Source organism: Coenobita brevimanus, chromosome 103 (genome assembly GCF_032717465.1).
Source record: "Coenobita brevimanus isolate Jiangsu-jjx chromosome 103, ASM3271746v2, whole genome shotgun sequence".
Classification (NCBI taxonomy): domain Eukaryota; kingdom Metazoa; phylum Arthropoda; class Malacostraca; order Decapoda; family Coenobitidae; genus Coenobita; species Coenobita brevimanus.
Genome location: NC_137056.1, coordinates 34873272 through 35017450, shown reverse-complemented (window position 1 = coordinate 35017450; position 144179 = coordinate 34873272). Strand labels below are relative to the sequence as shown.

Here is a 144179-nt window from a genome sequence, read left to right as displayed (position 1 = left end):
ACTGTGCAATGATAGTGTTCGAGCAGTGACAAGGCAGAATAGTGAATTGACAGTGATAGTACCAAAGTATTGGAAAGAAGAATAGACACAGTGAACAATACGGAACCATAAAGCAATAAGATATATACCAAAGCAGTGGAGTAAGTGATGATAATTGATCAAAAGCAACATACGAGTAGAGAATAACAAAGTGAATACACTACCACCAGACCCTACCTCATACTACCATAATCTTAGTTAGACCCCAGTGCCTTACACCCCCCCCCTTGTGAGAAACAACTCTAGCATCTCCACTCGCTTAGAGACCCTGGACTATACCAATTTAGAATATTCCGCCTCAAGTGTTATTTTCACTGCATCCCCAAACAGTATCCTGCGAGATACTATTAACCCTATCTAGTTATAAGAGTTTATAATCACCCAGTATATCGTGTTTGTAACATCTGCTGATTCCCGTCTGACTAAGCAATATACGTGTAAGGTTGTTGCCTGGAGTTTTTGTGTCCTGCCTCTCTCTCTTTTGTCTAAGCCCCGGTCTCGAAAGAGAGCCCCGCTATACGTTAGGCGTTTAAGGAACTGGAAGCCGAGCCTAAAACATCTAGCATTGCAACACATATTGCTTTAAATTCTTGTCCTTACTTTCCTAAATTTATAATCAGGGTATGTCGTGATATCAATCGCATGCAGATCAATAAGCATTCTTAAAAGTAAGCAAGGGCAACTCACTTGTGGCGGGCCCAATTTTCGTCTTAAAGTATCAAAGTGCGGGTAGGGGTGTGAAGTACACAACACTAGTCCCTCACGGGCGTAATATTCTCACAGCAATAACACTTACACAGGATGGTTGTGGAGTCGCACATCGTCCTGGAACTCCACCCTTTTGGAATCTCCGTAAGGATCAACGTCACCCTGTCCCTCACTTGTCCCCGGCTACCCACACACTGCCCCCACATTCACCCATAGCATCTGTTTTAAGGCCTGGTGTTCATTATCGTCAAGCTAATGGATGTTATGCTTACGTGACCGTATATACATACAAACACCACGTAAGCATCCTTGTGCCTCTCTCTCTTTCTTTCTATTTCTTCCTCTCTCTCTCTCTTTTTACCACGTTAGATGTGGTAAGACTCACAGTGTAGCTGGTCATTTGTGGGCGCAAGGGGTGCACCAATGGCCACTACACAGGCAGTCGTAGGTGGCGGCCAGGTGTGGGAGGAGGGCCGTCTGGAGTGTGCTCCAAGTGCGAGTCTTTAGTGGCGTAGTCTGGGGTCCGGGTCGAGCTGAAGGGCAGAGCGATGGGGTCCTTTCCTGATTGGGGTCCTTACCTGATGGGGACCCTGGGAGTATGGTGGCCCTCTGGGCTAGGGCCGAACAGGGCTAAGAGGCACTCGGCATGACTCCTGCCCTTCGCAGTGGTGGGAGTCCTGGGGGAGGACCTGGGCCAGTCCGGGCCTAGGGTGGAGGAGGAGGCCGTCAGGGGTTGGCTGCAGCCGCCTGCACTGGAGGAGTCCGGCAGCTGCTGGGGGCATCGGGGGCGAATCGTCATCACCTGGGGGCTGCGGTCTCACCTGGAGGAGGCCATCAGGGGTGGACTGTGGCTGCTCGCTCTGGGGGAGTCCGTCAGCGCCTGCAGACGTCGGAAGCTGTGTTGCAGTGACAGGACACCTGGCCTCGGGATGGTCTCGTCCCAGGTACTCTCTGGTAGAGATCCTGTGGAGGAGCAGTTTCCACTCTCTGTAAGGGAGGGGAGGCGGGAGTGGCGCCTCGCCCAGCCACAGGATGGGAGCTGAGCAAGAGGTGTCGCCCTCACAGGGAGCCTCCGGGATTTTGACCTCTTTGTAGGTTGTCAGCACTTTTTTACTTCTAGCATATAAAGGAATGATTTAGCTATTTGTTGGTGCATGTAGGTGCTTGGCGGCCATTTTGGCGCTTAGCCCGGTAATGAACTCAGCACCTCATTTGAACTCTTTCACCAGTTCCAATCTCTCTCTCTATTCACTGTAACACCACACTGGGAGTCACCTTCTCTCTCAGTAACCATCACTTTACTCTTTTCTACATTTACTGTCAAGGCACAACGCTCACAGACATCAGCAAAGCTCTGCACTAGTCTACCAAGTTCTTGTCCGGTATATGCAAGCAGTACTGCATCATCAGCATACAGCAAATTTGAGATATTCCATCCATCACTATTCATTACGAACACCATCCCCCTCTCCATTACTCGTGTTTTTACTTCTCTCATCACCCCATCCATATTTATATTGAACAACTATGGGGACATAACACAACCTCGTCGCACACCCACACCGATCGCGAACCATTTACTGTACTTACATGCCCATTTACCCATACACATGCATCACTACCATCATAAAAAACTCTTGACGGCACCAAGCAGCTTACCATCTACACCGTACACGTGCAAGACCTTCCACATTCCTTCTCTATCTACTTTGTCGTATGCTATATCCAGATCCATGAATACCATAAACACCTTATAGTCCTTCTCACAAGCCTTCTCCACTTCTGCCTTCCTGCAAATATTTGATCCACACATCCTCGGCCACTCCTAAAGCCCCCCCTGTTCATCACCCACTAGGACTTCTGATATCTCTCATACTTTGTAATAATTCTTCCATATACCTTCCCTCCCACACTCAATAAACTTATGCCACGATAATTCTTGCATTCACTTTGCTCACCTTTAATTTTGTACAGGGGTAAAATCACAGCCTTTTTCTAATCTGCCGGCAGTTTCACTCATCCATGGCTTCTATCTCCAGCAAGCACTTCATTCTGCTATCTCCACTACACTTAATTATCTCTGCATACACCTCATCAACCCCAGCTGCCTTCCCATTTTTCAGCCTTTTCACATTTTACACCTGAGCGAGTGCCATGTTTCGTATCACTGCATTCCTTCTCTGCACCCCCCCCAAACCAATCATGTTTACAGCAGCTCTGCTCTCTCTCTTCCCATTCATCAGGCTTTCAAAATATTTTTTCCATATGGTCCTTACTTCATCCCAATGGGTTAATAATATACCACTTACATCCTTCACACTTTCACATTTCTTTCCACTATCACTTCTATGTTTCCGCACCTCTTGCCAGAATAATTGTCTATTTTCAGAGTAATTTGCATTCATTTTTCTTCCTAGATCATCATTTACCTCCTTCTTTTTCCTCTTCACTAGTCTCTTTACGTGCTTGTTGCTATCGATATATTCAACATCTTATTTCAATTGAACCCCTGGTCTATAACCACTCTAGCCACTTCTTCCTCTTTTCCTCCTGTAATGTCCCTGTCTCTCATTGCCACAGGCTCCAACAGCAGTAGTTCAGTACAGGAAGGACATTGCCCAGAGAGTTGTTCTTCCTATGGTCAGCCTTCAGGTGTACAGTACACAAGACAGCTGAGGTGAAAATAAACACTGGCTTCCTCAAGTTCACTGTCTTTATTTTCCAAATAATTCCTCTTAATGCTTTCCAACTTCACTTCACTATTTTTCACAAGCACTGGAGTTATACACACTTTACTAACTGCAATTACACTTAATGCTTGACAACACTTCAGTTTTTCATAAGCACCGATGATGTACAAACTTCAGAAACACATCACTGTTTGCCAGTTTTCACAAAACCAAAAATATACTATCTTCAATGACATTGCATTACACTCCTGAACTAAAACCGACTGAACTTGAAAGTCTCTTCCTCATCCTTATATAAACTTGCACTGTTCGAGAATCATCTACTTCTCCACAATTCTTGCATCGCCACGTAGCAAAAACAGTTATCAACTAGGAGACATCAAAACATGCCAGAGTTTTCCTGCATTACATAATACTATAAATTATTTAGCATACTGACTTAGATTGCATAATTAACAAGCAATCACATAAACATTATAAAAAGAGCACAAAATTAATGCATAACTTACAAAACAACTATGCTCACAAAAAGTAGGCAAACTGGCAACTGACTCGTACCGGAACTAGCTACCGTAAACATCAGGAAACGTCGAGAAAAATCTTGGCTACCTAACTGGCAAACCTCACTTCTTAACACTCCACCGCCCTCTTAACCTCTTCATCCCACGATGCCATACCTTTCTTCCTTGTTATTACTCTTGCCACACCACACACTGCTTTAGCATTCCTAATCAATCATATAGCATTCCTAAGCAACCATATAGCATTGCACAAGCTGTCCAGATCCACTTCATTTCAATTCACTAATATAGTGCTATAATTATAGGAGCAGGAGAAAAGGACAGCACAGCAGAAGGTTCTCTCCCCCACCATCCAGACCCTCCGGCTTTTACCGTACAGGAAACAAGAGAGGAAGTAATACCTTGCAGGACTGAAACACACACACACACACACACACACACACAGAAGAAGAACAACAACAATAGGAACCTAGTGCCAAAATCCAGCACAAAGCCGGATCATCGGCTACAAGTTATGTACGTTAGGTGGGCCGGAAGAAATGGGTCAATGGAAGGAGTATATCATATCACAGATGGGGCTATTGAAATAAGGAACGGAATTAGATGTCGGAAAGAAGACCAACAGAGGTAAGGAAGGACATGATATTATGGAGGGAAAATTACGATGACTCTCGGAGAAAGTCTGCAAGAAGGGGGGGACGTTGGAGGCGAGACAAAAATGGAAATGCAACACGTCGCTGTAGTGTGTAGAGTGGACAATCAAGGAAAATATGGCGTACAGAGAAAATGGTATTGCAACGAGTACAAAAGGGAGGGCGACCACCAGACATCAAATAAGGGTGGGTAAGTTGAGTATGACCAATTCTAAGGCGAGCTAAAGCCGTCTCCCACCTCCTATTACGGTGGCAAGGGGTCGACCAAGGAGAAATAAACGGTTTAACAACACGTAGTTTGTTATTAGTGATAGAGTCCCAACAAGACTGTCACCGGTGCTGCAGGAAGAAGGTCAGAGACTGGAATGAGGAAGGAAGGAGAGACATCCCTGGTAACTGCCATACGAGCCAACTGATCAGCACGTTCATTGCCCGCGACGCCCACATGTCCCGGGACCCAACAGAACTGGACGCTTTTACGACGAGAGGAGATACGGAACAACCATTCCAAGATACGAAGAACTAGAGGGTGAGAAGCAGAAGGTAACTGAAGAAGGGATAGAGTACTATATGAATCAGAGAATATCACAAATGAGGAGGAGAAGGCACGACAAATATACCGTAACGCAAACAAGAGGGCATATAACTCTGCTGTAAGAACACTTGCATAGGTAGGAAGGCTAAAATGATAAAAAGTGTCAGGAAAGAGTATCGCGAATCCAACACCAGCAGGAGTTTTTGAACCATCAGTGTATATAGGGACTGCAAAGGAATGTTGGGAGAGATGGTCTGAAAACCGAGAACGGAGAATGAATGGAGGAGAATTGGACTTGGAATAAGGGAAAATGGAAGAACAAATGTGGGGTCGCGGAAGTAGCCACGGAGGAAAAAGACATGTGCAGAAAGGAAAAACATTACTAACAGTAAGAGAGGAGCGCGAGAGAAGAGTACGGGCTCGGACTGCAAATGGTGGCTTGGTCCTAGGAGTGGAAAATATGCCTGAGTCAGGACTGGGAGGAAGTAGAGAAGGGGTATGAGGAAAACAGTGCAACTTAGCATAGGTACGAAGAGAAAGGAGAGCACGACGGCGGAAGAGTGATGGAACTCCTGATTCAGTATACAGACTCTCAACTGGGAATGACTTAAAAGCACCAAGAGCCAAACGCAAACCGTGATGATATACAGAATCAAGTTGTTGGAGGACGGTGTCTGAAGCAGAAGAATAAGTTTGGCAACCATAATCAAGTTTGGAGAGAACGAGAACAATATGGAGGAGAAGGAGAGTAGTTCGATCAGCACCCCATGACACATGAGACAAAGTTTGTAAGAGACGGAGGCGTTGCAAGGCTGAGGTTTTCAAGGAGGCAATATGATCTTTCCAGGTAAGATGGGAGTCGAAAAGAAGGCCAAGAAAGGAAGCGGAGGTTTTGTATGGGAGAGGAAAGCCATAAAGAAAAAGAGGTGGTTGAGGAATATGATGAGAACGAGCAAAAGTAATAGCATGAGACTTAAGAGGAGAGAACCGAAAGCCATGAGAAGTGGCCCATTCTGAGGCAGCAGAACCCGCAAGTTGAATAAGAGCACCAAGGGCAGAGATGTCAGAATTTGAGGCATATATTGTAAAATCATCAACATATAAAGAAGAGCGGACGCCAACTGGGAGACACGAAACGATCCCATTAATTGCCAATAAAAATAGAGTAGTGCTAAGAACACTGCCTTGGGGAACACCTTCGTATTGTGGAAATGAGTCTGAATAAGTATGCTGGACATGGACTCTAAAGAAACGAGCTGATAGAAAATTCTTTAAGACACCAAGGTTACCATCAATGCCACAAGAACGAACTGTGCGTAAAATATGGTAGCGCCAGGCTGTGTCATAAGCCTTCTTAAGGTCAAAGAATACTGCAATAACAGATTGTCGAGTGGCAAAGGGTGAACGGATATAAGTCTCTAGATTTAGGAGGGGAGTTAAGGTGCCGCGAGCTTTTCGAAAACCAAACTGTGAAGATGACAAAAGTTGCTTGGATTCTAGGAGCCACATAAGACGATGATTTATCATACGCTCGAATAATTTGCAAAGACAGCTGGTAAGAGCAATGGGGCGATAATCTTGAGGGGCATGGCCTTGCTTTCCCGGTTTAAGAAATGGAAGGATGGTGGCACTACGAAAAGAGAGAGGAAAAATACCCTCTGTCCAGGTACGATTATAAATAGTTAATAATAAGGCCATGGCCTGGGGGGAAAGGTGACGGAGCATATTATAGTGTATGTCATCAGGACCCTCACAAGTGTTCTTACAAAGACGAAGGGCAGAGGAAAATTCATGGAGCGTGAATGGCGCATTATATGACTGACTAGACGACAGCTTGAAGACAACTGGCGTACATTCAGTAGCAGTTTTAAGGGTATGGAATTCAGGTGAGAGATGAGAACCGCTACTAACATTACTAAAATGAAGACCTAAGCCGTTAGCAACTAGATGCGCATCTGCAACTGACTCCCCATCCAAATGTAGGACAGGGGAGGGCATGGGAAGATGTTTACCTGCTATTTTGCGTATACGTTTCCAGACGGATGCAATGGGTGTATTGGCAGTAATGGTGGAAACGTATAATCTCCAGCTACAACTCTTCCAACGTGCACGTTTAACACGGAGTGCTACAGTACAGTCCGAATCCCGCCAAGGTACACACTTCAAAGTAAAAGGACGGGACGACCTAGGAATCGCTGTCAAAGCTGCACTTAGAACTAACACATTAAAATAGGTGAGGACGACTTCCAGAGGTACAGATACGCTTCTGAAGATGAAGAATCCTCGACTGACAGCAGCAGAACTGAAGAGAATGCATCCCCAGCTGTTACAAGACGTCTCAATTCAAACTATCCAACACCACTCGCAGAAGAAGCTGGGTTTGCCAAGCCACACCGCAGCCAAGAAACCGCTTCTCACTGACCACATGAAGAAGCAGTGCATTCAGTTTGCCAAGAAATATGCACACTGGACATCGGATGAGTGGAGAAAACTTTTACATTTTCCAATGAATGCACATTTCAAGTGTTCCAGGTGCATTCCGCCAAGCTTCGTCGCCCTGCCTCCCATAGTCGATATGACCCTGCATACACGATGTTGACTGTTAAACACCCACAATCAGTAATGGTATGAGGGTGTTTCTCAGGTGAAATGGGGAGAGGAGGCCTCAATTTTCGTACTAAGAACTTGATGATGAATGGTGGCCGGTACCTTCAAGTTCTGAGAGATCATTTGTTAAACATTTTTGCTATTCATGGGTGCGACTTTTTCGTGCACGATTCAGCTCCATGCCACAAGTCAAGAAAGGTTGACAAAATGGCTTCAGGATAATCGGATTGAGGTCCTCAACTGGCTTGGCAACAGTCCGGGTATATCCAATAGAAAACTGCCTGGCAAAGATGAAGAAAATCATGGCAGAGAAGAAGACACCTAATCTGGACAACCTCAAGACTGAACTGACAAATGTTTGGTGCAAAGAAGTGTCCTTAGATTACTTTAGAGATCTAAGTGATTCCATGCCAGAACACATCCAACTGGTCCTGAAAAACAAGGTAAACATGATTTCATAATGAATGGAATTTCATGAACAAACATTGTGATATACTATGATTTCTGTGTTTTTTAATACCTTGTGGGGGGAGGTCCTAAGTCAATTTGTGGTGGCTGTACAGTATACACTCTGATGATGGTATGTGTAGTCAGAACTGCTACTTGGAAATCTTGAAATATATGGAATGAAAGTTCTCCCTATGTGTCAAGTGGGGTTGGTGGAGGATTAGTGCCCCTCCCTGTAAAAACAATTAACTCTAAGCCCTTGGCCACCCTGTTTGGGATACATGGCGTCTGGCAATGAATGAATGAATGAAATATCTAAAACAGTGGGTAAGGAAGAAGAGTGTATAGAGGGCACAGTTAAAGAAGTAAATAACGGCCAGTCAGCTTTCGGAAAACTCCATCGAGGGGGCCTGAGTATGGGGCAATATGTAGTAAGAGTAAGCCTTATAGGAAAGTGATCACTATACAGTATACAGTGTCCGAAAGAACGGACCAATGGAAATGTAAAGAAATAGAAGAGGAGCACAAGGAGAGATCCAGACAGGAAAAAGTATGAGTTTTGTCGTCAATATGTGTTAAAGTTCCTGTATTTAGAAGGGATAAATCATTATTAAAAATAAAAGTCTCAAGTTGGCGGCCACGCGAATTGGTAACGGTGTCGCCCCATAAGGCATGACGACAGTTAAAATCTCCTAACAATAAAATTGGGGTGGGTAATTGTGTTAATAAAAGAGATAAGGCAGGGAAATCGATAGGTTGGGAGTAAAATATATGGACACCACCGTAATCCATCGTTCGAGGAAGACACGAACAAAATGACAAGGAACCGTAGTGTGAATGGATAGACGTTCTAGCGGAACTGTGTGATGAACTAAAATGGCGGAAACAGGAAGAGAAGCAGGAGAAAATAAGAAACTATAGTCAGGTATGGGTACTGGGGGGGCAGACAAACGGGGTTCTTGTATGCAGACTAATGTAGGACGATGAACTGCGAGAAGATAACGAAGGTCATTACGATGGGCCGTAAAACTTCTAAGATTCCATTGTAAAATAGACATGTTAAAATTTATAAAACTAAAAGAGTAAAACCAAGGGAAGTAAAAGCTTAAGAAAATAATTTACAATGGATAAAATATAATAAAAACGAATTTATAGCGGACTGCTATTATATATCAACGGGTTGGTTCGATAGTTGGAATAGGAGCAGAACGTGGAGGAGGTTGATGAGAGGGACGGTCAGTATAGCCCGGTGGCAATGGAAGGGATAGAGAAGAGGGATTAGAATAAGAAGGAAAGGGGGCAGAAGGGGAAGGAGCTGCGGGAGTGGGAGGGAGATCAGAAGGAACAGAATGGACTTCGGCTGTATGGATTATTTTTTGTGGACTCATGGGTTCCTGCAATGAAGTCGCCAGAAACTCCATGATGTCTGTGAGGGTTTCACTCTCGACACTTGCTAAGAGTGTCATCTGTGGTGTCGGCAAGGGAGTTGATACAGGTTGTGGAGTAGTTTGTGGGGTTGGGATAGGGTTGGGACTAGTTCGTGGAGTCGAGATAGGAATCTTTGATGGAGTAGTTGTCGTGGAGGGCAAGGGGCGGGAGGTATGCATTTTACGGGTGGGGGGGGGGATGTGTGGGTTTTGTGAAACCCTTGGCATCCGAAGTGGTGGGAGGAAGTCCACGTTTGCCAGAGGGAAGCGGGCGGCGGGCATCACGCTGTGGCAGAGTTGGTGGAGAGACGAAGAGGAGCGAGGGGTAGCAGCAGAACAGGAAGGGTGTTGAGGAGAAGTGATAGGAGTAGACAATAGAGGCGATAGGGAGGAAATTAGAGTGGACGAGTCTAGAACAGAGAAAGAGTTGGAAAGAGTAACCAGAGGGGTTTGAGAGTGTGAAGTGGAACAAGAAGAGAGAGAAGGGGAGGTGGAAGAGGGTAGAACAGAGACAGGAGGGGAGGAGACAACACTGACAGTCGGAGAAGATGAGGAGGAGGTATGAGTAGAGACTGGAAAAGAGGTTGGGACAGTAGGAGAGCAGGAGACTGGTGATACCAAGGGAGTAAGTGTTAGATTAGGAGGTGACGGCAGAAAAGGAGTTAGAGGTTGTAATGGTGGTAAAGTGGTGGGACTGGGAAATGGGGGAGGTAGTGGGGACAGGACGGGCCACTCGAGCATATGTAGTATTAGTAGAGAATCCTAGATCACGGGCACGTTGACGAGCTGCACGGAGGGAAAGACCTTCTTTCCAGCGAATCCTGGAGACTTCGGATTCGAAGGTTTACACTGGGCAGTTCCGGGACGAGGCAGCATGAAAGCCTTGGCAGTTCAGGCAGACCTGGGTCTTTGCTGTGCAGGCTGAGAAGGTGTGGATGGGTTGGGCACAGGTAGGGCATATTGATTCTGATCTACAGTATTTGGCAGGATGTCCATAGCGCCAACATGAAGAGCACTGTCGCGGACGAGGTATGTATTCTTTGACACTGAGTCGTGTGCCACCAATAATGACAGAAGTGGGAAGATCGCGGCCCTTAAAACTGTTCTTAGCAATGTTGGAGGAGTATTTCCGGCGCACCTGAGGTGGAAGCATGTAACACTGAACGGACAGTACTGCTAGGTGCTGGGCTGACAAGATGGCTTGTATATCTGTGGAGCATTCTGAGAAACTGCGATCTCCTATAGATCTATATGAAGGGATTAGAACAGTTCCTGTGCTGAAGTTTAGGTGGGATCTGGTACTGCTGCAATGGGATGACCAGAATGATCAGTAAGCGACATCACCTTCTCAGCCTGCGCAGCAGTCTGGACAGTTAAAAGGCAGTCTCCATTTGGTCGTGATGTAAATGTTATGTCGGGACCTATCTGTCGAAGGAGAGAGAGATGGAGAGTGAGGTAATTTGTTGTCGGCTGGATGTTGAAGAACTTGGGCCATGTCTGGTGCCCAAAAATGGATGTTACTGATGGTAGGTTTGGAAAGAGGGGGGGAGGAAGGAGAGGGGGGGAGAAGAAGAAACAGAAGGATAGGAAGAGGAAAGAGGCGGAATAGCAGGGGGTGGGGGATCCGCCTGTCCGGGAGAAGGTTTTGAAGGAGCATCTCCCGTTGCTCCTTGAGAATTTATTAATTTATCATTATTGGCCATGGTGAGCCTAACTGTAAAAGTACACCCTCATTATTGACGGGGGTTAGGTACCAAAGATACCCGTCGATGCCTAAAACCGTCGATACCGATTTTCGTCTGGTCAGGTACCCCTTGTTTATATATTTTAGTATCCCTTCAATCACTCGTATGTAATATGCAGTTTAGTTTTAGTGTTTCTTAGAAATAAATTAGTTAGTAAAATGCCCGCGACCGGACCTTTCGCCCCGCCACCCCCCACACCACCAACGGGCCACCACCACCCCACCACCCAAGGAGGAGATAACGGTCAGGTTAGTGACCCGGGACAAGAGGGTCATCCGACCACCTCTGACTGGGCCCCTTCTCCCCTCAACTATCTCAACACCAGGTGAGCCCAGACCCGCAACAAGTTATACGGCGGGTTAACCCTCGACAGAAGTGGGGTGGGACTGATACGTCAGTCCCTCGTAGTCTTGTGGTGACGACCACAACTTCACCCCAACGGGACAGGAGGTCCATAGGTGAGCCACGGGGTGTTTCCAACTACTGCCACCACGAGCCACGAGGAAGTCCCTTCCTCTGCCGCAGTAACCCAGGTGAGCCACGAGGGGATTGTCTCCTCTGCCACAGTGAGCCACGAGGGCGTAATACCCTCTGCCACTATCAGGACAGGAGGTCCTCTGATGAGGGAAGAGAGCCCTCTATAACAAATAGGGCAGGAGGCCCAATAGTGGATTGTACGGGGCTCACGCCCCTAGCCACTCTAAGGGTAAGAGACCCTCACACACCGCCACAAGTGGGTCCCAGGACCAATCAACCTGGTGCCACGGCAATTACAAAGACAAGAAGGAGAGTCGCCTCTGTGCTACCCTCCATAAGTGTAAAAGAGACCATGGCCTCCGTGTGTCCTCTAGAGCCAGCTAACTCCTGCAGGAGTAGCCGGACACCACCCGGGGGAGTTACCCCTAAAGTGTCACCTGAACAGAGGCCTGGTCCCAGTCGGGACCTACCTCCTACCCCCGGGAAATTCTTGTCTTCCCCAGGTACCAGCGGGAGACGAGGCCGCAGCCCACACCTGACGGCGCGTCCCCCAGTAGACTTCCGCAGCCCTCGGACCCCTAGGCGAGCCCGGCAACCCGTCAACGCCGACCTCCCCCTGCCACAGACCTTATGACGCCAGGCCCGTCTGCTACACCTGTTTGGCCCCAGTCCCTAGGGCCAACACAGACAGGCCTCCCTTCACAGTGACCAGAGGAGGACCTACAACAGGCCGAGACCCCAGGCAAGAGGGTCTCCCTGCACCGTGACCAGAGTGAGGACCTACACCTTACAGCGACAAAGTGATATCGCCCCAGAAACTCGGGCAAGAATAGTGACTTCCTCTTCCCTCACAGTGATCCAGTGACAGAGTGAACCAGTGGGATTACACCAAAAAGTGTCCGTAAATACCTTCCCCTAACAAAGACTATAAGTTCTGGGTTCATCCGCACAGTGCTATCCCAAAGTCCAATCTAGAGTAGTCCCTCCCCCCCTTGTCAGTGTACGCGCGGGCGAGAGTCGCCGCGCCGAGCATAAACTGTGAACTCTAGTGCTCTACCTCCCTTGTTAATTTATAGTAATAATCCCTCCTCGGCTCCTCAAGTCCAGACATCTCCATTGCCCCGACACGCTAAGACCTTTTGGACTTTGATACAAGTGAATCCCATCCACCTACGGACTCTTAACCTATTATAAACCATAATTAAGGAGTGTGTGAATATCCCATATTACATTAACGTAACTCTGTATGTTTGTATCCTCTGTTTATAATACCATCTTATGTGATATTGTTAAGGTGTTGTCTATCTATCTATCTATTGCCAGACGCCTCAGTCCCGTTTGGGGTGGCCACAAACAAATCGCCTCCAAGTCGCCCTGTCCCCCGCCATTTCACTCCCCTGCTCCCAACTCACACCCCCCTCTCTCATATACCTCTCCACCCCATCCCTCCATCTCATCCTCGGCCTCCCCCTCCCTCTTTCCCCCTCCACCTCACTCACATACACTCTCTTCGTCAGTCTTTCACCCTCCATCCTCTCCACATGGCCAAACCACCTCAGTATGTTCCTCATAACGCTTCCTATCACATCCACATCAACACCACAACGCTCCTTTATATCCTCATTCGTCAGCCTGTCTCTCCATGTGACTCCACAGGCTCCTCTTAAATAACTCATTTCCACTGCTCTCACTCTTGACTTGTGTCCTTCCAACAACGTCCAAGCTTCACTTCCGTACGTTAGAGTTGGTATCACAATACTGTCATGTAGTAACTTTTTCACTTCCATGCTCACTTCCCTGTTTCTTATCACTGCTTTCAAAGAACCAGCAACCTTTCTTCCCTGCTGTACCCTTTCAAGCACTTCACCCTCCAAACCTCCATCCTTACTCATCACACTACCCAAGTACTTAAACGTACTCACATTTTCCAATTCCTCACCATCCAACCTCACTGTACATTCACTGACTTCACCTCTCTCAAAGACAATCACTTTACTCTTCCCTACATTCACCTTTAGATTCCGTTTCTTACACACTCTCCCAAACTCATCCACCAAGCCTTGCAGCTCCCCTTCGTCTTCACTCAACAACACAGTATCATCTGCAAACAACAGCACAGGGAGTTTCCAAACACTATCCTCTCTCACCAGGGCCACTCCAACATCCACTACCCTACCTTGTACCTCTTTTATTACCACATCCATGTACAGATTGAACAACCATGGAGACATGACACATCCCTGTTTCAACCCAACTTTCAAAGAGAAAAATTCACTTAGTTCACCATCCACATGCACTGCAGCCTTCGCACCATCGTACATACTCTTCACAGCATTCAACAACTTCCCATCTACTCCATATATTCTTAACACTTTCCACAATCCTAGGGATTATTCCACAATCCTAAGGTGTTGTAATTAAGGTAATAGATGTGTTAAAGGTGGACTGCCTAGTTTTTATGTCCTGTTCCCTTGTTAGTGCATTACTTCCGGTCCGGAAAAAGGACCCCGTTCAGTAGCTAGTGTCTTTAGTACGAGGAGTCGGCCTAAAAACACTCAGCATAACACTGGTGGCAAGCGGTGGTTCTGGATCCGAGTAACACACGGGGGAACGTTAAAGGAAACCTTGCACAATGGCAGCTAAACCACACATTCAATTACCAAAATTCAACCCGGACCAATGTGATATGGATGTTTATTTGGACATGATCAAACCCCTTTTAGACATAGGATTTGCATCAGATAAGGAGAAAATTGCAGTCACACTACCGAATCTGGGAAAAATCATCACAAAAATCTCGCACCCAAAATAGTCCCAGAACTGTCATGGGACCAGTTCACTCAGATAGTGAACAGGCTTTTATGCCTTCCATGGGCAGAGTTGTCGCACTCTCACAACTCGATGCCCTCACCTATGACGGTAACCTGGATGATACTTTCACCCAGGCTCGGCGCCTCGTCACCGCCGCTTACCCCGAAGTTGAAGTACATACTCAGGACACTCATACCTTCAACGCCCTGCTGAGGATCCTCCCGAGCATAGTCAGGGAACATTTCTCCATATATGATCCCTCAGGAAATATGGACCAAGACCTGCAGCTCGTCAGGCACCTGCTCGCCGCCCGTCCCACACCACAACCGCTTCACGCAGTGACAAAGTTCCCCACAAACCACAACCTCCAAGCAAAAGCCAAGCCGACGCCCCACCAGACCCCTGCAGCCCGGCCCCCCACAGTACCCCAGGCTTACCCGCACAGGAAGTGCCACAACCCCAGGGAACAAGGGAACTTAATCAGTATAAACCCTTGGGAGTTCACGGCTTGCAGCCGCACCTGCCCCCTTCATGACATAAGGGAACAACTCAAGGCGAATCGGCGAAAGAACCACCAACAAAGCCGTAGAAAAGTTTCCTCCCTTGAAGACGACGCCCAGGAGGACGACGTACCACCACTGCTCTACCAAGGACCGGAAGAAGACGAGCAAGACGACTACCCCCATCCTCAGCAGATGGATTTTTAGGCCCGCCCCCGCACCTCCCCACGGTGGCGGGGGCCACCTCAAATACCTACAAACCCCCAGTCTACAACAAGATATGGCTGAATAGGGTCAAGACAAGATTATTGGTGGACACGGGAGCAGCCAGATCTTGTCTCTACTCCCACTTCTACTCCCGCCACATCGCAGCATTTGGCCCACTTCTCCCCACTTCAGCCAACCTCGTAGACGCCGGGGATGGCCCCCTACCCATCCGTGGGGAAACCAGGGCCTTACAAACTACCACCCACCAACGAGTCTCCACCGACCACCCGTTCATCATTTTTGACTCCTCCTGCAGCCAATATGATGGTTATCTTGGCCTGGACCTGCTGCAGAAACTCCACGCGACCATTGATTGCTATCAACGTCGCCTCCACTTCGGTCCAGGCCAACCCAACCAAGCATTCACCGACAAGAGAAAAAAAAAAAGAAGAAAAAAAAACCACACCATCACCACCCCCACACCACCCACCCACACAACACACCACCACACGCTCCACCTCCAGCCCACCTGTTCCTGTAACCCAAGCTTACACTCCCCAAGGACCTCAGTAGCTTCCCTCCCACCACCACCCCCCACTCCACCCTTGCCATCACAAAACCCCTCATTCCCTGCCACTATTGCCTCCACCATTACCATTCCACCCCACCACGAAGCATGGGTGACGCTCACCAGACCCTCAAGTACATCAGTCCTGTTTTCACCATCCATCCCCAATGGGCCCTTATCATCCTGCCTAGTCTCCCCCATTTTCCTCCCTCCCAACGCCCACCAGATACGTATTGCTAATCTCGCCACAACACCTTTAACCCTGCCCCGAGGCCTCATCATCGGCGACACAGAAGAGGCAGAACCATGCCCAACACCACCCCCCAATCACCCCACCCTCCCCAACATACCACCACATCTCTCCCCTACCCAGTCAAACAGCCTCCACCAACTACTCCTGGACTTCCAGGACTTGTTCTCCGTCGGCCCCACTGATCTCGGCCATACCACCTACCTCAGCCACAAAATTCACACTACAGGACCTCCCATTCGCCAACCATCTCGCAGAAAAAATCCTAAACAACGGGCTGAAGAAGACCGGCAGGTTCAAGAAATGCTGGATGCCGGTGTCATATCAAACTCCACCAGCCCATGGTCATCACCTGTAGTACTCGTGCGAAAAAAAGACAGAACCATGCGGTTTTGCGTCGATTACCGAAAATTAAATGACGTTACCATCAAAGACGCTACGCCACTACCCAGGATCGATGACTCCCTAGATTCACTACATGGATCCACCTGGTTCTCTACCTTAGACCTCCAAGCAGGCTATTGGCAGGTTCCAGTTCACCACGACGACAAGCACAAAACCACTTTTTCTACATCAAACGGGAAGCACTACGAATTCAATGTCCTTCCCTTTGGACTCTGCAACGCCCCTGCGACCTTCTCCCGCCTGATGGAATCTATGCTGAGCGGACTCACCTGGGAAACCTGCTTAGCCTACCTGGATGATGTAATTGTTTTCAGCCATACCTGGGCCGACCACCTCCACCGCCTCAAACAGGTATTCCAGCGCATACGACAGGCCGGATTGAAGCTAAAACCAACCAAATGTGTGCTAGCTGAAAGATCAGTCTCCTTTCTTGGACACCTGATCAACGCAGAGGGCATCTCCCCCGACCCCGACAAGCTGCGCGCAATCGCCAACATTCCACCACCCCGCGACGTGCACGAAACCAGGGCCTTCCTAGGACTAACATCCTATTATCGGCGGTTCATGAAAGGCTTCGCGAACATCGCAAAACCCTTGCACGATCTGACAAAGAAGGGAGAACCTTTTGCCTGGACTGAACCCTGACACATCGCATTCACCACTCTCAAAGCCAAACTCACCTCCGCCCCAGTCGTCGCCTTTCCGGACTACAACCTACCATTCCGCCTGTACACGGACGTCTCCCTCCACGCAATAGGGGCAGTCCTTGCACAAGTACAGGACGGCCGCGAACATATCATCGCCTGTGCCAGCCGCACCCTTAACTCGGCAGAAAAAAATTACGCGGCCACCAAACGTGAATGCCTAGGGATAATATGGTCACTGGAGTAATTCCGCTCATACATCTCTGGCACCCATGGGATCATCATCACGGACCACCAGTCCCTACAATGGTTGCGCCAGTCCAACACCACGAACGCCCAGCTCACTAGGTGGCGCGAAACCTTAGAAGAATACGATTTTGAAATATCGTACCGTCCAGGCAAGCTCCACACGAATGCCGAAGCCCTATCAAGACTACCCATTAATGCCATCACACCAGAACCCGATCTGATTAAGATGTGGCATGACAACCAACGCCCTACCTGGATTCCGGCTCATATCTTCAGCAAGCTCCACCTGCATGGCGAACACTTGTTTGACCCTAACGGCCACATAGTCCTAAGCCCCACAGCCGCCCATGACACCATGCTCCACCTCCATGCCGACAACGGAATCCACTTGGGCACCAAGAAACTCACCCAAGTCTTCAACGACATATACTGGACACTGAACCCCACCACCATCGCCAAAACGATCGTGCAATCCTGCCGAGCCTGTGCGTTCGGAAAAGATATCACCCGCACACCGGGCCCATCCGGAAAACTTACGGCCACTAAACCTTGGCAACTGCTATCCCTTGACATCGTCGGACCACTCACCCCCAAGGCAGGATATAAGTATATTATCACCTTCGTCGACGTCTACTCAAAATTCATCATAGCTTGTCCTGCTAAAGATCACAGTGCAGTATCTGTCGCTGATGCTTTGACTCACCACGTGTTCCCATATTTTGGCATTCCCCAGGCATTGCAATCCGACAATGCACCAGAATTCACCGGAAAAGTCTGGCAGGAATTGGCTAAAATATTCGGATTCCACATCTCCCACTCATCCCCCTACTGGCCATAAGGCAACAGCATTTGTGAAAGAAGCCATCGCTCCCTCCTAAATCAAGTCCGCACTCGCATCACACAAACAGGAAATGAAGACTGGCCTGCCCACGTCAAAATAGTGCAATGGGGCTTGAACACATGCCCGCGACAAGACGGCATAACACCACACGAGCGAGTATTCGGGGAAACCCCGCTCCTCCTCCCGCTCCGCCACCACCTCCAGCCACCCTCCCCACCCTCCCCCACCGACCCCCTCCACCATCTCAAACGACGCCTCCACCACCTACAAGCACAACAAGACCTGACACCCGATACCAACCACTCCAACCCCTAAAAAACAGGACAATCCGTCGTCGTCGCCCAACTACCTACTCCTAACAAAATGGCGCCACAATTCATCGGACCCTTCACCATAACTCAAGTCCCCAACCCGTATCAAGTCATCATCAATCAACACGGCCAGCAGCGCATGTATTGCAACCGCCACTGCGACCCTTCTACCCACCCAACAATAACCACACGTCCAGCACCCCTACCCGACCACCTGGCCATGACAACACTTCCGGAAATTACCACGCCTACTACTTCTCACCCCCACCCAGTACCTCACCTACCACCTCACTACCCCCCACCACCCCGGACCCTGACCCGACTCAACCGCCGCCCTCATCACCACCCCCACCCAGCACCTCACCTACAATCACACCACCCCCCACCACCCCAGATCCAGACTCACCTCAACCGCCGCCTACACCACCACCACCACCCACCACCACCACATGCTCAACAACGCCCACACCACACTCCCCCACCCATTCATGCACCACCCCTCACACCACACCTCCTCCATCCCCTACCTCCCCATCAACCCAAACCACTGCCTCCTCAAACCATACTCCTCCACCTTCGCCCACCTGCGCCCGCACCACGCCCAGAACCACCCAAGCAAACGCGCCCGCCCTACCCAGCGACCATGCTCACTGTACCCGCCACACAACCAGGCCACCCCCCTCACCTCCCACCACCCGTACACCCTCACCACCACCACGTACTCAGCCACCCTCACCACCCACACCCTCCCTTACCACCACCACTACTAGATCAGGCCGCCTTTCGCGCCCACCACCCAGATATACACCTACACCACCCCCCGGTAACCAGCCAACCCACCATACCCCACCACAAAGACCCCCTACCCCAAACACCTCCCCCATCACTCTCCCTCTCCACCAAGCACGATGGAAAAACCCCAAGTCCCAATTCACCATAGTCAAATCCCCTACCCACCGACCCATCCCCCATATAAGCACCAACCCGCCAACCCTAGCCAGCATTCAGCTACAGCCGCCCCACCAAGCAGCAACCACCAGCATGAAAATCACCCGCGTCCAGTGGCTATCTCACGGCCAGCCGCCCATCAGAATCAGACAGACGCACCAGCTTCTTCGCCGTCTACGCCGCACGAACCACCTATCTTCCATCAGGCTGTTCATCAACCCAGCCCACGAAACAACCAGAATGACCAACCACTGGACCAACCTCCTGAATCACCTCACCCCAGTCAACATGACGCCAAACACCATCACCTACCACCTGCAGTCACGGTGTCGTGACTTTTTCACGAACGACGGTGGTAAAATGCCCGCGACCGGACCTTTCGCCCCGCCACCCCCCACACCACCACCGGGCCACCACCACCCCACCACCCAAGGAGGAGATAACGGTCAGGTTAGTGACCCGGGACAAGAGGGTCATCCGACCACCTCTGACTGGGCCCCTTCTCCCCTCAACTATCTCAACACCAGGTGAGCCCAGACCCGCAACAAGTTATACGGCGGGTTAACCCTCGACAGAAGTGGGGTGGGACTGATACGTCAGTCCCTCGTAGTCTTGTGGTGACGACCACAACTTCACCCCAACGGGACAGGAGGTCCCTAGGTGAGCCACGGGGTGTTTCCACCTACTGCCACCGCGAACCACGAGGAAGTCCCTTCCTCTGCCGCAGTAACCCAGGTGAGCCACGAGGGGATTGTCTCCTCTGCCACAGTGAGCCACGAGGGCGTAATACCCTCTGCCACTATCAGGACAGGAGGTCCCCTGACGAGGGAAGAGAGCCCTCTATAACAAATAGGGCAGGAGGCCCAATAGTGGATTGTACGGGGCTCACGCCCCTAGCCACTCTAAGGGTAAGAGACCCTCACACACCGCCACAAGTGGGTCCCAGGACCGATCAACCTGGTGCCACGGCAATTACAAAGACAAGAAGGAGAGTCGCCTCTGTGCTACCCTCCATAAGTGTAAAAGAGACCACGGCCTCCGTGTGTCCTCTAGAGCCAGCTAACTCCTGCAGGAGTAGCCGGACACCACCCGGGGGAGTTACCCCTAAAGTGTCACCTGAACAGAGGCCTGGTCCCATTCGGGACCTACCTCCTACCCCCGGGAAATTCTTGTCTTCCCCAGGTACCAGCGGGAGACGAGGCCGCAGCCCACACCTGACGGCGCGTCCCCCGGTAGACTTCCGCAGCCCTCGGACCCCTAGGCGAGCCCGGCAACCCGTCAACGCCGACCTCCCCCTGCCACAGACCTTACGACGCCAGGCCCGTCTGCTACACCTGTTTGGCCCCAGTCCCTAGGGCCAACACAGACAGGCCTCCCTTCACAGTGACCAGAGGAGGACCTACAACAGGTCGAGACCCCAGGCAAGAGGGTCTCCCTGCACCGTGACCAGAGTGAGGACCTACACCTTACAGCGACAAAGTGATATCGCCCCAGAAACTCGGGCAAGAATAGTGACTTCCTCTTCCCTCACAGTGATCCAGTGACAGAGTGAACCAGTGGGATTACACCAAAAAGTGTCCGTAAATACCTTCCCCTAACAAAGACTATAAGTTCTGGGTTCATCCGCACAGTGCTATCCCAAAGTCCAATCTAGAGTAGTCCCCCCCCCCCTTGTCAGTGTAGGCGCGGGCGAGTCGCCGCCGCGCCGAGCATAAACAGTGAACTCTAGTGCTCTACCTCCCTTGTTAATTTATAGTAATAATCCCTCCTCGGCTCCTCAAGCCCAGACAACTCCATTGCCCCGACACGCTAAGACCTTTTGGACTTTGATACAAGTGAATCCCATCCACCTACGGACTCTTAACCTATTATAAACCATAATTAAGGAGTGTGTGAATATCCCATATTACATTAACGTAACTCTGTATGTTTGTATCCTCTGTTTATAATACCATCTTATGTGATATTGTTAAGGTGTTGTAATTAAGGTAATAGATGTGTTAAAGGTGGACTGCCTAGTTTTTATGTCCTGTTCCCTTGTTAGTGCATTACTTCCGGTCCGGAAAAAGGACCCCGTTCAGTAGCTAGTGTCTTTAGTACGAGGAGTCGGCCTAAAAACACTCAGCATAACAGTTAGGCAATTGAAAAACTGAATATCATAATAAAACTACTTATATTAAGTAAAGAATTATGGAAAAAATAGCATAATCTCTGATGTTGATGCATAGTGGTAGTACACTGGACCTCAACTTGTAATGGCTGCTGTATCGTCACTTCTCTCTTCACTTACACTCACTCCATCTAAAAATAAAAGGCGAAACCAGCAGTTGTAGCCATCCATACGTTTATATAACCGAGTGTGAAAAAAAAAAAAAAAAAAAAAAACGAAAGCAGCAGTGGTGGTCATTCATACGTTCTAATAACTGAGAGTGTGAGGCAAGTGTTACGTTAGATCAGCTGTTCGCACCGTTCTTCACGACACACTCGTGGTGCTGCTAGCTCATACCAGAGAGACCACGCTCTCCTATTTACTTTCATTCTCAAGAGCTTCCTTTCATTCTTGTATTCCATTTCTCCCAGACCTAAATTTTCACGACTGTATGGCAGTTTATGCTATCAAAGATGAATATTAGCCTAGCTTTCGCTAGGATCTTCTTTTAGGAAAATTCAACACTCCTTATGCTCGTATATTTCATATTTAATCTCTGCTTAACTTTTGCAAGAAATATCCTTTATTGACAAAAAATCCAACTCTTCTTTAACATTATAACAAATTCTATATCTTAAATAGTAAGCTATACAGAAATGTAATTATGCTCACCATTCAGTTTATTGTAGTGCTGTCAGTTTTTGGAGACTGGTCTGAAGAAGTGCTCAATTTTGGTCTGAGATATTTCCCTCCTCATAGATCGCTGGATCTCCACGTAGGGCATCATGGCACTTTCCAGCAACCTCTTCGTTTTAAGAGACCTCTCAAGCGATGGATCTATTTCAAACAGACGATCCGTGAGGGCCCGTGTCATTCTTAACACTTCTAGGTTTTCCAGAGTAAGTGTGGGGAGCTGTTCCTCTTCTAGTTCATCCTCAACCTGCTCTCGAACCTCGATGAGTTGTTCTAGATCCTCATCTGTCAGGGCTTCACCAGAATGTCCCAGAAGTTCATCTTCTATCTCCTCAGGTCGTAAATTTGAAAAACCGTCACCACCAACTTCATGAGCCAGCTTCACGATGTTGAGTAACTGGGGAACAACAGAGGGGAATCCTTGGAAATCATTTACGACGTCAGGCCATAATTTTCTCCAACACGAGTTCACACATTTTGTTGTCAACTCGTCATGACTTTCTTTAATGAAAGCTATGCACTGGGCGATATTATACAGCCTCCATATTTCCCTGCTTGTGGCCTCACTTTTCTCATCAAGAGACTCCCTGATCATGGCAAATGTTTTCTCTGCATATTTTGCTTTGAAAACGGCGATGACTCCCTGATCCATTGGTTGCAAAATTGAGGTTGTATTCTTGGGGAGGAAGACAACCTCAACGCTGGGGTGGGCAAATTTTAAACTTTCTGGATGCCCAGGGCAGTTGTCCAAAACAAGTAAAACTTTAAATTCCATTCCCAGGTTTGCCAGATATTTTTCCACCTCTCGGACAAAACAGTTGTGGAACCAATCAAGAAACAATTCAGCTGTCATCCATGCTTTCTTGTTTGATCGGTAAAACACAGACAAGAGGTTCATGTCTCTATTTTTTAAAGCACGTGGACGTTTGGAATGATACAGGAGCATGGGTTTCATCATATGTCCTGCTGCATTACCACACAACAGCACAGACACACGATCTTTTGCTGTTTTAAAGCCTGGCGCACTTTTCTCCTCCATCGAAATGTACGTTCTTTTAGGCATTTTCTTCCACCACAGGCCTGTTTCGTCCGCATTAAACACTTGTTCAGGCCTGTACCCTTTCTCCTTTATAAGTTCAGCAAAGTCACGTGGGTACGATTCTCCTGCTATCTGATCTGCTGAAGCTGCTTCACCAGTCATCCTAATGTTATGTAGGCCATACCTTTTCTTAGAATTCTCGAAACAGCCCTTGCTGGCTGCAAATTTCTTTTGCCTAAAAGCACCAACATTACTAGGCCTATCACCATTGTCATTACTTTCATCACCATCATCACTATTTTCACCTGCCTCACTTTCATCACCATTATCTTCACCAACACCACTGCTTTCACCAGCAAACCGAGCATAGAGTTGTTTTGCTTGTTTCTGATGAACTGGGAGTCTAGCAGCACGTGTCGACGGTTTAAGTCCTCAATCCAAATATTCAGTGCCTTTTCCATTTTCACCAAGGCATTATCTCTCATGCATCGTTACTTTAGCCGATCCTGGTGTGCACGAAGCCAGAGCATCTTTAATGTCTTTTTCTCTCCGTTTTATGCCACGAACACTGGACTCATTCATGCCATACTCGCGACCAAGCGCTGCATAGCTCATTCCACTTCTAAGTTTTTGTAATATTTCGTTCTTTACTTCCAAGGTAAGTACTTTCCTTGCTCTCTTAGCTGCTTTATTTCCAGTTGGAGTGTTACAAGGGCGCTTCGGAGCCATGATGATCGCGAAGCACCATAGATGTGGCCGAACACGATGTGAGACAGTGAGAACAACAGACAAACGTGTACTGATGCTGTTGTTTGTTGGGTCGGCGGGAACATGCCGCGAGCAGCCAGAGACACCTGGTGGGATGGCGCGCAAACTTGCTAGGTGCCAATACAATTCTTAATTTTTTTATTTTTTTAATAATAATAATTTAACTCCCAGCAGAAAAAAAAAGTCGATAATCAAATCCGTCAATAAAAAAAACGTCGATAATGAGGGAGTACTAACTAGTCCACTCCTGAGAGCCCGGTCAGGAGTAAGGGCGAAAAATACAAGGGCTACCGTACCCATGGTTCCCTGAGGCCGTTAGCGACTGACACAGAAGAGACAGCCTTGCATCCCATCAGCACGGCTCTCACACCTTAGGAAGGTGAGAAAAAAAAAAAATAAGAGAAGAAAAGAAAAAGGACCAAGCAAAATTAGTAGGGCCAAGGACTGGGACCCAAGGGCGGGGGAAGCAGGGTATAAGGACACCACCCCCATCATCAGGTCCCAGCCCCAGATCCCAAAGCCCCCCCACGACTACGACGGGCTTGGTTTTGGGAGAGAGAGAGAGAGAGAGAGAGGGGGGGGGGAATTTGTGGTCGAGAGATCTCGGAAAAAAAAAAAAAATCATAAATAAGATGATGCACATCAAATGTTTTACGAACTAACATCACTGCTTGAAATTTGGTAAATGAAAATAAAGTAAGGAGTGTCAAAAGTAACACATTTATTTCCTCATTCTAATTTATGATGCAATATGATCAAAACAGTATTAACTGAATGGTGACATGAATACTCACGGAACAATAAATTAAAGCTTCAAGTACAACTTCATTATAACAATAAAAACACTTTCAGGACTAAAAAATTAACTACCCTGTACACTTAGCAAATGAAAACTTTCACAGATGTATACATTTCGTGATAAAAAATGACTCAATGGCAAGGTTTACATTACCAATGTTGTACTGAAAACTAAAACATTTCCCTAACAAAACCTATAATTCATTAACTGCAACTAGCCAACAAAAACGAGGTGGGTTCTGTCCTGCTGTGTAAAAGCCATAAAGTACGTCCCCTAAAGTACATATCCAGCATGACATTTTACACATATTCCTGTCATCAACACCTACGTAAAATTCCATTACATGGCTGATACTTAATTCTTTCATTCTGATGATGTATCTTTTAATTAAGCTGGCAATCTTGCTACTTCCACATTATTTTATTCAGATTCAGAGACTTCTTAAACTGGAGGAGTTAGATAAAGTCAATTAACCCCTTCAATACTAGGAAACCTTCTTGAGTAAAAAACTGGTGGTTGGAAGTACTAACTGGATTCAAAGGGTTAAAGAGTCATCCCCAAGAGTTAATTTCAAACTGGCATAATGCTGGCACAAACAAAATGCAGACACTCTGGCCAACTTTGATACACTGGATCTGTGGACAGGATACATTGTCAGATTTGGTTCCTGACTATTTCACATGAGTAGGAACAAGTCAAGTATCCCGAGTCAAGACGACATCATAAAACTGGGAGCTGAAGCCTTATTATCTATCTGTCACCAGCTTCATTATCTGGCAGACATTTTTATCAATCTAATGGCACCATGACACAAAAAGCTTCATCTCTATAAAACAGAAGAAAAAAAAAAATAATAATTTATCCTGTACAGCCTTTTATAGGAATTAAATTCCAGTCATTGATGCAATGGCTATCTACTGACTGCATTGATGTACCCTGAACTTAACTCCACAGTTCAAGTTTGCACATAATACAGTATACTCAAGCACCAGCAGTGTATCAAGACAAACTGTTCCATAGCTGCTATGCCACAAGCTTCATGCATCATTGAGAGATCAATTATGCACTGGAAGCTTGATTCTGACATAATATTTTGGGAAAAAAAAAAAAAAAAAAAAAAAAAAAAAAACTACGACTTACTGTAAGGCTTATTTTTTTGCCAAGGCATGGTAAGTTGAGCTTGAAACACCTTCAGCAGGAATACAGTGCACTATAGGAAACAGAATTATTCCAAATCCAGAGTGATACAGATTACAGACAATGATGAAAGCACTTTTCAAGATATTTCATGAGTTCGCAAGTGAAATGTCAGAACAATTCACAAGTGCATTACTTCTCTAAAGTACAGCTTTATTCCACATTCCATAAGGTATAAAAATTCATATTTAGACAAACATGGCACAAGTAAATTTATTGAATAACATCTGTTCTCAATAACTCTACTCAAGTGGCTCAGATTCATATAAATTTCCTATGTTCTCTAAATAAAATACTGTATATCTAGCAATATGTTACCATAGATATTTTGAAAGTGAAAAATCTGTCTGAAGGGAGGCTGACTATGACTGAGGCAAGCAAGACTGGTGACTGCAACTGCTGATACAAACATTTAAGCACATGTGTGTATCTGTACTTATATATAATTGTCATGTAAACCAACCTAATAATTTATGTAAACTGTACTGTTATAGCTATGACACATTACAATTTGTAAAATCTGAGTAACCACTATATAATCACATAATGTAACAAGAATTACCAACCAACCATTAAAACACAAAATTCCACATCATTCTTGCTATGTACTGTATGTGCATGGGGAACTGCCTTGAGCAGTACTGTACTGACTTATTTTACAATACAGTACTGTTCTCTTATATATGGAACTGAATGATCCAACACATCATATATAAATATACACACACACAAATGTCTTATTACATCTTACGTTGAGAAAGGTATAAAATTATCCGTGGGGAACACACACCTGCTACAGACTGAAAATTACGGGCACACTCAACTTGCTGTACAAGGTGCTCATTTCCACTCGACAAATCACTTTAATATATTACAGGGGGAAAGATTAGTTTGATCTTTCTTGGTAAACACAATTAAGCAGTGCTTTACTGTACACTTAATTTTATTATGGCAAGGGCAAAAGGAAGTTGTAATGTTGAAATATTGATTTAAATTGGTCAAAGAAAAAAGGAAACAAAGTTATACTTGTGTATTCTCAACAAAAATATTGCCTATCTCTCATTTATAAATCCTTACAATTAAATGTTCTTCGATAAGTTAGTTATTACACAGGCAAGAAGTCAGAGGGAGGGGGAAAAAAAGGTGGTAAATTAATGGCTTTACCCATATTGCCTTGTAAAAACAAGGAACCATAAAACACTTCATCCAACGTCATTATTTAGGAAATATTGGTACAGCAGTATCATAGCATCAACTCATGAACTTTCTCAACGAGGTAAAACTGTGAACCTGCCAAAACAACCTTACTGACAGGCTCAGCACCTACAGTCTGCAACTTGACTGCAAGATGTGTAAATTACACAATTCAAATGTGTATCCAAATGTCATGTTCATTTGGTGTAAATGATTTTTTTAAATTTCCTAAAGCAACATCCTAAAATAAATCACTACCTAGTGAGTAACACAGCACAGCAACACTATGCCTGAACTCACCCTATAAGTTAGGAAAACATTCATTCTTCATTATTATATCATTTTGCTTAAGTTTCATACTAACTAACTCCCAATCTTCAGTAAATTCCTCTTAATGCTTAACATGTGTGTGTGTGTGTGTGTGTGTGTGAAAGGGAGGGTGGAATTTCAAAAAAGAAGTGTGGTGAATCCAAAATTAAAGAACCGAAAATTACGTCAGAAAAAGTGTTACAAAAAGCAATTTCAGAGAGTATGTTGTTCTCTTATGTATGAAAAGTCTGAGAAATCTGTATGATGTTACCATTTTGCATACCTTTAGTCTGTATATATACATCTGGTTATGCATCTAGGCATAATGCTCGTTCAGTTATAATACTACGAAGCATGAAACTCATTTCCTTGCACTTTTAAGAATAATCAGATGATAATGTTCATGGATCACATTTAAAAATCTTTATTCTTTATCCCTGAAAAAATATCAATATCTGTACCTTGCTACTGAACTTCAAAACTTTAGGCATGTGCAAAGATTACAGAATGATAAAGAACTCTTATGTTCTGGGAATAGTGCAATGACTACAGCTGAAATTCTTATCTGCCCAAGAGTAATGGTCAATATCTGAGGCAGGCACAACTTAAAATGTTTCTCTAACACTTGAAGGTGATAAGTACTGGTTCAATAAACTGTATGTAACTGAACATCTCTGTACTTAAAACTTCCAAGTGTATGTTCGATGGAGTGTAAGGGCGGGCAAGCGACAACACTGGCGGGTCCTCAGTTCAGGTCATGTTGCTGGGGTTCCTGTGGTTTCATCACTTCAGGCAGCTCCGGGGGAGAGGATAAGGGAGTCAGGTCCAGAGGTTCAAACTCTCCATTCTCCTGCCTAAAAATATTACACAACAATTACGGTACAGAAAGATACCCTCCAATCTCCTACCATAACATAATACATAATAACTACAGAAATATTAACCCCAAGTCTCCTCTCTCATGTCTGTTATAAGACAATTAGAGAAATTATAGAAAAGCAATGTAATTAGGAAATGACATTAGCAGAAATGATGCTTGCTGTAATGAAGCTGAGGAATGGGAAATCAACAGGTGCTGATGAGCTGTATGCTGACATGATTACAAGCAGCAAGAGTATGATCAACCGTTTGTTTTAAATACAAAAAGCAAGTTTGGATATGCGAGACTCTACCAGTAGAATGCAATCGGGCTGTGACTGTACTCCTGTACAGTTAAGTCTGTTGAGTTATGTCAGCTATATACTTAGGCATTTATCATCACCATCCAGACCTTTATAACCCTAGGCCAGGGCGAGTAGCAGCAGCTTCCAGATAGCCAAAGTTTGCCCAGTTCAATGGGCCATGCTTCCATTAACTCATCATTCAAGCCCACTGAAACCTGGCTCCATTTAACAGGCCAAAAGGTTTCCACCATGTACTGTAACTTCACATATACCTATCCAATAGAGTCAATCTGAACACTGTCACATTAAAAAGGGGTGACAAATCCCTGGCCATAAAATTCTCCACACAAAATCGGGGTTTCAATTCAAATCTGAGAAAAAAATAACCTGTATTCCATGATTATTCTAAGTCCTTCTGGAGACAAAGCATCATGTCTACAATGGCAATCTGCCCGGATGAAGAGTAGATTACCTCCATCGAAAGTAAACTGATTGTGACAAATAAGGATGGTGTCCTTCCCTCACAGTCTCAAGACCTACCCACACAAAGTATCATAAAAACAGAAACAGTATTAGAGTGTAATATGCTCATTATTACATGTACAAAAATAGAGGTTAAATGCATCTAGGTACAAGTGCTTGAGGCAAAGCTTCTGCACATACAGATGACTGCAGACTGTACTACACTTACATACCAAGTACAGTAAAAGACTTGTCTTTCGGCAACCAATGTCTCGGAAAATCCAACTTGGCAGTTTTAAGAAACAGTCCCATTCCGAGAGTTTTCTGGCTTTTCAGCACATTTTCCGACAGGTATTGGTACGTGGCAGTTTAGAAAAGGGCATCATGTTTGTCAGCCATCTAGTGTAGTGATGTCACAGACTTTACTCCTCCCATAAGGCTCACTGGCTAGCTACCAGTGGTCATGGGTGAGATGGTATGAGTGGTGTGTATGACTCTATTTGACATCGTACTCCTCCCATAAGGCTTCCTAGCTAGCTACCAGCACGCTTGGGTGAGACAATATGAGTGGTGTGTACTTTTGAAATTGTAGTGAACTCATGGTGAAATTTGTCTTGGTTTTACTCTGTTTTTCAGGTGCTTAGCATTGGAAAATGACTTCAATAAAAGGGACAGCTTTCTTCTGTGATGAAGAAACGCACATATAAGTTGCTTTCTATTTCACGAAAGCTAGATTAATGAAAAAATTGGAAGCTGGTGTTGCAAGAAAGAAATTAATGAAGAGTTTAACGTGAGCTCTTTCACGATTTATGATATAAAGATGTCATGAAAGACTTTGTAGTAACTTGTAGAGAAGGTTTGTTGTTTAGTTGTCACTCTCGATTCTTGTAGTTGGAATTAAAGATGAATACAGTGAGTTGATCTTAATTTATTATCTTCAGAGAAAATCTAAGTTGAGCAGGGTATGTCTTACAGAGACAATATAATAAGTAAGTCTAGTTGGGCCCCTCTTTCTTGTTCACTCTCTCCACTACCTGTCGGTTCTATGGCCTGTCTCCTTCTGAGCTCTGCTACCAAAATTCTGGTGAAACAGGGGTCGTGTCACGTGTGTTACACTGTGGTTGGAAAGTTCCAGAAACCTGTGTGTGAGTATGTGTGTATGTCACTAGGCTTTGTTCCCATGCTATCTCGCTGACACACTACCTACATCATCGCCTGACTTTGCTGCTTCCTGTGTAATGGTCAACATTTCCTCATTTAACTTGCAAGATCATTTCCCTTTCCCAGGCTTGAATGGAGCTGTCTATCTATCTATTTATCTATCTATCTATCTATTATGAATTGTAATTATAATATGGAGTCCTAACAAAGAAACAAAAGTGTGACCTCTACAAGTTTGTGTCAAAAGGTTTGAGTGGCTCACTGATTGAACGAAAAGTTATGAAAAAACCCAAGTTGACTGAGCTTGATGAAGTGTTATACAAGTGGTTTGTGGTGCAGCGCTCGGAAGGGAAACCTGTGTCAGGCCCAGTGATAACAGAGAACCCCAAGATATTTGAAGAGAAAATGAAAATAACTGAACCATGTGCCTTCTCAGATGGTTGGCTTAGGAATTTTAACCCAAGGCGTCCCGACGACGTATGGATACGTCACCATGTTTTGTCACGGTGACACCCGACGACGTATCCATACACTTTGCAATTGCAAGGTCCATCATTTGTACATTTTTCAAGTTTCACAGGTGATTTTTGGTAAGCAAATGTGGGAGACCTTCCTCTGCCCAATGCCTGGCGGGGATAATGCCTGGCCTCACCTGACCCCCCCTTCCCCCACATGCCATTTTCTCGGCAACTCACCTGTTAGCAGTGACGTGGCCAGTAAAGACATGTCACACCACGGTCTCTCCAATGATGAAATTCAAGGCAAAAGTGATTCCTGAGGTGGAGGACAAAGGAAGAAATATGCCAGAGGAAGAAACAAGCAGAAGTGATGAGGTGGTAACGTCATAAAAAAAGGTGCCACATGTTGATGTGTTTGGTGAATGAACAACGCTTATATCGCCTATATTATTGTGTGAAAACCAATATACTCCTGTACTACATATAAATTCATACCAAATACAGTACAATCCCAGCTATCCGGTATCCAGACAAACGGAATACTCAGAAAAACGGGAAAATTCAAGGGCTGGTAAAAATGTCAGTAAGTTATAACTGTGCGCCATTTTGAATGGACCGCCAAACTGCCGTTTTATCATGTCACGCGAGGCTGGGTGAAGTCGGACTAAGCGAGGTGAAGGCATTTCTGGCTAATGTAAATCCCTAGTAAATCCTCTTAACCAGCCCTCCTCCTCTCTCTTTCCCCTACTTGAATTCAGTCATCCTCCACACCCTCCACAATTTCCACAAATCACCAGTCTGCTTTTTACCACCAGACAGTAAACAAGCTCTCTTGCTGTTGTGTTGCTCTGATGGACGGTAATTTCAACATTCCAAAATGCCTAAAGAGCAAACTAAACGGAAGCATGTCGTGCCTACCTTGAAACAGAAGCTGGACATATGCAATAGACTTGAAAAAGGCAAACATTATAAAACACTGATGACCGAATATAATGTAGGAAATCCAACGATTTATATAAAAACCCAGCATCCAAGCTCAATGAATTTTTCATGAAAAGCAAGACAAGTAAGTCCATTTAAAAAAGGCATACTCTTCATCGTTCAAGTGGTTTTGCTTAGAAAGATCTAGGGGAGCACCTATTTCTGGTCCTCTTATCAAAGAAAAAGCAAGAGAGTTTCACAATAAAATGAATACAGAAGTCGAATGCGATTTCAGTGTTGGATGGTTAAATCGTTTCAAAGACAGGCATGGAATTTGTAGGCCAGACATCTCGGGAGAAAGCAAATCAGCAAACGCCGGTGTTTTTCTTCCTAACGGACCGACTCTAACTTGCACCACATAAATTCATCTTAGAACGCATGTGTGCTGGCAGAGATAAAAAAAAAAAAAAAATGTTAATAGGAATGAAGGTTTACTTTGTTGGAAGAAAAAAAAATATATATGCTTGCACTTCATAAGTACATCATTTATTTTATTTTGTGCAAAACAGCTGATTGGCGGCAGTTGAAGGGTGGAATGATGGAGGTCAGTCGGGGCCGGGACCGTAAGCAAAGCTTTGTGTGGGGGCACAGGTGTGATAATTCTACAGTGCAGTCTTAACATCAGTTCACCAATAAATGTTCAAGATTTTATTTCTTTATTTTTCCACTTTTATGAGTACAGTACATACAACGAATACTTTGGTAGTTAACAATGGTGCAAAACAGTGACAGAATGGTGGTGGTCAGTTGGGGCCGGGATCGTAAACAAAGCCGATGTGGGGGTACAGGTGTCGTGATAATTTACCAATAAATATTCAGGATTTTATTTCTTTAGTTTTCCACATGAGTACAGTACATACAAGAAATTATTCGGTAGTTAACAGAATGGACTTGTGCATTTTGCAGTACCGGTACTGCAAGGCATTCCATGCACGTCCATTATGACCATGGTGTGTGTTTGCGAGGCAATTTTTCAGGTGGAATCTCTTGGTGTGCCCCCTGATGTGAGTGGTGAGTACCTGAATTGTATTTACTGCTGTGATAATGATCACCTTTGTACAGATTTGAATATCAGAACCACGGGAAAAATCTGTAAGAGGGAAGGTGAATTCCCCAAGCCACCCGGTTAACTGGGATTGTACTGTAAATAAATATCTAACCAGTTATGAATGGTTTGGAATAGCTACCCCTCCCATAGAAAATGTTTTCTCTCCAGCCTGGCCTGAGAGAACACGGTAACAAGGTGATGGTACTCTTACTTCTACCATGTTTCTAAACTCAACTGAGCACCCTCTGAATTTTCGAAGTTTTCTCATAAAAAGCGGAGGTTTTAGCCCCCTCCAAAAAAACAATCGAAAATCTGCTGGGACTGGGGGGGGGGGTTAGTGGTGAAAAATCTCCTGGGATACGGCGGGTTAAGCAATGGCATGGCATCAGGCAGCTGGATGTTAGCAGCAAATCCCAGTCTGCTGCTGCTGCTGCCAAACGCTACAGCCAAAAATTTTCTGAGCTAATCAGAAAGCATGGATTACTGCTGTGCCAAATGTATAATGCAGACGAAACCGGCCTATTTTTCAAGAATACGCATGAGAGAACTTTGGCTGGGGCTGATGAAAAGGCTGCAAAGGGCTTCAAACGTAACACGGAGCAACTAACAGTCTTGATGTGTGCAAATGCTTCAGATACACACGTTAAAACTGTTCATTATTGGCAAATACAAGGTTAGGCAAGTTTTTTTCTATCATAAAAAAAATACCATATGTTCTATCTATCTATTGTCAGATGCCTTAATCCTGTTCGGGGTGGCCACAAACAAATCGCCTCCACGTCGCCCTGTCCCTCGCCATTTCATTGCCCTGCTCCCAACTCACACCCCCCTCTCTCACATACCAACCCACCCCATTCCTCCATCTCATCCTCAGCCTCCCTCTCCCTCTCCCCCCCTCCACCTCACACACACTCTCTTCGTCAGTCTTTCACCCTCCATCTTCTCCACATGGCCAAACTACCTCAGTGTATTCCTCCTAATGCTTCCTATCACATCCACATCCACACCTCAATGGTCCTTTATATCCTCATTTGTCACCCTGTCTCTCCATGTGACTCCACAGGCTCCTCTTAAATAACTCATTTCCACTGCTCTCACTCTTGATTTGTGTCCTTCCAACAACGTCCAAGCTTCGCTTCCATACGTTAGAGTTGGTATCACTATACTGTCATGTAGTATCTTTTTCACTTCCATGCTCACCTCCCTGTTTCTTATCACTGCTTTCAAGGAACCAGCAACCTTTCTTCCCTGCTGTACCCTCTCAAGCACTTCACCCTCCAAACCTCCATCCTTACTCATCACACTACCCAAGTACTTAAACGTACTCACATTTTCCAATTCCTCACCATCCAACCTCGCTGTACATTCACCGACTTCACCTCTCTCAAAGATCATCACTTTACTCTTCCCTACATTTACCTTTAGATTCCGTTTCTTAAACACTCTCCCAAATGCATCCACCAAGCCCTGCAGCTCCCATTCGTCCATCAGTCTTTACTCAACAACACAGTATCATCTGCAAACAACAGTACAGGGAGTTTCCAAACACTACCCTCTCTCACCAGGGCCACTCCAACATCCACTATCCTACCTTGTACCACTTTCATTACCCCATCCATGTACAGATTGAACAACCATGGAGACATGACACATCCCTATTTCAACCCAACTTTCTATCTATCTATTGCCAGACGCCTCAATCCCGTTTGGGGTGACCACAAACAAATCGCCTCCAAGTCGCCCTGTCCCCCGCCATTTCACTCCCCTGCTCCCAAATCACACCCCCCTCTCTCATATACTTCTCCACCCCATCTCTCCATCTCATCCTTGGCCTTCCCCTCCCTCTTTCCCCCTCCACCTCACTCACATACACTCTCTTCGTCAGTCTTTCACCCTCCATCCTCTCCACATGGCCAAACCACCTCAGTGTGTTCCTCATAACGCTTCCAATCACATCCACATCAACACCACAACGCTCCTTTATATCCTCATTCGTCAGCCTGTCTCTCCATGTGACTCCACAGGCTCCTCTTAAATAACTCATTTCCACAGCTCTCACTCTTGACTTGTGTCCTTCCAACAACGTCCAAGCTTCACTTCCGTACGTTAGAGTTGGTATCACAATACTGTCATGTAGTAACTTTTTCACTTCCATGCTCACTTCCCTGAAGTGCTTGAAAGGGTACAGCAGGGAAGAAAGGTTGCTGGTTCTTTGAAAGCAGTGATAAGAAACCCAACTTTCAAAGAGAAAAATTCACTCAGTTCACCATCCACAAGCACTGCAGCCTTAGCACCAGCGTACATACTCTTCACAGCATTCAACAACTTCCCATCTACTCCATATATTCTTAATACTTTCCACAATCCTTGTCTATCCACCCTGTCATACGCTTTCTCCAAATCCATGAAAGCCGCATACAACTTCTTTCCCTTCTCTAAAAACTTTTCCACTAATGATCTAAGAATGAATATCTGATCTACACAACCTCTTCCCTTCCTAAAGCCTCCCTGTTCTTCTCCAACTAATTTCTCTGTTCTTTCTTTAACTGTCAATAAGTATCCTACCATACACTTTTCCTATTATACTAAGAAGACTAATGCCCCTATGATTACCACACACTTTTTTTTCTCCTTTTCCTTTGTACAAGGGAATAATTATACCTGACTTCCAATCCTCCGGGACTCTTCCTTCCTCCCAGGCCAATCTGCACATCTTCCACATCCATTCTACTACTATCTCTCCCCCATGTTTCAGCATTTCACCACACACTCTATCAATTCCTGGGGCTTTCCCCAATTTAACTTTCTTCATTGCTTCCACAACTTCTATCCTACTGATTTCTTCCAGTCTTCTCACCTCCTTCCTTCTCCCAGCCATTCCCCAACCACTTATACTCGCATTACTTCCATCCTCTATGTTCAACAATTCCTTAAAGTGTTCCCTCCATCTGCTCACTTTTTCTCCCTTCTCCACTAGTTAAATACCATTTTTAACTTTCACTCCCCTGCAAACTTCACTTCTGCCCTGTCTTACTCTCTTCACCTCTTTCCAGAACATTTTCTTGCGGTCCCTCCATTTTACACTCAAATTCCTTCCAAATTCCTCATCCACTCTCTTCTTACTCTCTCTTAATTATCTTTTCACCTCTCTCTTTCTTTCTACATATAACTCTCTCTTCCGCCTCTCAACTTCTTCCACGTCCCTATTTCTCATCCATTCATTGTATGCTTTCTTCTTTTGTGCCACAGCCTGTTTCACCTCTTCATTCCATCACGCTGTTCCTTGCACCCCCCTCCGTCTTCTCTTCATCCCACACACCACTTCACATGCTGCACATATTTCTTCTGTAAATATCCTCCACACACCTTCCACGTCCCCCATCTGCTCCAATTCACATTTGCCCAATCGTTCCTCCACTTCTCTCTCATATTCTGCCTTTTTCTCATCCTCTTGTAACCTTTCCACTCTCCTTGCAAATACTCCTTCTTCCTTTTCCTTCCCTTCTCCTATTTCTCCATCTTATTTGGATCCTGATTCTGGCCACCACCAAGCAGTGGTCAGAAAGTCCACTCCCCCAACCTCTATAAGCTCTTGCATCCATTACACATCTTCGCATCCTTTCATCCACACACATATAATCAATCACTGCCTTCCTTTCATTCAGTTCACCACCCACCCTTCTCATCACACGCCATGTATACCTGTGGATCATTTTATGCCTGAGGAGGGTATTGGCTATCACCAACCCCCTCCCAGCACAAATGTCCACTAACGCACTCCCATTCTCATCTATCTCAGCAGGCACACCCCACTCACCAACTATTTCATCAATCTTCACATTCCCTACTTTACCATTCATATCACTGCTCAAAAACACTCTCTCATTCCTTCCAAACTTTTCCATGCACACTTCCACATTTGTCCAGAACTCTTCTCTCACTCTGCTTGCACGATCTTGCGTTGGTGCATACACACACACAATCGCCCACATTTGTATTCCGACTTTCAATCATACCCACACAATCCTTGACCCAACTGATCCATACTCTCTTATGGTCTTCTTCCATCTTTTACTCACAACTATACACACTCCTTTCTTTTGCCCTCTCATTCTCACCTATTCCTGCACATATACCCCATCCGTACTCCCATTCTCTCACACTCTCACTTTTCTATTTAGTTTCAGTTACTCCACATACATCAACTTTCGCACCCTCAAGCACCTGGACAATCTCTCTCTCTTTCACCTCATCATTCGCACTTCTTACATTCCATATTGCAATTACCATGTCCTTTGTCCGGTCCTTGGTCGTCATCTTTTGGTCAGTCCTTGTCCGAGGCTTCTTGTTCGTCTTATTAGGTAGTTGTTTTCCGGAAAGGGGCACTAACCCTCTGCCAACCTTTTTAGTCGCCTTGTACGACAAGCGGGGGGATACTGGGGGAGTATTCTTGAAAAAAAAAAAACCTACCCCCACGGGGTAAATGCTGAATATTTACAGTAATGCGTATAGTTGACAAAAAAAAAAAAAAAAAAACACTGAATTGCTTTCATTCTTCATTTGCAGGTCCAGAATCAAGCTCACACTTGCAGTCCCAACTCCGATCATCCATACATATGCATAAATACACCATTTGTTCCTTACTGAATATTTACAGTATTGCATATGGCTAAAAAAAAAAAAAAAAATAATAAAAAATAAATAAATAAAAATAAAAGCTAGAATACGTTCACTGTTCATTTGTAGGCCCAGAATCAAGCTCACACTTGCAGTCCCAACCCAGATCATCCGTACATACATTTCATATGCATAAATGCACATGTTGCTTATCGAATACTGTATTATGTATGGGTGACAAAAAAAAAATAAAAAAATAAAAAAAAAAAAAAATGCTAGAATGCGTTCATTCTTCATTTGCAGGCCCATAATCAAGCTCACACTTGCAGTCCCAAACCAGATCATCCGTGCATACACTTCATATGCACAAATACACCTTGGTTAGAGCTACTGTAGTTTGTGTTTTCTATAAATAAATGCACAAAAAACACACCGAGTATTCTTTATTCACTTCTGATAGTTTTAAAAAATCACACACTAGAAAAGCAGCCAATGTTTCAGCACCTGTTTGGTCTGGAAGGGTGCCGAAAGACCGGACTTCAACTGTACTGATACAAGGAGTTTTTCATGCTCTCAAAGTGTACACTAGCAAGTGACTGAGTACTAATACAAAGGGTTTTCATGCTGTCATACAGTGTACACTAACAACTGACTATGTACTAGTACAAAGGGTTTTTCAAACTGTCATACTATGTACACTAACAACTGACTATGTACTGATACAAAGGGTTTTTCAAGCTGTCATACAGTGTACACTAACAACTGACTGAGCACTAATCCATCCATCCATCCATCCATCATCCAATCCTACATTGCCCCATGAGGAGCGTAGGAGTCCGGGGCTAGGCAGTTGGTCCTGACATTTAAGATGAGAGTGAAGGGTTTTTCATGCTTTCATACAGTGTACACTAGCAGTATTATGAAGATATGTACAGTAGCTCAACCAAGTCACCACAAAAGTATCAAGAATAACTGTTAAGTAGCAATGACAGACTGTGATCACCATTGCAGGGTTGTTCATAATTTTCATTTTTTATTCACTAATCATCACTCACTAGTTATCACAGTTTATTTGTGAAAAAAAAAATCACCATCAGTATGCACAACAATAATGCTTGGTGGGACCTGAAGGAGATGGCAAGAGACAAATATTGGTGGAGAGAGTTCATTGAGACCCTATGCATCCCGTGGGGTGCCACAGGAAATGATTGATTGATTGATTGATATATACAGTAATCACTCTAATATCCGGACGCTCAATATCCGAACATCCCCACTATCCGGACGTAAGAATGTTTCATACTGTACTTTTTTCCACATTATACTTACCTCATTTCACTCTTTAATGTCCTTTATTGGTGTGAATAAGGTGTTAGGAGCTATGCATGTGCAGTAGGAAGATGTTTTTCTGAGTTAGGCTAGGTTAGGGTCCGTAAGTACCAGTCCAGGAGCCAGTCACCAGAATGTTTATTATTGTATGAACCTACTTCTAAACCCTAATTTTATGTTTCTTTTGCATTTATTTCAGTTATTTATGTGCCTTATTGGTGTGATTTGGCTCTTAAATAGGTCCTATGCATGTCCAGAGGGAGTTGTATAGGTGTTTCTCTGAGTTAGGGTCCATAAGTACAAGTCCATAAGCTGGGGCCCAATATCCGGACAGAACCAATATCCGGATCTACCTATGGCTCTATTACGTCGGATATTGGAGTGATTACTGTATATATATATATATATGAGGCCCCGCGTGCGAGTTTGTATCAAGCGCAACTCAAGCCAATCATGCGTTTTCATGTTATGTCACTATTTTAACCCTTCTTTTATATCCCAGGCATGTCGCTTGGTACAATTTCAAACTAGACATAAGGTTGAAAGTCCTCCAAAACACAACACTGAAATCGATTTGTGATGTGAGGGTGGGTGACAGACCGCCAGCGCAGGCGAGTTTGTACCAAGCGCCACCGACGCAGTGAGTCACCACCAATCCACTTCCTATATACATTATTAGCTATTGTTAGCATCTAACAATCGTTGTGAATATAATTTTACTTTACGTACCAGATTATTAAGTAAATTATGTCAATGCTCTGACATGTTAAATAAGGTCAATATTGTTTCTCATTAACCCATAAACTCGTGTGGCTATGTGCCATTTTCAGCATCTCCAGCGCATGCTGTTGGTGGTACTGCGAAGGACCAGTTTTGCCTCAAGCGTCATTGTCATTGGACAAAAACTACTCCAAGTGACTTTTCCCTGCTTTTAATCTGTGCACTATACTATGCTATAATTTGATGTCTTTATGTCCATTAACAACTATGTATTGAATGGTTTTGTGATCATGAACTTTGAGAGAAAATTCTGTCGCACTTGGAAAACAGGCGTTTTCTATTGCACTAATTGGTTTATCCGAAATCTGATTTTACACTCATAATCTGCATCCTTTCCTCTTTACTATGGTTTTTTAATGGAGTCTCTAGCATTATTAAGAACAGAGTAATACTTCGTTGAAGTTGTATACTAAAAATCGCTGATCACTGGCATTTAGAAAAAAATATAATTTCGTATATTTGCGTATATTATTTTCAATGACTAACATTATGGACATATTCAGCATATTTTACCCTTCGTTTTGGTCTTTGAATGAAGTCTCTTGCTTTAAAAACAACGGAGTTATGATCGTTTCAATATTCGCAAACTTTAAATGCGATTTCTGGCTTTTCAAAAAAAACGTCGCATGGTACAAACTCGCGCGCACGGCCTCATATATAAATATAAATATATATATATATATATATATATATATATACTATATGGAGTCTCTGTGGTACAGTGGTAAAGTGTGCATCTTCGTATACTGAAGGACGAGGGTTCGTGCCCCGCCAGGGTAATAAACTTTGGGAGCGTTCTTCTGGCAATGTACTGCATTGGCAGACACAAGGGGTGCTGTGGCTGAACCAGTGCCGCATACTATAAATTATGCTTGCGCCCAGTCAGCTTGCACGGGCCGATTACACTTGGTTCACAGACTACACACACATCCAATGCCACTCCAACACTTATTACACTGACAAGCACTTCTCACCCTACATACAACCTCTACCAGACAGCCTAAGCTGGTGGAGATACATTGGCTGTATCATCCCCACTTCGGTCAGGATAAGCCAGTTCTGCAGTGGACACTCAAGTGGCTGATGAGATGAGAGATATAGTAAATATAAATACAGGACATATATACTGTGTGTGTATACAGTATATATATACAGTATATATATATATATATATATATACAGTAATCCCCGTACTATCCGGATGCCCACTTTCTGGACATCCCCACTTACTGGACATTATCGTCCCAGGATCCAATATTCCCAAAATGGTCCGAAAACCGCAAAAAATTCGAAAAAAATCCGACTTTTTCCCGCCTGTAATTTGAACTTGGTGCGCGCGGCGCGGGACAGCTTTGTTTTGGTGTGTCAGTCCTCCGACGTCCACTAGAGCACCCCTGCATCCTCCCCACTTACCGCTCATCTCTTGTCGTGAGTGCACACTCGTCGTCATGGCTGCCCACATGCTCGCTTTTGTAATGGTGCCTTACCTGCAGCAGGCTCTCCTGCTGCTCTCGTGCCTCTTTTTCATGTGTGATGATGATGGCCTCGCCGCCTGAGAAGAGGATGAGAGTGGTTTTGACTCTGGAAAAGAAGAGAGAGATATTGGAGAAAGTGGATGCGGGATGGTCTTTGTCACGCATCCTTCGTGAGTTCAACCTGGCCCGATCTACTTTGTTTGATATCATGAGAGCCCGAGAAAAACTCATGCAGTACACGGCTGACTTCTCGTCGAAAAGCAAACGCACCATGGAGAGGAAGATGATGTTTACTCCCAAGTATGCTGAAGTCGAACGCTCTACGTTGATTTGGTATCGACAGCAACGTGCTGCTGGTGTGATGGTGCATGGCACGGAGCTGAAGGCTGCTGCTGAGAAGTTCTCAAGGCTTCACGACGCCCTAGACTTCAAAGCATCTGAGGGTTGGCTCTTCGCGTTCAAGTTACAACATGGCCTTACCAACCGCAAGTCTCATGGCGAAGCTTTGGACGATAATGAGGATGGAGTAGAGGAGTTTTGGCACAAGGTGAAGAGCTTGATCGACAAGGAGGGCCTCACTCTCGGTCATGTCTACAACGCTGACGAAACTGGTTTATTCTATCGCTCTTTGCCTATGAACACTCTAGCCGAGGAGACGGAGAAGCGTGTACCTGGCCGCAAGCTCTCCAAGCAAAGTATATCTGCTTTGTGTTGTCTATCTATTGCCAGACGCCTCAATCCCGTTTGGGGTGGCCACAAACAAATTGCCTCCAAGTCGCCCTGTCCCCCGCCATTTCACTGCCCTGCTCCCAACTCACACCTCCCTCTCTCATATACCTCTCCACCCCATCCCTCCATCTCATCCTCGGCCTCCCCCCTCCCTCTTCCCCCCTCCACCCCACTCACATACACTCTCTTCGTCAGTCTTTCACCCTCCATCCTCTCCACATGGCCACACCACCTCAGTGTGTTCCTCATAACGCTTCCTACCACATCCACATCCACACAACAACGCTCCTTTATATCCTCATTCGTCAGCCTGTCTCTCCATGTGACTCCACAGGCTCCTCTTAAATAACTCATTTCCACTGCTCTCACTCTTGACTTGTGTCCTTCCAACAACGTCCAAGTTTCACTTCCGTACATTAGAGTTGGTATCACAATACTGTCATGTAGTAACATTCTCACTTCCATGCTCACTTCCCTGTTTCTTATCACTGCTTTCAAAGAACCAGCAACCTTTCTTCCCTGCTGTACTCTTTCAAGCACTTCACCCTCCAAACCTCCATCCTTACTCATCACACTACCCAAGTACTTACCCATACTCACATTTTCCAATTCCTCACCATCCAACCTCGCTGTACATTCACTGACTTCACCTCTCTCAAAGACCATCACTTTACTCTTCCCTACATTCACCTTTAGATTCCGTTTCTTACACACTCTCCCAAACTCATCCACCAAGCCTTGCAGCTCCCCTTCTTCACTCAACAACACAGTATCATCTGCAAACAACAGTACAGGGAGTTTCCAAACACTATCCTCTCTCACCAGGGCCACTCCAACATCCACTACCCTACCTTGTACCTCTTTTATTACACCATCCATGTACAGATTGAACAACCATGGAGACATGACACATCCCTGTTTCAACCCAACTTTCAAAGAGAAAAATTCACTTAGTTCACCATCCACACGCACTGCAGCCTTCGCACCAACGTACATACTCTTCACAGCATTCAACAACTTCCCATCTACTCCATATATTCTTAACACTTTCCTAATCCTTGTCTATCCACCCTGTCATATGCTTTCTCCAAATCCATGAAAGCCACATACAACTTCTTTCCCTTCTCTAGAAACTTTTCCACAAAAGATCTAAGAATATCTGATCTACACAACCTCTTCCCTTTCTAAAGCCTCCCTGTTCTTCTCCAACTAATTTCTCTGTTCTTTCTCTAACTCTGTCAATAAGTATCCTACCATACACTTTTCCTATTATACTAAGACGACAAATGCCACTATGATTACCATACACTTCTTTTTCCCCTTTTCTTTTGTACAAGGGAATAATTATACCTGACTTCCAATCCTCCGGGACTCTACCTTCCTCCCAGGCCAATCTGCACATCTTCCACATCCATTCTACTACTATCTCTCCCCCATGCTTCAGAATTTCACCACACACTCCATCAATTCCTGGGGCTTTCCCCGATTTAACTTTCTTCATTGCTTCCACAACTTCTATCCTACTGATTTCTTCCAGTCTTCTCACCTCCCTCCTTCTTAACGTAGGCAAGACCATTGGAGATACTAAATACAGCTTAGATAACAAAGAAATTAGCATATCGGAATGCGAGAGAGATCTAGGAGTTATGATTAGTAACGACCTTAAACCTAGGCAACAGTGCATTAATGCGAGAAATAAAGCAAATAGGGTCCTAGGATTTATTTCGAGAAGTGTGAGCAATAGATCATCTAAAGTAATACTGAAACTTTATCTAGCATTAGTAAGGCCACATTTAGACTACGCAGTACAATTTTGGTGTCCTTACAATAGATTGGATATTAATTCGTTAGAAAATGTACAGAGAAGAATGACTAAAATGATACATGACGTCCGGAACCTGTCATATGAAGACAGACCGAAAAGACTAAGTCCGCATCCGCTAGAGAGGCGTAGAGTAAGGGGAGACTTAATTGAGGTGTTTAAGTGGATGAATGGTATAAATAAGGGAGATATTAGCAAGGTACTTAAAGTGAGCGTACAGGATAGAACTAGAAATAATGGTTTCAAACTAGAAAAATTCCGTTTCAGAAAGGAAATCGGTAGAAATTGGTTTGGTAATAGAAAAGTAGACGAATGGAGTAAGCTACCTAGTAAATTAGTTGCTGCCTCTTCCATTGAGAGTTTCAAGCATAGGCTAGATAAGCATATGACAAATAAGGGGTGGATATAGAGTAAAGAAAATCTTATAACCAATACTAATTCAAAAAATTTTTCTTTTCAGGTTACACTATGATAGTCTCTATTCTCCTTTCACACTTTCCTGTAAAATGTCCAGGCCAGTTTTTCTATATGGCGTGGTGTTCTTTCTGACTTTTTCCTGCCGGCTTCGGCTGGAGGGTTTGGAGGGCAGGGGAGAGCCTTCTTCTTTGCTATCCTTATCTCATTCTAGTAGTTCAGTTACTCTTCTAGGAGCTGCCTAGCATGGGCCAACCGGCCTACTGCAGTTATCCTCTCTTCTTATGTTCTTATGTTCATTCCCCAGCCACTTATACTCACATTACTTCCATCCTCTATGTTCAACAATTCCTTAAAGTGTTCTCTCCATCTGCTCACTTTTTCTCCCTTCTCCACTAGTAATCTACCATTTTTATCTTTCACTCCCCTGCTAACTTCACTTCCACCCTGTCTTACTCATTTCACCTCTTTCCAGAACATTTTCTTACGGTCCCTCCACTTTACACTCAAATTCCTTCCAAATTCCTCATCCACTCTCTTCTTACTCTCTCTTACTAATCTTTTCACCTCTCTCTTTCTTTCTACATATAACTCTCTCTTCCGCCTCTCAACTTCTTCCACATCCCTATTTCTCATCCATTCATTGTATGCTTTCTTCTTTTATGCCCCAGCCTGTTTCACCTCTTCAGTCCACCACACTGTTCCTTGCACCCCCCTCCGTCTTCTCTTCCTTCCACACACCACATCACATACTGCACATATTTCTTCTGTAAATATCCTACACACACCTTCCACGTCTCCCATCTGCTCCAATTCATATTTGCCCAATCGTTCCTCCACTTCTCTCTTATACTCTGCCTTTTTCTCATCCTCTTGTAACCTTTCCACTCTCCTTGCAACTACTCCTTCCTCTCGTCTTTCCCTTCTCCTATTTCTCCATTCTAATTGGACCTTGATTCTGGCCACCACCAAGTAGTGGTCAGAAAGTCCACTCCCCCAACCTCTATAAACTCTTGCATCCATTACACATCTTCGCATCCTTTCATCCACACACACATAATCAATCATTGCCTTCCTTTCATTCAGTTCACCACCCACCCTTCTCATCACTCACCATGGATATATATATATATATATATATATATATATATATATACTGTATCTCTCTCTCTCTCTCTATATATACCGTATATATATATATATATATATATATACCGTACATATATATATATATATATATACCGTATATATATATATATATATATATATATATATATATATACGCTAATACCTCGATATACGATACCCCTAGATGAGATACCCTAGCTTAATGATGGGGGCAGAAATACCACCATACCCCACTTAACAATGGCCAGACCCTGGTTTAACGATGGATTTTGATTCCCCCCCCCCCCAGTTTTCATGATATTTCAAACTAAAATTACGTGTTAAGGCTGATTTATAAACAGATTTTAGACAGATTAATGTGTTTTAGCCATTGGTGGGATGAACACTGTCATTCTGGGGTACAGTTTACAAAGCATGATTTTTTCTAGACTTATATTTGGTGATTTTCATATTTTATTTGTTGCTTTTAGTGAGTTATTTACAGGTGTTGCGCTTAGGTTAGCTTCTTTTACAGCTGTTAGGGCATTTAGAATGGCTATAAACTTGTTTTTGGGCTCATTTGAGTGGGTTTTGGACTTGGTTTGGCAGGAAACCCAAGGCTGCTAAATTCTATTACTTTATATGTTAAAAGTGCCTCGATATATGATACCTCATCTAACGATGGGGTTTTACCTAACCAGTTACAGTAAGACCTCACTATAACGGACTAATTCGGGCCGAAACCATTCTGAAAAATGCGAAATTCCGATAAAAGCGACATCCGGACTTCCCCCTGCTAATCTGGACTTTTTCCGATATATTAGACATTAGTCCGGATCGCATGAACAGTTTTTAAACTGTTTTGACTGCCATTGTGGTACTGTACTGTGTTATAACTTTACTACATTAAGCAAAGGGCATAATATATATAATAATACTATATTATACACTGATAAACATGTCCTTTATTTACCTGATCACGGTGAACACAGCTGAAGTGGCCAGGCAGTCCGGACTGCTTCTGACTTTATCGGACTTTTTCCGATATACAGGTTATCCCTTAATTCACGCGAACTTTTTTCACACGATTTCGGTTATCCATGAATTTTTCGTACAATAATTAAAACAAAATTATAGTATTCAAATAAGTAATTTCAATATACAAGAGAAATAAATAAAATATAAAAAATGCCTACCTGCTGCCCGTGTGCACACATATATGTATGTGTGTGTGTGTATGTGTGCGTGGGAGCCTGTGAGGTCAGTCTACCACGCACCACACAGTCAGTTTGAATCCGACGGTCGAACCATGCATGACTTGCAAATCGTTATTTGTGGATTATTTTTCTGCCTTCCAGTAATTGCCTGCCTTGTCTGTCAACATGGGGCATAAGCGTAGTGCTAGTGATGCATGTGGTAACACACCAAAACTGACTTGTAAAGTGATGTTGCTGACAGAGAAAGTTAAAGTGTTGGACAAACTTCAGGGAGGAATGTCGGCGACAATTCTCCACCAGGACGATTCCCCGTCATTTATTTACATACCACTTTAATTAGCAAGTACAGTACACTAGTTTTTTACTTATATGAGTTATAAAATCCACCTGAAAATTAGCTATTAAAGTATTAATTAATCAATAATAAGTATATTAATAGAATGACGGGGAATTGTCCATGTTTTGACGGTGAATTGACTTGATGGTGAATTGTCTCAAAACCGTATGTTTGGGGTGAGTCAACTGTTCATACAATAAAGAAGGAGAAAGTAACATATGGGAGACAGTGAGAGCCAGTGCACCAGACTGTGTAGAAGTGTCTCTACCTACGCCTGTGAATTGTCTTGTAACTGCATGTTTGGGGTGAATGAGTCAACTGTTCATACAATAAAGAAGGCAGAATGTAGCATATGGGAGGCAGTGAGGGCTAGTGCACCAGGCTGCTGAAGTGTCTCCACCTACGCCTGTGCTTGTCAGGTTTCAGTAAAATTTCTTACATTTTTGTTGTTTTTAATACTTTATGCTAGTTTATAAGGTGTATGTTGTGCATGAACAGTATTATTCAGATGTAATATGCATATAGACATGTGTAATTATGTGCACACAAGGGCAGAACATATACGCGAATTTACCACATACGCGAAGGGTCTGGGAACCTAACCCTCGCGTGAATTAAGGGCTTACCTGTATAGGAATTTAATCTGGTAGCTCCTCGAGTCCGATAAAAGTGAATTCCGGTCTATTGAAGTCCGTTATATCGAGGTTTTACTGTACATTGTTAAACCGGGGTATGCATGTATACATATACTGTATATATATATACAGGTATATACATATATATATATATATATATATATATCTATATATATATATATATATATATACAGGTATATACATATATATATATATATATATATATATCGTTTTGTTTTTAAAGGCTCCAACATGCTTGCATGTGTCGGCCTTGGTCACCTAATGGCAGCTCTCCATGCTGCACAATCCATTGCAGCCTCCCTGTTCAGTCCCTTAACCCTAAGGTCACACTTAATGACCTCGTCCCATGTCTTTCTCCGTCTACCCCTCATAACCTCACCCCCAATATTAACACTTCTCACCTTCCTCACCCAATTATCATCCCCCATCCTCTCCACATGTCCAAACCACCTCAATCTACCTCTCTTCATCACAACACCAATACACTCCAGTCCCATGCTACCTCTCAACTCTTCCATCGTAAACCCAGCCCCTCCAGGCCTTGGACACAGGGATGCACTGCACATCCACCTAATCATTGTCATTTCTGTACATCTGAGCCAGCGAATATCTTCCTCCTTCACTGCTCAGGTCTCACTACCATACAGCATTACACTCCTAACACATGCTGCATACAAAGACCCCTTAGCACGTAGGGAGAGCCCTCTCAATGTCAGGAGAGGCAAGAGCTCCCTGAACTTCTTCCAACCACTTCTCACCCTAGCCACAGAGCTAGCTCCAGCCCCAACTCCAGCACACAACATGTCTCCCAAATAACAAAACTCTTCCACACACTCAAGAGATTCACCAGCAAGTTCAATCCTTTCACGTCTGACAATCTCCACCTGCTCACCCCGGCACGCTGTACACATAAAATCAGCATTATCTCGCAGTCTACCTCTGATACCACTACATCTCTTATGCACCCATTTATCACACACACCGCATAAGATGGAACTACTTCCCACGCCCTTGTGGCAAACTGCACATGGCCACTCTCCCTCGTCTTTGACAGTACCCCCACCAACCCTAGATATATATATATATATATATATATATATATATATATATACTGTATAAACAGTACAATCCCAGTTAACCGAGACGCTTGGGGAATTTACCTTCCTGGTTACCGATTTTTCCCAGGTGTCTGATATTATTGTATATACTCATGCCTATAAATACCACTCATATCCATGGCCACACTACGTATTTCCATTGAAATAACCTAAAACATACCCGACTGACGCAACACACTCGGTTGCAGTGTCTTTCAGCAGTGCAAAATGCACAGGGTAAGTCTGTTTTAATGTTTATTCATTACAGTATTTTATTCATCAAACAGAAAAGTTAACTAAAGTAATAAATCTTGAGCATTTATTGGTGAACAGATAATTTGAAAAGAAGTGTCCTACAGTACAGTTATCACGACTCCCTTGCTCACAGTTGTGTATACGTGCCATAGCCTAATCATTTATTACCCACTTGACTGCCATCACCATCCCTCACTCACCACTCAGCTGTTTTGCAGATAGTAAATACGAAGGAATTGCACAGTAATTTTGTCATATAGCCTAAAATAAATGCTTCATCAGCTAGTTCTTCTTCTCTGCCAATGCAAATGCGTTCTACACTGATATCATCTTAGAATGCATTTGAAGACAATGCTGATGCAAATGTGTTCTAATATGACATAAGCTTAAAACATTTGAAGACAATGCAAATATATTTTAAAGTGACATCATCTCAGAACACATCTGATGACTGCAAATGGGTTCTATGATGACAATCTTAAAATACATTTGATGGCATTGCAAATATGACTTAAGATGACATCTTAGAATGCATTTGCATTGGCATTGTCATCAAATGTTCCAAAATTGCCATCTTAGAACGCATGTGCATTGTCATCTAATGCATTCTAAGACGATATCATCTTAACATGCATTGAAAGCCATTGCAAATGCATTAGAAGATGGCATCTTAGAACACATTTGATGACAATGCAAATGCGTTCCAAGATGACACAATTTAGAGCACATATTTGCACTAGCAGAATAGAAATGAACCATTTTTTTTTTATCAGACGAAATTCCTGTACTTGCAATCCCTACACATTTACTGTACTATTTGCAAAACAGCTGAGTGGCAAGTGATGGGTGGAGTGATGGCAGTCAGTGGACACATACACAAAACTAAGAGAGTTGTGAACTTGTGATAACTCTACTGCAGCACACTTCTTCCCAAATCATCAATTCATCAATAAATGCTCATGATTTATTTCTACAGTTTATTTTCCATGTTCTTAAGAATAAAATGAAGAATAATTAACAGAATGGACTTGTCAAGGTATGTTATGTAAGACGATGAAAGCTTGTGAGCGGTTAGAGTTGGTTGGTTTGGTAGAAACCTGCACTGATACCACACATTTTCAGCCAATGAAGAATATACCTTTTTGCAGTGGAATTATTCATCTGGCTTTTCACATCATAACTCGTGGAATTTTCCTATGTCAAATTCTGTTACCAGTCTTAAAATGTTCACCATTTTCAAGACTTGCATTTGTACAGCTTTTGTTTCAAGTTGACCACAGTCCGTTAAGATTAGTTTGCACTTTAGGGTTCAGAATACAAATCACGAATCAGGACAACACAACAACGAGAGCGCTTGTATACTGACTGACTGCGGAAAGCTGACTGGTGATTTGTGAATGTATGTATGCTGACTAAACATGAGGAGGGGGAAAGAGGGGAGGAGGGCTGGAAAGGGAATTAACTAGGAACCGACCTTGAACGGAAATGCCTCCACTTCACATCCCCAGACTTCACCCAGTCTCACATAACTAACCCGCACTGGGGTGGCCAATGAAAGTGCCACACACTTATATTATTAAGATCCTTGTCAGGCCATGAACTTTCCCGTTTGTCTGATAATTCCGGTTGCCTGGTAACCGGATAATTGGGACTGTATGGTGTGTGTGTGTGTATATATACCGTATATACTGTATACAGAGTAGTTGGAAGAGGATGCAGTATACTGGCAAAGTTATAAATAATTAATAAGAGTACAGCTATCTAGGTGTTTATTGTATTCTACATTCCTAATTTGCTCCTTCTGTACACTGATTATTCTATCTATTGCCAGACACCTCAATCCCGTTTGGGGTGGCCACAAACAAATTGCCTCCAAGTCGCCCTGTCCCCCGCCATTTCACTGCTCTACTCCCAACTCACATCCCCCTCTCTCATATACCTCTCCACCCCATCCCTCCATCTCATCCTCGGCCTCCCTCTCCCTCTTCCCCCCACCACCTCACTCACATACATTCTCTTCGTCAGTCTTTCACCCTCCATCCTCTCCACATGGCCAAACCACCTCAGTGTGTTCCTCATAACGCTTCCTATCACATCCACATCCACACCACAACGCTCTTTTATATCCTCATTCGTCAGCCTCTCTCTCCACGTGACTCCACAGGCTCCTCTTAAATAACTCATTTCCACTGCTCTCACTCTTGTGTCCTTCCAACAATGTCCAAGTTTCACTTCCGTACATTAGAGTTGGTATCACAATACTGTCATGTAGTAACTTTTTCACCTCCATGCTCACTTCCCTGTTTCTTATCACTGCTTTCAAAGAACCAGCAACCTTTCTTCCCTGCTGTACCCTTTCAAGCACTTCACCCTCCAAACCTCCATCCTTACTCATCACACTACCCAAGTACTTAAACGTACTCACATTTTCCAATTCCTCACCATCCAACCTCGCTGTACATTCACTAACTTCACCTCTCTCAAAGACCATCACTTTACTCTTCCCTACATTCACCTTTAGATTCCGTTTCTTACACACTCTCTCAAACTCATCCACCAAGCCTTGCAGCTCCCCTTCGTCTTCACTCAACAACACAGTATCATCTGCAAACAACAGTACAGGGAGTTTCCAAACACTATCCTCTCTCACCAGGGCCACTCCAACATCCACTACCCTACCTTGTACCTCTTTTATTACCCCATCCATGTACAGATTGAACAACCATGGAAACATGACACATCCCTGTTTCAAACCAGCTTTCAAAGAGAAAAATTCACTTAGTTCACCATCCACACGCACTGCAGCCTTCGCACCATCGTACATACTCTTCACAGCATTCAACAACTTCCCATCTACTCCATATATTCTTGACACTTTCCACAATCCTTGTCTATCCCCCCTGTCATATGCTTTCTCCAAATCCATGAAAGCCGCATACAACTTCTTTCCCTTCTCTAGAAACTTTTCCACTAAACATCTAAGAATGAATATCTGATCTACACAACCTCTTCCCTTCCTAAAGCCTCCCTGTTCTTCTCCAACTAATTTCTTTGTTCTTTCTCTAACTCTGTCTATAGGTATCCTACCATACACTTTTCCTATTATACTAAGAAGACAAATGCCCCTATGATTACCACACACTTCTTTTTCCCCTTTTCCTTTGTACAAGGGAATAATTATACCTGACTTCCAATCCTCCGGGACTCTACCTTCCTCCCAGGCCAATCTGCACATCTTCCACATCCATTCTACTACTATCTCTCCCCCATGCTTCAGCATTTCACCACACACTCCATCAATTCCTGGGGCTTTCCCCAATATAACTTTCTTCATTGCTTCCACAACTTCTATCCTACTGATTTCTTCCTGTCTTCTCAACTCCCTCCTTCTCCCAGCCATTCCCCAGCCACTTATACTCGTATTACTTCCATCCTCTATGTTCAACAATTCCTTAAAGTGTTCTCTCCATCTGCTCACTTTTTCTCCCTTCTCCACTAGTAATCTACCATTTTTATCTTTCACTCCCCTGCTAACTTCACTTCCACCCTGTCTTACTCTTTTCACTTCTCTCCAGAACATTTTCTTACAGTCCCTCCACTTTACACTCAAATTCCTTCCAAATTCCTCATCCACTCTCTTCTTACTCTCTCTTACTAATCTTTTCACCTCTCTCTTTCTTTCCACATATAACTCTCTCTTCCGCCTCTCGACTTCTTCCACGCCCCTATTTCTCATCCATTCATTGTATGCTTTCTTCTTTTGTGCCACAGCCTGTTTCACCTCTTCAGTCCACCACGCTGTTCCTTGCACCCTCATCCGTCTTCTCTTCCTTCCACACACCACATCACATGCTGCACATATTTCTTCCGTAAATATCTTACACACACCTTCCACGTCTCCCATCTGCTCCAATTCATATTTGCCCAATCGTTCCTCCACTTCTCTCTTATACTCTGCCTTTTTCTCATCCTCTTGTAACCTTTCCACTCTCCTTGCAACTACTCCTTCCTCTCGTCTTTCCCTTCTTCTATTCCTCCATCTTACTTGCATTCTAATTCTGGCCACCACCAAGTAGTGGTCAGAAAGTCCACTCCCCCAACCTCTATACACTCTTGCATCCTTTACACATCTTCGCATCCTTTCATCCACACACACATAATCAATCATTGCCTTCCTTTCATTCAGTTCACCACCCACCCTTCTCATCACTCGCCATGTATACCTGTGGATTATTTTATGCCTGAAGAGGGTATTGGCTATCACCAACCCCCTCCCAGCACAAATGTCCACTAACGCACTCCCATTCTCATCTATCTCAGCGGGCACACCCCACTCACCAACTATTCCATCCACCTTCACATTCCCAACTTTACCATTCATATCACCAATCAAAAACACTCTCTCATTCCTTCCAAACTTTTCCATGCACACTTCCACATTTGTCCAGAACTCTTCTCTCACTCTTCTAGCACGATATTGCGTTGGTGCATACACACACACAATCACCCACATTTGTATTCCAACTTTCAACTTTACCCACACAATCCTTGACCCAACTGATCCATACTGTCTTATGCTCCTCTTCCATCTTTTACTCACAACTATACATACTCCTTCCTTTGCCCTCTCATTCTCACCTACTCCTGCACATATATCCCATCCATATTCCCATTCTCTCACACTTTCTCCTCTCCATTTTGTTTCAGTTATTCAACATACATCCACTTTCGCACCCTCAAGCACCTGGACAATCTCTCTCTCTTTCACCTCATCATTCGCTCCTCTTACATTCCATGTACTCATTACCAAGTCCTTTGTCCGGTCCTGGGTCGTCATCGTTTGGTCAGTCCTTGTCCGAGGCTTCTTGTTTGTTTTTTTAGTTAGTTGTTTTCCGGGGAGGGGCACTAACCCTCCGCCAACCCTTTTAGTCGCCTTTTACGACAAGCAGGGATACTGGGGGAGTATTCTTGAAAACCCCCCTACCCCCAGGGGGGGTATTATTTTTATTTTGACATAATTTTGAAACTGATGATAAAAGTTCATGGGATTCCAGGACTTTTCCAGTACCTTTAGCCTTGAATTTTGAATTTCCAGGACCTGTTGAAAAATAACACTTTTCAGTGAGTTTTCCAAGACTTTCCAGGACAGGACTATTTTTCCAGTATTTCAAGGGCTTTCCAGGATGCATGGGAACCCTGAAATTTAATCCGGCCAGCTTGATCTCTTGTCAGTCCCTTGGCCTCACCAACTTCCATACCTCTCTTCCTCACACACTCATTCACCATATCTCTCCACCTTCTTCTTGGCCTACCTCACCTCCTCCCTCCTTAAAATTCACTCAGATGTATGATAGTTTTTTCACTACTCTATTGTCAACCATTCTCTCCACATGACCATACCATCTCAGTAGACTCTCTGGTGTACATAGACTTCCTAATTCTGCAACTTTTACAATAATTCCGTATACTATCCACTCTCTGTATGCCACATACATTCCTCAGCAGACCCATCTCCACTGCTCTTACACTTGACTTTTAATTTTCATGCCACAATACAGCCTCATGCCCGTATGTTAAAATTGGCACTAACACTTCTTCATGTGAGCCTTACACAGCTGCAACACTCAAGCCTCTGTTTCTTATCAAGGCCTTCATAACACCAGCTACAGGCACTACTCGTTTTACGTTGATTCGGTTTATGATAATTTGCTACAACGATAACAGAGAAGTTCCACCCAAAAAATCCGATTTCTGATGAATTTCCCGCTATAACTATATTGCCTTTGGAAATTTTTGTACGAAGTGCCAGGCACACGCAAGGCGACAGTCGCTTGTCTCAAGCAAGATGGCAGCCCCAGCGAGCAGAGCATTGTTTTGGTTCAGTTGCGGTCCCACCATCCCTTCAAAGCCCTGTCTTTTCCATTCATAGGGGGTGTGGTGGCTCAGTGGAAGAGCATCAAACTCGTAATCAGGAGATTGTGATTTCGAGCCTCACCCGGGACTGCCGTGCCGGGAGTGGTAGCGTGCTCCTGTAACCTAGCGGGGCTATATGATCCAATACGGGGTCTAGCTCGGGGGAACTCCATTTCTCCCATTTTCCACTCGTTCACGTGTGCCCCCCCCCCCATCGTCACCTTTCAGCCAAGCATCGTGCTACAGTAGGCCTATACACTGTGTAGCACCAGGCCAATGTTAAGCAAGTGTGACTGTTGTGTTGTTGCAACAATTTACTGTATGTGAGTAACGCCGCCTGTATTGGTATGATAGTGTTTGTTTTGGTCTTGGAGACGACTTGGACTGACACAGGAAGTGATTAAGGTGGGTTGTCAATTTTATTTCAGTCTTGGGTAGGTGACTTTGGGAAGCTGAGTTGATGTAACCCCCCTTTTATAATGTATTTCAATCTCCCGATTTACGATAAAATCGGTATACGAATTTGTATGACCAAACATAACCCCAACGTAAAACGAGTTGTGAATATACTTTCCTTCCTTGTGTCACTCTACTTTCCACTTCTGGATATTCCCCTCTCTTTTCAATCACTGTACCCAAATATTTGAACTCTCTCACTGATTCCAGCATTTATGGATCTGGAAAATGAATAAGACAAGGTAAACAGAGAGGGATTTTTGAAGGTTTTGTATATGTATAATTTTTCTTTAATGCAAGCAGGAACCAAACGCCAGGAGCCCGCAAGATTGTTCCTTCCAAGAAAAAACAAAAACAAGATAACAGAGAGCCGCATTCAAGATCTGTTCATTTCGAGATGCCTGGTCACACTGCATTTGAAAGACTGGAGGTCATAGGCAGTAGCAAATAGAGAGAAGGAGACAGTTCCAGAGCTGACCTGTTGCATACATGACAGACTGGGAATAACAGTTGGCTCTTGCATCAGAGAGTTGGACAGAAAAGGGATGAGACATTGTTGCCAGACAAGTGCTGCGCGACCACCGTAGAGGTTGAGGGATATAAGCAGACAGTTCTGAGCAGTGACCATAGGAGCAGCAAAAGAAAGGAGATAAAGATGCAACAGTGCAGTAAAGAGACAGAGGTTGAAGGAAGCCTGTATGAGGAGGAGAGTTAATGAGACGAAAAGTCTTTGACACCACCACGCTGAGAAAAGCTGTATGCAGGGAGCCTCTTCACATGTGACAGTTGTACTCTACACAGGGGTGAATAAAACCCATGTCTAAAGTCAACAACTGTGCAGGGGTAAAGAAGGCACAGGGGGAGCTTAGCACACCTAATCTCTTGGAAGCAGATTTTACAAGAGAGTTAATATCTTCATCATCATCATTATCCGGACCTCCTTTCCTACCCTAGGGCAGGGTGAGAAGGAGCAATGTCAAGAAAGCCAAAGTTTGCCCAATTCAATGGGCCATGCCTCCATTCACTCATCATTCAAGCTCTCGAAATCCTGGCTTCATCAGATAGGCCACAAAAGTTTTTACCATGTTCAATAGCTTCTCATATACCTATCTGATGGGGACCTATCCAAAAGCTATCACATTAAAAGGGGCTGCCAAATCCCTGGTTACGCACTTCTCCTTACAAAATTCATCCATCCAGCTCGATCTCGTCAGTATCTTAGCCTCACCAACTTCCATACCTCCCTTCCTCACACACTCATCCACCATATCCCTCCATCTTCTTCTTGGCCTACTGCTCCTCCTCCCTCCTTCAAATTCGCTCAGATATACCTTTTTCACCACTCTATTGTCATCCATTCTCTACACATGACCAACCCATCTTAGCACACTCTCTTTGACTCTGGTGTCCACATACTTCCTCACTCCAGATCTTTTGTGAATCACATTATTCTGTATCCTATCTACTCTGTACTCCACATACATTCCTCAGCAGTCCCATCTCCACTGCTCTTACTCTTGACTTTTCATTTTCAATCCACACCATAGTCTCACATCTATATGTTAACCAATCCCGTCCGGCTCATCTTCCCGCAAACCCTTCCCACAGCCGGGCATTCCTGAGAAAATAATGAAAATCATCTATTTTTTAACCTTCATATCTCAGTTAATACTTAACCAAAAATAAAACAAAAAGTGTCATAATACTCACCAATCCTTCAAGCTGATTGCACCAGATGGTTTGTGAAGTGTGTATAGGGAGAGTGAGTGAGTGGGGAAAGGGGACAATTTTTGTGTTTTTTTTTGCAGGTGTTCGTATGCATGGCAGAGGTTGTGACACAATTAAGGCTTAGACTAGCCCTCCACAATAACAACAATTCGAGATGACTTCCAGAAGACCAAAATCCACCAAAAACACTATTTACGAGAAAAATTTTCCATAACCGTCATACTATACTTGCTGCTGGGAGGCCGGTAACCACAGCAACGACCTTCAGGCAGGCTGCCTGCTCGCTTCACCACCACACTGCCTTACAGACAGAGACAGACAGACACTCGCTCTCTCTCTCTCTCTCTCAGACACACACACACACACACACACACACACACACACACACACACACACACACGCGTTTGTTTGACTTGCATTGTAGCTTGATGCTGACACTGCCGTGTGACTAGAAGTCTGGGTATTACAACTACTACAAATACTATTACTATTACTACTACTACTACTACAACAACTGCTACTATTACTACCACTACTACTACCACCACCAATATAACTACAAAAAAAAAAAAAAAAAAAAAAAAAAAAAAATTGTGAACAAAGTATTCACGTACTGTCTATAATCGGAAATACTTACCACTATGACTTTTTTCTTTCCTGTGATTTGTATTTTTCATCATAACAAATATGTATTAACTAAAACTTTCAATATAAAACAAGGTGACGACTTTATCATGAAACAAACTTTCTGCTCCCATCATTCACATAAAAATACACAAAACCAACATAGCAGTACAGTAGGTACTAAACTAACACAAACTCATGCATAAAACCCAGGCTTCTACCACTTGGTCTTTGTGTGAAAGTCAAAGAAACGGTGCACAGTGCCACCTGACATTCAGCATACCACCACCTCGGCATACAGCGTTGCTGTGGTTGGCGCGATGAATTGGCACAGACATAACGACGCCGGAAGGCTTCTTTGCCTGCAGGTGCTGGGGGCAGCATTTCCATGTAATGCCTACTGAGGTAGTCTCTGCACTGCAACTGCACAGGCAGTTGCTGTACACTGTGCCTCCACTTCACAGAAAGCATTACTTGGCCACATCTCTCCAGAAGGCTGTAAATTACATCCTTCTCAAACTGTCTGAGGGATGTGCTGGTCTGTGTAACATCCTTGTACAGAATGAAGGCATTCAGTACACATGTCAAGAACATGTAAGAATGCCTTCTTGTACCATTTACAGCTTTGCCTCAGACAGTCGATGGTGCTGATCTGCATATCAGATTTATCGACGAGTCGCATGTTGACGTTATAGTCGATAACAGTATCAGGCTTCAAGACTGACTGCCTCATTCTCCTATCGACCTTGCCTGTGTCTACCAACTTACCTTCATGGACCATGGAGAGGACATTTACCTTTTTCTTATCATGCCAGTAAACAACAAGGAGTTTACTTGATTTCAAGGTCCTGCACTCCCCTTCATGATGCCCTTGGGAAAGGATGGCCAATGTTTCCTCTTTGCATGGACAGTGCCACACGATAAAATTTTGTGCTGTTGCAGGTACTTTGCAAGACTTGGTGCCGTGTAGTAATTATCGGTGAACAGGATGTGGTTGCCACCGAAGTACCTGTCCATCAGCTTCTTCATAACTGAGCCAGAGAAGCCATGGGGGTTGTCCTTTGATAACACAGCATTACTCATTGTATACACAATAAAATCTAACATGTACCCAGTCTAGCAATCACACAAAACTAAAAACTTTACACCAAAACGATGTCTCTTTGAGGGAATGTACTGAATGACGGCATGACATCTCCTGTGAAGAACAAGCGACTCGTTGACAGCAACCTTCTGGAATGGCCTGAAATATGATCAATATTTCTCCTTCATCATTTCCAGAATCGAACGAATTTTCCACAGCCTATCATTCAGATGTCAGCCCATATTCGTGGAGAAATGCAGGTACCTAAGGATGTCAAGGTAGTGGGCCCGTGGCATATACAGTGGTCCCTTAACATCCAAAGGGGTTAGGTAACAGAGACACCCGCGTATGTTAAAAATCCGTGGATATCTCCTGCCCCCTTTAAAAGCACCCCTTGACCCTTTGGCTGCAGCGGCTGTGATGACAACATACTGACTGTGCTCACTGTGGAGAAATAGGAAAAAATTGTGTGTTTTCAACTCGTGTTTTAACCCACTTATCACTAATCTTTAGAGCTAAAATTTTTGTCAGACAAACATCAATCTTTCTACTATCGTTTGCAACAAACCGCATGTCCGTAGGCACTCCAAGCATGGAGAATGATTTGACAGAATACAAGGTGTGTTTTGACTCTGATGCAGGGAGGTGGAAATTTTCACCAAACCACAAGACTTTTTCCATACAAAATAGGGTTACAGCCATGTTACCTCATCACGGTAATTGCAAACGGGATTGAGGCGTCTGGCAATAGATAGATAGATAGAATATAAATTAAACACTTCTAGCCAGCCTCCTATGATTCTGTTACGATATCCCAGTGTTTACATTAGACTTTAGCAAAATAGTAATATGGGAGGAAAATCATTACAAACTTTATCAAACTTCATGAATAGCTCTTATTACCATTTACTTTTATAAAGCTTACTGATATAATATCATGAGTCATTTCATAGCATTGATGCACAGTTTGCAACCACAAAGATGTTCGCTAGCAAATGCGTTTAGCATCATGCACCAGTCCTGTATGAGACAGACCTAGCATGTATTCAATATGGACGGTGGGTGTTAGCACCAAACTGGTGACATGTAGAGGTGTATGGTATGTAGGAGGACTACTGGGCCTTGGGAACAGGCTGTGAAGCCTATGCCCACAGTCGGACACACATTAAAAATCATGACCTCTGATTATTGTATAAAATATCAATAAATCACTTGTAATTTATCACAGTATTTCACAATATAATATAAAATAACACTTTCAGCCACTCTCGCATGAGTTCAGTGCGATTTGGGTGTGTACAGTATTATTTCGCATTATTTACAAGAGAGAGGGAGGGGGGGGGGGAAGTAAGAAACCGGTTTAGACCAACTCATTGGGTAAGAGAGAGAGAGAGAGAGAGGGGGGGGGGAGCAAACTAGTTTAGACCAGCTCATCGAGGGTACATGGAAGAAATAAATACTCCCAGCCCATCCTAACTTTTTCCCTGATGAATTAATGGCATTAATAAATGAAGTGGCCAAAAGAAAGAGTGTTATATTTGATTCACTGGATAATGCCATCACCAAAACAGCCATGAACTGTGTTTCCATACAAAACAGGGTTGCATCCACATTACCTCATCACAGTAATTGCAGTAATAATAAAAACAAAGCACTTCTAGCCAGTCTCCTATGATTCTGTTACGATATCCCTGTGTTTACGTTAGACTTTAGCAGAACAGTAATGATGTGAGGAAAATCATTACAAACTTTATCAAATTTCATGAATGACTTATTACCACTTGCTTTTATCAAGCTTACTGATATAATGTCATGAGTCATTTCATAGCACTGCTGCAAGGTTTGCAACCGCAAAAATGTTCGCTAGCAAATGCGTTTAGCATCATGACTTCTCTGATTATCGCAAAAATATCACTTTTATTATATCACAGTAATTCACAATATAAAATAACACTTTCAGCCAATCTCATATGATTTCAGTGTGATTTGGTTGCATATTGCTTCATATTATTTATGAGGGAGGGAGGGTAGGAAACCGGCTTAGACAAGCTCATCGAGGGGTACGAGAGAGAGAGAGAGAGAGAGAGCAGCAAACCAGTTTAGATCAGCTCACTGAGGGTACATGGAAGAAAATAAATACTCCCAGCCCATCCTACCTTTTCCCCTGATGAGTTAACGGCATTAATAAATGAAGTGGCCAAAAGGAAGAGTGTTACATTTGATTCACTGGACAATGCCATCACCAAAAGAGCCATGAACTGTGCCTGGGATAATGTTACATTTGCAGTGAACAGTGTCAGCAGAGTTCAACGAGATAAAATGCTTTAGTGAATCCAGCACCAGTACTGTATCCACCTGCGGATATTTAAAACCGTTTATGTTATATCCATCCACGCATATTTAAGACCGTGCATGTTAAAAACGCGGATGTTAAGGGATGACTGTACTTGTCGAACACAGGGATAGCTGTGATATCATCCACGAGCCAATATTCATGAATATTGTGCTTTTTGTTATATGGCATCAACATAGTCAATGCCGGCCAAACATACATCTCGCTAACATTCGTCACGGTCCATTAATTCATTTTCGCACTCTCTCTTATGTGCGAAGTTTCACCCCAATTGCAGCAGAATTCCCTGAATGCATTTACAGTACTTCCTTCACAATGAAATCCATCACTTCTGTCATGAAAAAAGCAAGGAAAAATTCCACAGCAATTGATGATGGATTACAAGGGAATTCTGGCTGCACACTTGCATTTGTGTCATCAACCACAGGTGCCTTCCTCCAAGGTAAATGTCTCGAACTTACCCAACCTTGGTTCCTGCCTTGTCGGCCATGCACATGGCCTGCCCCGTGCCCTGCCACGGCTCCTAGCATGGCAGCAAGTCCGCTGAATCATCACTAGATGAAGCAGGTGATGATGGTGGTGGTGAAGATGCTCGTGACAGTAATCGTGGTGGTGATGGTGATAATAGAGGGCAGGCACATGCCTGCCGGCCATAAACAGATTTTGGACATGCACCTGCGCCAACATACCCCGACGTACAGTGAAAGCTTGATTATCCAGCTTTTGGTATATCTGAACCGTGACTGAATGGTTCAGTGGTACAGTAATACATAGAATTATTCGTACGATAGCTCCGGTTTAAACAGGAATCATCCAGTTGCTAGGGAGCGAGGCATGGGTAAACCAGAGAGAATCTGCTCACCCTGAACCCACCCACAACTCCTGCTCACAACTCGATCACAAGGGTGGTAGGGTGGAGTTTGGTGAGGCAACTGATACACCTGACCTAGCCTAACCTTGCTGAACTACTTAATAATTTAACCTAATTTAACCTAACCTGGGCTCCAGGTGGGAAATTGGGAAACTAAATCCACTTTTGTGTACGATGAGTTTCTTCCATTATGCCCGAAACAATCGTAGGTACAGCTTAAAGAACGTGATAATAAGAGAAAATCTTTCAGCAAGAGAAGGTAATTTACTACCCTCAAAGTAGAAAAACACAAACAAACTGGAGAAATATGAAGTGAATTGGTGAAGTCTTTAGGCTGTATGCTTAGACAAAAAGTAATGGGTTTCCCAATTTTAGGGAACGAAATGGAACAAGAATGTCTGCTGATCAAAAAAAAAAAAAAAAAAAAAACCAAAAAAAAAAAACTCATTTCATGTGTTCTCATAAGTTAGCTTTCAGTTCTGCATTCTTTGTTAGATATCGCGCTTCCCAACACATTCTGGACCGACAGAGCATAGTTATTTCTTCCTCTTACATTTACCGTTCAATGTTTTGTTCGTTCTTAAGTGTACTGTACTGTATATGTGAAAGAGAGTATTAATACAAACAATAATACATTCCATTAACCCCATCATAGCTGCGAGCCTCAAACAATGCTTTACTGTATTGGCATCAGGGATGTTGAGATAGGAAGAGCTATAAAAAACTGCGAACAATTATGGGAAGGGAATGAAGGTCACTGGTATGTTTACACAACCCTACTCTACCATCTCAAACAGTCAGGCGGCCTGCCACTTCATCTCAGATGTTTTCGCTGATATGTTTAAATGCTAATGTAACATGCACCCTAATTATGAGTAAGTTTCTTCCATTATGCCGGAAACAATCGTAGGTAAGGCTTAAGGAATGTTATGATATTAAGAGAGGAAATCTTCCAGCGAAAGGTAATTTACCACCCACAAAATAGGCAGAAAAATACAGAAAACAAACTAGAGCAACATGAATTGAATTGGTAAGGTTATTAGGCTGTATGCTTGGACGAAAATTTATGAGCTTCCCAACTATAGTGGACGAAATGGAACAAAAATGTTTACTAATAAGAAAAAATACTTTCATCTCAACGTGTTCTCGTAAGGTGGCATTCAGTTCCACATTCTTTGTTTGATGTCACTTCCCAACACATTTCGGACCGACAGAGCATACAGTTATTTCTGCTCCTTACAGTTAAGTGTACATTCTTTTGTTCGTTTGTGTATGTGCTTGTCGTAAAAGGCGACTAAAAGGGTTGGCGGAGGGTTAGTGCCCCTCCCCGGAAAACAACTAACTAAAATGACAAACAAGAAGCCTCGGACACGGACTGACCAAACGATGACAACCAAGGACCGGACAAAGGACTTGGTAATGGCAACATGGAATGTAAGAGGAGCGAATGATGAGGTGAAAGAGAGAGATTGTCCAGGTGCTTGAGGGTGCGAAAGTGGATGTATGTGGAATAACTGAAACAAAATGGAGAGGAGAAAGTGTGAGAGAATGGGAGTATGGATGGGGTATATATGCAGGAGTTGGTGAGAATGAGAGGGCAAAGGAAGGAGTATGTAAAGTTGTGAGTAAAAGATGGAAGACGAGCATAAGACAGTATGGATCACTTGGGTCAAGGATTGTGTGGGTAAGGTTGAAAGTTGGAATACAAATGTGGGCGATTGTGTGTGTGTATGCGCCAATGGAAGATCGTGCTAGCAGAGTGAGAGAAGAGTTCTGGACAAATGTGGAAGTGTGCATGGAAAAGTTTGGAAGGAATGAGACAGTGTTTTTGACTGGTGATACGAATGGTAAAGTAGTGAATGTGAAGGTGGATGGAATAGTTGGTGAGTGGGGTGTGCCTGCGGAGATAGATGAGAATGGCAGTGCATTAGTGGACATTTGTGCTGGGAGGGGGTTGGTGATAGCCAATACCCTCTTCAGGCATAAAATGATCCACATGTATACATTGCGAGTGATAAGAAGGGTGGGTGGTGAACTGAATGAAAGGAAGGCAATAATTGATTATGTGTGTGTGGATGAAAGGATGCGAAGATGTGTAATGGATGCAAGAGCTTATAGAGGTTGGGGGAGTGGACTTTCTGACCACTACTTGGTGGTGGCCAGAATTAGGATCCAAGTAAGATGGAGAAATAGAAGAAGGGAAAGGCGAGAGGAAGGAGTAGTTGCAAGGAGAGTGGAAAGGTTACAAGAGGATGAGAAAAAGGCAGAGTATAAGAGAGAAGTGAAGTAACGACTGGGCAAATATGAATTGGAGCAGATGGGGGACGTGGAAGGTGTGTGCAGGATATTTACAGAAGAAATATGTGCAGCATGTGATGTGGTGTGTGGGAGGAAGAGAAGACGGAAGGGGGTGCAAGGAACAGCGTCGTGGAAGGAAAAGGTGAGACAGGCTGTGGCACAAAAGAAGAAAAGCATACAATGAATGGATGAGAAATAGGGGTGTGGAAGAAGTTGAGAGGCGGAAGAGAGAGTTATATGTAGAAAGAAACAGAGAGGTGAAAAGATCAGAAAGAGAGAGTAAGAAGAAAGTGGATGAGGAATTTGGAAGGAATTTGAGTGTAAAGTGGAGGGACTGTAAGAAAATGTTCTGGAAAGAGGTGAAGATAGTAAGACAGGGTGGAAGTGAGGTTAGCAGGGGAGTGAAAGATAAAAATGGTAGATTACTAGTGGAGAAGGAAGAAAAAGTGAGCAGATGGAGAGAACACCTTACGGAATTGTTGAACATATAAGATGGAAGTAATGTGAGTATAAGTGGCTGGGGAATGGCTGGGAGAAGGAGGGAGGTGAGAAGACAGGAAGAAATCAGTAGGATAGAAGTTGTGGAAGCAATGAAGAAAGTTAAATTGGGGAAAGCCCCAGGAATTGATGGAGTGTGTGGTGTAATGCTGAAGCATGAGGGAAAGATTGTAGTAGAATGGATGTGGAAGATGTGTAGACTGGCCTGGAAGGAAGGTAGAGTCCCGGAGGACTGGAAGTCAGGTATAATTATTCCCTTGTACAAAGGGAAACGGGAAAAAGAAATGTGTGGTAATCATAGGGGCATTTGTCTTCTTAGTATAATAGGAAAAGTGTATGGTAGGATACTTATTGACAGAGTTAGAGAAAGAACAGAGGAATTAGTTGCAGAAGAGCAGGGAGGCTTTAGGATGGGAAGAGGTTGTGTAGATCAGATATTCATTCTTAGATCTTCAGTGGAAAAGTTTCTAGAGAAGGGAAAGAAGTTGTATGCAGCTTTCATGGATTTGGAGAAAGCATATGACAGGGTGGATAGACAAGGATTGTGGAAAGTATTAAGAATATATGGAGCAGATGGGAAGTTGCTGAATGCTGTGAAGAGTATGTATGATGGTGCGAAGGCTGCAGTGCGTGTGGATGGTGAACTAAGTGAATTTTTCTCTTTGAAGGTTGGGTTGAAACAGGGATGTGTCATGTCTCCATGGTTGTTCAATCTGTACATGGATAGGGTAATAAAAGAGGTACAAGGTAGGGCAGTGGATGTTGGAGTGGCCCTGGTGAGAGAGGATAGTGTTTGGAAACTCCCTGTACTGTTGTTTGCAGATGATACTTCGTTGTTGAGTGAAGACGAAGGGGAGCTAGCCTTCATGGACGAATTTGGACGAGTTAGAAACAGAATCTGAAGGTGAATGTAGGGAAGAGTAAAGTTATGGTCTTCAAGAGAAGTGAAGTCAGCGAATATAAAGTGAATTGGACGAGGAAAAAATGGAAAATGTGAGTGCATTTAAGTACTTGGACAGTGTGATGAGTAAAGATGGAAGTTTAGAGGGCGAAGTGCTTTAAAGGGTACAACAAGGAAGAAAAGTTGCTGGTTTGTTGAAAGGAGTGATAAGAAACAGGGAAGGAAGCATGGAAGGGAAAAAGCTACTACATGACAGTACAGGTAAGCCCTTAAATCATGCGAGGGTTACGTTCCCAGACCCTTCGCGTATATGTTCTGCCCTCGTGTGCACATAATTACGCGTGTCTACTAATTATATTACATCTGAATAATACTGTTTATGCACTACATACACCTTATAAACTAGCATAAAGTATGAAAAACAACAAAAATGTTAAGAAATTTAACACTGAAACCTGACAAGCACAGGCATAGGTGGAGACACTTCTGCAGTCTGGTGCACAAGCCTTCACTGCCTCCCATATGCTACATTCTGCCTTCTTAATTGTCCAAACAGTTGACTCATTCACCCCAAACATACGGTTCCAAGCCAGTTCATAGGCACAGGTGGAGACACTTTAGCACAGTCTGGTACACTGGCCCTCACTGCCTCCCGTATGCTACGTTCCTCCTTCTTTATTGTTGGAAGAGTTGACTCACCCCAAACACACGGTTCCAAGACAGCTCACCATGAAGTCAATTCACCATCAAATCATGGACGATTCTCTGTCATTCTATAAATATATTTATTATTGATTAATTAATACTTTAATAACTAATTTTCAGGGGGATTTTATAACTCATATAAGTAAAAAACTAGTGTACTGTACTTGCTAAATAAATTGGTATGTAAACAAACGACGGGGAATCGTCCTGATGGAGAATTGTCGCCTACATTCCTCCCTTAAGTTTGTCCAACACAACTTTCTGTCAGCAACATCACGTTACAGTCCGTTTTGGTGTGTTACCACATGCATCATGCTTAGGCCCCATGTTGGCAGACAAGTCAAGCAATAACTGGAAGGCAGAAAAATAAGCCACAAATAACGATTCACAAGTCACGCATGGTTCGACCGTCGGATTCAAACTGACTGTGTGGTGCATTGGTAGACCGACCTCCCACACACACACATATACATATATGTATGCACACGGGCAGCAGGTAGGCATTTTTATATTTCATTTATTTCTCTTGTATATTAAAATTATTTATTTGAATACTATAATTTTATGTTTTAATTATTGTACGAAAAATTCGTGGATAACCGAAATCGCATGAAAAAAGTTCGCGTGAATTAAGGGCTTACCTGTATTGTGATACCAACTCTAACGTTTGGAAGTGAAGCTTGGACCTTCTTGGAGGGACAGAAGTCAAGTGTAAGAGCTATGGAAATTAGTTATTTGAGAGGAGCATGTGGAGTCACATGGAGAGGCAGACTGACAAATGAGGAAGTGAAGGAGCATTGCTGTGGACCTGTTGTGTTTTTTTTTCCTGAGGCAACCCTGCATGCTTCCACTGGGTCACCTGTGCTTTGGTTTTTGGGTCATACCTGTACACCCAAGTCTCATCTCCAGTGACAGTCTTCAGAAAGTCTGGACTGCAATTTGCAGTCTTGAGCAATGTTCATTCGCAGAGATTGTTGTTCACGAGAAAGGAGAAGAGATTATGACGAATGTGACTGAGCGCCTGCAGTAGATACTGCAAACCGACTTTGAAAAATGTTTAAGGCAGTGTGTCACAGAAGGGGTCTACTTTGAGGGGGATTAATGTCCTAGCTCAACAGGTTACCTACAGTATTTATTTTTTTTTAGAGCCTATACAAGCGTGGGCGGTTGTATGTGTGTATGCTCCGACAGAGGACCGAGTGGCAAGAGTGAAAGATGAGTTTTGGGCGAGAGTAGAAGCACGTATGGACAAATCTGAGCGGAGTGAGAGAGTGCTTTTGACTGGAGACATGAATGGCAAAGTTGGGAATGTACGAGTGGATGGAGTGGTTGGTCAGTGGGGTGTGCCTGCTGAAGTAGATGGGAATGGTAGTGCATTGGTGGACATCTGTGCTGGTAAGGGGTTGGCAATAGCCAACACCTACTTTCGGCATAAGATGATCCACTGGTATACATGGAGAGTAATGAGAAGGATGGATGGTGAACTTGTTGAACGAAAGGAAATGATAGACTATGTGTGTGTGGATGAGCAAATGAGAAGAGTGTGGAAAGGGTGGGGGAATGGAGTCTCGGACCATCACTTAGTGATGGCCAAGGTAAAGCTGCAAAGAAAATGGATGAGGAGACAAAGAGGGAAGACAGGAGGAAACAGCTCCTGTGAGAAGAGTGGAGAATTTGCAAGATAGTGAGAGAATGTCAGAGTATATGAGCATAGTGGAAGAAAGATTGGGAAGGTATGAGCTAGAGCAGATGGAAGGGGTGGAAGACGTATGTAAGATATTCACGGAAGAGATAGGCGCAGCGTGTGAGGTGGTTTGTGGAGTGAGGAGGAGATGCAAGGGTGTGCAAGGGACAGCATGGTGGAATGATGAGGTGAAATGAGCTGTGGAACAAAAGAAGAAGGCATATAGGGAATGGTCAGCGAGGAGAGGTAGGAGAGAAAATGAGAGAGAGAAGTGAGAGGTATATGTGAGCAGGAGAAGGGAGGTGAAGAGACTGGTGAAGAAGAGTAAGAAGAAAGTGGATGAAGAGTTTGAGAGGAATCTGAGTGTGAAATGGAGGGAGAGTAAGAAATTGTTTTCGAAGGAGGTAAAGAAAGTAAAGCAGTGTGAAAGGGGAAATAGCAGGGAAGTGAAAGATAGGTATAACAGATTGTTGGTGGAGAAGAGAGAGAAATTGAGGAGATGGAAGGAGCACTTTGAGGATCTGTTGAATGTAGAGAGTGAGAGCAGTGCGAATATAAGTGGTTGGGGAATGGCTGGGAGAAGGGGAGATGAGAGGAGGGAGGAAGAGATCAGTAGGGCAGAAGTAGTGGAAGCAATGAAGAAGATCAAGTTGGGAAAGGCCCCAGGAATTGATGGAGTGTGTGGTGAAATGATGAGGTATGGGGGTGAGACTGCTGTGGAGTGGATATGGAGGTTGTGTAGACTGGCTTGGGAAGATGGAAGGGTTCCAGAGGACTGGAAATCAGGTATAATCGTTCCTTTATATAAAGGAAAGGGGGAGAGAGAAGTATTTGGTAACCACAGGGGTATTTGCCTTCTTAGTGTGACTGGTAAAATATATGGTAGAATACTCATTGATAGAGTTAGGCATATGACAGGGGAGCTAGTTGGAGAAGAACAAGGGGGATTTAGGACGGGAAAAGGGTGTGTAGATAAGATATCTGTTCTAAGATGTTTAGTGGAGAAGTATCTAGAGAAGGGAAAGAAAGTGTATGCTGCCTTCATGGACTTGGAAAAAGCTTATGACAGAACAGATAGGCAAGGTATGTGGAAGGTATTTAGAATATATGGAGTGGAGGGGAAATTGTTGAGTGCTGTGAAGAGTATGTGCGGAGGAGCTAGGGTTACGGTGCGAGTGGATGGTGAGCTGAGTGAGTTCTTTGATCTCAATGTGGGACTGAAACAGGGTTGTGTGACGGCTCCATGGCTGTTTAATATATACATGGATGGGGTTGTAAAGGAAGTGTAGGGTAGGGCAGCGGATGTGGGGATGGCTCTGATGAAAGAGGGTGAGATTTGGAAGATTCCGGTGTTGCTGTTTGCTGATGATACAGTATTGTTGAGTGAAGTCGAATGGGAGTTGCAAGGTTCGGTGAATGAATTTGGGACAGTGTGTAGGAGGAGGAAGCTGAAGTTAATGTAAACAAAAGCAAAGGTATGGTGTTTGAGAGGAATTTGAGAGGAATGAAGTCACAGAATGTACAGTATGGTTGGATGGTGAGGATATGGAGAATGTGAGTGCATTCAAGTACTTGGGTAGTGTGATGAGTAAGGATGGAACTTTGAGGGATGAAGTGCATGAAAGGGTACAGCAGGGAAGGAAGGTTGTTGGTTCACTGAAAGCAGTGATGAGGTATAAGGAGGTGAGTATGGAAGTTAAGAAGACACTGTATGATAGTATTGTGATCCCTACCCTTACATATGCAAGCGAGGCATGGACCCTGCAAGAGGGGAACAAGTCAAGCGTGAGAGCAGTAGAAATGAGTTACTTGAGAGGAGCACGTGGAGTGACATGGAGGGACAGGTTGACGAATGAAGAAGTGAAGGAACGTTGTGGGGTTAATGTGGATGTGGTTGAGAAGATTAGGAGAAATACACTGAGGTGGTTCGGACATGTGGAGAGAATGAAAGACTGATTTAGAGGGTGTATGTATGTGAGGTGGAGGGAGGGAGAGGGAGAGGTAGACCGAGGATGAGGTGGAGGGATGGTGTTGAGAGGTATATGAGGGACGGGGGGGTGAGTTGGGGGGAGGGTAGTCAAATGGTGGGTGACAGAGCGACTTGGAGGCGTTTTGTCTGCGGCCACCCTTTGCGGGATTAGGGCGTTGGGCTATAGATAGATAGATAGGCTATGGTCACAATTTCCGAACTGACCTCGTACAGTTGCTCCAAGTACTCAGCCCAACAAGCCCTATACTCACTCGGCCCCGACAAGAGCCATCTATTAGCTGTCTGAACAGAGTTTCTGAACAGAGTTAACTTAGGAGGCAGGTCTGGTGTGAAGCTTCATGAAGACTCGATAAGAAGGTCGAATGTCATTCACATGAAAACGGTCTTCCACCTCCTCAGCAATTTCCCTGACATACCTCTCCTTGTCCCTTCTCAGCAAAATGCATGCCTGTCAAGTGAGAAGTCTGTGCTGCTCCTGATCCCCACCCAGTCTGGCAGCATGACTCTCCTTAATTTTGGCCAGTGTCCCTGGTGAGATAAAACCCCTTCTAGATCTCGGGCAATCTCAATGCAATTAGCAGCTATTGCCAGGGCAGCATGTTTAAAGGTATCCCATTGTTTAACAGGGTCCTCGACCATAATGCGCACTTCAAACCAGTTTGAAACTGCCACTGTATACTCATAAGCATACTCCTCATCCATGAGTTTCTCAAGATGGAACTGTTTTTGGCAGCATCTTGAGCTTTTCCTAGTTTTGATTTGTAGCCTTTGAGTCGCAACAAGAAGTTTGTGATCTGTAGCAAAGAACTCTGTACTCCTAAAAACCCTGCAGTTCTGAAGGATCTTTCATTAAGTATTAACAAGGATGTGATCAATCTCCTTTGGAACTCCTTTGGTACTGGAATACCAAGTCCAATGGTGAAGATCTGGCTGCTGGACACAGGATCCAGCAATTCTTAACTTACAGGACTTCACAAAATCCATGAGGTAAGAAATATTGGAATTCCTCATTCCAGAGCTATGGGGACCTACACATACCTTGAAGCCTTACCTGTCAGTGCCAGTAACCAAACTGAAGTCACCCAAGACCAAGAGTGTATCTCGTGAGAAGCACAGTTCCCACAAATGAGACAGTTTTAGAGAAGAACAGCTCCTTCTCTTTAAGATCCCTTACCTCAGTTGGAGCATACATGGCAATAAGTGAGATGAAGTCCAAGGAGTGCTTCAACCTCACTAACATTATACATTCATCAACTGGAGTACCCTGTAGACACAAGAGACAAAGCAAGCAGCAACTGTCACAGCAACACCTCTAAGTTAGGCAACATCATCACAGCCAGATCATAGTATGTACAGTAGATGCTTGCTTTAATTAATTCTGAGGTACCAGAAGCCCATGATAACAGAATTATTCTTTCCTGGTATTTTTGCCTTATTTAATGGGAAATTTCCGTTAAATCATGCACAATTCCATTAAGGAAATTTCGTGCACGATAATGCATTTCTGTGGGTATTAATTATGGGTTCAACCTGCTGTGTGTAGAACTAAGAGTTAGCATTGTTTGCTAGGTTTGGGTTGCTTTATGGATTTAGCGGAAAATAGCTCGAAATATCAGAAAATTTTCCTTTATGTTGAGCCTTGGTTATGGAACTTGATCTGGAGGAAAATTCAAGATAACGGAATGGGGGTTGGCAGAATTAGTTTAAATCAAGCATCAGCTGTATAACCATTGCTACTGATCTCAACATGCCTGGACCACCTGATTCCAGGCAGTACAGCTATGCTACCCCCCAACTGCTCCAACTCATGACAAATGGAGTTGATCATCCTTTGAAAGACTTAGAACGTTCCAAACCTCCACCTGGAGTGCCTTCCGAAGGTTAAACCTCCATGTGCTTCTATTGGTTCGTGTGTCCTCTGCACCACCGCAACACCAGTCAAGATCGGGATTGGGGATAAGAGGTGCCCCCTTCATCCAGCTGCTGGGGTCCCATAGGCTTTACTGAACAACCAACATAATTGGTGTCTGCATGACAGGTCCCGAAAAGCCCTATCAGCCTGGCACCCATGGAGGGACCCCCCCCCTCCACCCCCAGCAAAACTGGGTCAGGATCAGGCAACTCACACAGACCCTGACCCTCTTCCTCTTACGTTGCGTGAGATGGAAGTTTTTCTAGGAATGGGATGCAAACTCCACCCTACTCATTTTCAAAGGGTGTATTATTCCTGTCCTACCCCATCACTTGCCATAATCCTAGCCCTAACTATCTTTGCCCTCCCTGGCTTGTCCCCATATAACTTCTACCCCAAACTCCATCAAAATTTTGACAAATCTGTTTCCACCACTAATGACACTCCTTTAGCAATGCCTGTCTTCACAAGGCCAAAAGGAATACACTGTACTCACCTGAATACTAAAGCCACAGTAGCTGGGCTCTGTGCTCGAGCAGTCTGCGCTGAAAGATTGTAATCACTCAACTGTTTGTCATCTTCAAATATTTCTGTTCCACGTTCACTCATAAGCTGTTGGTTTTCTGGTTCCACTTTCATTATGCCTGAAACAGAAGCATCCTTGTATTACACCATAAAAGCAGAATACAGTATGTCTCATCACAAACTACTTTTCTGAGATTATCTTTTGCTATTCAGTCTACAGTAAATTATTTAAAAATTAGCTTAAAATCAAAGTTCTCCCCCTTTTTTTTCATCCATCCATCCATCATCCAATCCTAAAATGCCCCATGAGGAGCGTAGGAGTCTGGGGCTAGGCAATTGGTCCCGATATTTAAGATGAGAGTTAATGCAAAGAAAAAGGAACCAAAGGCCAGAAGCCCAGAAGATTGTTCCCTCCAACAAAAAAATAAGGGCAAAATAAAAGAGTAATACGATCCAGCCATTATGAGCAGCATGGATACACTGCAATTCAAAGACTGGAGGTCATAGGTAGTAGGAAATACAGACAGAGGAAAACAGATCAAGAGCTGACATGTTGCATACATGAAGGACTGGGAGTAATGGTTAACATTTGCATAAGAGAGTTGAACAGAAAAGGAATGAGAGTTTGCTGCTTGACAGGTGCCGTGGGCCTGCTGTAGTAGTGGAGGGAGGCAAGCAGACTGTTCAAAGGAGAAGTGACCATTAGAGCAGAGATAGAAGAGATTAAGATACAACAGTGCAGCATAGAGACAGAGGCTGCAGGGAGCCAGTAAGATGAGGAGAGTTAATGAAATGAAAAGCCTTTGACTCCACCTTCTTGAGAAAAGCTGTATATGGGGGGACTCACGAGTTTTACTCTATGCATAGGTGAATAAAACCCAATATAAAGTCAACAACTGTGCAGGGGACTGAGTTGGCTTACCACACTTAATCTCTTGGAAGCGGAGTTTACAAGAGAGGTAATATGATCTTTCCAAGATAAATCCTGTGAGAATGAAATCCCAAGTATGTTCCAAGATGATCCAGGATTGAGTTGGATAGTTAAAAATTAGAGGATTCTCCTGTTTCTGACAGGTCAAAAGATGTAAGAACGTGGTTTCTGAAGCATTAAAAATAATAAAATTTCTTTTACCCCACTCAGAGATAAATGAGCCAAGTCAAACATTAAGTGTGCCATAACCTCATCCCTTGTTTACTGAAGTACCATACTTCACAGTACATAAGCCACTGCAGTGTAAAAGACACCCTACTTCTGGAAGGGTAGTTCTGAGAAATAAAGCTTTGCCTCGGCCAAGACTGCAGAAAAGCTGCCTGATATGAGTAGTTTTCACTCAATTACACATTCACCTTTCACAATCTATAATCAGTAGTGTTCATCAGTCACTGGTTTCTTTACTTTTATGTAAAAGAATGGTACAACAAAAAAAAAAAAGAAAAAAAAAAAAAAGAAAAAAAAAAAAAAACTTCCTTACAAAAATTTACTTCATTCCAAGACACCATCTTAACGCTATTTCGTTTTGTTTCATTTAGTTTTTAGAGGTTCCAACATGCTTGCATGAGTCGGCCTTGGTCGCCTAATGGTGGCTCTCCATGCTGCACAATCTATTGCAGCCTCCCTGTTCAGTCCCTTAACTCTGAGGTCCACTTAATGACCTCGTCCCATTCTTTCTCGGTCTACCCCTCATAACTCCACGTTTTTGTTTTTGTTTTTGTTTTTAAAGGCTCCCACATGCTTGCATGTGTCGGCCTTGGTCACCTAATGGCGGCTCTCCATGCTGCACGATCCATTGCAGCCTCCCTGTTCAGTCCCTTAACCCTAAGGTCACACTTAATGACCTCGTCCCATGTCTTTCTCGGTCTACCCCTCATAACCCCCCCCCCAATATTAACACTTCTCACCTTCCTCACCCAATTATCATCCCCCATCCTCTCCACATGTCCAAACCACCTCAATCTACCTCTCCTCATCACAACACCAATACACTCCAGTCCCATCCTACCTCTCAACTCTTCCACTGTAAACCCAGCCCCTCCAGGCCTTGGACGCAGGGACGCACTGCACATCCACCTAATCATGGTCATTTCTGTACGTCTGAGCCGGCGAATGTCTTCCTCCTTCACTGCCCAGGTCTCACTGCCATACAGCATTACACTCCTAACACATGCTGCATACAAAGACCCCTTAGCACGTAGGAAGCGTCCTCTCAATGTCAGGAGAGGTAACAGCTCCCTGACCTTCTTCCAACCACTTCTCACCCTAGCTACAGAAGTAGCTCCAGCCCCACCTCCACCACACAACATGTCTCCCAAATAACAAAACTCTTCCACACACTCAAGAGATTCACCAGCAAGTTCAATCCCTTCACGCCTGCCAATCTCCACCTGCTCTCCCCGACATGCTGTACACATAAAATCAGCATTATCTCTCAGTTTACCTCTGATACCACTACATCTCTTGTGCACCAATTTATCACAAACACTGCACAAGATGGAATTACTTCCCACGCCCTTGTGGCAAACTGCACATGGCTACTCTCCCTCGTCTTTGACAGTACCACCACCAACTCTAGATATCATCACTCTTGTTTTATCTGCATTTATCCTTAAGCCCTTGTGCCCCATACCATCTCTCCACTTCCTAAGCCTTTCCTCCGCCTCCCTTTCGTTCTCTGCAATCAACACCAAATCACCAGCAAACATCTCTCACGGGAGTCCGTTTCTGAAGTCATGTGAGAGGACTTCGAGTACTATGATAAACAACATGGGACTCAAAACTGACCCCTGATGCACACCAACGTTCACAGAAAACTCATCACTCAAATCTCCATTCACACTTACCTAGGTGTGAGCACCCACATACACAGCCATAACCACCTTACCCAGCCACTCCTCCAAGCCAAGCTCTCACTGCCCACTTCACCACCTCTCTAGGAGTCTAGGGACTGTCAAAGGCCTTTTCCAAATCAACAAAAACAAAATACAGATCCCTACGTGTCAACAAGTGAGTTGGTGGAGGGTTAGTGCCCCTCCCTGTAAAACAACTAACTCAAAGTCAAATGGCCACCCCTTACCGGATTATGGCGTCTGGCAATAGATAGATAGATAGATTTTCTTCCCAATATATTTTTCCTGAAGCTGTTGAACAATGAACATGGCATCAGTGGTCCCCCTACCTGGCATAAACCCAAACTGCATCTCATCAGTATTCACTCTTTCTCTAATCATACCTTCTAGAACTTTCTCCATTACCTTCATTATCTGATCTAAAAGCTTTATACCTCTATAATTTCCTCTTTCCAGGGCATCAACCTTCCCTTTATACACATTTACAATTATACTCTTCAGCCAATCATCTGGGACAACACACTCACAAATAATCATATTTATCAGGTCTGTGACTAATCTCACCCCTATATCTCCTGAGGCCTTCAACACTTCGGCAGTCAACCCAGACACACACCTCCTGCCTTCCCCACCTTCATCCTGCCTATTGCCTCTTTCACACAATAATTTGAGAATTAACCCCTTAACAGCGAGGCATCACTTTTGTGATGCTTGGGGGCAAGGGATCATACCGTGGGGCGTCACTTTTGTGATTCTGTGTTATTTTGAATTCGCCCGGGCTTTCAAGTGCTGGCTTGTATCATCTATCAGTACTGCCAATGTCCAACACTAGTCAGCACCCCTAATCTCATCTGTACTCCCATCCATTGTTGACAATTTAGCCATTTCTCCCCGTTCTTGACTCCCCTCCATTACCCTCTACTCTCGCCTGCCTGGCCACGCTGTGCTAAGTGAATCTTCCCCGAAATTTTCCACTGATTTCATCCATTGAAATAAGCCCTATGCCCTATTCTTATACAAAATAATATATACAAAAAAGAAATAAGGTAAGTAATAGTGCCATACACCTGGAATTGGCTAACTATCACCTGACAACGCCTCACGTGCACTCGTTCGTTAATTTTCCCTGTTTATTTCCCCTTGAAATATGCCGTATAATCTATTCTCGTAATAAAAATATATATAAGAAAGGAAGGGAGAAGCCTAAGTGATATTTACCTTCACCTGGAACTACCTAATTTATTATGTATTGTCTAGATTTCCTGCCAATCATTTTATAGCGTATATATTAGCTGCTGTCACCACGCTGACATTGGCAGCCTTTCAGTGCCCCTGGGCCACCACAGCATTCAGTTTACTGTCATCTTTCAAGGTGAAATCATGTCGGATTCACGCCTGTCCAATTCTGCCACTTTTTAGCCCCATGCAAAGGGCCCTGTGACCTCTACCCCTACTAAACCTCGTGTGGAAAGGGGTAAAGGGCTAAGTGACTGCTGTGGAACGTGAACTGGTTAATTCATCAATGAAAATGATGGACAGTGGCTACGATCTTTCTGGTGACTAAAACAGTGCAAGTGGAAATGTAAATAATGTGTAAATAATGTGCAAACAGCAAGTGAAAGCAATGAATGTAAATATAAGTGAACAGTGGAAAATAGTTTTATAAGTTACTGCATGTGACAGTGCATAACACAGTGCAAATAAAATAAAAATGTAAATAATGTAAATAAAATACAGAATGTAAATAGAAATGTAAATTAGTAGTAATATAAGAATACGAGTATATATACTAGGAGTAATGAAAATGAAAGTTTCACTCTAGCATGTATGAATACTATGAGTTATGAAAGTGAAAGTGACAGATTCGCTATCAACGCTAGTATACAAGACGAGAAAGGAATGCTACTTATTTTACTGAAAGAGAAATTGAATGCCTACAGTGACAATACACTGCTATTACTGAAGGAAACTTATGGATAAAGACTGCAGATATATACGTGTTATATAGTAATAGAAATATAAAGTGTGAGTGTTTTTATGGATAATAAATGACAGAATACCAGCGGTGAACGAGCGCAATTGGGAAGCTGGTACGCGCTTGTAATTTTCATTGCTTTCAGTGTTTTTTTTTTTTTGAAGTATGGATTCCAAACTATTTGAAAATCATAGAATAGTGTTTCTAGTGATAACATCAGGCTGTGGTAATCATATTACGGGGTGTCGGGAAATGTAAAGTGGAGACTTCGTTACCCAACTTCAGAAGTCTCCACAAGTCCTACGGTACTCAACGATGGCTCAACAAACATCCCAGGAGAAAGTTAAAGGTATGTGCCATACGCATATGTAATTATAATATTCTAGGACTAATGACTGATTTTTGGCAAATATTTTTACAAAGGCTGTCGGAGCACGAATATCCCCGCGGGACACGCAAGGAGCGCCAAAACAACCCCTCGGTTTAGGGGTTAATGCAAATCTCCATTAAAGTATAATTAATATGTATCAATATAGATAAATATTATTTTTCTTCAATTTACAACAACTGAACTCACTAAAATCCATTCTTATTCTTTCATTTAATATCTATCTATGGCCAGATGCCACAATCCTATAAAGGAGTTAGTGGTTTTATAGGGAGGGACACTAACCCTCTGCCAACCCACTTGCTGACACGTGGGGAACATGTGTGGGTTGGTTATATGGTTACCACCCAGCACTGTAAATGGTTTCCTGGCAGAAAGGAAACCATTAGGCTTGTCACTCAATGTAAAGCCACCCGCAAAAGAAAGAAGAATACTAAAAATTGACAGAAAAGATGAGGGAAATAGGAAGAGAAGGGGGCAGACACAGAATAAGAATGATAAAGGTGAAGGCTGAAGTAGGCAGCACAACATCAAGTGAGTGGATGATAGTTGCCACCACGTACCACAAAAAATTATTACCTCCAATTGGTTATGTATATTAAAATCACAGACAACACAAACAGTAAAAAAAAAAGTACAGCAAACATTTACGGTATTTCATTTACCCTTACAGTACCCCGTACTTGTCAGATATGTACACCACATGTCTGGTGTTACGGTATTTTCCTAAATTCAGTTTTGACTCGCTGCGATACGAGACTACTGTAACCTGCTCCTGATACCTCACTACCTACAAACAACACATCCACCTCGTAAACTGAAAAATATCCTTTAACAAACCAACCAACTGAAATAGGATACGAGTCTTTTCTGCCCAGCTGACTGGTATAATACAAACATGCTCTTGAACGCTACTTCGTTGCCGTCATTAATTATGCACTCTCACTAACATCTAAACACCTCCATAATAATATAAAAATGTACCATAGCACTTGCATATACACACTTAACAAAAAAGCATATTACTGTACAATGTTTTACAAATGAAGTCCATTACAGCAAAGCTGTTTGGGAACAGGGTACAGTGCAGCCCCATTATGCAACAAGGTTGCGTCAAGTAAAGACTTATTGCATAACGAATTATCGCATAATGAGGTCTATATAACATGGGTTCAATGGGGTTAGGGAGGGTGGCCTCAGCTGCAAAGCCTTAAAAAAAAAAAAAAAAAAAAAAACTGCCACCCACCTAATGTTTGTTCTGTGCCAGTACAGGTTGTCACCAAAGGTTCCCCACCCCCCAAGATGGGGGACAGTTGGGTGGCCTGGATGACCACTTCAGAAAGAAGATACAGTATCACTTTACTTCATATCACATACTACTCTACATTAGTATTTATTCAGTACTTGTGCTGTTATTTGGTGAGAGTAATGGTGTTTCAGTGACCTTTCATGCACAAAATAAAACAAAAGGCAAAGATCAAGGCCAGTGTAAACACTGGTCAGGCATCTTGGCTCAGACAACTATGTAGAGGCCTAAAAAGCGGATGACGATTACGCAAGGCTGACTCGATTTCCAGGTCACAAGTTTCAGTATTCACACACACAAAGTATCACTTCACTTAATATTGCATGCTGCAATACAGTCATTACTCGTTTTACGATGTTTTGGTTTATGATACTTCGCTGCAACGATAATAGAAATGTTCCACCCCAAAATCTGATTTACGATGAATTTCCCGCTATAACGATTTTGCCATCAGGAAGCGCCAGGCACAAGCAATGTGACCGTCGCTTGTCTCAGGTAAGATGGCGGCCCCGGCGTGCAGCGCATTGTTATGGTCCTGCCACCCCTTCAAAGCCCTGTCTTTTCAACTTGTTCATGTGTGCACCCCTGTTATAGTCACCTCTCAGCCAAACATAGTACTACAGTACAGTAGTAGTAGTAGTAGTTGTTCCCTAGGCAGTCTGGCCGAACAGCCCCGAGTCCCTTAGGAAGGCCATGGCAGAGACCGGGCTTTCCCACAGAGCTCTCAAAGAGTGTATGTTGTGTTGTTGGCGTAGGTGATTGTGTGCAATGCAGTCTTCCATAATATGCTTAATAGTATGGGGTGCTGTGTTGCATCCTGGACAGGCATCAGCGATGGAGTCATCCAGCCTCTTCTGGTAGCTTAAGAGGGCTGGATGGTGCCAACATCTTAGCCTGGCCAGGTGGACCCTGTCCTCACGAGGAAGATAGGATTCAGAAGGGTGGATGTCAGGAGGCCGTGCATGCAGCTGTGTGTTGTCTTTAAGTGACTGAATGGAGCGGCGAGTGATCTGAGTGTGGATATGCTTCTGGAAGCTGGTCTGAGGTGTGCAAGGGGGGAGAGATGACAGTACTTGTGTATGGTACCATGTGCTAGGTGTTGTTTTGATGTTCCTTGGTGTGGGTGGATGTGCAGCCATGTACTGTAGTAGATGTTGTGGAGGCTGCAGCAAGAAACTGGGTGCCTCTCATGTCTAGGTGATCCTTGACTTTGAGGACTTTGGTTTCTTGACGTAGGTGGTCTGTGGGTGTAGTAGCTGTGCAGCCTGTGATTATTTTTAGGGCCTTGTTCTGTATGGTCTGTAGAGTGTTGTAGTGTTTTGGTCAGGTTAGAAGCCCAGGCAGGGCTTGCATAATTCATCACTGAACTTATGTATTGTTTGTATACTGTGGTGGTGGTTTCTTTGTTGTGTCCGAATGTACCTCAAAGCATTGAGTCTTGGTGTTATTTTATTTTTAATGTTTGTGATGTGTTGTTTAAATGACATTGATGTACTGTATGTTACACCAAGGATTTTGGGTGTGTGTGTGGTAGGGGAGTGTTGTTTATGGTGAGGTGTAGGATGTGACTGTGTTCTGCTGTCCAATTTGTGAGAAGAGTCACTGTAGATTTGGTTGGGTCTATTTTGAGCCTGTTTGTGGTGAACCATTCATGTAGTGTGTTGAGGTAAGGTTGAATGATGTGTGCAGCTGTGTTTGCATTTTGGTGTGTACATGTAAGTGTTATATCATCTGCATAGGAAGCTATATGTATCTGTGGTGTGTGAGGTGTGGGTACGTCATGCATGTATAGATTAAAGAGTGTAGGGGACAAAACAGATCCTTGGGGGACGCCGTTTGTGAAGTTTCTGATGTTAGAAGACTGACCGGCAAATGTTACGTGTGCACATCTGCCTGCTAAGTAGTTTCCCAGCCATCTTTTTGTGTTATTGTGCATGTTTGTGTTGAATATTTTGTTTGTGAGGTTGTGGTGGGGGATGGCATCAAAAGCTTTGCTAATGTCTAGTGTGACTAGGAGTGTTCTATGTGGTGGCCTAGCTGAATTCATGCCATCGAAAACTCTCTGTGTGAGGTCTGTAAGAAGGGTGTTTGTGGAGTGCAGTGGCCTAAAGCCATGTTGTGACTGGGCTAGGGAATGTGAGGTGTGACTAGTTGTAGTATCAGTCGTTCAGTGACTTTAGAGGGGGTGCAGAGGAGTGTGATGGGGCGATGTGAGGAGGGTAACATGGGGTCTTTGTTGGGTTTAGGGATAGTGATGATATTGCCATGCTTCCAGATGTTGGGTATTATGTTGTGTGAGTAGCTGTAGTTTGATATGTTGGTGAGTGCTTGTATGCCTTGTGGTCCTAGGTGTTTAAGGTGAATGTTGCTTATGTTGTCTGGTCCACAGGCAGATGAGTGCTTGAGGTTGTTAATGATGTGCTTCGTCTGGTTGTAAGTGAAAGGTGCGTAGTCTGGGTCTGTGGGGAACTGTCTCTTACGTCTGATGATACGTCGGTCTTCCGGATGGGGCGTTAGATGGCTGACTTATGAAAAGTGATTGATGAGAGTGTTTGTTGTTTGTTTGAGGGTATGGTGTCTGTTGTTGTGATTGCAACATGTGACTGTGTGGTGTTGCTGTTGGAAAGTGTGATGCTGTTTAGTGTTTTGTAGAGTTTGCTGATGTTTGTTCTGTGGTCAAGTGTTTGGAGGTAATTTTTCCAGTTTGGTGTTTGCTGTTCCGATATTTTACTGAAGACAGTAATCCCTAACACTGAAAACTGACAAGCACAGGCATAGGTGGAGACACTTTAGCACAGTCTGGTGCACTAGCCATCACTGCCTCCCGTATATTCTCTCATATATTAAAAGTATATATTTGAATACTATAATTTTGTTTTAATCACTGTACGAAAAATTCATGGATGACCAAAATTGCGTGAAAAATGTTCGTGTGAATTAAGGGATTACTGTGGATTTGTGTGTCCAGTGGTAAGCTCAGTCCCAGCGTAGGCCCCAGTGCTATGGTTGGTGCAGGTATGGGTCCCAGTGCTAAGGTTGGTGCAGGTATGGGCCAGATTTCCCTCCCCCTAACCTGTTCCTGTCTGACTCAGAGGCTGACCACTAGTGCCTGTAAGCACAGGCTGTCCCCCAGCCTCGGGAGGGACAACTTGGACCAACACAGGAAGGAATGAAGGTGGGTTGTCATTTAAGGTTCAGTCTTGGTTAGGTGACTTTGGGAAGTTGAGCTGACATAACCCCTCTTTTATAATGGGTTTCAATCTACCGATTTAAGATAAAATCGGTATATGATAAGGTATGACCTGATGTAACCCCACTGTAAAACAAGTAATGACTGTAATTATTAATGCACTTGCACTGATATTTGGTGATAACAACAGTGTTCCAGTGGCCTTTCATGCAAGAGTAGAGGCCCAAAATGGAGATGATGGTTATGTAATGTAATGATTTCCAGGTCACACATTTCAGCACTTCACACCCAAAAATTATCTATCTATCTATTGCCAGACGCCTTAATCCTGTAAGGGGTGACCACAAACAAATTGCCTCCATGTCCCCCTGTCCCCCGCCATTTCACTGCCCTCTCCCCAGCTCACACACCCCGTCTCTCATATACCTCTCCACTCCATCCCATCCTCGGCCTCCCCCTCCCTCGCCTGCCCTCCGCTTCACTTACACTCTCACCGTTGGTCGCTCACTCTCCATCCTCTCCAAATGTCCAACCCACCTCATTGTTTTTCTCCTAATGTTTTCTGTCACATCCACACCACAACATTCCTTCACTTCCTCATTTGTCAGTCTGTCTCTCCATGTAACTCCACATGCTCCTCTCAAGTAACCCAGTTCCACTGCTCTCACTCTTGACTTGTGTCCTTCCAAAAAGATCCAATCTTCACTTCCTATACATCAGAGTTGGTATCATAATACAGTTACCTCTCAAGTAACACGAGTTTAAAAATAGTGTTTTCGTCTTAACATGAGCAAATATTTAAGGAGACAGCCTATGTTTAACTAACAAGGGTTTCTCGATTTAACGTGACTTTACACATCCATGCTGGTTTCAAATTAGCCGCGCGCGCTTTGGACAGTCCCAAGCTGATAGACCGTGTGTGGCAGTTTAAGCATAAATACAATTGTTTATTTGTCTGTTGCTTAAACTGGTTTTATTCGAACTATAATATTCGAAAATGAAGTCTGGCCAACGGCCATACCACGTTGAGTACACCGCTTCCCGTCCGATCAGCGAAGTTAAGCAACGTTGGGTCTGGTTAGTACTTGGATGGGTGACCGCCTGGGAACACCAGATGCTGTTGGCATCCCTACGTGTCACGTGGGGTTGGTGGAGGATTAGTGCCCCTCCCTGTAAAACAGTTAACTCTAAGCCCTTGGCCACCCCGTTTGGGATACATGGCATCTGGCAATGAATGAATGAAAAAAAAAAGTCTGGCCCCATTCTGAGCAATTTGGCTCATTTTCGGACAAAATTTGGCCAGGAAAGTGATGGTAGATCTATAATGTTACAACTTGATGCTGCAGAACAGAAAGAAGAAAATCACTAAGACCAAGATAAAGCAGTTCTTTATGAAGAAGACAGAAAACTTAAGGGAGTTACCTTCATCACCCGTAGCACGGGAGTCAGAGGAAGAGGAAGAGGAAGGACAGCAGAGCGAGGAGAGACAACAAATTTAGGGTGGGGAGCGGTGGGCGGTGGGGGAGCGGGGTAAGGAGGGACAGCAGCAGACGACGAGTGATGCATAGATGAAGTGAGGCTGTGTGTTGTTATTGTTTGTGACTTACTTACTGTAATGAAAATGTTGCTTTTACTGTTGTGTTTTTATGACCTACTAATGCATTAATAATGTTGAGGAACTTTCACAATGCCATGAATGAAGCAGAATTGAAAGAGAATCCACATAAAAAACAAAAACCGTATGTAATTGGGGAGAAGTAAACAACGCTTCGGCCTAACTAAGGCTCAAATGTTGTTTATTTCTCCCCAGATATACTGTTTTTGTTTTTTACGTGGATTTTTCTTCAAATTAATATTGTTGCTTTTAAGTTTAGAGTAGCATTACTCCCCAAATGGGTAGACTTTCCCAGAGTCCAAGAACGTAACCCCCAATATTACCATTGTTTCTTATGGGAAAACTATGTTTAAAAAAACTTGGTTTTTAACTAATGCGACCTCTCTAGTAACCTAACCCTCACGTTATTTGAGAGGTTACTGTATTATCATGCAGCGACTTTTTTACTTCCATGTTCACTTCCTTATTTCTTATCATTGCTTTCAAGGAACGAACAACCATTCCAACTTGTTGTACCCTTTCATGCACTTCATCCTCCAAATTTCCATCTTTACTCATCACACTACCCAAGTACTGTACTTAACTGCACTCACTTAATATTGCACACTGTACTACAGTAATCCCTCGATTACTTGACGTAATAGAGCCATCGGTGTATCTGGACATGTATGAAATCCGGATACAGAGCAATAACCTACCTACCAATACCCTACCTCTAACCAACCTGTATGTACAGTACCCACCTTATTGTGGCAGCGTTCTTCGGTCTTTCAGTTATTTAGACACCAAAACACATATGGGAATATCCAATACAATGCTAGCAATAAGAAAACAAAGCATAAACAACAAAAATCCACAAATACCCTACCTATATGTTCAGTATCCCTCCATACTGTGGCAGTGTTCTTTGGTCTTTCAGTTAATTTAGACATCAGAACACATATGGGAATATCCAGTACAATACTAGACACTAAGAGAATAATGCATAAACAACAAAAATCCACAAATAAATAAATGAAGAAGATGAAGGCTGCAAAAAGAATTTTAGTAAAGTATAGTACTGTACTTGCCACCCAGTGAATGGCGGACAAACATTGTGACCCGCTAGCCTCTAGTTGGTGTACAGTGTTTCTGTGTGGTCTTGTGGCTAATGTAAGAAGAGTGGGGACGTGAGGCAACTGCCACTGAACACAGTGAACACAGTGATGCCATGTCTCTACTGGCTGGCCAGTGACTCTGAGCATTTGGTAGGGAGGCAGACAGCCATTTCTACTCAGCTGGTGGAAAATGTTCTTTTACCTGCAAGCGGCTTGGTTCCAGAGGGGGGCCAGGTGACTCAGACCATTCGGTAGCAAGGTGGACAGCCATTACCACACAGCTTGTGGGTTTGGGTCTGTGTTACTTGCACACAGATATTAGCTCTGAGTGATCTGGATGGCTGGGGGACTTTGACCATACAATGAGGAAGTAGACAGCCATATTTGTTCAGTTTGTTGGTTAGGGTCTGTATTACCCACGCGCGGCTGATAGCCTCCGAGTGATCCAGGTGACCGGGACTTTGACAGTTTGGTAAGGAACCAGATGGCCATATTTGTTCAGCTTGTGGGTTAGGGTCCATTACCCACGTTTGGCTGGAGAGGCCACTCGGCCACCAAACCGATTTTTTTTAACTTGTAGGCCGCCCAACCAACGATGTCGAAAATTTTATATTTCGATAAGGACAAATAAATCCAGATATGGATATAATAGAACCAAGGCCTACCGTTTGGATACGGAGCATCTGGATAACCGAGTGCTTAATTTTTGCTAAGCCCTTGCACTGTTGTCTGGCAATAATAATGGCATTTCAGTGGCCTTTCATGCACAAACTAGAACAAAAGGCAATGATCACAGCAAATGTAAGCACTAAGTGGCCATTTTGGCTTGCGTGAGTCGCCACATCCGCACGAGATTCTCAGAAGCTGCTGTCGACAATTGTTGTGAAATCACAATTAATATCTTAACATTGTACCAAGAAGGGTATAACTTTTTTATTATTGTTGTAGTGATTTATCACATAACAGGGCATCATAAAACGAGGCTGCACTGCCAACATCTGTCTCTACTCTTTTCTCTCAATATCACTCCCTCACTGTCTGCTATGTTTGCCTCGCAACATCAATGATTAACAAAGCATACTGTTTCTTGTTTTATATTGCAGGGAACCAATTGCAAGCTCCTGGCCTCTGGTTTCTTCTTGCAAGCTCCTGGCCTTTGGTTTCTTCTTCCCTGCTATAAAAAAAAAAAAAAAAAAAAAAAAAAAAAAAAAAATTTACTAACAAGAGTCATTCACCTCAAAGCAAATCCAGTATACAGTAGAGAAAACATCCACTGTTACACCTTAGTAACACTGCTGCCTCAAAATTGCTGTGGTTTTCTCGCTCTCTCTCTCTTACACACACACACACACACACACACACACACACACACACACACACAATGGTGAAAGTAAAGAAAGACTTGGAAACAAGGATGGAAGAAAAAAGCATTAAGAAGGAAGTGAAAAGAATAATCCAAAACAATCCTAAGTTAGTCAGAGATTCAGTAGATATTAACAAATCTATGGTAATCCCTGGTATAGAAGAGGAAGAAGTATAAAACAAGATCTCAAAAGACAAAAAGGAGATGGCAAATGTAATGGGCAAATTGAAAGAAGTATCATAGGAAATCTGTAGTAAAGACATAGAGGAACACAAAAGGTTAGGGAAATATGAGAAAAGCAAGTCAAGTCCCCTAAAGGTAACCTTCCAGAGTGTAAACACCGTGGAGGAGATACTAAAAAATGTAAAGAATCTTATGGAAAAAGAAGAGTTAAAAAATGTATGGATAAAAAGATGTCTAACATAAGAGGAACTGGAATTACTGAAAGAGAAGAGGGAGGGAGCAAAAACAAAATGAGGGAAGATCAGAGGAGGAGAAGAATAAATTTTTTTACAAAGTAATTGGATTGCAGGTATGAAAGTTGTACATAAACAGGAGGGAATAAAAAGGAGGAAGGTAGTAGAAAATTATGACAAGTATATAAACAAGATGATTAAGTTGATGTACTCAAATGTGGATGGAATGGTATCTAAATTATTAGAGATGAATGATTATGTCAGAGAAAATGAACCACATATAATATGCCTAACTGAAACAAAATTAACACCAAGGATATCGAATGACATCCTAAACTTAGAGGAATATAATATATGGAGAAGAGATAGGAACTTAAAAAAAGGAGGAGGAAATATAAAATTAACTAAGAAAAATCTAAAAGTCAAAGAAATAGAATTAGATATACCCTCACAAGTAGAACTGATTGCAGTAGAGATAAATACATCTGAAGGGAAAGTAATTGTAGCCAATTTGTACATGCCACCCAGATCAAACACATGGGAAAGAGATGAATATAAGGACCTGGCGGAGAGTACAATTCAAAGTTTAAGAGCATTACTACATAAAATGGAAGAGAAATAAAAAAGAATTATACTAACTGGAGAATTTAATACAAATATAAATTGGAATACTCTAGATATAATAAGCCAAGAAAGCTGTTGGGACCAAAAGCTCCTGGATCTTGTGCAAGAGTTTTTCCTAATGCAACATGTAAGGGAAAGCTCCAGAAAAAGAGGACTCGATGTGCCCTCAATGCTAGATCTCATATTTACTAGGCAAGAAAACGACATTGACAATTTAATATATCACCCTCCATTCGGCAAAAGTGACCATGCAGTACTAAATTGCAATTTCAGGATTGCATATGACATAGATATCAGCAATGAAAGTTACAAAAAGAGCCTAAACTATAAAAAGGGAAAGTATCATGACCTAAAGAAGTACTTCTTAAAAACTGCTTGGGAAAAGGAGCTTAGAGGACAAGATTTAAATGCTATATATGAAAAATTCTGTGAACTTTATGAAATAGGAGTCCAGAAGTACATCCCACAGCACAAAGAAGCAGAAAAGAATAAAAAAGAAATGGTTCAATACAGAATGTAAAAAATCAAAAGAAAAATGAGATTTGTTGTGGAACAGATACAGAAGAGACAATAGTAAAAGGGCATATAATAATTACAGACAGGCAAGAAACGATTATACAAGAATAAGGAGGGAAGCCCAAAAACAGTTTGAGGAGGATATCATAAATAAAAGTAGTGATCAACCAAAGCTATTTTACAGCTACATCAGAAGCAAAACCAAAGTAAAAGATAAAATACTATCCATTACGGATGATGGAATCACCTACTGTATACACAAGAGAAGGATATTTATGAAGCACTAAACAAGAAGTTCCAATCAGTTTTTACAGAGGGAAAAAATTTTGAGAGGGAATATGTGGAACATGCATGCCCACACATACTACCAGATATACAAACATCAGAAAAAGAAATACAGGAGGAGCTAAGTAAATTAGACAAAGGAAAAGCAAATGGTCCTGATGAAATTTCATGTTGGGTGCTACGTGAATGTGCAAAGAAGTTAAGTAAACCATTATTTATAATTTTCAAGAAATCCTTGAGTCAAGGTAAACTACCTGACGTTTGGAAGAAAGCAAACATTGTTCCCTTATTCAAGAAAGGGAATAGACAATATCCACTTAACTACCGACCAGTATCACTAACCAGTGTTGTAGGCAAGGTATTAAAAAAGCTTATACGAAAAGCTTGGGTAAATCACCTACGAGAACACAGTATGATAACAGAAAGACAGTTTGGTTTCAGAAAAGGAAAATCATGTGTTACTAATCTGTTGAGCTACTATGACAGAGTAACAGACACATCACAGGAAGGAGAAGGATGGGTGGACAGTATCAATTTAGATTTCAAGAAAGCATTTGACACAGTACCACACCAAAGACTTTCATGGAAACTGTACCATCAAGGAGGATTTCGTGGCAAACTGTATTGTTGGATGGAAGATATTCTCATGAAAAGAAAAATGAGAACAGTACTAAGGGGAAATTACTCATCATGGAAAGAAGTGACTAGTGGAGTACCACAGGGCTCAGTGCTGGCACCAATCATGTTTTTAGTGTATATAAATGATATAGACGTAATGCTGGAAATGAAAGCTATCTATATATGCTTGCAGATGATGCAAAAATACAAAGGAGAATTACTAATACAGATTCTTGTAAAGAGCTACAAGAAGAATTAAATAAACTTCATGAATGGAGTAATACATGGCAAATGGAATTCAATGTGGACAAGTGTCATGTAATCAAGTTTGGTAAAAGTGGAAAAAGACCTGATTGGGATTATACATTAGGAAATAAAACCCTACACACATCAGAAAGAGAGAAGGACCTAGGTGTGATTGTCAATAACAGACTATCTCTGGCTGACCACATCAGTGAGAAGGTACGGAACATGTATACACTGCTTGCCAATATGAGAATAGCGTTTACATACATAAATGAAGACATGCTAAGAAAGATAATAACATCATTCATCAGACCAACCCTGGAGTATGCAACAGTAGTCTGGAGTCCTCATCTCGAAAAACGCATCGAGAAGATTGAAAAAGTTCAAAGGGCTGCTACAAGATGGGTACCAAGCTTAAGGGATCTAAGCTACAAAGAAAGACTAAATAAACTGAATCTACCAACACTACAGGATAGAAGGAAAAGAGGTGACATGATTATGCTATATAAATGCACATCAGGGAAGGAGAAAATAGACATAAATGATTACTTAACGTATGGGGAAGCATCAGCAAGAGGACACTGCAAAAAACTGCATGAAAAGAGAGGTGATAAAGACGTAAGGAAATTTAGTTTCCCAAACAGAGCACTTGATCAGTGGAATGCACTATCGAATGAAATAGTGTGTGCCAAAACAATTCACAAATTTAAGGATGTGTACGATAAATATGGTTTAAGACACGGGACAGTACGAGCTTGACTCATTCCTGTAAAGATACAATTAGGTAAGAACACACACACACAAAACATGGCGAGCGGAGGCAGTCAAACTCTTCCCAGTAAAGTAAAACTTGATTTTACAGTACTGAGCTCAATACAGAAGAAAGAGAATTTACTAATAAATTAGGATGGAGGAGAATTCTAGAAGTTTCGAGTATCGTGGAGAGGCTGCTGAAGAGACTGGAGAAAGTGGAAAATGTGGCAAATGAGCTAAGGGCTGAAAGTACAGTATTGAATTATGGCAAAAGTTGGAAGCAAATGAGGAGGATACAAATGGGGTTATTTCTGATCTACCATATTTTGAGAGAAAAATGTAAACTTTGAGTAAGAAGACAGAAGAAAATGAAAATGTTAAGAAAACTATCAAATATATCAAAGGACTGCATAAGGAATGGAAGACCGAAAAGGAGGAGGTGTAACTGAACTTCACGGACATAAAGGAAAAACCAACTGAAGGAAAAGGTAGAAAGTGTTATAAAAGAAGAGGGAAATCTGGTAAGGGAAACGGATGGCAAGAAAAAAGGTGCAGCTGTTTTGGGGGTTAATGAGGATTTAATGCCAGTCCGTCACATCTGAGAGAAACAGGAAAAAATGGTGGCCATAAAGACAATAAAGGAAGTTCAAGAGACAGATGCAGCATTGGATGAAGAAACTGAAGAGGCTCACAGGTTAGGAAAGTATGAAGGAGGAGGTGAGAGACCCATGAAAATCAAATTCAAGTCGCAGACTGCTTAAGAAGTTATTGTACAGTCATGGCAACCGGCTAAGAAAGAGGAGTTTAAGAAAATTTGGATCAGAAAAGATTTGAATGAGGGAGAAAGAGCTAAAACAAGTGAATTAAACAAAGAAGCCAAGGTTAAAATGCAAATGAGAACAGAGCGGGAGAAGAAGAAATTCTACTAGAGAGTTTTTGTACCTAAAGCTGAGGAAGTGGTACAGGAATGCAGCTGGGGAGGAAGAATCAGCTTAAAAGAAGTAAGTAAAGGATGGAAAGTTTCATACACAAATGTTACTGGGTTGATATCTTCACTTGACGAGACTAATGACCACCTGAGGGTACATAAGCCAGACATTATGGGATTGGTGGTAACTAAATTGAATGACACAGAAGATATCATAGGAACTGGTTAAGGACACTACAATGTATGGAACAGAAACACACTTCGAAAGAGGGGAGGTGGAGTAATGATACTGCTAAGGAAAGACATGGTTGTGGACAAGGTTGAAAAGGGTGAGGATATGGCAGAGGTGATCAAAAAAAGTAATGGCGGAAAAAGGGACCTCGCAGTGATCTATGTTCCACCCAAGACCAAAGCATGGACTAAGGGACAATATGAAGGAATGCTTACAGACACCAATGAATGCTTGGAAAGATACATAAACACAAGTAGTGACATAGTAATGATGGGAGATTTTAACTGTGAGAAAGTTTGCTGGGAAGGTTCGTACACAGAAGGTGGAAAGGAGTCATGGAGAAGTAAAATGTTAAGTATCGTACTGAGTAACATCATGACACAGTGGATTAGAGAGAATACAAGATTCAGTGGATATGAAGAACCCTTTGGATCCACTACTACTTAAAAAAAAAAAAAAAAAAAAAAAAAATCATCATCATCTGCACCTCCTTTCCCACCCTAGGGCAGGGTAAGGTGTAGCAATGTCCAGACAGCACAAACCTGCCCAATCCAAATAGGCCATGCTTCCATTCACTCATCATTCAAGCCCCTGGAATCCTGGCTCTACCAGATACGCCAAAAAAATTCACCACAGACGCTGCCATGCTCACAATAGGTGCCAAAATCCCATATTATGCACTTCTCCTCACAACATTCATCCACCCAGCTCGATCTCTTGCCAGTTCCCTAGCCTCACCAACTTCCAATCCTCTCTTCCTGTAACACTCATCCACCATATCTCTCCACCTTCTGCTTGGCCTACCTCGCCTCCTCCCTCCTTCAAATTCGCTCAGACATACCTTTTTCACCACTCTATTGTTATCCATTCTTTCCACATGACCATACCATCTCAGGAAACTCTCTTCGATTCTGGTGTCCACCAACTTCCTCACTCCACCCCTGTCACAAATCACATTATTTCGTATCCTATCCACCCTCTGTACTCTACATACATTCCTCAGCAGTCCCATCTCCACCACTCTTACTCTTGACTTTTTATTATCATGCCACACCATAGTCTCACACCCATATGTTAAAGTTGGCACTAACACTGCCTTATGTAAGCCTCGTGCAGCTGCAACACTCAAGCCTCTTTCTTATCAAGGCATTCATTGCACCAGCTACTTTTCTTCCTTGTGTCCCTCTACTTTCAACTTCTTTTGCACATTTTCCTCTCTTTTCTATCACTGTATGCAAGTACCTGAACTCTCTCACCAATTCCAGTCTTCCTCCATTCACTGTGACATCACACTGGGAGTCACCTTCTCTCTCAATAACCATCACTTTACTCTTCTCTGCATTTACTCTCAAGGCACGACACTCACAGACACCAGCAAAACTCTGCACTAGGCTACCAAGTTCTTGTCCGGTACTTGCAAGCAGTACTGCATCATCTGCATACAACAAATTTGAGATATTCGAACTATCACCATTCACTACCAATGCCATCCCTCTCTCCATTGCTTGTGTTTTTACTTCTCTCATCACACAACCTTGTCGCACGCCCACACTGATCATGACCCATTCATTTAGATGCCCATTACCCCTTACACATGCTTTGATACCATCATAAAAACTCTTGACAGCACCTAGCAGCTTACCATCTACACCATACATGCACAAAACTTTCCACAATCCCTCTCTGTCTACTTTGTCGTATGCTTTTTCCAGATCCACAAATGCCATAAACACCTTATGGTCCTTCTCACAAGCCTTCTCTGATATCTGTCTCACTGAATATACTTGATCCACACATCCTCTGCTACTCCTAAAGCCACCCTGTTCATTACTCACTAGGACTTCTGATATCTCTCTTACTTTCTCTATAATAATTCTTCCATATATCTTCCCTACCACACTCAATAAACTTGTGCCTCGATAATTTTTGCACTCATTTCGCTCACCTTTATTTTTGTACATGGGTACAATCACAGTCTTTTTCCACTCTGCAGGCACAGTTTCACTCATCCGTGCATTCTTACAAAGCTCTTCATTCCACTCTCTCCACTACATTTAAGCATCTCTGCATACACCTCATCAAAAAAAGGATATTATTGAAGAGATGAAATACAACTGCCCATTAAGAAAAAGTGACCACATACTCTTTGAGTACATAATTAAAGAAGAAAGAGATGTGGCAAGTTCAGAATCACATAGAAATTGACAATATAATTATGGTAAAGCTGATTTTGACAAGCTAAGAAAATACTCCACAGAAACTGTCTGGATAAATTTCAACAAGGAAAGACGTACAGGCAAACCCCAGTTTAACCCGCCGCATCCAGACAAATTTTTCACCAATCCTCCTCCCCCCATCCTGGCAGAATTTCGAAAAAAAATTTTGGGCTAAAACCTCCGCTTATTATTAGAAACATTGAAAATTCTGAGAGAAAGTGCTCAGTTGCGTTTACTGATACGGTACAGGTAACAGTACCTTCACCTTGGTACTGTGTTCTCTCAGGCCAGGCTCCAGAGAAAACGTTTTCCATGGGAGGGGTAACTATTCCAAACCATTGAAAGCTGGTTAGATATTTAATTATTTGGTACGAATTTATATGTAGCACAGGAGTATATTGGTTTTCAGACAATAATATAGGCGACATAAGCGTTGTTCACTCACCAAACACATCAACATATGGCACCTTCTTTTACGACATTACCGCCTCATCATTTCTCCTTCTTTCTTCCTCAGACTTGTTTCCTCCTTTGTCCTCCACCTCAGGAATCACTTTCACCTTGAATTTCGTCATTGGAGAGACAATGGTGCAACACGTCTTTACTGGCCAGGTCACTGCTAACAGGTGAGCTGCCGAGAAAATGGCATGCGGGGGGTGGAGGGAATCAGGTGGGGCCAGGCATTATCCCCACCTGGTGCTGGGTAGGGGAAGGTCTCCCACATATGCCTACCAAAAATCACCCTTGAAACTTGAAAAATGTAAATGAAGGACCTCGCAATTGCAAAATGTATGGATACGTTGTCGGGTGTCACTGTGACAAAACGTGGCAACTTATCCATACGTCGTCGGGATGCCTCGGGTTACTGATGCAATTGGTTAAGTATAAACCCATCACTAGGCGAGATAAAGTATCTTGGGGTAGACTTAACATGTAAAGTATAGAGATGCATTTTTGGGTTGGGTTTCCCCTCCAGCAAGTACTAAACCCACTCAAATAAGTCCAAAAAAAAAGTTTAGAGCCAATCTAAATGGCCTAACAGCTGTAAAAGAAGCTAACCTCAGCCAAAAACCAGTGCCTGTCTCGCTTGTACCCAGTCAAGGTCACTGGAGAATGTAATCTCGGACTCTTATTCAAACTCGGTAGAGAAGATGCACCAGCACTGTATCGAATCCCACCATCACAGTCCTGGGACAGTAAAATAAACATCTTTTATGCATAAAAATTATGTATGAATGATGCACAACCGTCCAAGGCACTAACTGCTGTGACAGAGAATCACTGATGCTTGACGGGGAATGCAATTAACGATGCGACCGGGATAGCCTTTTCAATGGCCCCACTTTATGTCATTTTAATTACTGTTCTGGTTGCTGAGCTCCTTTATTTTCTTCTCTCTTATTTTCCAACATTTATTTTGAAATTCCTTTGTATTCTAAAAGTGTTTCCCTTGAACAGCCCAAATGTAAACACATGATTTATCACTCAATGATGCGATCGGGATAGCCTTTTCAACAGAACCTCTTTGTGTCGTTTTAGTTACAGTTCTGGCTGCTGAGCTCCTTTATTTTATTCCTTATTATTTCCCAAAATTTATTTAGAAATTCCTTTGTATTTTCAAAGCATTTTTCCTTGAACAGCCCGAATGTTAATACATGATTTATCAATGTCACAGTTTTCATCAACGAAAGAAAAATTTACTCTTAAGGCTTTCACAATTACAGTACTAATATTTATTCAAAACTATTATTATGTATTCCATGACAGGTTAGATGTTCAATGGTCAAACACCAAATATTCTTCGTTGAGCCACCTAGTTGTCCACACTGTTTTGTACCTCGTCTGATGGGTGAGAATCTATACCCCAAATGACACTGTTCACTCCACCTATGAATAAAACACATTAATCTAAGTCTAAAAACAGTTTATATATCAACCTAAACACAAAATTTAAGTGTAAAAGATTATCAAAATTGGTAAATAAAATCAAAACCCATCGCAAAACCTGGGGTAGGCCTACAATAGGTGAGGCAGGGTGGTATTTCTACTCCCATCACTATTCCGGGGTATCACATCTAGGGGTATCATAAATTGCGGTTTGTCTGTACTCAAGTGGGAGGAGTTTTTAAGCATATACTGTACTAGGATGGAGTTGAAAGATACGTACCAAAGGTGAAGATCAAGGAAAGAAACAAGTAGAAGTGGTTTAAAAAGAGATGCGAAAAATCAAGAATGAAATGCAAAGAGGCTTAGAGAAGATGGAGATGAAAGAGAAGAAAAACAATCTATGGGAGAAATATAAACACTGGAAAGGAATTCAAAGAGAAGAAATTACAAGAAGAGTGTAGTAGACACATGCAAGGATGAACCAGTGCTCTTCTACAGATATGCACACGGAAAATTCAAAAACAAGGAAGGGATATACAGAATGAAAGTAGATGGAGTCATTTACGAGAATCCAGGAGCACTGGCTGAGGGGATGAACAAATGTGTTCAAACCATTTTACAAGAGAGAGTGAATTTAGTGAAAATAATGACAGACCCAAGGACTTAGTGTTGGAAGAAATACAAGTAGATATACAAGATATAATGAAATCCATGGAAAAACAAGATGTTAAGAAAGCACTGGGACCGGATGGAGTGTTTAACCGGATAAAAGATAAGTGTAGAAAGGAATTAGCAGGAAAGATACACGACATCATTATGGGCTCACCAGCAAAAAATGAAGTCCATCGGGACTGGAAAAGAGCAAATGTGGTCCCCATATACAAGGGACGAAACAAGGAAGAGCCACTGAGTTATAAGCAGGTATCACTAACCAGCGTTGTTGCAAAAATTGTGAGATTACAGTGAAAGACCAATTCAAATACCCTGAAGGAACTAATACAGTAACAGACTGTCAATTTGGCTTCAGGAAAGGAAGGTCATGTACTACAAACCTACCGTACTAAGCTTTTACTCAAGAGTGATAGACAGTACACAAGAGAGGGATGGATGGATTGATTGTGTCTTTTTGGACCTAAAGAAATCATCTGAGAAGGTTCCACACAGGAGATTGTTGTGGAAACTTGAACAGACAGGTCTAAAAGGAGCTTTACTTAAGTCGATGAAAGATTTTTTGGAGGACAGGGAGATGAAAACAGTTGTAAAGGACAAGTAGTAGGAGTGGTATAATGTAATTAGTTGTGTACCTCAAGGGTCAGTTTTGGCACCAGTATTGTTCTTGGTAAATGATATGGTGGAAGGAACAGACAGTTATATAAGTCTATTTGCGGATGATGCTAAACTATTAAGGAAAGTGAAAAATAAGGAAGACTGTAAACAGCTGCAATGGACCTTGATATACCTGTCTGACTGAAGTCAAAGATGGAAAATGTAGTTTAATGCAAAGAAATTAAAGTAATGGAATTTGGAATGAGTACAAAGAGACAAACAGGAAAATACAGAATGGGGAACAAATGGATCAGGAAAACTAAAGAAGAGAATGACTTAGGGGTACTGTTTTCAGACAACCTTTCAGCAAAAAATCACATAATCAAGATCACCAGAGATACATATAACCTTTTGAGAAATATAAGAGTTGTGTTTATTTATCTGGATAAAGAGATGATGAAAATGACGACTGTATCAATGATTCGCCCGAGGCTGGAATATGCAGCAGTGGTATGTGAGTGCGTTTGTGTACAGTAATGAGTAACCCATTGACTGCGGCTGTATCATATATGATTTCCTACTTTCAAAAATTTCGCCATCAGAAATGGCATGAAATAAATCAGCTGGCTACTCATGGCACCCTATAGAATATTGCCATACAAAGATTATGCATTTTTACGAGGAGCAAAGCTCACCTCAGCTACCAACAAAATGACGAGGGTAATGGTACAAAATCTTCTCAATGCCGCCACTGGCAGTAGCCCAAGCAAATATTGGATGAAATCTCTGGATGAGTGTAGTGATGATAGTGATACGTTGTTAGATGATGACAGTGATGGTTCAGATGCTGATTTACACCTTATCTGATCGCGAGATTGACACTGACGACACAGTGCAACCATAACACATCGTTTGCCTAGCACCACTGCACAGGAAATATTTACTACTTCACGGACCTGTTTCAGAGGTAATTTTTTTGTTTGCTATATTGTGTTGTATACCATCAAACTAGTGATTTTTTTCTTTATTTTTTGATGGTATTATTTTTTTTCTAATACTGTTTCTAAATAATCGAAAACTGCCGCACACTGGATGTATAAGTAAACAAACACTGATGCAGTGAATGGGGTAAGGATGGAAGGTGAGAGGGCGAAGAGCTTGAATGGGTACAACAAGGAAGAAAGGTTGCTCGTTCCATGAAGCAGTGATAAGAAACAGGGAAGTGAGCAGGAAAGTGAAAAAGTTACTGTATGACAATATTATTATTCCAACTCTAAAGTATGGAAATGAAGCTTGGACCTTCTTGGAGGGACACAAATCAAGGGTGAGAGCAGTGGAAATGAGTTACTTGAGAGGAGCTTGTGGAGTCACATGGAGAGACAGACTGACAAATGAGGAAGTGAAGGAGCATTGTGGTGTGAATGTGGATGGGGTAGAAAAAGTTAGGAGAAACACCTTGAGGTGGTTTGGCCATGTGGAGAGAATGGAGAGCGAGAGACTGATGAGGAGAGTGTATATGAGTGAGGTGGAAGGGGGGTAGAGGGTGGGGGAGGCTAAGAATGAGATGGAGGGATGGAGTGAAGAGGTGTGAGTGAGGGGGGTGTGAGATGGGAGTAGGGCAGTGACATGGCAGGGGACTGGGTGACATGGAGGAGATTTGTTTGTGGCCACTCTTTACACTACAGGATTAAGGCAGATGGTAATAGAAAGATAGACAGGCATGGTCACTACATAAGAAGAAGGATAAAAGAAGGATTGAAAAAATACAAAGAGCAGCAACGAAGATGATACCTGGCTTGAGAGAATTACCGTATGAGGAAAGACTGTCGAGACTAAATCTCCCAACCCCAGAAAAAAGAAAAGAATAAGGGGAGATTTGATTAATGTGTACAGAGTATCCAAGGGAATGGAGAAGCTTCATGGGGAGGACCTGTTTTTGTGGGAAGAAAGAGAAATGATGGGTCATGGAAAAAAAAAATTAAAATGGACCACAAGCCCAAGAGACATCAAGAAATACAGCTTCCCTTACAGAACTATTGAAGCATGAAACAACCTGGATAATGAGGTGATAAATGCCAAGGATATTCATGATTTCAAAACCAAGCTGGATGTAGTTATGGAGACGGGACAGTACGAGCATAGCTCTTTTCCCGTAAATCACAACTGGGTAAATACATCTAGGGACACACACACACACACACACACACTTGACAAGTATGAATAGAAAACAAATGCATGATGAACACATCATGGAAATTACAGATGAGCACAAGGGGTGGAAGAAAATTCTATCTATATACCTAGGCTGCTTCCCCCAAGGAAAGGGAGGTAGCCGAGACAGGACGACACACTCCCCATTTACTCATCCATTCAAACACATTCATTCGCATCTTAGCCCCAAGGGGAGAACGGACAGATTCTCACCGCACCACACCGCACAAGGGTCGACTGTGCAATGCAATCAGTGACATCTGCAGCAGGGCCCGACAGCAGAGCTGCTTTACCCCTGCCACATCATAGCAGACCCATCCCCTTACCCGCACCTGACCTGACTAGCTGATCAGACCAAATGCGGAAGAATATCCCCTAAGGGCTGCGTCATCACTTATTCATTTACAATTTCTCTCCATTTATTTCTGTCAAGCACAGCCACTCTTCCTTGCTCAACTGACATCCCTCTCGCATCCAGTGCTCTCTTCACACTGTCCATCCATCCTATTCGTGGTCTTCCTCTCAGCCTTACACCTCTCACATCAGATCTAGTTATTTTTTTCACCAATCGCTCATTATCCATTCTCTCCATATGCCCAAACCATCGCAACACCCTCTGCTCAACTCTACCAGCCATCTCCCGAACAACTCCAGTACTCCTTCGCACTTCATCATTTCGCACTCGATCCATACGCGTCACTCCACACACTCCTCAGACACCTCATCTCCTTTACATTCAAACTTTTCCTCTCTGCTACACCCATATTCCATGTTTCAGCCCCATATAATGCAGTCGGTACCACAACACCCTCATACAACCTTCTCTTTACATCTATTCTAAGCGAACGACATCTAAACACTTTTTTCATTCCTCCCAGCACCTTTCCTACTTCATTTATTCTAAACTTCACTTCTGCATCTATTCTTCCATCCACAGCAACATGTGACCCTAAATATTTAAAACACTCTACCTCCTCAAGCAACTCGCCATTCAAAGCTATATTCATCCCCCTACCATCTACCAACCTCGTACACTTTATCACTTTACTCTTACTTTCATTTACTTTCAATTTCCTCCTTTCACACACCCTTCCAAACTTCTCTACCAACTGTCTCAATCTCTCCTCTGAATCAACCACCAGTGCAGTATCATCTGCAAACAGCAGCTGCTTCAGATTCCACTCTCCACCATCAACCTTCACCAGACTCAGACCTCCACCTAAAACTCTTGCATTCACCTCCCTTACAACACCATCCATGTAAATATTAAACAACCAAGGCGACATCACACATCCCTGTCGCAGCCCCACTCTCACAGGAAACCAGTCACTCACAGCATTTCCCACTCTTACACACGCTCTACTATTTACATAAAAACTTTTCACTCCTTTTAGTAACCTACCATCAAGTCCATACAATCTTACAACAGGCCACAAAGCCTCCCTATCAATTCTATCATACACTTTCTCTAAATCCATGAATGCCCAAAACACATCTTTGCCTTTCGCTAAATACTTTTCACACACTTGTCTCACAGCAAACACCTGATCCACGCATCCCCTCCCTCTCCTAAAGCCACACTGCTCTTCACCAATCACTCCCTCTGTACCCTCTCTAACTCTCATAATTAACACTCTAAAAAATAAATTTTAGAACAGAAGAGAATGGAAAACCAGGAAAAGGTGGAGAAGGAAATGGTTAAAGTACTAAAAAGTAAAGAATCTTTAGTCAGGGATGTGGCAGATAAGAAAAAATGTGTGATAATTTCAGGATTGAAAGAAAAGCCTATGTCAAAATGATCAGAACGGAAAAAAGAAGAACAGAGAAGGGCTAAAGAGAGAGTATCAATAGTTATGGAGGATGACAACAAAGCTCAAGAAGATACTGAAGAGGAGTTTAGGCTGGGATGATACACAGAAGGATAGGCACGGCCACTGAAAGTTAAGTTTTGGTTGCAGGTCACAGTAAACAAGATCGTTAATAGGACATGAAAACTAGTTGACAAGGAGGGGTTCCAGAATGTCTGGATAAAGAGAGATGCAAATTAGGAAGAAAGAGCTAAAAGGAAGGAGCTTGTCAAGGAAGCTAAGGAAAAAAAAACAAGAGAATGAGGGAAGAGAAGACAGTTTTACTAGGGAGTTATGGATCAAAAATTGAGGAAGTGGTACCGACGGACAGAACAAAAAACATCAAACAAAAGTTTCCAATCGGTTTTCACTTGGGAAAATGTTTTTGTGGAGGGGAGGGAGTGACTAGAAATGTAGTGTTAAAAGATATAAAAGTGGAGGTGCAGGAAGTGTATAAATTATGGGAATGTAAGGAAAGCCCAAGGGCCTGACAAAATCTCTAATTGGATACTAAAGGAATACGGAGAACAACTGGCAGATGAGACATACGGCTTAATTGTGTGTTCTCGAGACGAAGGGAAAATGCCTCGGGAATGGAAGAGGGCCAATGAGGTACCAATTTACAAAGGAGGGAATAAGGCTGAGCCCCTTAATTACAGACCACTGTCTCTGACCAGCATGGTTGCAAAATTGTGCGAGAGAATCTTGAAACAGGTGTATTAAATATCTGGAGGAGATGGACATTTTGGCAGAAAGTCAATTTAGATTCAGAAATGGAAGGCTGTGTGTCTCTAATCTGCTGAGCTTCTACTCAAGGGTAACTGATGTGCTATAGGAATGAGATAGTTGGGTGGCTTGTGTACTTGGGTCCGGAGAAAGCCTTTGACAAGGTACCCCATAAGCAACTAATGTGGAAACTGGAGCACATGGGAGGAGTTAAGGGGGACCTCTTGGAGTGGATGAGAGACTTCACGAGAGACTAACAGATGAGGAGAGTAATAAAGAACAAGATGTCAGGGTGGAGGGAAGTAGCATGTGGAGTCCCACAGGACTCGGTGTTGGCACCCATACTGTTACTGATTTATGTAAACAATAGTTCTGGCACCCGTAACGATCCTGATTTACGTAAACGATATGGTGAATGGAATGATCATTTATGCAAGTCTGTTTGCCGATGATGCGAAGATCATGAGGAGAATAGAAGCTGAAGAGAACTGTACAATGCTGCAGGATGATCTGGACGGGATTTACGAGTGGAGCCAGGTCTGGGAAATGAAATTCAATGCAAGAAAATGCAAAATATTGGATATGGGTAATAAAATACAAAAAGGCCATCATTGAATTACTCACTGGGAATGCAGCAAGTCACAAGGCAAAAGAGAAGAGAAGGACCTGGGAGTGTTGGTCCAGGATAGTTTGTCACCCAAATAACACATTAACAAGATTGTCAGGGAGACATATAAGCTCTTGGCAAATATACGAGCGGCATTCAATACATGGATGAATGGATGAAAAAACTGACAGTGACTGTTAACAGCCCCAGGTTGATATATGTGGCTGTGATATGATGCCCACATAAAAAGAAAGATATAAACAAGATTAATAGAATACAAAAAGCAGCAACCAAGATGGCCCACAATCTGGCAGATCTATTGCACAGGGAAAGACAAAAAAAGCTGGGTCTACCTTCTGTAGAAGAAAGAACAGAGGGGGGAGACATGACTGCAGTGTTCAGGGCCATGATGTGAGTAGACAAAACTGACAGAGAAGATCTGTTTGTACGGGATGGGGGAGCAACAAGAGGACATGGAAAGAAACTGAAATGACAAGTTGCCTGAAGGATATTAAGAAATACAGTTTTCTATATAGATGCACTGACCTGTGGAGAGACATGGAAAGAAACTGAAAAGACAAGTTGCCTAAAGGATATCAAGGAATACAGTTTTCCATATAGATGCACTGACCTGTGGAATACCCTGGACAAAGGTATCATCCAGTCCAAAAACTTAAACGAGTTTAAAATTTGACTGGTTGAGACTCAGAGACGGAACCCCATGGGCATAGCTCGTTTCCTGTACACTCAATCCTCCCGTACTGCAGACAATAGGGACAGGACAAGGACCATGCTACTCAAACCCCAGTCACTCAAATACTATGCATGTATAATGGTACAATGTGTTCTGGCGACTTTCCAAAACTCTCACTTCTATCCTTCTTACCACCCCTACCCCATATAAATAAACCTCTACTTACACCCACCATCAGGTAACATTGAAAAAGATATAACTATGGTAATTAAGAACATGAATGGTCTTAAAAATAGCATTAACAAAAACAAAAATTGGGCTGTGGGCTGAGTACCCTTGTGCTGTTGATGCACAGCTCCCTAGCACTATCCCCCCTGCCCCCCCACCCACAATGTTGTTGTTGTCATAACGTTTCGCCTTCTCTTGTATCATGCTGCCTTCGGTATGGGCGTTAGGCCATATGCTTAGATGAAAATTTATGGGTTTCGCAGTTATAGCAGATGAAATGAAACGAATTGTTTGCTAACCTGAAAAAATTACTTTCATCCATGTGTTCTCGTAATTTAGCATTCAGTTTCACATTCTTCATTTGATTTTGTGCTTCCCACACATTTTGGAGTGACTTGGCATATGTCTAGTTCTTTCTCCGATGCTCCACATTATGCCCTAGAAGCCTCTCAGTCAGCTTTAGGACAACATTATGAACTTTCACTGCTGCCACGTTTGCATCACCAGGGTTCTCATGAACGATCTTTATCTTCTGGTCCTTCCACATTGTTCTGATGGTGCTTTCATTCATGCCATGCCTTTTTGCCATTTCTATGCCTCTTTCCCTGCTCAAACTCCTTTATAGTAGTTGTAGTAGTACTTGTTCCCTAGGCAGTCTGGCCGAACAGCCCGGAGTCCCTAAGGAAGGCCACAGCCGAGACCGGGCTCTCCCACAGAGCTCTCAAGGAGTGTATGTTGTGTTGTTGGTGAAGGTGATTGTGAGCAATGCAGTCTTCCATAATGTGCTTAATGGTATGGGGTGCTGTGTTGCATCCTGGACAGACATCAGCGATGGAGTCATCCAGCCTCTTCTGATAACTCAAAAGAGGGCTGGATGATGTCCACATCTCAGCCTGGCCAGGTGAACCCTGTCCTCATGAGGGAGGTAGGATTCAGAAGCGTGGTTATCAGGAGGCAGTGCATGCAGTAGTGCATTGTCTTTTAAGTGACTGAATGGAGAGGCGAGTGATTTGAGTATGGATATGCTACTGGAAGCTGGTTCGAGGTTGGCGACGGGGGAGAGATGACAGTATTTGTGTATGATATCGTGCCCTCCCTGTAAAGCAATTAACTCTAAGCCTTGGCCACCCCGTTTGGGATACATGGCGTCTGGCAACGAATGAATGAATGAATCGTGTGCTGGGTGTTGTTTTGATGTTCCTTGGTGTGTGTGGATGTGCTGCCATGTAGTGTAGTGGATGGTGTGGGTTTGTGGAGGCTGCCGGAAGAATTTGTGTGCCTCTAATGTCTAGATAATCTTTGACTATGAGGACTTTGGTTTCTTGGTGTAGGTGGTCTGTGGGTGTAGTAGCTGCACAGCCTCTGATTATTTTTTGGGCCTTGTTCTGTATGGTCTTTAGAGTGTTGTAGTGTGTTTGGCATATGGCCTAATGTCCTTTGTTATCTCACACTTCTGGGCATAATTTCTACCTGCCTCTTTCCCTGCTCTAACTCCTTTACACTCTCATACTTCTGGGCATAATTTCTACCTGCCTCTTTCCCTGCTCGGTCTCCTTTATTATCACATACTTCTGGACATACGCGAAGATGTACCGCTTTCTGGGTAGTTGGGGCTGATCAAGTGGCATGACTGTCATGTCCTCACTCCACACGCACGCACACACACACACACACACACACACACACACACACAAAATCTTACTCCACAGCGTTGGTAGAACTCGGTGTGATGCAAGGAAGGACTGATAGCCGTATGCTCTATCGGTACGAAATGTGTTGGGAAGTGTGATTTCAAACGAAGAATGTATAACTGAACGCTAGCTAATGAGATTACATGAATGCAAGTAAAATTTTTTTCTGATTAGCAAACACTTTTGTTCCATTTCATCCCCTAAAACCACAAAATCCATATAAGTGTGGGGTAAACTCAGTCAGACGTGAGAAAGTTCTGATAGCTGTATGCTCAGTCAGTCCGAAATGTGCTGGGAAGCATGAAATCGAACGAAGAATGTGGAACTGAATGCTGACTTACGAGACCATATGGATGAAGGAGTAATTTTATTCCAATTAGCAAAACATTTTTGTTCCATTTTGTCCCTTAAAACTGCACAACCCATATGAGCGTGGGGTAGAACTCAGTGAGGCGCGATAATGGACTAATAACTGTATGCTCAGTTGGTACCACATGTGATGGGGAAGCGCAAAATTGAACAAAGAATGTGGAAGTGAATGCTAACTTAAGAGAACACATGAATGAATTTTTTTTTCCCTCATTAGCAAACATTTCCAATCCATTTTCTCCCCTAAAATTGTGAAACCCATATGAGTGTGGGGTAGAACTCAGTGAGATGCGAGAATGGACTGACGGCTGTATGCTCAGTCCAGTGTGTTGGGATATGCAAAATCGAACAAAGACCATGGAACTAAATGCTAATTCATAAAAACACATGGATAAAAGTAATTTTTTTCTGTTTATCATACATTTTTGTTCCATTTCTTCCCCTAAAATTGCAAAAGGACTGATAGCTGTATGCTCAGTTGGTCCCAATATGTTGGGAAGTGCGAAATCAAATGAAGACTGTGGAAATGAGTGCTAATTTACGAGAACATATGGATGAAAGAATAATTTTGTTCTGATTAGCATATATTTTCGTTCCATCACGGGTATCTGTGCTGTTGTGCGCAAATGTTGATGCTCTGACAGATTGGGGCCAATGGTGCTTGGCAATGCGAAGCAACCACGTGCAATGAAGCCCATCATGAATACAGTAGTTTGCCTGTGGACTCTGACAGCAATACTAAGGCTTGGTTTACAGGCAGGATAACTAAGTCCTGGTGTTCTGACTGCTTTGAGCCCTCAGTCAAGGGGTACCAGATGAGGAAGCACAATGTGCAGCCAGGTGAGGTTAAGGCTCTTTTACTGTTGAACCAGGCCCCAGCCTATCCCTCTGAGGAAGTGCTGACAACCCACGATGGGGAAATCAAGGCCATGTTCCTGCCTGCCCATCCTGCAGCCCATCGGTCAGGGGGTAATAAACACATTTAAACGCCATTAAAGGAGGCTGATGCTGGCCGACATTCTGGTGGGTGAGATGGAGCCAGAGGAAGGAGAGGACACCAGATGGCAATGCAGTGTTAAGGCATGGAAGAAGTAAAACATGCATGACACTGTGCTAAATATCAGGAAGGCACAGGACTTTGTGGCCACCAGGACTCTTATTTACAGGTGGAATATGACATTTAGCCAGAGGGAGCACATGCAGTATCAACAAAAGGAGGCAGCAGATTCTGAGGTCTTCACTGCAGAGGAGTGCAGGGAGGCCTTTCACCAAGCAGGCAAGGATGAAGTGGGCATAGAAAACATCCATGAATGGATGGACATGAACACTGGTGACCCTGGCTACCACATCCAGTCTGAAGAGGAAATTGTGGCTGAAGTGACCGCAGCAGTCACCAGCTGAGGAAGAAGTCCAGCAGTCTACCAACAAGGTCAGACTGTCCCAAGCCAGGGACAGTGTTGACACACTTCTGGATTTCATCACCGACAGCAATCATGAAGATCTGCGAGTGTTTTACCCTCACCTGAGAGAAATGAGGACCAGCATTAGGAAGATCCAGAGGAAATGTATGCCCCTGAGCAGACCAAGATCAATGATTTTTTTCAAACCACCACTACCATGTAAACCTAAGGAAAGGACGGACAGTTGCACATCAGACATTTCCTTGCCATTCGACTCTACCCTCCCCACAACTGAATCTGATGTCTCTCTGCCCTTGACCTCTGCCCATGGGATTCCTACACCATCACCAACACCACCCCTGATGCTCCCCAGCCCCTCTGTCACGCCAGTACCACCTCTAGTGCTATTGAAGGGTGACTCGACAGTGACTAAACTACCCCCAGGCCTGTGGCCAGTATGGCTACCATACCTGTGTTGGGCATATTTCTGCAACAAGTGTAGAACTCCTACTTTTGGAGGTATGCCTTACTGTGTTTTCTATCCCTATTTACTATACAGGCAAGTCCCGGATAACGAGCAACCGCTTAACTTGAATTAGCAAACACAAGGTCTGGAAATTTGCACCACTGCCTGTTTAAAGAGCAGGTAAAATCCCCCCAAATCCCAACTTACAAGAATCAATACAAGTATTTTTATTTCATGTGTATTAACCCTTTACTCCTGCTTAAAATTGTCTGTCACAGGTGTTGGTGGTTGGTGAAGGTTACTTGGCTGGTTGTTCATCCCATCCCTATTTTACCCATAATTTATATTATTCTGCTTATATTAATGCTGTTTTCATATTTCAGGTGTATTACCCTTTTGTATTAACCCCTTATTCCAGCTTAAAATGATTAGAAAGTCAGTTTTGGTGGTTTGGGGGGAGGCTGCACGAAGCCCTAGCTCCCTAATCCTACTTTTCCCCTAAGTTCTTCACTTTCTTTGACGAGAATTCGGCTAACGAGCAAAATCCTTGTTCCCAATTAGCTTGTAGGTTCGGATCCCGCCTGTACTACAGTGCTTTATTTCATACACTACTATCCTCACCTTATTCTTTATGTATGAATATTTTATTACTAAGTTCAGTACTGTACAATATGTATCACTGTTAACATGCACACAGTAATGCCTCTTAAGTGTGGGTATTAATTATGGGTATAGACTGCTGTGTGTAGCATTGAGAGTTAGCATAGTTTGCTAGGTCCAAGTCTGCATTGTAAGGAACGCGGCCTGACCGTTGGCTTCAAGGACTGATCAGAAAGTTCCTCAGAAGTGTACCGGAAAAATTTCTTTTACACTGGACTTTAGTTATTGACCTCAACTTAGCAGAAAATTCGAGAAAACGGAGTAGTCGTTGGCTGAATTAGTTCGTTAAATCGAGCATCCACTGTAGTTAAATTATAGCAGTGGGTTGGGGGGTGGGGATTATCTGCAGATTCTGCTATTCGCAGGGATGTTTGAAACATACAGCTGTCAAAAAGGAGGACTGACTTATACACTTTGCACATTTCACTGAAACCACCCTCCCCTATGCCCAGACTCTGGATGGAGTTGTTAGTGATTTTCAACTGAAACATACCAGTATGTACTGTATATTCTATTTAAAGGCCCAAATTTAACAATAAATATCATGCAAGTAGGGTAGTTAAGTAATGATTGCTTGCACTGTTGATATCTTCTGCTTAAAAAAAAATATATAATGAATAAATATGGGCACATTAATTTTTTTTTAAACTCTGGATATGTAGTGTTAGTGGTGGAGGCTGAATTAGCCTGGCAGGCAGATTAGTACTGTACTGTGGTTATATAACTGTTTTGATGTCCTACTACTCCAAAACTTGCAGCCGTCATGAGAGTAGGATTGGGCCTTTTGATATAGGGTTCAGTCGCCAGCAAAGAAGTCTTCTCATCTGCTGCCCACATCAACAATAGTTCCTCATAATGCACTTTTAGAATTGATAATGAATTTTTACACCTTCTCAGTAATATAATTCTGTGCAAAAGTAAAGTTTTCTAGTTTCAATCATCTTTAATCTTAGGGTCACTTAACACAGTAAGTATTAATTTTATTTTTAACCCGCCCCATCCCAACGTTTTCTAGGCAGTGGTACGCCCCAGTCCTGACATTTTTGGACCTTTTTTTTTTTTGGCTCAAACATCCGCTTTTGGTGAGAAACATCGAAAATTCATAGAGAAATCGCTCACCTGAGGTTTAAAATACTCGATCTAGGTATGACTGGGTTTTTTAACAGGCTGGCACCAATGAAAAAGAGTTCTATGGGAGGGTAACTATTTTATCCACTCATAAACAGTATTTATTTATTTACTTGGTACGAATTTATATGTAGTACAAGAGTATATTGGTTGTCAAATAGTAATATAGGCATTATAAGCATTGCTTCACTCACTAACTCATCACCATTCATGACCTTTTTTTCCCACATTACCTGATCATCATTTCTGACTGTTTCTTCCTCTAATGCTATGTAAACTTTGTCCTCCACATTGTCATCGATTGGGGAATCACTCTGGCCCTGAATGTCTTTATTGGCCAGGTCACAGGTAACAGGTGAATTGCTGAGACAATGGCATGCAGGGAGGGGGAGGGGTTATGCGGTGTAAGGTACTGTCCCTGCTTGGCATCTTGCAGAGGAATAGAGGAAGATGTCCCGTGTATACGTGCCAAAAATCACACGCGAAATCACTCGCAAAAATTGAAAATTGTGCAAATTAGGGACCTTGGAATGTTGCCGTGTTAAGTCACGTCTCCGGGATATGAATGCACATCATGTGAGGACGTGAATTCACGTCTCCGGGACGCGGCGGGTTAAAAACCTGAAATTCAAATACCCTATATGTGTACATACAAGGAATGGACATCACAGGACTGAATAAGAAAGTGCATCAAACAGTAACGTACTATTTTTAAGAATTTTTCTGAAATACCTTGGATTATTTTTTTGAGCTCCTTAACTGTTGTGGTTTCTTTTGCATCTGTGAAGATTGTCGTTTTCTTCCTCCGAACCATCAAAAACACATCCTGGAAAAAAAATTTGAAGTTAATCATTAAGTTTCCAAACCAAACACAAGTAACTGGTGTAACTGTGCTCGAGGCATCCAACGCTTCCAATTGACAACATGGAGGTCTAAACACCACTGCCCTGTAACTGGCTAGTGCACTGTCTCAGAAAGGCAGATGGGTCCAAGTCCCACCAGTAACTACAACAAACTGTTCCAGCCCTAAATCTTGCCAATTAGAAGGGCTGCAGTCCCAAACAACTGTTACAACCAACTCTGAAAACAAGTGTTGATTCTGTTCCTCAAATTTTCATCTCTTTCCTCTAACAATACTATATTCATTTCCACTTACTAAACAGTACTATTGGCAATACTTACAGTTTAAGGAAACAATGAGGTACTGCAGAACACTTATTAATGAAGACAATTAGTTCCTGAAATCATTACGGCACATGTAATAATTTAACCCAAATAACAACTACATCTTAAATGTTGGGACCAACCGCCTAACCCCGGGCTTCTATGCTCCTCATGGGGCAATGTAAGATTGGATGATGGATGGACAACTACTGTCCAAGATGTTTATGGCCCCATTTCTCAAAGAATGTCAATAGGGTCTTATGATCTGCATAGCTGTATTTGCAAACTTGACATTCAAGGGGAGAAAATTACCACTATCATGGATATCTGCGTAACATTTGCACAGTAAAGGTAATTTCCTACAGTAAATAAAAAATTGCTTTGTGGTAGGTGGGGGCACTCACCATCTACTCACTTGATGTAGTGCTGCTCTCAGGTGTCTGCCCTTTCCACTCTTCCATCCTTCTTTCCTTCCATCCTCTTCTGTCTTCCTTTCCTTCATTCTTTCCTTGTCCTTCTGCCTACAGGTGACTTTACACTCCCTCTTCTGTTTTTCTTTCCTTCATTCTTTCCTCTTCCTTCTGGCTGTGGGTGACTCTACACTAAGTGACAAGCCAAATGGTTCCCTGTACACCTGGAAACCATGTACTATGCTGGGTGGTAACCATATAGCCAAATTTTGGCACCTGGTGGTTTAGTGGGTAATTATTGCACTCCAGTAGGATTGAAGCAGTGAAGGTTTATATCCAGGGGGTGGTTGGAGTTGATTGCTCATGTAATGCCACTCAGGGATGGGTGAGGCTGGTCACTCTCATCTTAAATGTCGGGACCAACTGCCTAGCCCTGGGCTTCTACGCTCCTCATGGGGCAGTGTAGGATTGGATGCTGCTGCTGCTGATGATGATGATAACGTCTTCTTCAGGATGCATGACAAAAAAAACTTCTGCACGACTTTTTTGTGCAAGATGGATACCTCTACTCATCCCAAGGGGATCGAGTGCAGCAGTTTCCATTTGTTCCTGAAGTTACAGACATGACAACAGAGACAATATTTGGTCAGTGACAGTGATGTAATTCCTCATTCAACACATTTTCTCTAAACGCACTTTTCACTGCAAGGCTGCTAATCAATATAAGAATACTTCTAACATATCATGCAAGTGTTCACTCTGAGGTCAGGATGTGCACAGAAGGGTTAGAGCTGACACACTAATACAGATCTTGACTATAATAAATCCCTATTTCTTTAACTTGATTAGGGAAGTTCACATTTATATAGTAAATACTGATACATATTACCACTACATTAATCAATTTTGTTAATCATTTGATGCCTTTAGCACGATTTTGTAACTATCTGTGAACATAATATCTCTTGCTGGAACACAACCCTCACTAACATAATTTTAACAGTTTTTAGGATCACACCTATCTTATAAGTGTTAAGAGATGAATTAATGTAATTATGTAAGTTTTAATGCCGCCAAGGGTCTCGGGGTGGCCCCCAGTCAGGTTATCTTAAGAGTTAACCTGTCTTTTTCCTATGGTTTTTAATGATTCTCTCCATTTTGACCATTAATTTCTGCCAGAAGTAACTCAATTTGGTGTCTGTCTCACCCTGAAACACCCTGATCCCCAAAGTCCCCCAATCTGTATTAGCATGGGGTGGGATCCTTAAAAAAAAAAAAAAAAAAAAAAAAAAAAAAAAATGAAAAAGGAATCACTACGAACCTTACGAAAAAGCTTTCAAAGTGGCAAAGGTGCTGGGTGAATATATATATATATATATTTTATGAAAATCTATGAAACAATGAACAAAAACTAATTACATCAAAGGTGACAATCACCATCCACTCAAGTGATTTAGTGCTGCCTATTTCTTTCTTCGCATTTATCATTCCTTTTCTGTGTGTGCCCTCTGCTCTTCCTGTTTCTCCCATCTTTCCTGTAACTTTTTATTATTATTCTTTCCTTTTCAGGTGGTTTTACATTAAGTGACAAGCATAATGGTTTCCTGTAAGCCAGGAAACCATTTACAGTGCTCAGTGGTAACCATATAACCAACCCATACCGGTGCCTGTTCCCTATGTGTCAGCAAGTGGGTTGGCAGAGGGTTAGTGCCCCTCCCAGAAAAACAACTCACTCAGAGACAAATCTCCATCCCCTGCAAGATTATGGCGTCTGGCATTAGACAAACAGATAGGCAACAGTACAGTACAAATGACGTGCACTGATAATGAAGGTTGGTAAATGTACAGTTTAGTTTAAACAGCGGGAGGACCTGACCAGTTCACTTCTTACAGTTTGTTTTCCATATTTTCCTTACTTTTGTGGTGGTACACAATTTCTTCATGGTGATTTGGTTTCCTGTTGTTTTTATCCATATTTTGTTTTCCCAACACTTGTTGTTTCTTTAGCGTATTGGCCCTAATGGTGGATGCGCTTGACTACTGAAATTCATTTGGTTTTCCATTTTGGTGTGTTTACTTAAGTTTACCATGGGTTAGGTTAGGTTAGACTGGGTTAGATTATGGTAAGATTAATGACACTGGGATTGGTTAGGTTTTGCTTTGTTAGATTAGGATTAATATGGCAAGCCATGCATTATTTTCAAATTCCCCATTGAAATAAGTGTTGACTGGAGCCTTTGTTATTTTTTTACAAATTAGCATATATAGTCAGCTTATTTCCAATGTCCGATTATAAAATGGTCATAAATAAGTCTCATTACTGTACTACATAGTGTGTATACACCTATAAGATTTTATGGAATATGAAGTACTGTATGTTAATTTAATCGGAGCCTTATTTTGCTAACTTGTATCATATTTTAATGGATGTCTCCTATCTGATCTATATATTGTACTCATAAAGATTTGCTCTATGATCCCACTTACCTTCACCATCCTATTGTCGTGTATTGATTACTGAACGCTCTTGACACTCAATACCGTTTTGGTGCACATTTTACCTTGCAAACATTTCAGTCCACATGCTGTGAGGTGTTACAATCTCTCGGGGGTCTAAAAGGTCAAAGCCCCTCAGTTAGGTTTCAATAACTCTGCAGTTAGACTTCCACTGCTATTTATGGTTTTTAACTTGTGTACAGGGGTAGGTGGTGGCGACCATCATTCACTCACTCGATGTAGTGCTGTCTACTGCATCCTTAGCCTTTATCATTCTTTTTCTGTGCCTGCCCTCTCTCTTCCTATTTCTCCTATCATTCCTGTCACTTCTTATTGCTTCTCTTTCATTTACAGGTGGCTTTACATTGAGTGACAAGCCAAATGGTTTCCTGTAAGCCAAGAAACCATTTACAACACTGGGTGGTAACCATATAACCAAACCATACGTGCTCCCTATGCGCCAACAAGTGGGTTGGTGGAGGGTTAGTGCCCCTCCCTGTAAAACAAATAACTCAAAGTCAAATGGCCACCCCTTAAGGGATTATGGCATCTGGCAATAGATAGATAGACAGAGCTTGTGTACATTTGAGTTTGTTTAGAGTACTGATGTCATGTCCAATTGGCAGGATCAGCAGTAAACATGCTGTCAGGAGCATTCAGGAGGCTTTTTTTAACCCCTATGTGGAATTTTACATGCGCCCCTGGCCGACGCTGGGGCCATTTTCTGAAGTTTCGAAAACTGATTTTTTTCCCTTGCCATATTGAAGAGGAAGTCTCGATGTACCTGGCAGTGCAAATTTCAGTTTCCTAGACCCATCCTGTGGTGTGCAATCAAACACAGAAGTTGTGTAAATTTAGGCAGCTGATACTAGTCACACGTAGGTATTGCAGTGACGCAACGTCACTTCTTTTTTTTACCAAAAAGTATTGTAAGTGGTGCTGAAAAGGTGTGAAATAACTAGATATGTATATTCTGAAGTTTTTCAGTACATAATATGCAAGGTTTGAATTTAAAAAATTATATTATGAATTTATTTTGCATTTTTTGGTGTTTATTGAGTTTATGGTAGTATCAACTTATTTTTGTAGTTTGGGTGGTGGAGTTTGTTGGAAAAGGGAGGCGAGAGTTTCTGTTTTCAGACCTAAATGAGATAAACGTCATCCCTTGAGTGTACAGGCCGGACAGTGAGGGTTAAAATGCAAAACGACCTGCCATTTGCACCTTGCAGGAGCTAATTAGCAGGAAGGGAAGGGAGGCCTTTCCACCCATGAAAGCATCACGTGAACACGGAAAACTTTCCTGTTATGTTTGTAAAAGGCAAAGAATGCGTAAAATGATTCAAAACAGTACAACAAACTTAAGCAAATAGGTAAAGTTACCAAGACAAAAATGTATGATCATGCCTTTTTTGTTTATGCCTGTATTTATTCATAATTGTAAACAGGGTGGTTGTGTGTGTTTTGCAAGGGAGGACAATGATTATATTTTCTGTCTGGGTTGAGATAATGGGTGTAGTTGTGCTTGTTTAGGTATGGCCATGAGTGAAAAAATAGAAAATTCACTCATCACAGCAGCAGGCTCTGAACTGCTTGATGGGATGTATGAGGGTGTAGTGTAGGTCAGCCTGAAGACGCTCAGAACGTTCATTCACTTTCCCCCAAGTTTTTGCCGTTTTTTATAGGTCACGCTCAAACAACGCCTGCAGCCATTTATCGGCCAATTGTCATTCGATGCCGGCGGCCATGAAGGGGTTAATATCACATAATGTCACTTGATGTAGTGCTGCCTACTTTTCCTTAGCCTTTATCATTCTTTTTCTGTGCCTACCCTCCTCTCTTCCTATTTCTCCCATCTTTCCTGTCACTTCTTATTGCTTTTCTTTCCATTACAGATGGCTTTACATTGAGTGACAAGCCAAATGGTTTCCTGTAAGCCAAGAAACCATTTGCAATGCTGGGTTGTAACCATATAACCAATCCATACGTGCTCCCTACGTGTCAACAAGTGGGTTGGTGAAGGGTTAGTGCCCCTCCCATAAAACAAATAACTCAGAGTCAAATGGCCACCCCTTACGGGATTAGGGCGTCTGGCAATAGAGATAGATAGATAGGGTATACCTTGTTTGTTCTCTTCAATATTTTCCCTCCAAAAATAAAATGTTCATCACCTGTGAGGTACAGTACGTCCTCAATTTAATGAACTCATTGTAACGCAAGCCCACAATTGTGAAATTATTTTTTTCTGTTATTTTTGTCCTATTTAACAGAAAATTTCCCGATAAATCAAGCTTAATTCTGTCAAGGAAATTCCGTACACAATAATGCATTTCAGGGGGTATTAATTATGGGTTCAGACGGCTGTGTGTCCAAACTCGGTAGAGAAAAAGCGGCAGCATTATATACAATCTGATCATCAAACGGTCCCAGGACAATTAAATAAACATGTTATGCATTATAATATAAGAATGATACAGAATCGTCCAAGGTGCGAACTGTTGTGATGGAGAATTGTCGATGTTTTGATGGGGAATGCGACTGATGATGCAATCGGGATAGCCTTATCAATGACCCCTCTTTATGTAATTTTTGATACTGTTCTGATTGCTGAGCTCCTTTATTTTCGACTCTCTTATTTTCCAACATTTATTTAGAAGTACCTTTGTATTTTCAAAGCGTTTTCCTTTGATCAGCCCGAATGTAAACACATGGCTTACTGGTGTCAAAGTTTTCATCAGTGTATAAAATATTTACTCTCTAACATTTTCTAATTATTAAAATCTATTTACAATTACTATTATGTATTCCATGATAGGTTAGATGACAGTTCAATGGTCAAACACGAAATATTCTATGTTGAGTTGCTTAGTTGACCACAGTTTTGTACCTCATCTAACAGGCGAGAATCCGTACCCCAAATGACAATGTTCACTCCACCTAAGACTAAAACACATTAAGTCTAAAAATAGTTTATATATCAACCTAAACACAAAATTTAAGTCTAAAATATCATCAAAATTGGTTTAAAAAAAAAAAAAAAAAAAAAAAAAATCACAAAACCAGGGGTAGGCCTACCGTAGGCAGGGTAGGGTGGTATTTCTACCCTCATCACCATTCCGGAATATCGCATCTAGGGGTACTGTAAATCGGGGTTTGCCTGTATCTCCTTGCTTGTGATCTTCAAACCTTTCTTAATACCTCCTAATGATCACATCCTTATTTACTATAAAAAGCAATGGAGATAGCACACATCTTTGCATCACACTAGTCATTACTTCAGACCATTCATCTTTTTCGTATCCAGTCCTAAACATGACAGGGACTATCTTTCATAATTTTCAATTCATTTACAATACCCAGATCATCATCATCATCATCCAGACCTCCTTTCCCACCCTAAGGCAGGGTGAGCAGTAGCAATTTCCAGCCAGCCCACATTTGCCCAATCCAATGGGCCACGCTTCCATTCACTCATCATTCAAACCCCCAGAATCCTGGCTCTATTGGATACGCCAAAAACATTCACCACATTCTATAGCTTCACATAAACGTGTCCAATTGAGTCAATCTGGATGCTGCCACGTTAAAAAGGGGTGCCAAATCCCTGATCATACACTTCTCCTCACAACATTCATCCAGCCGGCTTGATCTCTTGTCAGTTCCCTAGCCTCACTGACTTCCAAACCTCTCTTCCTCATACATTCATCCACCATATCTCTCCACCTTCTCCTTGGCCTATCTCGCCTCCTCCCTCCTCCAAATTTGCTGAGACATACCTTTTTCACCACTCTATTGTTATCCATTCTCTCCACATGACCATACCATCTCAGCACACTCTCTTTGATTCTGGTGTCCACCAACTTCCTTACTCCACATCTTTCACGAATCACATTATTTCGTATCCCATCCACCCTCTGTACTCCACATACATTCCTCAGCAGTGCCATCTCCACTGCTCTTACTCTTGACTTTTCATTTTCATGCCACATCATAGTCTCACACCCGTATGTTAAAGCTGGAACTAACACTCCTTCATGTAAGCCTCGTGCAGCTGCAACACTTAAACCTCTGTTTCTTATCAAGGTATTCATTGCACCCGCTACTTTTCTTCCTTGTGACACTCTACTTTCAACTTCTATTGCACATTTTCCTCTCTTCAAACTTTTCTTCCTTGTGACACTCTACTTTCAACTTCTATTGCACATTTTCCTCTCTTCTCTATCACTGAATGCAGATACTTGAACTCTCTCACCAAATCTAGTCTCTCTCCATTCACTGTAACATCACACTGGCAGTCACCTTCTCTCTCAGTAACCATCACTTTACCCTTCTCTACATTTACTCTTAAGGCACGACGCTCACAGCCCTTGGCAAAACTCTGCACTAACCTACCAAGTTCTTGTCCAGTACTTGCAAGCAGTACTGCATCATCAGCATACAACAACTCTGAGATTTTCCATCCATCACCATTCATTACCAATGCAATCCCTCCCTCCATTACTCGTGTTTTTACTTCTCTCATCTCCCCATCCATATATTTATTGAACAACCAAGAGGACATCACACAACCTTGTCGCATGCCCACACCAATCGTGAACTATTCACTTAGATGACCATTAACCCTTACACATGCTTCACTGCCACCATAAAAACTTGACGGAACCTAGCTGCCTACCATCGACATCATACATGCGCAGAACTTTCCACAATCCTTCTCTGTCCACTTTGTCATATGCTTTTTCCAGATCCATGAATACCATAAACACCTTATGGACCTTCTCACAAGCCTTCTCAGTTATCTGTCTCACTGCAAATATTTAATCCACACATCCTCTGCCACTCCTACAGCCACCCTGTTCATCACTCACTAGGACTTCCGATATCTCTCTTATTTTCTCTGTGATAATTCCTCCATATACCTTCCCTGCCACACTCAGTAAACTTACGTCATGATAATTCTTGCACTGACTTCGCTCACCTTTATTTTAGTACGAGGGTACAATCACAGCCTTTTGCACTCTGCAAGCACAGTTTCACTCATCCATGCTTCTTTACATATCTCCAACAAGGACTTCATTCCACTCTCTCCACTGCACTTAAGCATCTCTGCATACACCTCATCAACCCCAGCTGCCTTCCCATTTTTCAGCAGCTTCACAGCACATTTCACCTATGTGAGTGTCACGTCTTCTGGTACTGCATTCCTTCTCTGCACACCCCCAAAACCAATCATGTTTACAGCTGCTCTGCTCTCTGTATTCCCATTCATTAGGCTTTCAAAATATTCTTTCCATCTGTTCCTTACTTCATCCCCATGGGTTAATTATCTACCACCTACATCCTTCACACCATCACATTTCTTTCCGCTTTCACTTCCACATTTCCGCACCTCTTTCCAGAATAACTCCCTATTTTCAGAGTACTTCTCACTCATTTTGCTTCCTAGATCATCATTTACCTCCTTCTTTTTCCCCTTTTTGGTAGGTGGTGGCGACCATCATCCACTCACGATGTAGTGCTGCCTACTTCTTCCTTAGCCAGTATCATTCTTTTTCTGTGCTTACCCTCCTCTCTTCCTATTTCTCCCATCTTTCCTGTCACTTCTTATTTCTTTTCTTTCCTTTACAGGTGGCTTTACATTAAGTGACAAGCCAAATGGTTTCCTGTAAGTCAAGAAACCATTTACAATGCTGTCCTCTAACCACTTTAGCCACTTCTTCCTCTTTTCCTCCACTGCTTTCTTAACCTCCTCAACCCACTATGCCATACCTTTCTTCTTTGCTGTTACTCTTGCCACACCACACACTACTTTATCATTCCTGACTAAGCAATCCCTATATGCATTCCACAAGCTGTCCACATCCATTTCATTCCAATTCACTGATTCTAACTCCTCCTCTACTTTGGTCCTGTAATCATCTGCCATTTCTTTGATCCTCAGCTTCTCAACTTTCAGTCTTTCTCCCTGACTGCTCCTCTCTCTCCTGATCCACCTCACTCCTCTCAGCTTGATCTTACATAGCACAATCATATGATCTGCCAGACCTCCACATCGTCCTCTCACGGCCTTCATATCAGCAACCATTCTCATCATCGACCTCTCTACGAGCGCGTAATCAATCAGGCTTCTTTCAACACAATCCTCGTTCCCTCTATACCATCGTTTATGTTACTAAAGACTGTGTAACTCATGACACCCAAATTATGTGAAAATAACTTGTTACTCAAGAGCAAGAAGTTACAGTATGTTTGTTGACATCAGAGGTGGTGTACTGCAGTGGGCAATAGGCCAATTCAGACTCAGTAGGACAGAAGTTGTGGAAGCAATGAAGAAAGTTAAATCGGGGAAAGCCCCAGGAACTGATGGAGTGTGTGGTGAAATGCTGAAGCATGGGGGAGAGATAGTAGTAGAATGGATGTGGAAGATGTGCAGATTGGCCTGGGAGGAAGGTAGAGTCCCGGAGGATTGGAAGTCAGGTATAATTATTCCCTTGTACAAAGGAAAAGGGGAAAAAGAAGTGTGTGGTAATCATAGGGGAATTTGTCTTCTTAGTATAAGAGGAAAAGTGTATGGTAGGATACTTATTGACAGAGTTAGAAGAACAGAGAAATTAGTTGGAGAAGAACAGGGAGGCTTTAGGAAGGGAAGAGGTTGTATAGATCAGATATTCATTCTTAGATCTTTAGTGGAAAAGTTTCTAGAGAAGGGAAAGAAGTTGTATGCGGCTTTCATGGATTTGGAGAAAGCATATGACAGGGTGGATAGACAAGGATTGTGGAAAGTGTTAAGAATATATGGAGTAGATGGGAAGTTGTTGAATGCTGTGAAGAGTATGTACGATGGTGCGAAGGCTGCAGTGCGTGTGGATGGTGAACTAAGTGAATTTTTCTCTTTGAAAGTTGGGTTGAAACAGGGATGTGTCATGTCCCCATGGTTGTTAAATCTGTACATGGATGGGGTAATAAAAGAGGTACAAGGTAGGGTAGTGGATGTTGGAGTGGCCCTGGTGAGAGAGGATAGTGTTTGGAAACTCCCTGTACTGTTGCTTGCAGATGATACTGTGCTGTTGAGTGAAGACAAGGGGGAGCTGCAAGGCTTGGTGGATGAGTTTGGAAGAGTGTGTAAGAAACGGAATCTAAAGGTGAATGTAAGGAAGAATAAAGTGATGGTCTTTGAGAGAGGTGAAGTCGGTGAAGTCAGTGAATGTACAGCGAGGTTCGATGGTGAGGAATTGGAAAATGTGAGTACGTTTAAGTACTTGGGTAGTGTGATGAGTAAGGATGGAGGTTTGGAGGGTGAAGTGCTTGAAAGGGTACAGCAGGGAAGAAAGGTTGCTGGTTCTTTGAAAGCAGTGATAAGAAACAGGGAAGTGAGCATGGAAGTGAAAAAGTTACTACATGACAGTATTGTGATACCAACTCTAACGTACGGAAGTGAAGCTTGGACATTGTTGGAAGGACAAGTCAAGAGTGAGAGCAGTGGAAATGAGTTATTTAAGAGGAGCCTGTGGAGTCACATGAAGAGACAGGCTGACGAATGAGAATATAAAGGAGCGTTGTGGTGTTGATGTGGATGTGATAGGAAGCGTTATGAGGAACACACTGAGGTGGTTTGGCCATGTGGAGAGGATGGAGGGTGAAAGACTGACGAAGAGAGTGTATGTGAGTGAGGTGGAGGGGGGAAGAGGGAGGGGGAGGCCGAGGATGAGATGGAGGGATGGGGTGGAGAGGTATATGAGAGTGGGGGGTGTGAGTTGGGAGCAGGGCAGTGAAATGGCGGGGGACAGGGCGACTTGGAGGCGATTTGTTTGTGGCCACCCCAAACGGGATTGAGGCGTCTGGCAATAGATAGATAGATAGATAGACTCAGATTCAATTGTCCCCAAACATTTCAGGTTACAGAAAATAAAAATGACAGTGATGTAACAATCAGAGCCATTTTCTTATAGACCTACAGTATGTTCTACAGGAAAATTATATAGTATATACTAGACACATCCCAGGTGATTAACATTTAATTTTTTATTCAAAAAAATGTTCGAAAACAAATGAAATATATCTACTTAGTGATATTACTGAAAGCTGCCCGAATGCCCCCGACAGCTTATTTACTGCTCATCCCACTGACTGAACATGACGTCAGCATACCAAATAAACTCAAATGTACCAGTATACAATATAAAAACTAATAGCAATGGAAGCCTAACTCAAGCAGTTGGAACTTAACTGGGGGCTTCATCTCCCAGATCCCTCCCCTAATGATTATAATCTACTTCACAGCATGCAAACTAAATGTGCATTAGGTAAAACCTGCACTAAAATACAGTAGTGTAGCATCCACAGGGGTGATTTGGACCGAGTTTTTGACAAACTTTTATATTGTTTACATATATACTGAACTACAAGGCTCAAATTTTAATACAAACATAAATGAATCAATACCTGTATGACAATATAATTTCAGTTATTTTCATATGCAATTTATATAGTTACATATCCAGAAATGTGGACCACATTGTGCAACAAAATGGGGTGATATGGTCTGACACTAAGGGGTGATTATGGACCACAAGAAAAATCATACTTTTGATTTTATTAGCTAGCTAATTAGTCTCCTTGGTTATATTTCTTAGCTCAGTCAACCTACTGGGTCCTAGGATGCTACCTTAACTGAGAAAAAAAAAAAAAAATCTGGCATTAGCCAAAATAAAATCTCTTGTTAGCCTGAATAAAATGAAGTTTAAATTCATTACAGAATGGGTTTTTATTCAAATGTTGAAAATCAAGCTAATTCCTTTTAAACAATAGCTATGCTTATCTAACAAGCAGAAAGGTAAAATTCCACCGTCCATTTAAAAAAAAAAAAAAAAAAGCTAATTGGATTATTTACCTTGGAAAACCTACATTTGCTGATTTAGCTACATAGCACTTGAAGCTCGTGTATGCATTTTTAAGCTCTGTAACTGAAAAAGTGAAAAGCACTGTGCCCCTTACATCCAAAGGACCATGAGAAATAAATTTTCAGGGGACAAAGGAGATATCATCCCTTAGAGGCCAATCAAAATGATTGGTATTTGGCTTATTATACAAGAACATCAGGGTTACGTCATCATTGTTTATATCTGTCACCCTTCCAACATAATACTTCTTGTCAAAATACACTGCATAGTATTTATTCATAGTAATGTTTCTCTGTATATCTGAATAGTATTTTTCTATTCGCTTTTCCATTCCATGTTTCTCCTCTTCCACCTCTGATCTCTCTCTGCGTGGCTCCTCTTCACTCTCACTGTAAGATAGCTACTACGGGTGTCAGTCCTTCTTCCTATACATCTTCATTCTCAACTTTCTCAATCACCCTTTTCTTTCCCTGACCTTTCGTCTTATTTTTTTTTCAGCATTTCTTTTTCTCTCATTTCCATTACCTCTATAAATTCATCACTTGTTATAGGTCAACCTTTGCTACTGGAATTATTCTCCTTCAAACCTTTTTCCCAGAAGCAGCCACAGTGGATCTTACTGGATGCCTCCTAACTGGAGTAGCATGGATGTCTTCAAAATCTGACTCATTAGTCTGATAGCAGAGCTGGACCACAATCACCCTAGCGATGAATTTTCACCAAGGTGATTATGGTAAAAAAACAGGAAGAGCTAGAGCTTTCATGATTATTACAGGTGAAAGCAGAAACAACTATTATATGATATAATTTTCATAGAGACTGACTCATTCAATTTTGCACAGGAACAAAGTTTGTCAAAAGCGCTGATTTTGTAAACAAAAGTTTGCAGACAGTTTGTGTTGCACCATTTTCATATTTCCTTTCTGGTTCCTCAGTTCTGTAACACATCGAATTTCGCATTCATAATCACCCCGTAAATGTGAAAATAGTTGCTTTACTATACTGGGTGTTCAAAACTGCATATATGTTACGTATCTAGATACCAGTGACCGAAATAGGAAGGTGGACTGAATCAACCTGGACCACTTTATGGTCTGAATCACCCCTGTTGGTGTTAGTGTGTTAAGAGCATTTGTTAATCATGGCACATTCAGCAACAGGTGCATTTGTATGCCTGGAGAAATGCCAGATGTCACCAATATATTAATTTTTCAGATGGAAAAAAAATCACATCATCTATCTATCTATCTATTGCCAGATGCCATAATCCCCTAAGGGATGGGCATTTGACTCCGAGTTATTTGTTTTACGGGGAGGGACACTAACCCTCCGCCAACCCACTTCCTGAGACATACGGAGCACATATGGTTTGGTTATATGGTTACCACTCAGCATTGTAAATGACTTCTTGGCTTACAGGAAACGATGTGGCTTGTCACTCAATGTAAAGCCACCTGTAAAGGAAAGAAAAGCAATACGAAGTGACAGGAAAGATGGTAGAAACAGAAAGAGAGGAGGGCAGATACAGAAAAAGAATGATAAAAACTAGGGAAGAAGTAGTCAGCAATACATCAAGTGAGTGGATGATGGTTGCCACCACCTACCACTAGATGTCAGGCAATAATTGAATGTCCTTTTTCATGCACCTTACATATTGTAAAAATATATATAGTCTACTTCTCTTTAAAACAGTATTGTGACAATGCAGCATAAAAAAAAAAAAAAAAAAATCCACAGCAGTTGCAGCCTGGTTTATGCATGCATAGAAATATATATCTTTAACCAATGACAGAAGTTGGTTATAATTTATACTAACAAATTAAACTCCCTGTGAGTAAGAATAAAACTTAATTCACTTCAAGAAAGCACGTCGATATTTAGATGCTGCCTCTGGTACAACAAGTTTTCCGAGCAAACCAAAACAGCCATCTGTCTTCACTCGCACTGATCTACTCCATCAGTTGATCTGTGTATGCTTGCTTCAGACAGCTGGCAGCACTAGGCTCTGATACACCCTAACATTTTAGAGTCAAATAAATATTAAACTATGGATAGACCATACGTGCCATTTTTTGTACATCAAATACAATATACAAATGTCATTATTCATATGCCTCTTTTACTTCTTACAGTTCAAAAACCGGCTTATTGGCAGATCTTGTCCTAACCTTCTTAGGGAAGAATATGTAAATACAGTAATCCCTCTAATATCCGAACGCCCAATATCCGAACATCCCCACTAACCGGACATAATCCTCCTGGGATCCAATATTCCCAAAATGGGCCAAAAACTGCAAAAAATTCGAAAAAAATCTGACTTTTTTCCCTCCCATAATTTGAAATTCCCGCCTGGCGCCAAACAGCTGTTACACCATGGTCCCTTCACCCCTTCCTTCCTCCCCCTCCCCCCTCCCCTGTCAGGTTGCCATTTGGTATTTTTCATTACCAATTGTGGGCCAATTTGGTAATGAAAAATTCGTTTGGTAATGCATTAGAATAATGCATTACCAAATGGATTTTTCACATGTATGAGGATACACAGGATGGAGATGGTGGATTGTTTGCTCTCTCTGATTAATCTGCTACCCTACATAGTGTGAAAATAATCAACATGGTGTTAGTTATAAGGAGAGTGATTACAAGTATTTCCACTTGGTAATGAAAAGTTATATTTGACAATGAAAGTTGAGGAGATTGGTAATGTGGCTGTTGCGATCTGGCAACTCTGTTACTCCACCAACATCAACAGTCACAGCTTAACTCCGATGGAGAGCAGATACTCATAACAGTGCAAGCCACAGGTGCTTGTTTTTTGTGAATAAACAGTGAATAAACTGCAATACCTTGCCACTAGAACACACAGGAATTTACAGTGTTGTGCAGTGTTAAGAAATTAGAGTTTAGAGTGCAGAGGATTAACTGTGGACTGCAAACTGGCGGTTCAAACCAGTCCAAGACCAAGGGACTTGCAAGTACCCAGAATGTTTAATATTGTATAAACTCACCTCTAAAACCTCATTTTATGGTTCTTTTGCATTTATTTCAATCTTTTATGTCCCTTATTGGTGTGATTTGGGTCTTAAATAGGTGCAATGCATGTCCAGAGGGAGTTGTATAGGTGTTTTTCAGAGTTAGGATCCATAAGTACTAGTCCATAAGCTGGGGCCCAATATCCGGACAGGACCACTATCCGGACCTGCCTATGGCTCTATTGATCCGGATATTGGAGGGGTTACTGTACTGTATACAGTAAGCCCCCGCGTTTGGCGAATTTCAACTTGGCGAAATTCACTTTTGGCGGTAGGGTGGCCACGGACCACCGAATGCACGCTTGGCGATTTGAATTCAAACTTGGCGGTCCCCTGGCGGTCCCCCCAACTCGATGTGCCACAAGAACAGCCCCAAAAGCAGCCACAAGAACAGCCGCAACCTCCCCAGCCACCCCAACCTCCCCAGCCACCCCAACCTCCCCAGCCAAGCTTCGCTGCCCTCTTTAAGCTGGATGCTGACTTTTCTGGCTTCGATGAAGTGGATGATCAAGCAAGACAAATGGTTGCTAAGGGGGTTATGGGGGAGGAGGGGGAGAGTGATGAGGAAAGTGGTGGTAGCAACTAAGCTGCCCCCACTGCCACTCCGACGTCCCCAGCCAAGCAAGCCTATCTTCACTCTATTTACGGTTAGTTACAACCTTTATATCATGTCTTATTAGCTTTATTTATAGTTTATTGGTCTGTTTTCTACATGTGTACAGTATTAATATGTGAAGGCAAAAGATTTTATTTCAGCTCGAAAGATGGTGTTTTAGGGGTCAAAAGGGGGACTTTGGCAATGACCAAAGACTGATTGAGGCACTTTATAGGCAATTTATATGGTAAAAAGAACTCGCGTTTGGCGAAATTCGAATTTGGCGGTAGTTTCGCCAGACTAATTGGATCGCCAAAAACGGGGGCTTACTGTACTAGTTTTTCGATGATATTTTGGGTGAAGTACCATAATTAAGGTGATTTACATTTTTTAAAGCTATTTGCTTAACCAATATTGCAATTATCGATCAGAAAAATAACATCGAAGTTTAACAAAAAACCCCCTTAGCCCGTAGAAACAAAAACAAGATATAGTTTCTGGTGGCGTCTCGCAGATTTTCCACTCTGCGCGAACACTCCTATTGTCAAAAGACCATGCGATGGCAAAGGTAGATGCGATCATCAAGCAGATTTTCATATACATCACAGAGAAGATATCCACTGAGATATGATACAAGTTATCAAAATAGCATTCAGTGATTAAATCAAAATACTTCATAGTCCATAATATCCAAGATACACTACATGTAGTATGAAGTTCAATATGGAACTTCCTAAAAAAAAATAAATAAAAAATAAAGCCCACCACGTATGCTTTGTTAACCCAAGGCGTCCCAACTACGTATGGATAGGTTCCCACGTTATGTCATGGTGACACCCGACAACGTATCCATACGTTTTGCAATTGTGAGGTCCGTCATTTGCACATTTTTCAAGTTTCGCATGTGATTTTTGGTATGTATAAGCAGGCAAGGTGCAATGAGAAGGAAAATAAGGTATGGTCCTTCTGGGGAAGGCACGAGTGGTGTGACGGGAGTAAGGGGTGAATGGGAAAGTGGTGTGACAGGAGTGAGCGGTGAAAGGGAAACTGGTGGGGGGAGGGAGGCAGTACAAGCACATGGTGTACGTGGGCAGCAGGCAGGTGAGAAGGAGCCGCTCCCTAGCACGTTTTACGCCCCGCAGTATTCCCGCACTTCCTTCCCACAGCCCCATGATGTGAGGAAAGGAAGGAAAGGGAAGGGAAAGAGGAAAGGAAAAGAGAGAGGGAAGAGGAGCGCGAGTGGGGAAGGGCACCGCTCTCCTCCTCCCCAACCTCCCCCACCATCCTCTCCTCCCCACCCTGACAAGGAATACCACACCTTGTTACATTACTGATATTGTGTATGCTTCCGATAATATAACGCTCACTGTAAAAGTAAGGCCTGTACATATGCGATAATATGATGCTCAGTATAACAGTAAGACCTGTAAGAATGTGATAACAATTATATAAAGAGGAAACGGGTGCAATGTTCGTGGAAACGTATTATATAAGTTGAAAAATAGAGTGTAAGTTGAAACAAGTCATAGCGACTTCGCTCACTATGTACACATGCGATAACACGATACTCAATATACAGTAATCCCTGTACTTTCCGGACGCCCACTTTCCAGACACCCCACTCACCGGACATTGTGGACCTGGACCTTCAGAACCCAAAAATGGCCAAAAAAAAGAAAAAAATCCCAAAATAATCCAAAATTTTCCCCACCCGTAATTTGAAATTGCCACGCGTCACGGAACAGCTGGTACACCACGGACCCTTCACCCCTTCCTTCCTCCCCCCTCCCCTGTCAGGGTTGCCATTTGGTATTTTTCATTACCAAATGTGGGCCAATTTGGTAATGAAAAATTCTTCTGGTAATGATTCAGAATAATGCATTACCAAACGGATTTTTCACATGTATGATGATACACAGGATGGAGATGGTGGATTGTCTGCTCTCTCCGATTAATCTGCTAGCCAACATAGTGTGCAAATAATCAACATTCTGTTATTATAAGGAGAGTGATTACATGTACTTCCACTTGTATATATAATTAGTGAAGAATAAATGCTTCCTTTAAGAATTTGGTAATGAAAATTGAGGAGTTTGGTAATGTGGCCGAGTTCAGAACTGGCAACCCTGTTCCCAGTTACTGCCTAACCTTTGTTCAGGGAAGACGTCCATCGTAATCAATGCTGCACGTGCTCGTTTTTTGGGAATAAACAGTGTATAAACCGCAGTACCATGCCACTAGACCACATGGGAATTTACAGTGTTGTGCAGTGTTATGAAATTAGAATTTAGAGTGCAAAGGATTAACTGTGGGGTGACTGGAGTGCAAAGTGGCGGTTGGAATGGTGGTTGAAACTGGTGTGGTTCAGTTAAGAAGAATGTGCAGTGTTAAACAATTATAACTCACAGTGCAAAGAATTAAGTGTAGCACAACACTGGATTACTGTATGTGCTTCAAGAGCATTTTCACAACTACCAGAGCCTTAGAGAGTTAGAGGAGGTGGCCACAGACATGCTTAAGTACAGTACAGTACCCTGTATACTGCTAGGCCTTAGTATTTTCCATACTTACTTCTAATTCCTCATTGTCTGGTTCCTTTTAATTTATTTCATGCTTTACATCCATTATTGGTGTGAATAGGGTCCTAAATAGGTTTAAATAAGTACTATGCATTCTGGTAGCGAGTTATTTAGGTGGTTTTCAAAGTTAGGCTGGGTTAGGGTCCATAAGTACCAGTCCAGCAGTCAGAGGCCCACTTTCCAGACGGGACCACTTTCCAGACATGCTTTTGGCTCTATTACATCGGACAGTGGAGCGATTACTGTAATAGTCTATCTATCTATCTATTGCCAGACGCCATAATCCCGTAAGGAGTGGCCATTTGACTTTGAGTTATTTGTTTTACGGGGAGGGGCACTAATCCTCCACCAACCCACTTGTTGACACGTAGGGAGCACGTATAGTATGGCCTGTAAATATGTGATAACAGTTATATAAAGTGGAAACGGGTGTAATGTTAGTGGAAAAGTATTATGTAAGTTGAAAAATAGAGTGTATGTTGAAACAACAGTCATAGCGATTTCACTCACTATGTACAAAGACACAAATATCTTCCCAAAGTTTGACGAACATATAGTGGAAAAATCGAACCATTGCAACATGCAGTAGTAGAGATTGGGTTTTCATTGTATTTCGCCAGGTGTAAATTATCTTTGGACGGAACTGGGAAGATAGTTTTGTCTTTCATTGTACATAAGCAATAATATGATGCTCAATATAATAGTAAGGCCTGTAAATATGTGAAAACAATTATATAAAGTGGAAACTGGTGTAATGTTAGTGGAAAAGTATAAGTTGAAAAATAGTGTGCAAGTTGAAACAAGTCATAGCGAGTTCACTCACCCCATACAAAGACAGAAATATCTTCCCAAAGTTTGATGAACATATAGTGGAAAAATCAAACCATTTGCAACACGCAGTAGTGGAGATTGGGTTTTCATTGTATTTCGCCAGGTGTAAATTATCTTTGGACGGAACTGGGAAGATAGTTTTGTCTTTCATTGTACATACGCGATAATATTATGCTAAATATAATCGTAAGACCTGTAAATGTGTGATTTCAGTTCTATAAAGTGGAAACGGGTGTATTGTTAATGGAAAAGTATTATACAAGTTGAAGAAAGAGTATGTAAATTGAAACAACAGTCATAGCGAGTTCGCTCACTATGTAAATATGCGCTAATATTACGCTAAATATAATCGTAAGGGTTGTAAATATGTGATAACAGTTCTATAAAGTGGTGGAAAAGTATTAGTAAGTAGAGAAAATGAACGTATGTTGAAACAACAGTCATAGCGAATCATATGTGACCGATTTGGGCAAATTCGTTATGCTCACTCAATGGAACAATGCTTATTTCACCTATATTTTTGTGTGAAAACTAATATATTCTTATAATACATGTTATTTTGTTCCAGATTAATAAATACCTACCAATTCTGAGTGATTTCCAATACGTACCTCAACCATAAAAAAACAGACAGCAGCTGAGCACCTTTACAGAATACAGTACCAGGTGCGGAATGGCTAATCTGTTTTGCCCGTTTCTAGTCTCAGGTAAGCACTTTCTCTGTGATCTGCCATTGTTGCTCACCAAAAGCAGAGGTTTGAGGGAAAAAAAAAAAAAAACTGCCGGGATGGGGGGGGGGGGGGGGTCCGTGGTGGAAAATCGGCCGGGATGGGGCGGGTTAATGTATAAAAATTTACAAAAGATCCTGTCAAAACTCCATACCAACGGGAAATCTGGAAATACCGCATCACTGTCATACCATAACTAATCAGGTTAGGTGAGAGTGTGAATGTGAGTATGGATGGGGTACATGTACGGGAGTGAATGAGAATGAGCAGGCAAAAGAAGGGAGTGTGTATTGTTGTGCTCAAGAGATGGAAGGAGAATATAAGAGTATGGATCAGTTGGCTCAAGGACTGTGTAGGTAACATTGAAAGTTGGACTACAAATGTGGGAGATTGTGTGTGTGTGCCAGTGCAAGATCGTGCAAGCAGAGTGAAAGATGAGTTCTGGACAAATGTGGATGTGTGCATGGAAAAGTTTGAAAGGAATTAGAGTGCTTTTGATTGGAGATATGAATGAAAAAGTAGGGAATGTGAAGGTGGATGGAGTAGTTGGTGAGCAGAGTGTGCCTGCAGTACATAAGGATGGCAGTGCTCTAGTACACATTTGTGCCAGGAGGGGGTTGGTGATAGCCAGTACCCTCTTCAGACACAATGATCCATAGGTATATGTGGTATGTGATGAGAAGTGTGGGTGGTGAACTGAATGAACAGAAGGCATTGACTGCTTACCAGTATGTATGTGTGGATAATAGAATGAGAAGTGTGTAATGGATGCAAGAGCATATAGAGGTTGAGGGAGTGGACTTTCTGACCACCACTTGGTGGTGGTCAGAGTCAAGGCGCAAATGAAATAGAGGAGTAGAAGAAGGGAAGGACAGTAGTAGTAGTTCATAAAAGAAGGGTAGAAAGGTTACAAGATGATGGAAAAAGGGCAGAATATGAGAGAGAAGTGGAGGAGCAATTGGGTAAATATGACTTGGAGCAGACGGGGGACGTGGAAGGTGTGTGCAAGATATTCACAAAAGAAATCTGTGCAGCAAGTGAGATGGTGTGTGGGGTGAAGAGAAGAAATAGAAGACGAAAGGGCACGCAGGGAACAGCATGGTGGAATGAAGAGGTGAGACAGGCTGTGGCACAAAAGAAAGCATATGGTGAGTGGATGAGAAACAGGGATGTGGAGGAAGTGAGAAATGGAAGAGTGGTAAAGAGATTAATAAGAGTGAGTAAAATGAGAGTGGATGAGGAATTTGGAAGGAATTTGAGTGTAAAGTGGAGGGAATGTAAGAAAGTGTTCTGGAAAGAGGTAAAAAGAATTAGAAACGGTGTTAAAGAAGTTAGTCGGGGAGTGAAAGATAAAAATGGTAGATCACTGGTGAAGGGAGAAAAAGTGAGCACATGGAGAACATTTTAAGGAACTGCTGAACATAGAGAATGAAAGTAATGCGAGTATATGTGGCTGGGGAATGGCTGGGAGAAGGAGGGATGTGAGAAGAGAGGAAGAAATCAGTAGGATAGAAGTTGTGGAAGCAATGACTGGGAGAAGGAGGGATGTGAGATGAGAGGAAGAAATCAGTAGGATAGAAGTTGTGGAAGCAATGGCTGGGAGAAGGAGGGATGTGAGAAGAGAGGAAGAAATCATTAGGATAGAAGTTGTGGAAGCAATGAAGAAAGTTAAAATGGGGAAAGCCCCAGGAACTGATGGAGTGTGTGGTGAAATGCTGAAGCATGGGGGAGAGATAGTAGTAGAATGGAGGTGGAAAATGTGCAGACTGGCCTGGGAGGAAGGTAAAGTCCCAGAGGATTGGAAGTTAGGTACAAAGGAAAAGGGGAAAAAGAAGTGTGCAGTAATCATAGGGGCATTTGTCTTTTTAGTGTAATAGGAAAGTATATGGTAGGATACTTATAGACAGAGTGCTCATGCTCACTGGTGTACTGTCTGCTAACCTTCTGAAAGACAATCATAACCACTTTGCTTGCCATCCACTTACTAACTAGCAAAGCAGTCATACTGGAGAGATGCTGGCAAGCGAACCTGACAAGTCATCAGAATTGATTTTTGTCGCATATAGAAATTCAATCACCCTCATATGGTTGGCTTCTCTTAGTGACATTTTGTTTCATGCCTGACAAGAGTATCATAGAAGTGAACAGTCTTATTATACCAATAGCGAAAAACAGGAAAAACAGTTGTAACATTAAACAGTACTGCCTGAAGTTACAACTTCACTTTTTCAGCCAAATGAAGTACTTTAGCAATGTCTATGCAACTCAAGGCACACCCAATTACAGTATTTTGTTATGAAAATAGGATAAAATTCACTGAGTAGCATAACATACAATATCTGAAATAGCAGTGCCTGACGGGCATTCATATCAGCGTCCGCCATTTCTGCTGTATTCTTAGCAGACGAAGCGATCAGAATGATTGACAATGTTCACTCTCTGCATCTCTGCTGCCTAAGCAAAGCTCTCATGATCGGCAGTGGGGATCATTTAGGCCATAACGTCCAAATTGGTTAGGTTAGGTTGTAAAGTCATTTGCCATTTTGGATGTTACGGCCGAAACGACCAGAATCCTAAGGTGTAGGTGAGAGTTTGGTGTGGGTGTAGTTAAGGAAGTAGGAGTGGGAAGAGTCAGGCTAGGGAACTGATAATCCGCTTATTATAATCCCTTCAGCCCAGCAATGTATTTTATAGGGTAGTTTATTCATGCTCGCCATATGATTTTATTCAGTTCAGGAAACATGTACTGAGGAGGTTAATGTGGGCTGTATCAAATGCCCCAAGTCTGAATATTGCCTGTGCTCAGTTAAAACGATTGCCAAGTTAAAGTCGTATGAAGTGTGATATAAGCAATTCAATGGATGGTACTGAGGACCATTTACTGTATGAGAGTGACAGTGAAACAGTGATGATGACCGTGGTGATGACTTCCAGTGATGCTTCAGGACTTGGGGGAAGTAGTGATGAATTCTCAGGATTTGAAGACGAGTGAAATTTTCACCATGTCAGTAATATGAAGCGAATATAGGTTTTAGGTGATCATGACAGATGCAACCATGGAAAATTTAGGATCAATGGTGCTGTACACCTTTAGTCTTGCACTGACGATGTTTGGATGAATAAATTGTTTGTGATGTTTCATGTCCTTAAGTGATGATATTTATATTGAACAACCAAATACATTTTGATGTTTTTGGCATATAATAAAGCCACTGGGTACTCCAAAACTGACTGATGTAAATGTTTCAGAGGCGAGCGAATGTTGCATGTGGTGTGTACATGTGTGCGTGTGAGTGTGCACCATAGTGACTAGGAGGCAGCAGTGTTAAGACCAAAAATGGATGTTTTTACAGTACTGGAATGTTTTGAGATGGATGTCTGTTATTAGCAAATTCTGGTAAGAGAAATATGCATTTTTAATTGTTGATGCTGCAAGGAAAACAGCTGACAGTAAGGGAGTGATACTGGGAGAAGAGGGTAGAGACAGTTGTCTAGCACTTGGGATGCAGCAGTGTTGCTAAGGGATAGTTTCACCATTCTCGACATGTTTTGAGGTGCATGTCTGTTTTTAGTAAATTGTGATCAGTGAAGAACGTATTTTTAACTGTTGATGTTGCAAGGGAAACATCGCTGACAGTGAGGAAGCGATACTGAGAGGAAGGGGTAGAGACTGCTGTCTAGCGACTGGGAGGCAGCAGTGTTACTAAGGTGTAACAGTGGATGTTTTCACCATACTCAGTATGTTTTGAAATGAATGTTTATAGTAAATTATGATCAGTGAAGCATGCATTTTTAACTGTTGATGCTGCAAGGCAAACATAGCTGACAGTGAAGGAGTGATACTGAGAGAAGAGAGTAAAAACAGCTGTCTATCCTGTTCCCAAGCAGCCTTGCTATATTGAACTTTGGTTGTAAAACATTGTAATTTGTGTATTTACAAGTGCTACCTTTTTATATTATTTGTGGAGGTAATTACAGGTTAGTTAGAATGCATGATTAATGATGGTAGTAGTCTGATACTGTGCTTGAGTCAAGGCAATGTGAGGAAATTCCATAACAGGTGTGGAATATGACGGGGTTCTTTTAGGATAAATGAACTTATGTGAACATTAATTGTATTTTATGTTTTCGTCAGTGAATGAAAGAATAGAGTTTATTGACTTCATTTGTGGTTTTAAATTCATAAAATATTAAAAACAGTGTTTATATCAGTTTACTGATACATATTTATCAACAAAGTTGAGATGGCCTCGTGGTTTGAAGTCACGTTTTGTTAAGACGAGGTTGTGTTTTCTCTTCCTGTATCATTCTTTGTACATAAAAGAAGAAACTAAAGGATGATGAGCAGTACTGAATAGATTCTGAAAGGTGAGTGTGTATCTGTGTGGTAATGGCTCTTATCAAGAAACCTTACTGCAGTCTTGGTGGGGGCAAACTTTTTTTTCACAGAACTGCCCTGCCAGAATTAGGGTGCGTCTTTCACAATGCTGCGTCTTACATGCCGCGAAATACGGTATATACCCTAGGAGTAATGAAAGTGAAAGTTTCACTCTAGCATGTCTGAATACTATGAGTTATGAGAGTGAAGATGAAAGTGACATTCACTCTCAATGCTAGTATACAGGACGAGAAAGTGAATGCTACGTATTTTACTGAAAGAAATTGAATCCCTACAGTGACAATAAACTAATACTACTGAAGGAAACTTATGGATAAAGACTGTAGATATATATAAGTGTTATATAGTAATAGAAATATAAAGTGTGAGGGGTTTTATGAATAATAAATGACAGAGTACCAAGAGCGAACTAGAGCAAGTGCAACGGTCAGACGTGCTCAATTTTCATTTATTTCACAGTGGGTTTTTTTTCTTGGAGTATGGATCCCAAACTACTTGAAAATCATAGAGTAGTGTTTATAGTGTTAATATCTGGCTGTGGTAATCATATTACGGGTTGTCAGGAAGTGTAAAGTGGAGACTTCGTTACCCAACTTCAGAGGTCTCCACAAGTCCTACGGTAACTGACGAAGGCTCAACAAACATTCCATGAGAAAGCTGAAGGTATGTGCCATAAGCATATGTAATTTTAATGTTCTAGGACTAATAACAGATTTTTGGCAAATATTTTTTGAGAGTCTGTTGGAGTCCGAATAACCCCGCGGCACACGCAAAACATCGGTAAACATGCCCGCGGTGTAGGGGCATGTTCCCTGCCCCAGCTGGGATTCGATCCTGGGTCCATTAGGACTGCAAGCCGCCTCTCTGTCGATTCAGCTGCAGGGCTTGGTGAATGAGTTTGGGGGTGCGTGTAAGAAATGGAATCTAAAGGTGAAAGTGGGGAAGAGTAAAGTTATGGTCTTTGAGAGAAATGAAGTCACTGAATGTACTGTGAGGTTGGATGAGGAGGAAATGGAAAATGTGAGTGCATTTAAGTACTTGGGTAGTCTGATGAGTAACAATGGCAGTTTAGAGGGTGAAGTGCTCGAAAGAGTGCAACAAGGAAGAAAGGTTGCTGGTTCTTTGAAAACAGTGATAAGAAACAGGGAAGTAAGAATGGAAGTGAAAAAGCTACAGCATGACAGTATTGTGATACCAACTCTAACGTATGGAAGTGAAGCTTGGACCTTGTTGGAGGGAAACAAGTCAAGAGTGAGAGCAGTGGAAATGAGTTATTTGAGAGGAGTATGTGGAGTCACATGGACAGACAGACTGACAAATGAGGAAGTGAAGGAGTGTTGTGGTGTGGATTTGATAGGAAGCATTAGAAGAAAACAGAGGTGGTTTGGCCACGTGGAGAGGATGGAGAGCGATAGACTGACGAGGATAGTGTATGTGAGTAAGGTGGAAGGGGGGTAAAGGGAGGGAGGATGCCAAGGATGAGATGGAGGAATGGAGTGGTGAGGTATATGAGAGAGGGAGGTGTGAGCTGGGAGCAGGGCAGTGAAATGGTGGAGGACAGGGCAACAAGGAGGCAATTTGTTTGTGGCCACCCCTTACGGGATCAAGGCATCTGGCACTAAATAGATAAATTGAATAGCTAGGTTTGGGTGAATTTGGCTAGGTTAGTAGAGATGTGATTTGTGACTAAGTGACTTTGAAGCCAAATGAACCTAAAAGTCTGACATGGCAGGTGGCCGCTTGCCACAGTTTGTGTGTAAAACTGTTGGTTTTACAGTTATCTTCAATTTTATGCATTTCCACAACTTTTCAAAGGTGGCACGATGAAAATTATTATTTTTTTTTTTTAATGCAAGAAAGAAGGAACCAAAGGCCCTGGAGCCTGCAAATGGTTCCTAAAAAAAAAAAAAAAAAAAAAAAAAAAAAGAGAGAGAGAGAGAGAGAGAGAGAGAGAGAAAGAGAGACAAATTCAAGATCTGTTCATTTCAAGATCCCTGGACACACTGTGTTTGAAAGACTGGAGATCATAGGAAGTAGGAAACACGGACAGAGGGAGACAGATCCAGAGCTGACCTGTCACATAAATAAAGGACTGCAATAGAGAGCTGGACAGAAAAGGAATGAGAGTTTGTTGCCAGATGGGTGCTATGCACCTGTTGTAGAGGTGGAGGAATGCAAGCAGAAAGTTCAGAGGAGCAATGACCATTGAAGTAGCAAAAGAGATAAAGATGCAACAATGTGGCAAAGAGACAGAGGTTGAAGGAAGCCAGTAAGAGGAGGAGAGTTAATGAAATGAAAAGCCTTGGGCTCCAAGCTATTGAGAAGAGCTGCATGTGGGGAGCCTCCCCACGTGAGTGTTGTACTCTACACTGGAGCAAATAATGTTGGAACTTCATAGCCAGGCGAGTCTCGAGTTTTGGTTAAAGTTATTTTGGTAACTGAAAAGCAGGAGGAGTTAAAGATGAATACAGGGAGTTGATCTTGATTTATTATCTTCACAGAAAGTCTAAGTTGAGCAGCGTATGTATTACAAGGGACGTAATATACTAACTAAGTCTAGTTGGACCCCTCTTCTTATCTGATCTCTCCACTACCTGCTGGTTGTGTGGCTTGCCCCTTTCTGAGCTCTGATTGCTACATTCTTGTTTAGCAGGGGTCATGTCCTGTGTATTATACTGTCGTGGAACATCTAGAACACTGCATGTCTGTGTGTATGTATGGTCATAAGGCGCTGTTTGTGGGCTATTGTGCTGGTGAGAGACATTCTGGAGAGGTGCTAACGTCACTTCTTTTGGCCCCTAGGTTTGACATTGACCTAACCTCTAGACCAGTGGTTCTTAATCTTTTTTGAGTCACGGACCCCTTTGAGAACCTGGTGAAAGCTATGAACCCCGTCCCTACAAAAATGCACATAAGCACATAAACACAGCATTTTCCATGCAATGATTATACTTTATTTTATTGAAAACTATCTCATGCAGTGTATGACATGCACAAATTATAAAACAGTCTTTACAAAGAATTTTTTTATTACTCTTTTTCACGCCAAAACTAATGGCCACTCGATGAAAAAATGAAATACATCCAATTTATGCAAATTAAACAAAACAAAACTTTAATTCTGCTCAAAAGTTCATTTCAATGAGAGGGTTGTTGTTGTTTGGCTTGAACAAGAAGATGAAAATGTGGAGTGGTCTTTAACAAGGAAACACTTATGTCATCGCTGACATCCAGTTAATTTTGACTTTTTGTTTTGATAGAAACAAGCGCTGAAAACCCTGACTCACAAAGGTATGTAGTAGCAAACGGAATCAGAGCACTCATAGCTCGCTTTGCCAGACGAGGGTAGGCTTGTGTCAACAAACACCAGAATTCAAGACTTTTTTTTTTTTTTTAAGCTAATGATGCCAAACGGCATCAAGCAATATCACTAAATTGTTCTCAGTTCTTCCGACCTTCACGGACCCCTGGTTAAGAACCCCTGCTCTAGACTATATTATGTATGTTGCTGGTTATAATGTATTAAGATATTTTACAGTCCTGACAATAAAACCTGTGTATAAACTCAACAACTGTGCAGGGGTAAAGAAGGTATGGAGTCAGCTTAGCACGCCCAATCTCTTGGAAGTAGATTTTACAAAAGACGCAATATGATCTTTCCAAGATAAGTCCCGAGTGAATGACCAACAAGCATGTTCAAGGATGATGCAGGATTGAGCTAGATATTATTAAACATTAGTGGGTGTGTTGGGTTGATAGGTTTAAGAACTGAGTCTTTGATGCATTAAAAACAGCAAGATTATTTCTACCCCAGTCAGGGATACGAGCCAAGTCAGACATGAGGTGTGCCATAGCCACATCCCTTGTTTGTTGAAGTAACTGCTGAGATGGACATTGCAAGAACCAAATGGAAAGGTGAAGGGTGGAATCATCAGCGTACAAGTGGATAGGGTTGGATGTACCGGTACAGCTTAGAAGGTAATTGATAAGTAAAAGGAAGAGAGTTGGTGACAGGACAGAGCCCTGAGGAACACCACTGTTGACAGATCTAGCAGAACAACGATGGCCGTCTACAACAGCGGCTACAGAATGACCAGAAAGGAAACTATAGATGAAGGCACAGATAGAAGGATAGAAACCGTAAGAGGGCAGTTTGGAAATTAAAGATTTATGCCAGACTCGATCGAAAGCCTTTGAGATGTCAAGTGCAATGGCAAAGGTTTTGCCAAACTCCCGAAAGGAGGATGCCCTGGAGTCTGAAAGGTAGGTGAGCAGATCGCAAGTGGACCATCCCTGACAGAACCCACACTGACGATCAGAAAGAAGGTTGTGATTGGAGAGATGCTTTAAAATTTTTCTATTAAGAACTGACTTGACAACTTTGGAGACACAGGATGTTAAAGCAACTGGATGATAGTTAGAGGGTTGGGAATGGTCACCCTTCTTTGGGACTGGCTGAATGAGAGCAAACTTCCAGCAAGAAGGAAAGGTACAGATATTTATTAACAGAGGACACCAGATTACTGGTGTCCTCTGTTCATAAAATATCTGTAACAGTTAGACTTGAACACTTGTGGGCTGAAATTTGGAGGGAAACAACTCTGGGGAAGCAAGTTCCAGAGAGATGCAGTTCAGGGAATGAAAAAATTCTGATAGGCAGAAGTTCTGCAATATGGATGAGTTGACATTCCAGTCATGAGCGCTACCAGATGCCCGTGTAGCACGAGGGAAGGCATGGAGAGGTGGCACCATGGACGCAACTTCGTCTGAGCATTTGCCAAAAAAAATATCTGTAAAATAATGCAAGGGAGGCAACATTCCTTCTTACTTGCAGGGGAGGTAGTTTATATGTAATGGCAGGGTTGTTAATGATTCTAACAGCTTTGTTCTGAATTTTGTCTAGTTGTCTTAATGCAACCTCTCCACAACCATTCCACAAGGCGAAAGAGTTTACCTAGGCAGGGTATACACACAGAAGCACAGTTCTTGAGGACAACAGGAGGGACTCCATCAGGCCCATATGCCTTGTTAGTACAGAGGCCAGTGATGGCAGAAAATGCAGCAGCTGAAGAAATTTTAATGTCAGCCATGAGGAAGTCAGAGTGGGTAAGTGATGGAGGAACAGCACTGGACTCATCTAAGGTGGAATTGGAGGAGAAGGTCTGAATGAAGAGATCTGCTTTATCAGTAGAAGAAATAGCTACAGAGCCATCAGAGTACAAAAGAGGAGGGAAGGATGATGAGGTAAAGTTGTTAGAAAGGTTTTTGGCAAGGTGCCAGAAGAAGTGGGAAGAATTTGAGTTGGAGAGCTTAGAGCATTTAGTATGGATGAAATTATTTTTAGCAGAGCGAAGAACAGACTTAGCACGATTCCTGGCAGAAACATAAACAAGATGTAATTCAGGGGTGGGTTGGTTCTGGTACCTTTTATAGGCCCTCTCCTTGTTGCGAACAGCATTAGAACAAGTTTGATTAACCGAAGGCTTTCTTGCATTAGTCAAAGGATATGAGAAGGGAATGTATGCTTCCCTGCCCAAGAGAATAATCTCCGTAACGCGCAAGCAAACTCAGATGGTTCCCTGCCATAGAAGCAATACTCATTCCAGGGAAAATCAAAGAAGTACTGCCTGAGGACCTCTCAATCCGCAGCGCCAAAGTGCCACAGTCGACGTTTCTTTGGGGGGGTCCAGAGGCCATACTGGAGTGATAGGACAGGTTAAGGTAATAAGGTTGTGATCGGAGGAGCCCAACGGAGAAGAAAGATTAACAGCATAAGAATATGGATTAGTTGTAAGGAAGAGGTCAAGTATGTTGGAGCTCTCTCCAAGGCGGTCAGGGATACGGGTAGGGTGCTGTACAAGCTGCTCTAGGTCATTAAGGATAGAAAAGATGTAGGCTTCTTTACCAGGTGGATCAGTGACAGGAGAGGAGAGCCAAAGGTGGTGGTGAACATTAAAATCTCCTAGAATGGAAATTTCAGAGAAAGAAGAAATGGATAGAATGTTTTCCATTGTAGAAGTAAGATAGTCAAAGAATTTTGGATAGTCAGTAGAATTAGGAGATAAGTAAACAAGGCAGACATATTTAGCCAGAGAATGACAAGAGGGCCGAAGCCAGAGAGTAGAGAATTCAGAAGAATCATGTTCAGGAACATGAGAGCAAGATAAGTAGTTGCGTACGTATACATAACAGCCACCTTTGGCTTTGAAATGAGTGATAGTTTATCGAGAAAAATTTACAACTGCAAATTCTATGCATCGGAGCTCTCCTGCAGTTTTGCCTACAATAATAAAGAAAACAACATGGGGGAACACAAAGTGATCAATAAGGTATTTCTGCTCCTAAACTAAACTGTACGTTTGCTATCTATCTAACTATAGCCAGTCACCACAATTCTGTAAGAAGTGGTCATTTGTCTTTGAGCTACAGTACCGTAGTTGTTTTATAGGAGAGGCACTAACCCTTCACAAACCCACTTGCTGACATGTAGGGAACACAACCTGGTTGACTGCCAGTACAGTATGTTGTTAACCACCCAGCAATGTATATGATTTCCTGACTAACAGGAAACCATTTGACTTGTGACTCAATATGGCTACAGCTATCTGAAAAGGAAAGAGTAATAATAAAAAGTGAAAGAAAGGATGGGAGAAATAAGAAGAAAGAGGGCAGACACAGAAAAAGGGTGATAAAGGTGAAGGATGAAAAAGGTAGCATTATATCAAGTGAGTGGATGATGTTTGCCTCCTGACTATTACATGGATGATGTTTGCCTCCTGACTATTACATGGATGATGTTTGCCTCCTGACTATTACATGGATGATGTTTGCCTCCTGACTATTACATGGATGATGTTTGCCTTCCGACTATTACATATACAGATCTTCGTAAATGTACACTTTACTTGAAGCAGTAGAAGAAACTTACCATTTCAATTCATATTTCTCCAGTTTGTTTTCTGTATTTTTCCAGTTACTTTCATGGTGGTTAATTACCTTTTCCCGCTAGAGAATTTCCCACTTTTTTTTTACAATCACGTTCCTTAAGCCGCATCCTTGGTTGATTTTCTTACTCAACTTATTCAAATCTGGTTTTCACTTCCCAAGAGGAAGCTAAGTTAGGTTAGGTTAAATTATTTGGTACAGTTAAGCTCGGCTAGGTTACGTTCAGTTAAACACACTCCCTTCCACCATTGACACTGATGAGTTGACGGCGAAACATAGCTAAAAACAAAGGGAAAGCAGGTTTCCTATGAAACATTTATTTACCACTCCAGAAATAATAAGAAAAATATAACAGACTATCAGCAAGAACTGATATGGTATGGTGTTTCTACTGCTTCAAATAAAATGTACCTTTACCCAGATCTTTATACATTACAGAGCTTCACACGCAGACACATCTAATGAGCTTTGTGATTAGTAAATGCAAGTAATTTAACTAAATCTGAACATTTATTCAAACCACAACTTAGAGGCAAAAAAACGGGTAGGTTTTATCTGGTCAAAACGCCACCACAAATATTTAAAATTCTCTATAATATTTCTGTACATCCATTTGCTGAACGTGTAGAATAATGAAGCATAATGTGTCCCAACTGGTGAGTGAGAGTGACAACACACCGGCATGTCACTACTAGGTCCATTAAGGCAGGTGTGCCATTCGATTCATTATACCACCAAAATTCACCACGGTAACACCTCAGTCCTATTTTGCCTTCCCTTTACACACATACAATCAAAGTGAAGAGTTTATCAACCTTACCATGATTTTGATAAAGAGAGGTAAATAACCAAACAGGACAACAACAGAAGGAGAGCTGGCGCGCTGGTTCTACGACTGTGCAAGAAGTAAACACGGTCTACTTATTATTTGGAATAGATTCTGGAAAACTATTTAATTTTGAGCCATAAATATTTATTTACAATACTCAAATACATAAATTTTACGCAGATTCATGTTGTCATTATAAATAGCTGACATAGAAATGATGATACAATAGAGTCGATGAACTCTTGCACTGTTGAGTCATTTCGCATTACGGCAACACGAGTCAGTTACACGACCATAAGTTCAGTTGACTTGAATCGTTTCGCATTATAGCAACAGGAGTCATTTAAACGACCAGTAAGTTCAGTTGACTTGAATGGGTTATCGGTGTTGTGCAATACCATTCAGAGGTACAACAAAAACAAATGGCGGATCTTTTTGCCCTCCTTATGATGATGCAAACAATGTGACTAACTTTTTTTTTTAATGCGAGGAAGAAGGAACCAAAGGCCATGAGCCCGCAGTAACAGTTCCCTCCATGAGAAAAACAAAATACAATAGAGAGCCAAATTCAAGACTGGAGATCATAGGCAGCAGGAAATACAGACAGAGGGAGACTGTTCCAGAGCTGACCTGTTACATAAATGAAAGACTGGGAGTAACGGTTAACTCTTGCATTAGAGAGTTGGACAGAAAAGGGATGAGAGTTTACTGCCAGACGGGTGCTACGCGCCCGTCGTAGAGGTGGAGGAATGCAAGCAGACAGTTCAGAGGAGCAGTGACCATTAAAGTAGCGATAGAAAAGAGATAAAGATGCAACAGTGCGGCGAAGAGACAGAGGTTGAAGGGAGTCAATAAGAGGAGGAGAGTTAATGAGACGAAAAGCCTTTGACTCCACCCTATTGAGAAGAGCTGTATGTGGGGAGCCTCCCCACACATGAGAGTTGTACTCCACACAGGGGCGGATAAAACCCCTATATAGAGTCAACAATGGGGTGCTTTCAAAGCTAGTATTCCGCTAGATGGCTCCACTGTTGCAGTAAACACCTTCCCTGAGCTGTTTAAAAAGCATATTTTTCTTTGTTAAATATCTATACTGTTGAGTGAAAATGTGAATCATGGTAATGTCATATGCCGAAATATAAATAATACAAATAGAACACCTATATATAACGTATCGTGAAGTGTTTATATTTATCATAAACGGAAATTAAAATCTCACTGATGGCATGTGATGGCAATCCGTCCTTCCAGTGACCCTATATTATTTAATTTCTGCTACATTTAGTGCAAATTTGGTACTTAATACATTGTCTGTTCAGACTGTAAAGTACGCCTAGTGGGTATCTAGACTCATCCAGTTTCTATGTGGGCAGAAATTTAATATTGAGTAAATACCGGCATTCAACATTTTGCTCGCTTCCTTCACGCATGCGCACCACAAGACAGTCCCGTGTTTAAGTTTTTTCACGAGGGATGTCAAGTTTCCATGAAAAATTTTATTTTGATGGCGTGTAATGTCACGGATTCACTCAGAGTAGAAACGAGCTATATTCATAACATTCGTCATTGGTTCATAAGTGACTATGTATAGGCAGTGAGTTTCACTGAGCGATATCTTTGTGTAATTGTCATTCCCACATCTTGCCTCTCTAGGTGTTAACTAAGCTACGCCCATTTCTCATGTCCCTGTACCCGACGTTGGTTACATTACTGTCGTAAATGGACACATTCACAAACACACACAGTTCAGTAACGTGAGTTCCTGACTGTTGAGCGGAGAGAGAGAGAGAGAGAGAGAGAGAGAGAGACCTTCCCCTGCAGCTTCCTTGCACCATGAGTCATATTCATATGTATCATTGTAGCTTTTTGTAAATAAAGTGTTACAGTGAAGTTTTGTCTTTTTCTGTTGAGAACTAGTGGTTATTTTAATTTTTACATTTCACCAAGTGCCTACCAAATAAATACCTTAAGGTCATCTTACCATCAATATCTCACACACATTGCCCCCTCTTGGCAAGTCCCTAATGGTATGGTCATGTGAGAACTGTCTCCAGGCCACCTGTCCACACACATATGTTTGTAAGATCTTCCACTGACTGAGTCAGTAGCTTGTGCACATACCAGTCCACTTGACCTGGATGCAATCTCACTGGGGGTATATATTTAAGAGGATGCAGTAGTATTTAATCGTCATGTGTTTTCACGTTTGCATATATATATATATATATATATATATATATATATATATATATATATATATATATATAGATATATATATATATATATATATATATTATATATATATAGATAGATAGATAGATATATATATATATATATATATATTATATATATATATATATATATATATATGTATAATATATATATATATATATCAATAATATATATATATATATATATATATATAAAATCGTGAATACTGAACTTGACTCCCGTGTGAATCTTGTGGATCACTCTGAGGCGATGTCTTGGCTTGTGTACCTTCCCCAGTCGTCTATCCTCGGTGAGACCGGGCAAAAAAATGACGCGTAAACGATCTTGGTTTTGGGACGGTTCCTCAGACCGGATGATTTATGATGGTGAATGCCAGTATTTACTCAATATTAAATTTCTGCCCACATAGAGACTGGATGAGTCAAGATACCCACTAGGCGTACTTTACACTCTGAACAAACTATGTAATAAGAATCTAACTTGCACTAAATGTAGCAGAAATTAAATAATATAGGACCACTGAAATGGCGGATTGCCATCACATGCCATCAGTGATATTTTAATTTCAATTTATGATAAATATAAACAATTCATGATACGTTATATATACGTGTTCTATTTGTATTATTTATATTAAGGCATATGACATTACCATGACTCACAATTTCACACAACAGTGTAAATATTTAACAAATAAAATTGTGCTTTTTAAACAGCTCGGGAATGTGTTTACTGCTACAGTGGAGCCATCTGACGGAATACTAGGCTTTTCAGAAGCACCCCATTGTGCAGAGGTAAAGAAAGAGCGGAGTCGGCTTAGCACACCCAATCTCTTGGAAGCAGATTTTACAAGAGATGTAATATGATCTTTC

General features: G+C 42.5%; 1 protein-coding gene and 1 non-coding gene across 2 annotated transcripts; one reads left to right on the top strand and one right to left on the bottom strand.

The window, feature by feature from the left end:
- Nucleotides 1–24938: 24938 nt before the first annotated feature.
- EloB (transcription elongation factor elongin B) lies at nucleotides 24939–141144 on the bottom strand. The gene is made up of 4 exons (XM_080284982.1): nucleotides 141067–141144; nucleotides 108906–108999; nucleotides 72353–72500; nucleotides 24939–28585 (listed from the first exon to the last, which is right to left on the bottom strand). Exons 1-4 carry the CDS (start codon nucleotides 141067–141069, stop codon nucleotides 28477–28479), a joined length of 354 nt encoding a protein of 117 aa, XP_080141108.1. The 5' UTR covers nucleotides 141070–141144; the 3' UTR covers nucleotides 24939–28476.
- Nucleotides 83092–83210, top strand: LOC145415781 (5S ribosomal RNA). The gene has a single exon (XR_013900121.1). It is a non-coding gene; the product is annotated as a 5S ribosomal RNA (ribosomal RNA).
- Nucleotides 141145–144179: the final 3035 nt, after the last annotated feature.

What these genes read in the sequence shown, in the direction of transcription:
- EloB (XM_080284982.1), bottom strand. An exon ending in GCTCAAAAAAATAATCCAAG is followed by an intron (nt 72,501 to 108,905) that starts GTATTTCAGAAA and finishes CTTCTGTTTCAG; the next exon opens with GCATAATGAAAGTGGAACCA. An exon ending in ACTGTGGCTTTAGTATTCAG is followed by an intron (nt 28,586 to 72,352) that starts GTGAGTACAGTG and finishes TAATATTTTTAG; the next exon opens with GCAGGAGAATGGAGAGTTTG.